Source organism: Mauremys reevesii, linkage group 12, assembly GCF_016161935.1.
Source record: "Mauremys reevesii isolate NIE-2019 linkage group 12, ASM1616193v1, whole genome shotgun sequence".
NCBI lineage: Eukaryota > Metazoa > Chordata > Testudines > Geoemydidae > Mauremys > Mauremys reevesii.
In genome coordinates, this window is record NC_052634.1 from 21,942,022 (window position 1) to 22,062,982 (window position 120,961).

Sequence of the window (120,961 nt, forward strand, 5' to 3'; positions counted from 1 at the left end):
GTGGGCGGGGCTTTGGCAGGAGGAGGCTGAGTGGCAGCAGGCCTTGGGGCAGGGCCACAGTCCGGGCCCGCCCAGCCTCCCCAAGTGGAGGAGTCCCAAGCTGCCCATGGAGCCAGGACTCCTGGGTTCTATTCCTGGCTCTCCCACAGACTCCCAATCTGAGCTGGTGCAGCCCATCTCGCCCTCCCTGGTGCCTCAGTTTCCCCCATGTGAGGCGGGTCCCAGTGTGAACGGCTGCAGCGCCGTGGAGAATCTCGTCCCTTCTCCTGGCGGCTCCTTGGTAGCCCTGGGGAAGCAGCCAACTGCTGCAGCCCCTGGCTCCCGTCTGGGCAGCCCGGGGTGGGGGTGGGATCTGGGCAATGGGAGGAAGGAATCCCCCCTTCCCCCACCCCACCCCGGGGACATGGGGGGAGGCTGGTGCTGCGGGGGCAGGGAGTCCTGCAGCCCTCGCAGGGGAGAAGGGGCAGGTTCCCGGCTTGGCTGCTGATGGGGGCGGGGTGGGGGGCACTGCTGGACTGGGGGCTCCCCCCAGCGGAGTGGAGATGGAGCACGGCCTGCTGGGAGCGGATGTCTCCTCTGGATGGGGGAGGGTGACACTGGCCAAATTGTGGGACCCCCTGTCCCCCCCCCCCGGGACACAGGAGAGGCCTCTCAGCCTTGCACCCTCCTCTCTCTTTCCCCAGCACCTGCCCAGCCCAGCCCGGCCCAGCCCCAGCGTCCTCAGCGCCAGCAGCTGCCCATTGTGGGGAGTGGAGCGGCCGGGGGGTGGGGGCCTCTCAAGCCCCCCGGGGAGCAGGGCCGGGGCACTGGGGGGCAGCGGCTGCGTTGGGGGGTGGGGGGTTGGTTAGATGTCGGGGGGTGAAGCTGGGACTCAGGGGGGGAATGGGGCAGGCTGCAGGGAGGAAGTGGGGGCCACCGGAGGGGAACTGGGGGCTGGGAAGCTGCGGGGACACAGCCGGGGGTAGTGGTGACACCGCAGGGGGCTGCTCAAGAGGCAGTGGGCTGGGGGAGCTCGGACAGGGGTGGGGTCAGGCTATTGCGGGTCTCCCTGTGAATGGCACCAGGCTGCAGGGAACCCCACGGCCGGCAGCCCCCCTGCTGCGGGGTCTGGTCAGTGCAGCCCCCCCCCGATGCACCCTGCTGGGGGCTCTGGTCACTGCAGCCCCCCCCCAGATGCACCCTGCTGGGGGCTCTGGTCACTCAGCCCCGATGCACCCTGCTGGGGCTCTGGTCACTGCAGCCCCGATGCACCCTGCTGGGGCTCTGGTCACTGCAGCCCCCAGATGCACCCTGCTGGGGCTCTGGTCACTCCAGCCCCCGATGCACCCTGCTGGGGCTCTGGTTACTGCAGCCCCCGATGCACCCTGCTGGGGCTCTGGTCACTGCAGCCCCGCTGCACCCTGCTGGGGCTCTGGTCACTGCAGCCCCCGCTGCACCCTGCTGGGGCTCTGGTCACTGCAGCCCCCATGCACACTGCTGGGGCTCTGGTCACTGCACCCCGATGCACCCTGCTGGGGCTCTGGTCACTGCAGCCCCCGATGCACCCTGCTGGGGCTCTGGTCACTGCAGCCCCGATGCAACCTGCTGGGGCTCTGGTCACTGCAGCCCCCGCTGCAGCCTGCTGGGGCTCTGGTCACTGCAGCCCCGCTGCACCCTGCTGGGGCTCTGGTCACTGCAGCCCCCGCTGCACCCTGCTGGGGCTCTGGTCACTGCAGCCCCAACCTCACACTGGAACTGGGCCGGGGGAAGGTTTCTTCTCGCGCTCCCATTGGTCAGGGCTCTGCCTCCTCTTCCTATTGGCTGTCTCGGGAGGCGGAGTTTCCGAGAGGGCGTCACGTGGCCTTGAAGCGTTCGCGAGGCGGCTCCTGAGCAGCCCAACCCCCGAGCTCCCCTCCCCACTGCCGCCCATCCCCTCTCTGCCCCGCCCCCAACCCCTGAGCTCCCCCTCACCCAATGCCGCCCATCCCCTCTCTGCCCTGCCCCCAAACACCCCCAGGCTCCCCCTCCCCAGTGCCGCCCCTCCCCTCTCTGACCCGCCCCCAACGCCCCAGAGCTCCCCCTCCCCAATGCCGCCCATCCCCTCTCTGCCCCCGTCCCCTAACACCCCTGAGCTCCCCTCCCCAGTGCCGCCCATCCCCTCTTCTGCCCCCACCCCCAAACACCCCAGAGCTCTCCCTCCCCAGTGCTGCCCATCCCCTCTCTGCCCCCGCCCCCAACACCCCCTGACCTCCCTTTCCCCTCTCTGCCCCGCCCCAAACACCCCCAGGCTCCCCCTCCCCAGTGCCGCCCATCCCCTCTTCTGCCCCCGCCCCATCATCCCCGAGGACCCCTCCCCAGTGCCGCCCATCCCCTCTCTGCCCCTGCCCCAACACCCCCGAGGCCCCCTCCCCAGTGCCGCCCATCCCCTCTTCTGCCCCACCCCAAACACTCCCCGAGCTCCCGATGCCACCCATCCCCTCTTCTGCCCCTGCCCCTACACCCCCGAGCTCCCCTCTCCCAGTGCCGCCCATCCCCTCTCTACCCCGCCCCAAACACCCCCGAGCTCCCCTCCCCAGTGCCGCCCATCCCCTCTCTACCCCGCCCCCAAACACCCCCAAGCTCCCAATCCCCAGTGCCGCCCATCCCCTCTCTGCCACCGTGCCCAAACCCCCAAGCTCCTCCCCGATGCTGCCCATCCCCTCTTCTGCCCCCGCCCACAACACCCCCAAGCTCCCCTCCCCAGTGCCGCCCATCCCCTCTTCTGCCCCCGCCCCAACACCCCCAAGCTCCCCTCCCCAGTGCCGCCCATCCCCCTCTTCTGCCCCCGCCCCAAACACACCCCTACACTGCTCCTGGTTTTGGGAGGGGAACAGGAGAAAGGACAAAAGAAGCAAGAGACGAAGAGAAAGGAGGGAGGGATGGAGGAAAAGGTGAAACAAAAAGAACAAACCCTAATGTCCCCAGTGATTCTAAGGACAAAATCCCAGGTGCGGAATAAAATTCTGCCTCCTTAAGCTCGTGTTTTCCATGCCTAGAATTCAACTGTCACCAGATGGATCAGACTGAACAGGTTTCAAACCTGGAGGAGGCTCTTACCTTCTAAACAGGGATGGCTGTTTTCTAGTAAAATCAGGAAAACGGAAGGAGAAAACTCGAAAGAGGTTCCTCCTGGTGCTCACGTACGTGAACCCGAATACTCTCTCTGTCCTCAAAGAGAGACCTGGAGAAGGAGACTTGCTGAAGCAAAGCCACAGGGGTCTCTGAGGTTTCCCTGGCCCCTCACCCCGTCCTGCCTGGCTGATGTCAGCATCTCTCTGTGAGGTCACCACCTCCCCACCACCTTTCACCAATAGTCTGAGGTCCTGCAAAAGGCCTTTGTGATGTCACTGCCACACCCCTCCCTTGCTGTGCTAATGTCCTGCCCCTGGCCAGGCACTTTGGAGGTTTGAGCTACTCCCTGTGGATCACCCCACTCAAGGAGCGTTCGTTCTAGGCAGCAAGCCGGCTAGACAGGAAAACATCAGACGCTGCTCCCAATGCTACACTCAGTTTTTCAGAAATTAGTCGACTTTATGACCAGAAGAGACCATTAGAGCATCTAATCTGACCCCCTGCATATCACAGGCCTCCTGTATGACACAAGAGCTACTTTTGGGGCAAACACATTCGAGAAAGGCATCTAGTCTTCATGAAATGACATCAGGAGATGGTGAATCCACCACTTTCCTTGGTAGATTGTTCCTGTGGTGAATCATCCTCGCTGTTGAATATTTGTGCCTTAGTTGTAATATGAATTTGTCTCTTTTCACCTTCCAGCCACTGGGTCTTGTTATGCCTTTCTCTGCTTGATTAAAGAGCCCTTTAATACCCAATCTATTCTCTCCATGAAGGCCCTTCAACACTTCAATGAAGTCACCTTTCAATCTTCTTTTGATAAGCGAAACAGGTTGAGCTCGTTCAATAGCTCACTAGAAGGCATTTTTCTCCATCCCTCAGAACATTTATTGGCCCTTTGGTCATCAGACTCCTGAACTGTAGCTGGATGTGGATCTTGTTCTTCTGCACAACATAGCTCCTGGAGAAGAGGGATCTTCAAATGTACATTCCTATGATACCTTTGTTTAATTGATGAAAACATAAACTAGACAGTTAGAGGATTGGAACTGATTTCAGCTGATGGACAGCTTTGCTAGGTTTTTGTGCATTTGGACAGTGAAATGTTGAGTGTTTACATTCATATCAAGCACCCCTGTATAGTGGAGCTCCTGAACATAATGAAGAATGGAAATGAAAATGTTTTCCTTTTTTTTAAAAAAAGAAAGAAGGTTATAAGAGAACACTGGGGCTTGAATCAAGGATCACTTGATCTACCATCAAGCACTGTACCACTAAGCTATACCCCCATGACCATGGACTCATGATCTCCAAGACTTTGAAGGACAGACCCTCCTTCCTCGAGATCCTTTGCCATTCCCAGACCAGAAGTGGTTTTAAAAATGGGGTTTGATTAAACTTCTTAAATGTGGCAAACACCACAGCTTGCACACCCACCGATATAGCTTCTCCCACTGACATAGCTGCCACCTCTTGGGGAAGTGGATTAACTGCACCCACATGAAAACTCTCTCCCATCAGCTTAGAGCAGGGGTTCTGAAAGTGTGAGTCAGGACCCCAAAGTGGGTCATAACCCTGTTTTAATGGGGTCACCAAGGCTGGCATTAGACTTGTTGGTGCCTGGGGCTGAAGCCAAAAGTCTGAGCCCCACCACCCAGGGCTGAATCCCTCAAGCTCTGGTTTTGCCCTCCCCCAACTGGATAAGAGGGCACAGTGTGAAATGTTTGGGGACCACTGTTTTAGGATGACGTTCTCAATCACTTCTATGAAGTCCAATGAAAGCTATTCCTCACCCACCTACCCCTCCATCAGGACCGACTAGGTATGTTCTGCTGCCCTTCACTCATGCAGGAAGGATAATAACATTTCATTCCACTCAATCCTAAAGTGATTTGTAACCCGCCACCAGCCAAAACTGGTCATTTTGGGAAAGCGGCCCCATCCTGCTGCATACCTAGGCAGAGTAGGTGTGTCTATGCAAACGCGGTCTGTTCCTGAAGTCTTTCCCCCAGCTCCTCACTAGATGTGAGGGGGGAGCTCATTCAGCCCCTGCTTCCGCTTAGTATTTAAAAACTCCTTATTGTCCCTATCTCTGCTGACATTAGATTTCTCCTCCTGTCTTTTCCTTGATAGTTCTGATGAGGTGGCTGAGTGGTTAAGGCGATGGACTGCTAGTCCATTGTACTCTGCATGCATGGGTACAAATCGCATCCTCATCGGATGCATTTAGTCATTACTCCTCCTTTGTAGACAACCATGTCCCCGTTTGGTACAATGTTGCTTCTTGCAAACAAAAACCTTCTCAGAAACTCAGAACTCTCTTGCTTTAAATAAAATGTCTAAATCCCAGATTTCTTAAAAAAAGAAAAATTCTCTAGTCCTGTATTTCTTAATTTATATCTCAAAAGGGAACATCCTCGTCATCTCCTCCAATCACCCTGGGACCTGCCCAAATTATTAAAATACCCTCAACCCGAGCAAGGCCAGAGCAGTGAACCAGAGCTAGTGTCTAGGCCAAGCTGTTCTGAAGGAGGCAACTCCAACATTTTCTCCCTGCTTCCCTTGGCAAGGTCTGACTGGGAAAAAAAAATTCCCCAAACTGAAAAACCAATACTAATCTGTTTGGGGACTTTGGTTTGAAAGTATTATTGTTATTATTCTCTTCTGAATCAGTTCAGTTGAGTCTTTGTCCTCCAGGTGTGTTTCCAGCTAAAACCATATTGAGGGTACTGGACCACTGACCTATCAGCTCTTAACACCCAAACTTTCAGTAACTCTATTATCAGTGCTTGCGAGTGTAATTTAAACCATAGGTTCATCTAGCTCTGAATCTTGTCTTCTGACAGTAGCCAATACCAGGTGCTCCAAAAGCCAGTCTTTAAGGTAGCACCGGGAGTTGAACCCAGGATCTCTTGTTTACAAAACAGGTGCTTTAACCAGCCAAGCCATGGTAACTACTGTTGCTTAAAGCAGCCTGTTTGCTCACACCTGACTCTCTGCCAATCCCCACTGGGCCCTTACAAGTGTTGCTCGTGTTTGGCTTCTGTAAAGCAGAGGAGCAGGTGAAGTTTTGCTCCCAAGGTGTGTGTGCGATTCTTTGGACAGGTCTACACTAGGAAATTAGGTTGGTGTAATTACATTACTTAGGCTGGCAATGCAGTTCTATCAACCTAATCCCGGTGTAGAGAGTGGCTCAGCTGTGAGAACTTTCTGGAGCTATGAAAGGAGAGAGGTCCGGCCTCTGTAGCAGGAATGCAGGGCAGGCGAGTTCATGGCGAGATACTGGTGGAGACCAGTTATGGTGATATAATGACCAGCAGCATTTACACTGACAATTTGGCACAAAGCTCTAGGCCTCTTGTCGAAGTGGTTTTATTTTGTCGCCAGACGTGGCATTGCAGTGTGTGCACCAGCCAAAAGCTGCTGACCGAGGGAGCGTTGTGTGTTTTTCACACAGCTGAGCAATATAATGATGCTGAAATAACTTTGTAGTGCAGACCTGGCCAAAGATTCTCTCTCTCTCTCTCTCTCTCACACACACACACACACACACACACACACACACACACACACCCCTTGCAAGGAAAACCTCACCTGCTCTTCTGCTTTGCAGAATCCAACACAAGCAAAGCTTTTCAGGCCCCAGTGGGGATGGCAGGGAGTCAGGTGTGGGCAGAGAGTGTCCCTGAGCCACAAGCAGGCGCCATGGCTTAGCTGGCTAAAGCACCTGTCTTGTAAACAAGAGATCCTGGGTTCAACTCCAAGTGGTGCCTTGTTGAGTACCTCTTGGAGCACCTGGTATTGGCAGCTGTCAGAGAACTAAATGGGCCTTTGGTCCAGCCCAGTAGGGCTGTTTCAATTACACTCACAGGCACTGATAACGGAATTACTGAGAGTTAAGAGCTGATAGGTCAGTGGTCCAGTCTGTCACAGATGACCCCCCCTCCCTCTGGGACAGGGGCAGGTCTGGGCTCTCACACTAAATGCTCATTGTGGCTGCCAGAACCTGTGGGCAGCTCATTTAGTTTGCACAGAGGGTTGAGTCCTGCTTCATGCACCATGTGTGAGAATGAAAATCCTAAACCGCCCTTTGAAATAACAGATGCAGCAGGACGTGTTATTGTCCCTGCCCCAAAGCAGACAGACCAATGGAGAAATGCTGTCAAGTCCAGGGTAATACTCCACTGCCCGTTTGTCTTTTTTGCTTCCTAAACTCCCTTCCAACCTTGAGGGCTCCCAGAGCCCAATATTGAGCTTGAGCTGAGATGTCTACAGTGCAAATTTACCACCCCAGGGCCCTAGCCTGGGAGCCTGCACTGGCACAGGACAGCCGTGGGTGTTTCATTGCAGTATGGACATAGCCTCAGCCCACTCAGCTTTGGAACCCGTGTCCCCTGCCTAGCAAGTGCTATTGAACTGAGGGTGAGTCCCTCAATCAGGGTCTGCCAAGCACAGTTGTGCTGCCCTTGGTTCACACAACAAGGATAACAACCCTTTATTTCTCCTGCCCCTGTAACATGGAGACTGGGAATCCAACACCAGCCAAAAGTGATCATTTTGGCAAGCAACCCAACCTATTTCCAACATACTGTAAAATCCACATGCAGACTCATACACGAAACCTTGCAAGAAAATCTTCCTGAGGGGGTCTGAAGCACCTGCTGCTGGAGGGAAGGAGGGAGCTGTGGGTTGGGATTGAGGAGCAGCGTGAGGAGGGGGGGGGGCTGTGGATTGGGATTGAGGAGCACCGGGAATAGGAGGGGGCTGTGGGTTGGGACAGAGGAGAAGGGTGAAGAGGAGCAGGCTCTGGTTGGGAGTGAGGAGCAGTGAGCATAGGAGGGACTGAGGGTTGGGACTGAGGGGCACTGGGAAAAGAGGGGACATGAGTTTAGGCTGAAGAGCATCTTCATTTGGGGATCCAGCAGGACAGGGGAAGGCAGCAGGTGATTCTAATTCCTTAGGGATATTCTGTGTGTTTGTCTTTGTGTGTGTGTGTGTGTGTGTGCAGGGAAGGAACATGCTCTATGCCCAGAGGCTTTATTCCTCCAGGCTGCAAGGACAGAGGGGCTGTCAGGAAGTTGCCCCTTCAAACCCACACACAAAAAGGCCCTTCTGAGGAAAGGGAAAATCCTGAAGAGAAAAAGTAACATCAAAGAGGACATGGGAAAGACAGTGTAAGATCTTGGTGAGTAGTTTATCACCTGACCAGGGACTTGAACCCTGGACCTTCAGATTAAAAGGCTGATGCTCTACCAACTGAAAGCAGCAAAGAGTCCTGTGGCACCTTATAAACTAACAGATGTTTTGAAATATGAGCTTTCATGGGTGAATACCCACTTCAGCTAGCCAGGCTCATGAAGAAAAAGAGCAAGTTGGTGCAGAGGAGAAACTAGTAAAGAAAACAAGAGCGGGAAACAATATGGGAAACCTGCTGCTCTCTCTGGCCCGGTCAACACTGTGAGTTTATATTGAATTTAGCAGCGTTAAAGGGCATTAACCCTGCACCCGTCCACACAACGAAGCCCTTTATATCGATATAAAGGGCTCTTAATACCGATATCTGTACTCCTCCCCGACGAGGGGAGTAGCGCTGAAATCGGTATTGCCATGTCGGATTAGGGTTAGTGTGGCCGCAATTCGATGGTATTGGCCTCCAGGCGCCATCCCACAGTGCACCATTGTGACTGCTCTGGACAGCAATCTGAACTCGGATGCACTGTAAAATCGGAATAATCCCGTAGTGTAGACATACCCTGTGATTAACAACATTGGTGGCTAATTGAAAGGCTGATGGTTCAAACCCAAGTGAAGATGGAGGCGGTTTTTTTTAGTCATGAGGGGTTTTTTTAGTGATGAGAATCCAGTACATTTTAACAGGCAGAAAAATCTCTTCAACGCTGGTCTAACCTCATTAGGCAAGCATAAGTGACACTTTTGCCAGATGCATTGGTGGTATAGTGGTGAGCATAGCTACCTTCCAAACTAGTTGACCTGGGTTCAATTCCCAGCTAATGCAATGATGTGATGTTTTCTCTGCTGGGAAGTGATTTAATTTCAGTCACATTGTATCAGTTTATCAATGGAATGAGAGAATCCATGTGCTGCAGGTCATTCAACACACAATGGAGGAAGAAAGGGGCAGGACTATACAATGAGCTGTTGGAGTTATCCTGATATTACAATGTTTGGTTTATTTTTTAAAAAACTTCCTTTACTTCCATCTCCCTTTTAGACTCAGAGGCTTTAAGGTTAGAAGGGACCAGTGTGATCATCTAGTCCGACCTGCTGCACCTTGCAGGCCAAAAGACCCACCCACCCACTCCTGTAATAGACCCGGGAGGGGAGGCAGCTCTGTGCTCTGCCCCTCCCCCAGGCAGCACATGGAGGCCCTCTGCTCCCCTCCCCCCATGGGTGTGCAGAAATGTGCCAGCAGCACTGAGATGGCTCCCTGCCCAGTCTGCCTCCGTCCCTCCGTGCCACTCTCAGAAATGGCCGGCATGTCCCAGCATCCCCTGGGGTGGGCGGAGTGTCTCCATTCACTGCCCCTGCCCTGAGTACCAACTCCACAGCTCCCATTGGCCAGGAACTGCAGCCAATGGGAGCTCTGGGGGCAGCGCCTGCAGGCAGCGGCGCACGGAGACTCCCTGGCCCCGCCCACCTAGGAGCTGCTGACGCAGGGTTGTGTGTACGGGTCAATTTGGGAGCTGCAGTGCCCGGGGTAAGCACCACCCCTCCTGCACCCCAACCCCCTCCCCCAGCGCAGAGCCAGCACCCCGCACCCAAATTTCCTCCCAGAGCTTTGCTTGTCTTCCTTTCACCCAGAACCATCGTCCTTCTCCTGGGCTGCAAGTAGCCATCCCTGGGAAGCCAAGAGGCAGGCACAGGATTCTACCTCCCAGCAGCCAACCGCACCTCCCCAGGCTTTGCAGAACGAATGGTGGTGCTCTACTAACCCCACTTAGCCGCACTGAGGCGCTTAGCTTCTGCCCTGCCTTCCTCAGCTCGACTTTCCTCTTTTGCCCCATTCCTGCCTCACTCCCTCCTTTGGCAAGTCACACAAAGGAAGCCAGCAGGAAGAGCCGGCCACCATAGGCCAACCTCCAAGGGCAGAGGAGACCAAGCCACAAGGCTTCAAAAGGTGACAGGCCAAGATCCTCTAGCTTTCCCCTGCTGATGCTAAGGCTTTTTCTCAGCTCATTTCACCACCCTCTGTCCTGCAGGGGTTGAGTTTATCACAGGTGTTACCCAAAATTGGGCCAACTAGTAAGTGTAAGGAGGACAAATGACCCACCAGAGTTTGGCAGAAAGCAGCACATTTGTTATACTGACAGCTAAGCTCAAAATAAGCGGGGGCAGGGGGTGTCACACTCGCACTCGCATACTCACACTCCCAGGATGGGCACAGCACTGGAGATGTTAGGATTCTGCAAGGTAAGTGTCCCACAGCGCAGCTATGGACGGTGCGATGAAGGTAAGTCTTCCTGAGGCACAGTGAAATGCAACGCTGTGAACCACTGGCCAGGCAGTCCGGGCGAAGGGCATTCACTGGAGGTACAAGCTTGTGAGTGCTCTCCTGAGCACAGGGTCCCTTCCCCTTTTAAGGACCTGCACCTCATGGCCTGCGACCAGAGATGACTTGGTTGCATCTGGTTGGTCACACTCCACCTTGGGCAGTGTCCATGCTCTGGGTGTGTGAGTGCTGCATAATTAGAGTCCCAGACACCTTGTCTACCTGGGAGCTCTTCTGCTCTTCAACCAGCCCATTCATCCCACCAGCATTCCAGGAGGGAGCGGGAGGGAGCAAGCCACTTCACAGGCATTCAGAGAGGGAGAGGAGACAAAAGTGGAAGCAGGGGAAGTATAACAGACCTTTTGAGCATAGAAATCACTGCTACTCCTACAACAGCAGGAACTGGGAAAATTAAGCCAGCATGTTTCTGCCTGGTTTTGAACCAGGGACCTTTTGCGTGTTAAGCAAACGTGATAACCACTACACTACAGAAACTCTGTCACAGGGCTCTGCCCCTCCCTTCATAAGTACATAAGAATGGCCATACTGGGTCAGACCAAAGGTCTATCCAACCCCGCGTCATATCTGCCAACAGTGGCCAAATGCCAGGTGCCCCAGAGGGACTGAACCTAACAGGTAATGAGTAAGTGATCTCTCTCCTGTCATCCATCTCCACTCTCTGACAAACAGAGGCTAGGGACACCATTCCTTACCCATCCTCACTAATAGCCATTCATGGACTTAACCTCCATTAATTTATCAGCAACAAGAACAAGGAGTACTTGTGGCACCTTAGGGTATGGCTACACTGGCGAGTTGCAGCGCTGGTAGTTTGCAGCGCTGGTTGTCCAGCTGTGCAGGGCCAGCACTGCAGTGTGGCCACACTGACAGCTACCAGCGCTGCAGTGTGGCCACATTGGCATCATTTCCAGCGCTGTACTGAGAGGTGCATTGTGGGCAGCTATCCCACAGAGCACCTCATCCCATTTTGGCGCCGTTTTGGCGCTGAGTATTGTGGGAAGGGGAAGGAAGTGTGTGGGTCATTCCGCTTCCTGTTCCAACGCCCCGTGGTGCATCGCTTCACTTCCCAGCAGTCACACTTTCGCCGTCCACGTTTCTTGCCATTGTGAGTGCAGCACGCTGTGAAATGGAGCCTGAGCTGCTGAGGAATTTGCTGCTGACTGTCGCCAGCACATCACGTTTGGCAGTTGAGCTATTCCTCCTTCAGCTCCAAAGTGACAGTGAGGATTCCGATGATGATATGGATTTGCCTAAAGCGGGTGACATGAAATTGCTTGTGGCGGTAACGGAAATGCTCAGCACCGTTGAACGCCGCTTTTGGGCTCGTGAGACAAGCAGTGAGTGGTGGGATCACATTGTCATGGAAGTCTGGGATGACGAGCAGTGGCTGCAGAACTTTCGTATGAGAAAAGCCACTTTCATGGGACTGTGCTGAGCTCGCCCCCACCCTGCGGCGCAAGGACACAAGATTGAGAGCTGCCCTGACGGTGGAAAAGTGGGTGGCTATTGCAATCTGGAAGCTGGCAACTCCAGACAGCTACCGGTCGGTCGGGAACCAGTTTGGAGTGGGAAAGTCGACCGCTGGAATCGTGTTGATGCAAGTTTGCAGGGCCATTAATCGCATCCTGCTAAGGAGAACCGTGACTGTGGGGAACGTGCAGGACATTGTGGATGGCTTTGCAGAAATGGGTTTCCCTAACTGTGGAGGGGCAATAGATGGGACGCATATTCCTATTCTGGCACCACCCCACCTAGCCTACGAGTACATTAATTGCAAGGGGTATTTCTCTATGGTTCTCCAGGTGCTTGTGGATCACCGTGGGCATTTCACTGATATTTACACAGGCTGGCCTGGAAAAGTGCATGATGCACGCATCTTTCGGAACAGTGGCCTGTTCAGGAAGATGCAGGAAGGTACATTTTTCCCAGACCGAAAGATCACAGTAGGGGACGTTGAAATGACCATTGTGATCCTTGGGGACCCCGCTTACCCATTAATGCCTTGGCTCATGAAACCCTATACAGGGAAGCTGGACAGGAGCCAGGACCGTTTCAACTACAGGCTGAGCCGATGCCGAATGACTGTGGAGTGTACTTTTGGCCGTTTAAAGGGGCGCTGGCGGGCGCTTTATGGGAAGCTAGACTTGGGGGAAAGCTTCATCCCTGCAGTTGTATCCGCGTGCTGTACCCTCCATAATATTTGTGAAGGGAAGGGTGAAACATTCAGCCAGGCATGGAACAACGAGGTGCAAGTCCTGGAGGCTGAATTTGCACAGCCAGACAGCAGGGCTACTAGAGACGCCCACCACAGGGCAACAAGGATTAGGGATGCCTTGAGGGAGGAATTTGAGGCAGAAAGCCAACAGTAATGTTTTTTTGCCTTGACCAGGAGTGACGTGCACTGGTTACAGTGCTTTTAAAAGTGCCTGTGTTTTCCTTGATGTTTGTTACCTGTGTTTTCATTGGGGTTTGTTATCTTTCACTTTATGCAGTAATAAAAACTGTTTCATAATCAAAGAAATCATTTATTTAAAAAGAAGGAAGTACACGGGCAGGGGGGTTGGTTGTTGAACTGTACATTCATAGTTTTGAATATGTACTGCCAGGAGTGCTGTGCACCTCAGGATTGTACTGTTGCATGGTGATGGGGGTTGAGTGCAGAGGGTAAGGGTCGTAATTCTCTGGGCTCATAGGTGACCGTACAGGTGTCGGGGGCAGCTGGTGTTGGTGTAGGTAAGAACCTGGATGCTGGGGAATGGGACTTGGAGCTGACATTGGTGCATAGGGGAAAGAGGTTTGGGAGGGTGGGGGTTTTGCACAGTAGTGCTCTGCCTGCATTGCTACCAGTGACTGCATACAGTCTGTTTGGCGCGCAATGAGGTTTATAAGCTGCCTCGTGGTTTTCTTCTGCATCAACACCTTTCTCCTGCTTTCTGTTTCCCTCCAGTGCTGCATCTTTTCTCTCCATTTCTGCGCATTTTTATTCTCTGCTGCACACTGGTTCATAACTGCCTTGACCAAATCTTCTTTGCTTCGGTTAGGTTTCCTTCTCAGGTTCTGAAGCTTTCTTTCAGTCACTGATAAGACCGGCCCAGGACTACTCAAGGTCACTATAAAAATACAGCAAATGATACATTTTAAGAGAGCTTGCATTGTGTATAATCTGAAGTCTCACACAAGCATTCCTCAGACATTTCAGCAACTGCTAGAGAATTCACAGCCTCCCAGAAATGGTAAGGGTTCCTGCCTGTCGCGGTCTGCTCGAGCAGGGTGCTTCTTGCTTCATGGCTAGACTGCCTGTTTCTGGGCTTTCTAAAAGGCAGCACTGCCATGTCCCTCAGGAATTAACCCTGGGGTTCCTGCCTGCCGCGGTCTGCTCGAGCAGGGTGCTTCTTGCTTCATGGCTAGACTGCCTGTTTTTGGGCTTTGTTAAACCCAGCACTGCCATGTCCCTCAGGAATTAACCCTAGGGTTCCTGCCTGCCGTGGTATGCAGTTGGGGAAACCAGCACTGAAACACTCCCTCCATTTCCCACAGGAGTTAATACTTGAAGATATCTCCCTTCTGCGGGTTACCAAAGAAGCAAGGGAGGGTCTCCTACAACAATGCGGATTCCGCCCGGGTCCGTATGCAGCGTGCCTCTGTGCAAGCATGGTTCCCCCACCCCTCCTGGAACAGTGGCGCGGACGCGTTAGCCTGAATGGGACAGGGACCACAATGGCTCTCCCTTTAAACTTGGTCACGCGAATTGCCTATGCTCTTGCAGAAACTTTTGAAGAGATTACAGAGGCAGATTACTGCGATGTGATAGACCACATCAATGGGATATTCCATGTCTAGGCATGCAGGCATGCAGCCATACCATCCCCCTCCTCTCCCAAAACCTTTGCATTGCAATAAAAGCTGCTTACCTGGGACCTGCTCCTGTGATTCTTCTGCAGCAAGTTCCAGGGGCTGCGACTGGCTAGCTTCCTCCTGGCTTGAGAAGAGCTCCTGACTGCATGCCTCCTCCGGGCTGGCTTCCCCCACCACAGTAGCCTCACTGTCTGCCTCCCCCTCCCCCTCCCCCTCCTCCTCCTCCTCTACCGGCTCTGAACTGTCCATTGTGGTCCTTGGATTTACAGAGGGGTCACCCCCATAAATCGCATCCAGCTCCTTGTAAAACCGGCAGGTCGTGGGGGCAGCGCCGGATCTGCGGTTTCCCTCGCGTGCTTTGCAATAGGCACTCCGCAGCTCCTTTACTTTTACCCTGCACTGCAGCGCGTCACGCTCATGGCCCCTTTCCAGCATGGCTCTCGATACCTGGGCAAAGGTATCATAATTCTTACGGCTAGAGCGCAGCTGTGCCTGCACAGATTCCTCCCCCCAAACACTGATGAGGTCCATCAGCTCGCCATTGCTCCATGCTGGGGCTCGTTTGCCACGTGGAGGCATGGTCACCTGTAAAGATTCACTGATTGCACTCCACACCTGGCTGAGCAAACAGGAAGGGGATTTTTAAAATTCCCGGGGCATTTAAAGGGCGGGTCACCTGAGGCCAGGGCAGTAGAGTCTGACCTGATGAGCAGAGTGGCTGAACAGGCATTCTGGGATACACCTTATTCCCTGGAGGCCAATCACAGCGCTGGTGTGTGGCCACACTTGATGACCAGCGCTGCAGCACCAGCGCTGGAATCCTTATTCCCCATGCCGAGAGGGGTGTTCAGCCAGCGCTGCAGCCAGGGAGTTGCAGCGCTGGAAGTGCCTTGCAGGTGTGGCCACTTACTAATTGCAGCGCTGGTGGAGGCTTTCCAGCGCTGCAAATCGCCAGTGTAGCCATACCCTCTGTGTTGGTCAACTTACACTCAAACTCTCTCTCTCTCCTTTCATGGACACCTGTCATGTTCAGTTGCCTTCATCCTCTTCCTCTGCTCCTCCTCCCCCAGTCTCCTATGGGCGGTTGCTCTTTGTCCTCCCCTTATGCAGCCCAGGTGGGGAAGGTGACCTGGAGGCAGGGAGCCCTGATGTCGCTCCTTGCTCCCCCCTCACAGCCCCCTAGGGGGGCACGGAGGAACACTGGGGGGAGCAGTAGCTGCTCATCACCGCTCTCTCCCCCTTCTCTTCCCCTCCCTCCCCCCCATGTTCCTATGCCGGGAGGGAGCAGGGAGAAATCTGGGCACCACCCCAAGCAGCACTCCCCTGCCAGCCGGGAGCAGTTTCTGACTTTACACCAGCAGCACACACCTCTCTGCCACTGTACAGCACCGCCCTTGACCATGGTACCCCTGGGCAATTCCCTGGTGGCACCCACCCCTAAGGCTGGCTCTGGCTATGGGCTTCAGAGGAGTGACTAGACCAGGTGGCCATGGAGAGCTCCAGCCCCTGTTCTCCCCTCCCAGCTTCTAGCAATCAGAGGCCAGGGACATGCTTCCATGCTGATGACAGGTATTGCTCGATAACGATCCAAAGTACATTCATATTCCTCATCTGAGTCAGATGCCACCAACCGAAGATTGATTGTCCTGTCTAGTGGTTCAGGTTCTGTAGTGTCTGCATCAGAGTGTTGCTCTTTAAGGACTTCTGACAACATGTTTCACACCTCGTCCCTCTTGGATTTTGGAAGGCTCTTCAGATTCTTAAACCTTGGCTCGAGCGCTGTAGCTATCTCTAGAAATCTCACATTATACCTTCTTTGTGTTTTGTCAAATTTGCAGTGAAAGTGTTCTTAAAGTGAACATGTGCTGGGTCATCACCCACCACTGCTATAAAACGAAATATATGGCAGAATGCGGATAAAACCATGGAGCAGGAGACATACAGTTCTTCATCAAGGTCTTCAGTCACAAATTAACGCATTATTTTTTTAACGAGCGTTATCAGCATGGAAGCATGTCCTCTGGAATGGTGGTTGAAGTATGAAGGCATATGGATGTTAGCATATCTGACACGTTAATACCTTGCAACGCTGGCTACAAAAGTGCTATGAGAGAGCCTGTTCTCACTTTTAGGTGACGTATATAAGACACAGGCAGCATTATCTCCAGTAAATGTAAACAAACCTGTTTGTCTTAGCGATTGGCTGAACAAGAAGTAGGACTGACTGGACTCTAAAGTTTTACATTGTTTTCTTTTTGAGTGCACTTATGTAACAACAACAAAAAATCTACATATGCAAGTTGCACTTTAATGATAAAGAGATTGCACTACAGCACTTTATATTTTACAGTGTAAATATTTGTAATAAAACTATATATAGTGAGCACTGTACACTTCCTATTCTATGTTGTAATTGAAATCAATATAATTGAAAATGTAGAAAATCAAAAAATATAATAAATTTAAATTGATATTCTATTGTTTAACGGTGTGATTAAAACTGAGATTAATCATGATATTTTTAAAGTTAATTGCGTAAGTTAACTGCAATTAATTGACAGCCCTACATTTGAATGTTTCTGTCCCATGCAGGACAAGCTGGAATATTTGTGTGCAGAGAAAGAGCCTGGGGGGAATTGTGCTGTGAAATTATTTCCTGTTCTGACATGTCCCCAGTTGCCCTTTTTGCCCTAACAGGCTGCAGCGCAACATCCATGTTTTGCTCCAGCTCATTCCGTCCTTCCAGGGGCCGGGGAAGGGAAATGGCTGCAGTGGAGCCAGTTGAGGGAGGGATTAGCAGGGAGTTGCTGGCGGGTTCCCTTGGCGGGGAGAAAGGGCAGTAAATACATAGCGGGTGGGAACTTCCAGGAAGGTTGGTCTGGGTGGGAGAGGGCAGGAAATCCCCAGGGTGGGGGGCAGGGAGTGACAAACCTGCTGGGATTTGTTTACTGTGAGGCTCCAGCATTTCTCAAATGTGGCCACCAGGGGCTTTTATTGTGGCCACAGCCTCCTGGGCTGTAATTGAGGGAGTGCGATGGGGCTCAGGCTTCAGGCTTCTGCTCTGGGATGGTGGGCGGCAGGCTCAGTCAAGATACATGGAACGTAGGCTGGGTGGGGAGAAGTCTGTGTAACTCATCCAGTTATTGACAGACATGTGACCTCAAATATTACCAATCTGTGTGTCCCCCCCACACACAGACACACACAACCCCCCCCCCAACCAACCATCTCCCAAACAGACCCTCAGTCTGGAAAGCATTCGTCCCTCATATTGTTAAAAAGATTCAAAGGAAACAGAAGAATCCCAGCTTTTAAAACAATCCTCTAGGAAGACAAAGAAGATCACATCTGTAGATTCAGAAAACAGTCCCAAGAAATTTTAACAATATGTTGTTATGAAGAACCTAAGTGTTAAAGAGACCTGATTTTTCAACTACTTTAAAAAAATCTTTTCAAATTAGCATCTTTAAAGTAACAGGAGTACTTGTGGCACCTTAAAGACTAACAAATTTATTTAAGCATGAGCTTTCGTGAGCTAAAGCTCACTTCTTCGGATGCATAGAATGGAACATAGAATTGTAGATCTTTGATGCGGTGGAGAGGTACAATTAACTGTGGTTTAAACAAAGACTGGGAATGGTTGGGTCATTACACCAATTGAATCTATTTCCCTATGTTAAGTTCTCCTCACACCTTCTATGGGCCATCTTAATTATCACTTCTAAAAGTTTTTTTCCTCCTGCTAACGATAGCTCATCTCAATTGATTAGACTCTGCCTGTTGGTATGCATACTTCCACCTTTTCATGTTCTCTGTATGTATAAATATCTCCTGTCTGTGTGTTCCATTCTATGCATCCGAAGAAGTGAGCTTTAGCTCACGAAAGCTCATGCTTAAATAAATTTGTTAGTCTTTAAGGTGCCACAAGTACTCCTGTTTTTTTTTTGCGGATACAGACTAACACGGCTGCTACTCTGAAACCCATCTTTAAAGTGAAACTTTTTCTGCTTTTTAACCAGACAATTCTCCCCAGAAGGAGAGGCACTGGTCCTGGAGACACTGCAATACAAGGTCAATGCATGGGGTGGACAGAGAAAGCTCCTATTCCATCCCCTTGTTTCAAAAATCAATTTAATATACAGTTCTCTAATAAAGGACCTATCAGATATTAAACTAATAAGAACAGATACAATTTTAGATAATGCTTCCCCACCCAGAAGGCCAAGAAGTGATGCTGAGAGTTTCAGATGCTAGGCAGCTGCTCTTCCCCCACTGCTTTCTACTTCAGCACGAGGAGCTCCCAGACACGCACCAAACACCATTCACGGGGCTTTAATAACTAGGTAACTCGAAGTGATGATCACTTCCCCGAAATGACTCCACTGGAAGAATTCAAAGCAAGAGCCCTTAACACACAATTCTGTTCAAAGACAGAGAAGTCTTTCAGCCTCCTTCCTCTTGCTGGTTTCCCTATATGCTCCTAATTTGCATAAACCCACCCACTGACCTGTGACTAACAATCTCTCACTGTTTTAACTCTTACAGCAAAACAGGCCAAAGAAAGCCTATGCAAGCACTATACCGCAGCCCCAATGCTCTTTTCTGCTCCTTCTCAAACGCACAGTCATCAGGCACACACAAGTGTTTTGCTCCATACCAGTCCAGTTCCTTGTCTAACCACTGCACACACATGGTATAACCCTACCCTAAGCTGATTCCCGACTTTTGCTCTCAATACAGGAAAACGAGTATTGAGAGAGAAGCTGTGCAGGGAAGTCTTCCTCAACTTGCACTTCACTCCCAAGGGCCTTTCGGGCTCTTCTGTGGACTTCAGGTTCCATTTGATTGCCAAGGTTTATGGTCTTATTAATTAGCCATCTCCTAATGCAAGGATGCTACATGTCAGACTAAAGATCGATTTTGCAAAAGAGCTGAGAAACAGAACTAAAGCTGAGCACGAGGTGTTACATTTCCATGAGCATCCAGAATCTGACTGTGCGCTGGCAAGTTCAATGCTTCCGAAAGAAATCAGAAAATAAGGAGCCCGTCAGGTCCCCCTGCTAGCACCCAAATCTGGTGTCTAGTCAATCTGCTGGGAAATAAGGGGGACCTGACAGCTGCGATCCACAGGGCCCTGGGCTGGAACCCGGGCCTGCCCTCTACTCCGGGTTCCAGCCCAGGGCCCTGTGGATCGCAGCTGTCTATAGTGCCTCCTGTAACAGCTGCATGACAGCTACAACTCCCTGGGCTACTTCCCCATGGCCTCCTCCAAACACCTTCTTTATCCTCACCACAGGACCTTCCTCCTGGTGTCTGATAACGCTTGTACTCCTCAGTCCTCCAGCAGCTACACCCTCACCCTCTCCCTCTCAGCTCCTTGCACCTCTTGCTCCCAGCTCCTCAGACGCACACCACAAATTGAAGTGACTCCTTTTTAAACCCAGGTGCCCTGAGTAGCTCTGCCTTGATTGGCTGCAGATGTCTAATCAGCCTGTCAGGGTGCGGAAAGCCCCAGGGCAGGTGCAAGGAAGTTTTGTGCCCTAGGTGAAACTTCCACCTTGCACCCTCCCACCCAGCTAACCCTGCCCCCCACACGGCAGCTAACTCAGCCCCCCACCCGGGGAGCCCCCCAGCAGCAGCTACTCCCCCCACTGTGACAGCTAACCCCTCTCCCCCCGCCCCCCACGGCAGCTAACCCTGCCTGTGGAGACTTCCTCCCTCTCCCCCTCACCCAGGGCAGCTAACCCTGCCTGGGGAGCCCGCCCCAGCTCACCTCGGCTCCACCTCCTCCACTGAGCATGCTGGAGGTTGCTCTAAATCTCCCCCCCCCCGCCCCGCCTCCAGGCTTGCGGTGCCGACTGGAGGAGAATTAGAGCTGGGCTGTGTGCTCGGTGGAGGAGGCAGAGCGGAGGTGAGCTGGGGTGGGGAGCGGTTCCCCTGTGCGCCCCCTTCCCCCATTACTGCAGGCAGCCCTCCCCGTGCGCCCCCCACCCAGCTCACCTCGGCTCCATCTCCTCGCCTGAGGGGGCTTTTAGGCACCTCCAACCACTAGGCACCCTAGGTGGCTGCCTAGTTTGCCTAAATGGTTGCATGGGCCCTGGTGTTCACAAGCAGTGTGAAAACGTGCAATTCCCGCTCACACTGCACAGGGGCAGCACAGCTCCGGGGTTCTCTGGAATCACACAATAATGCTGGCTTTGTTCCCACAGCACCTGGAGCTTTGCACAGTGAGACATGGGGGTGCTGCAGCCCCCGCCGCAGCCCTCGGTCCCGCACCTCTGCTTCTCTGCAGGGAACTTGTTATGCCACGAGGGGGTGCAGGGAGACTGTGCAGGAGACCCAGGCCCACGCGTTGAGCACTGCAGCTCCAGTGCTGTGTTCGGGATTCATTTCTGCTCTCTGATAAAACTGCTCCAGGCTCCTCTGTCCAACTAATATTCGTCCAGGCTCCCTGGCACTGTTAGTATCTGTCCAGAGCTCTCGCCAGCCCTGCCCCAGGAGAGCTGGGCGCTCGCCCTGCTCTAGGAGAGCCAGGCAGGCCCTGAGCACTAGACAGTGACCCTAGGCCAGTGGTGCCAGAACAGTCTGTATAGTGGGGGGGGGGGCTGAGCCACCCAACCAACTGTAACCCCTGGGTGTGATGGAAACCACGTCAAGCCAGGGGCTGCTGCAGCCCCCCCAGTTCCAGCCCCTCTGCCCAGGCAGCTCCCCCAGCCTGACACACACACCCAGCCCCTGCACCCGCCCCACCCCAGGGCTCCTCAGCCCAGAGGGGAGCCCCCCGGCTGTGTGGGGCATCAGAACCCCCCGAAATTACCCTGGGACCAGCATGATCTGCCTCCGCCCTGCCCCGCTCCGCATGTATTCGGAGTGAGTCAGTTTCCCTGTCCCAACATGTGTCCTGCCCTGTGTCTCTTCTCCTCCCCAGTTCCCTCCAAACCACCCCCTTTCCCTGCACCCCGGGCTGGGTCTCTGCCAACCCCCCTTCTCCCCTCCTGCCCCCAATATCTCCCTGTCCCTGCAGGTCTATAGGGCTTGATCCCTCCCTCCCCCCTTCTCCCCTCATTTCCTGCCTCTGGGGGTCTATGGAGATGGGTCTCTCCTCTTCCATCCCCTCTCCTGCCCCCCCATATCCCTCTGGGGCTCTGTGGGGCTGGGGCTCTCTCCCTGCCCCTGTGCTCCCCCCTGCACAGCATGTCCTGGGAGTGACTCAGTTTCCCTGGAACAACATTTCACACACCCCACCCGACATGTCTCCCTCCACCCCACCCCATTTCCCCTGCTCCCCAGGCTGGGTCTCTGCCAATCCCCCTTCTCCCTTCCTGACCCCAATATCCCCTGCCCCTGCAGGTCTATGGGGGTGAGTCTCGCCCTCCCCCCTTCTCCCCCCATCCCCCCATCCCTTCCCCCAATATCTCCCTGCCCCAGGCTGTCTATGGGGCTGGGTCTCTCCCTGAAGCCCCGCCCCCAGCGCGAGGCTCACAAACAATCCCAGCCCGGCGGGTGTGATGTACACTAGGGCTGTGACGTGCGGTGACGTGTTCACTCCCAGAGGGCAACTCCTTCGCTTGAAACCAGCAGGACAGAAGGTGTCACGTGTCCATGGGCGGGGCTATGCAGATGAGCAGTGTCTGGCGGCAGGACGGGGAGCAGCGAGAGGAACCGAAGGAGCCCGGCGGAGAGAATTCTCTGCGTGTGGACAGAATCCGGTGTGGGGAGTTCGTGCTGTGGGTGCCTGCGCCGGAGTCACTTCGGGGCAGTGATTGCCACTGAGCTACATAGTGACCAAAGGCGTGTGAATGGGGTGTGGTGCCTGGCGGGGAGCAGCTCCTGGTGATAAGGTGCCCCTCACTCCCGATCCGTAGCCCCTGCTATCCCAGTCGTGACCTGCAGACTCACAGCTATATCATTGCTCCTCACTCCCGACCCGCAGCCCCTACTATACCAGTCCACACCTGTAGACTCACAGCTCTTCTGGTGCACCTCACTCCCGACCCGCAGCCCCCTGGTTTCCCCCCAGCTCTACCATTGCTCCTCACTCCCCACCCGCAGCCCCTGCTATCCCAGTCCTGACCTGCAGACCCACAGCTCTGCTGGTGCCCCTCACTCCTGACCCGCAGCCGCTGCTATCCCAGTCCTGACCTCCAGATTCACAGCTCTTCTGGTGCCCCTCACTCCCGACCCACAGCCCCTGCTATCCCAGTCGTGACCTGCAGAATCACAGCTCTGCTGGTGCCATTCGATACTCCCGACCAGCAGCCCCTGTTATCCCTTTCCTGACCTCCAGACCCACAGCTCTGCTAATGCCCCTCACTCCCGAGCCGCAGCCCCTGCTATCCCGGTCCTGACGTGCAGACTCACAGCTCTTCTGGTGCCCCTCACTCCCAACCCGCAGCCCCCTGGTTTCCCCCCAGCTCTACCATTGCTCCTCACTCCCGACCCGCAGCCCCTGCTATCCCAGTCCTGACCTGCAGACTCACAGCTCTGTTGGTGCCCCTCACTCAGGGCTGGCTCCACAACCCAGTGTGCCAAGCGCACGCGTGGGGCATTATTTTTCCGTCAGGGCGGCAGGCGGCTCCGGCGGAACTTCCACAGTCATGCCTGCGGAAGCTCCACGGGACCGTCGGACCCTCCGCAGCACGTCAGCAAGAGGTCCCCCGGAGCCGCGGGACTGGCAACTGGCAGCGCGCCCCTGCGGCATGCAGCCGTGCTTGGGGCAGCCGGATTCCTAGAGCCACCCCTGCCCTCACTCCCGACCCGCAGCCCCTGCTATCCCAGTCCTGACCTCCAGAATCACAGCTCTGCTGGAGCCCATCAATACTCCCGACCAGCAGCCCCTGTTATCCCAGTCCTGACCTCAAGACTCCGCTAATGCCCCTCACTCCCGACCCGCAGCCCCTGCTATCCCAGTACTGACCTGCAGACTCACAGCTCTACCGGTGCCCCTCACTCCCGACCCTCAGCCCCTGCTATCCCAGTCCTGACCTGCAGACTCACCGCTCTACCGGTGCCCCTCACTCCCGACCCGCAGCCCCTGCTATCCCAGTCCTGACCTGCTGTGATGGAGTAGGGGCTGTCTGTGTGGGGGTTGGGAGAGCCAGGGAGGATTTTAGGTGAGGGACAGGTATTCAGCCTGTACCATGAGCTAGGCATGGGGGAGGGGAGGTCAACACCTTTGCCCGGGGAGCTAGACAAAGCCAGGGAGCCGGCTGGAAGGGATTGGGTCAGTTTCGGTTTGGGACTTGGGGGGGAGAGTTCAGGGAATCCTATGCTGGGATCCCTGCACCCTGAACCCCAGAAGGACTCGATTGAGGGGTCCTGGTTGTGCTGTACCTGTGCTCCTGTGTCCAATAAACCTTCTGTTTTACTGGCTGGCTGAGAGTCACTGTGAGTCCCAGGAAGAGGGGTGCAGAGTCGGACTCCCCCACACTCCGTTACAACTGGTGGTAGCGGTGGGACCTACTGCACCCCATGGACGGCGCTTCCTGCAGTAAGTGACTGGGGAGCAGCAAAATGAAGGGGGACTGACGGGGACCAGGTGGGCTGAAGAGACAGACAGTTTCAGGAGGCGATTAACTCCTGGGAGTGTGTGACCAGAGAGAAGGACTCTCCGTGCTCACTTTGGCAGTGGGGCAGGAGATTTTACCCCAAGAGGCTTTTCCCCAGCTGGCGAGAAGCAGAGAAACACCCAGGCTCCCAAGGTGCTATGTAGCAACCCCCCTCCAGCACAGGGACAGGCGCACACTTGGAAGAGGGAAACTGCTCCACACGCTAGCCCGGGCAGCCGCCCATTTTCTTTGGCAAGTCAGAAAGGGCAAAGGCGAGACTGGAAGCACCTGGGGCTCATGCCCCAGCCTTTGTGATGCCCACCCCACAATTCCTTCCCGGGGTTCTAGCTGAAGGCAGAGCATTGGCCTGAGCGGCCAAGAAGAGGTTCCAGCCCTGAAGGGAGCAGGACTTTCAGCTCAAAGGTAAAGCTGCACAAGCACAACCACGAAGGGACTTGAACCCTCAATCACCTGATCCGAAGTCAGACGCCTTATCCATTAGGCCACATGGTCACACAGAAAAAGGCCCTCCAGGCACTTCTTTGGAAAAGGCGACACTGACGCAGCCGACAAAGTGGGGATTCACCCACGAAAGCTCATGCTCCAATATGTCTGTTAGTCTATAAGGTGCCACACGACTCTTTGCTGCTTTTGCAGACACTGTGTTTCTCAGGTCAGCTACTGAGGGGGGCCGAGACTCTCTGGGCACAAGAAGTCGAGTTCCCAGCGACACGTGAGACTTAATTCTCTGGAGCCAGGTGCAGGATTTTGGCAGGGAGGCTCAGGCATGGGGGACTGGGGTGCAGTGGATGGACCGGCTGTCTAGGTGCAGAGATTTAGTCTCACTGAGGAGGAGGAGGAGGAATCCTGCTGACAGGCACTGGCCAGGGCCGGTGCAACCACTAGGCGAACTAGTCGGCCGCCCAGGGTGCCAAGTGGTTGGGGGCACCAAAAAGCACACTCAGGGGAGGTGGGGGAGTGGAGGTGAGCTGGGGCAGGGGGAGGTGCAGGGGGAGCGGCTGCCCGCAGCAAGTAACGGGGGGCGGGGGTGTGTGTGCAGGTGAACCGCTCCCTGTCCCAGCTCACCTCCTGCTCCGTCTTCTCCCCTGAGCACGCCGCCCCTGCTCTGATTCTCCTCCCCTCCCAGGCTTGCCGCACTAAACAGCTGATTGGCACCACAAGCCTGGGAGGCGGGAGAAGTGGAGCGGCGCCGGCGTGCTCAGGGGAGAAGGCGGAGCGGAGGTGAGCTGGGGTGGGGAGCTGCTGCAGGGGGGGCTGCCCGGCTCTTACCCATGGCCCACGCCCCTGCACTCACTGCATGGTAAGTGGAGTGACCCAGTCCCAGCCTGGTCCACTCCCCTGGCTCCCAGCCACGCCGCCGGCGAGTGCTATGGGGCGGTTCCCCCCTCCCCCCAAGCTTGGGAGCCAGGGAGCAGAGCAGGCTGGAACCCCAGGCCTGCGTGGGGAGAAGCAGAAGGGGGCTGGCCCCAGGCCATCATGGGACCAGGGGGGCTGGCTACTTCCTGTGGGAAGGGGAGTGACCCAGCCCCAGCCTGCTCTGCTCCCCTGGCTCCCAGGCTTGTGTTGGTGTTGGCTGGATTTGTGCGGGTGTTTGTGTATATTAGCAATTGTGTGTGTGTGTGGCTGGATTCGTGCATGTGTTCGTGTATGTTTGCAATTGTGTGTGTGTGTGCTCTGCTGCCCTCTGCCGGCGTGACAACCATTTCTCCATATGTCACAGCCCCCATACCGTCGACCCCGATGGTGATTTCCCCATGTTACAAGGTCTGGCTGGCCTGACCCTTCTCCCCTCTGTGGAGTGTTGTGGGGGCTGCAGCTCACCCCCTGTGGGGCAGGAGTGCCAAGGTGCGGGGTGCTGGGCTCCAATGCACCTGGAGAGCAGCTCAGGTGAGGCAGAGCAGGGTGTGTGGTGTCCGTTCTGCATTGCCTGGTGCTGGGACATTGCACAATCCCCAGCCACGCCGCACAGCACACCCCGAGAGGGAGTGGGGGGCCAAGCAGATGATCCAGCACGATGGGATCATTCTCATTGGTAGCTGTCCAGTGGCAGTGAGTTCCACAGGCCTCGGCACATGCTGTGTGGGGCAGGAGGTCCTTGTATTTGGAGCAGTGGGAGTGAACTGTGTGCAGTTGTGTGTCTGCGCACAGTTGTGAATATTATCATGGGTGGGGGGGTGATTGTGAGTGTGGCTGGGGGTGCGATTGTTTCTCTCTTTGGGGGTTGGGCTAGCATGTCCCTCTGGGTGTGTTGTGTGTGAGTGTTCTTGGGATTGTGTGAGTCCCTTTGTGCGTGTGTGTGTGTGTGTCACTTGCTGCAGGATACAAAATCCTGCAAAGCCATTTCCTACTGGTTAGCCCAGCAACACACTGATACAAACAGTGTCACACACACACACACAGAGCGGGGCTCAGCCCCACCAGCAGGGGGCACCAGGGACACACACCTCTCCCCTGGGCCAGCTTGGACAATTTCCCATCACGACCCGGCACAGTGCTGGTGCCCCCACACGGGGGTGGGCAGTGACTGAGCAGGGCGGGCAGATGTGCTGGATCTGTAAAAGCAGCAAAGAGTCCTGTGGCTCCTTATAGACTAACAGACGTATTGGAGCATGAGCTTTCGTGGGTGAATACTTTCCCTGTTTAAGCAATTGGTCCTGATTTGGCACTCTCAGTTGGGTCCCGCCAGAATCGCTCCGTCACAACAGGGCAGTTACAGCCCTAGGCTGGGGTTTTTCCACCTCTAAGGCAAACCAAACCAGCCAGACAAAAAGGACTTTGGTCTCACCCCACTGGCTAACCACAAGTCACACAAGCAATTTCCTTAGACACTCCAGTCTCCCAGTATCACCACCAGTGCACTCGTCCTGGGGATAAATGGTTATGAAAACCAACACCCCAATAAAAGAAAAAGGTTCCCTCGATCCCAAAGGACCAAGCCCCAGACCCAGGCCAATATACACATCAGATCTTACCCACAAATTACGCTGTTGCCAATCCTTTAGAATCTAAAATCTAAAGGTTTATTTACAAAGGGAAAAAGGTAGAGAAGAGAGGTAGAATTGGTTAAATGGAATCAATTACATACAGTAATGGCAAAGTTCTTAGTTCAGGCTTGCAGCAGTGATGGAGTAAACTGCAGGTTCAATTTAAGTCTCTGGAATGCATCCCCCGCTGGGATGGGTCCTCAGTCCTTTGTGCAGAGCTTCAGTTTGTAGCAAAGTCCCTCCAGAGGTCAGAAGCAGGATTGAAGACCAGGTGGAGATGAGGCATTAGGCTTATATAGACTTTTCCAGGTGTAAGAATCCCTTTGTCTTCACTGTGGAATTTTACAGCAAAATGGAGCCTGGAGTCACATGAGCCAGCCCCTGCATACTTTGCTGAGTCACAAGGTGTGTCTGCCTTCTCTCCATGGGTCCATTGTGTAGCCGATGGCCTTTAATGGGCCATCAAACAGGCTAGGCAGAGCTAACACCAGCTTGTCTGGGAGGCTTCCCCCAGAAGCACAGCACCAACTTGAAATACTGACAGCATAGAGCCAACATTCATAACTTCAACTAAAAATGATACAGACATATAGACAGCATAATTATAATCAGCAACCCATAATCTGGTCTTAGACACCTTAGATGACCCCCTTTATCTAAGATTTGGTGCCACTGCAGGACCTTGGTTGCAACCCATGTTCTATATGGTCCCAATTTACATCAATAACGTCACACCCTCCCTGTCGGGGAACCGAACCCCGGTCTCCTGCGTGACAGGAGGGGATACTCACCACTATACTGACGAGGAAAGGGGCACAGTGAATGGCCCCAGCTCCCACAGACCAGCTATGGTCAGTGTACACCTACACCGTCGCATGGGCCCCAGCAGGCAACAACACCCCTGGCCATCTTCTGCTTCCCAAAGGCTTTGGCCGCAGCAACAGCCCTGGCCCTCCTCACCTGCCCTTGCCCAGCAGGACGCCTTTTCGGGCCTACACAGCTCCTCACACAACACCCGCCTGGGACCTTGCCCTCCCCTACCAGCTCAGCAGCACCTTTTTTCCTCTCAAAACCTCCTCTTGCCACCCTCCCCCTTCCACACTTCACACTCACCTCATCACAAACTCACCCACGGCCCCTTTGGCTTCTCAAGCGCCTCTGGAGGGACGCAGCTTCCCTGGCACGCAGATCCTTCCCTTCAACGCGCACTGGATGGACATTCGAAACACAGCCCTTTCCAGGAGGGAATGCGCTGCTTTTGGACCCTGGCGCCCAGCAAGAAGTCCTGGGACTCTTTTTCTGACCGATGGACCCCACTGACTTGCCTTTACCAAGCAGAAACTGAGGACCGGCTGATGGCTCTCTTTGCAAACGGACGCCATCAGACTGAGCCACGAGGCGTGCTGCAGGATAGCCCCTCCCCACCAAAAAGCAATGCCGTGACCCGGATTCGAACCAAGGCTTCTGTGGCCACGGCGCAGAGTACTAACCACTATACGATCACGGCCAGGTGCTGGGGGCGCAGGCCAGCACCCCACGGGAAAATGCTCAGCTCTGTGCTCTCGGGGCGGCCACCTACCTCGCCGGCGGCCACAGGTCTTTCTCAAGTCTCCCCATTACAGTCACAGGTCAAATGCTGAGCAAAGGAAAAAAGAGAAGAAGCAAATCCCATGCCTGTCCCTTTTTCTGTCTTCCTCCACCCCTGGACCAAGTCCCTCCCCGTTTGTCTGGGCCATTGTCCTCATGGCCCTGGCCAGCCTATTTCCCTTTGCCGCTCTGAAACGTGCCCCAACATGCAGGCCCCGGGTGAGGCTTTGGCTAGGGAGAGCGTGTCCTTGCGAGGTAACTGTCTCTCTGGAGGTGAAAGTCATCAGTGCGGGGTGCGAAGGGAAGTGGCCGTCGAAAGAGAATGGAAGGCATGTGGCGGGCAGGCCAGGGATTTCTTTGTCCCCCCTTCAAAAGGGGTCACCCTCCCCGTCGGGGAATCGAACCCCGGTCTCCCGCGTGACAGGCGGGGATACTCACCACTATACTAACGAGGAAAGGGGCATGATGAGTGGCCCCAGCTCCCACAGACCAGCTATTGTCAGCGTACACCTACACCGTCGCATGGGCCCCAGCAGGCAACAACACTCCTGGCCCTCTTCTGCTTCCCAAAGGCTTTGGCCGCAGCAACAGCCCTGGCCCTCCTCACCTGCCCTTGCCCAGCAGGACGCCTTTTCGGGCCTACACAGCTCCTCACACAACACCCGCCTGGGACCTTGCCCTCCCCTACCAGCTCAGCAGCACCTTTTTTCCTCTCAAAACCTCCTCTTGCCACCCTCCCACTTCCACACTTCACACTCACCTCATCACAAACTCACCCACGGCCCCTTTGGCTTCTCAAGCGCCTCTAAAGGGACGCAGCTTCCCAGGCACGCAGATCCTTCCCTTCAACGCGCACTGGATGGACATTCGAAACACAGCCCTTTCCAGGAGGGAATGCGCTGCTTTTGGACCCTGGCGCCCAGCAAGAAGTCCTGGGACTCTTTTTCTGACCGATGGACCCCACTGACTTGCCTTTACCAAGCAGAAACTGAGGATCGGCTGATGGCTCTCTTTGCAAACGGACGCCATCAGACTGAGCCACGAGGCGTGCTGCAGGATAGCCCCTCCCCACCAAAAAGCAATGCAGTGACCCGGATTTGAACCGAGGTTGCTGCGGCCACGGCGCAGAGTACTAACCACTATACGATCACAGCCAGGTGCTGGAGGCACAGGCAGCAGCCCAGTGGAAAATGCTCAGCTCTGCGCTCTCGGGGCGGCCACCTACCTCGCCGGCGGCCACAGGCCTTTCTCAAGTCTCCCCATTACAGTCACAGGTCAAATGCTGAGCAAAGGAAACAAGACAGGAAGCCAATCCCATGCCTTTCCCTTTTTCTGTCTTCCTCCACCCCTGGACCAAGTCCCTCCCCGTTTGTCTGGGCCATTGTCCTCATGGCCCTGGCCAGCCTATTTCCCTTTGCCGCTCTGAAACGTGCCCCCACGTGCAGGCCCCAGGGGAGGCTTTGGCTAGGGCGAGCGTGTCCTTGCGAGGTAACTGTCTCTCTGGAGGTGAAAGTCATCAGTGCGGGGTGCGAAGGGAAGTGGCCGTCGAAAGAGAATGCAAGGCATGTGGCGGGCAGGCCAGGGATTTCTTTGTCCCCCCTTCAAAAGAGGTCACCCTCCCCGTCGGGGAATCGAACCCCGGTCTCCTGCGTGACAGGCGGGGATACTCACCACTATACTAACGAGGAAAGGGGCATGATGAGCAGCCCCAGCTCCCACAGACCAGCTATTGTCAGCGTACACCTACACCGTCGCATGGGCCCCAGCAGGCAACAACACTCCTGGCCCTCTTCTGCTTCCCAAAGCCTTTGGCCGCAGCAACAGCCCTGGCCCTCCTCACCTGCCCTTGCCCAGCAGGACGCCTTTTCGGGCCTACACAGCTCCTCACACAACACCCGCCTGGGACCTTGCCCTCCCCTACCAGCTCAGCAGCACCTTTTTTCCTCTCAAAACCTCCTCTTGCCACCCTCCCCCTTCCACACTTCACACTCACCTCATCACAAACTCACCCACGGCCCCTTTGGCTTCTCAAGAGCCTCTGAAGGGACGCAGCTTCCCAGGCACGCAGATCCTTCCCTTCAATGCGCACTGGACGGACATTCGAAACACAGCCCTTTCCAGGAGGGAATGCGCCGCTTTTGGACCCTGGCGCCCAGCAAGAAGTCCTGGTACTCTTTTTCTGACCGATGGACCCCACTGACTTGCCTTTACCAAGCAGAAACTGAGGATCGGCTGATGGCTCTCTTTGCAAACGGACGCCATCAGACTGAGCCACGAGGCGTGCTGCAGGATAGCCCCTCCCCACCAAAAAGCAATGCCGTGACCCGGATTCGAACCGAGGTTGCTGCGGCCACGGCGCAGAGTACTAACCACTATATGATCACGGCCAGGTGCTGGGGGCGCAGGCAGCAGCCCAGCGGAAAATGCTCAGCTCTGTGCTCTCGGGGCGGCCACCTACCTCGCCGGCGGCCACAGGTCTTTCTCAAGTCTCCCCATTACAGTCACAGGTCAAATGCTGAGCAAAGGAAACAAGACAGGAAGCCACTCCCATGCCTGTCCCTTTTTCTGTCTTCCTCCACCCCTGGACCAAGTCCCTCCCCATTTGTCTGGGCCATTGTCCTCATGGCCCTGGCCAGCCTATTTCCCTTTGCCGCTCTGAAACGTGCCCACACGTGCAGGCCCCGGGGAAGGCTTTGGCTAGGGCGAGCGTGTCCTTGCGAGGTAACTGTCTCTCTGGAGGTGAAAGTCATCAGTGCGGGGTGCGAAGGGAAGTGGCCGTCGAAAGAGAATGCAAGGCATGTGGCGGGCAGGCCAGGGATTTCTTTGTCCCCCCTTCAAAAGGCGTCACCCTCCCCGTCGGGGAATCGAACCCCGGTCTCCCGCGTGACAGGCGGGGATACTCACCACTATACTAACGAGGAAAGGGGCATGATGAGTGGCCCCAGCTCCCACAGACCAGCTATTGTCAGCGTACACCTACACCGTCCATTGGGCCCCAGCAGGCAACAGCACCCCTGGCCCTCTTCTGCTTCCCAAAGGCTTTGGCCGCAGCAACAGCCCTGGCCCTCCTCACCTGCCCTTGCCCAGCAGGACGCCTTTTCGGGCCTACACAGCTCCTCACACAACACCCGCCTGGGACCTTGCCCTCCCCTACCAGCTCAGCAGCACCTTTTTTCCTCTCAAAACCTCCTCTTGCCACACTCCCCCTTCCACACTTCACACTCACCTCATCACAAACTCACCCACGGCCCCTTTGGCTTCTCAAGCGCCTCTGAAGGGACGCAGCTTCCCAGGCACGCAGATCCTTCCCTTCAACGCGCACTGGACGGACATTCGAAACACAGCCCTTTCCAGGAGGGAATGCGCTGCTTTTGGACCCTGGCGCCCAGCAAGAAGTCCTGGGACTCTTTTTCTGACCGATGGACCCCACTGACTTGCCTTTACCAAGCAGAAACTGAGGACCGGCTGATGGCTCTCTTTGCAAACGGACGCCATCAGACTGAGACACGAGGCGTGCTGCAGGATAGCCCCTCCCCACCAAAAAGCAATGCCGTAACCCGGATTCCAACCGAGGTTGCTGCGGTCACGGCACAGAGTACTAACCACTATACGATCACGGCCAGGTGCTGGACGCACAGGCAGCAGCCCAGCGGAAAATGCTCAGCTCTGCGCTCTCGGGGCGGCCACCTACCTCGCCGGTGGCCACAGGTCTTTCTCAAGTCTCCCCATTACAGTCACAGGTCAAATGCTGAGCAAAGGAAACAAGACAGGAAGCCAATCCCATGCCTGTCCCCCTCCACCCCTGGACCAAGTCCCTCCCCGTTTGTCTGGGCCATTGTCCTCATGGCCCTGGCCAGCCTATTTCCCTTTGCCGCTCTGAAACGTGCCCCCACGTGCAGGCCCCGGGGGAGGCTTTGGCTAGGGCGAGCGTGTCCTTGCGAGGTAACTGTCTCTCTGGAGGTGAAAGTCATCAGTGCGGGGTGCGAAGGGAAGTGGCCGTCGAAAGAGAATGGAAGGCATGTGGCGGGCAGGCCAGGGATTTCTTTGTCCCCCCTTCAAAAGGGGTCACCCTCCCCATCGGGGAATCGAACCCCGGTCTCCCGCGTGACAGGCGGGGATACTCACCACTATACTAACGAGGAAAGGGGCATGATGAGCAGCCCCAGCTCCCACAGACCAGCTATGGTCAGCGTACACCTACACCGTCGCATGGGCCCCAGCAGGCAACAACACCCCTGGCCCTCTTCTGCTTCCCAAAGGCTTTGGCCGCAGCAACAGCCCTGGCCCTCCTCACCTGCCCTTGCCCAGCAGGACGCCTTTTCGGGCTTACACAGCTCCTCACACAACACCCACCTGGGACCTTGCCCTCCCCTACCAGCTCAGCAGCACCTTTTTTCCTCTCAAAACCTCCTCTTGCCACACTCCCCCTTCCACACTTCACACTCACCTCATCACAAACTCACCCACGGCCCCTTTGGCTTCTCAAGCGCCTCTGGAGGGACGCAGCTTCCCAGGCACGCAGATCCTTCCCTTCAACGCGCACTGGACGGACATTCGAAACACAGCCCTTTCCAGGAGGGAATGCGCTGCTTTTGGACCCTGGCGCCCAGCAAGAAGTCCTGGGACTCTTTTTCTGACCGATGGACCCCACTGACTTGCCCTTACAAAGCAGAAACTGAGGACCGGCTGATGGCTCTCTTTGCAAACGGACGCCATCAGACTGAGCCACGAGGCATGCTGCAGGATAGCCCCTCCCCACCAAAAAGCAACGCCGTGACCCGGATTCGAGCCAAGGTTGCTGCGACCACGGCGCAGAGTACTAACCACTATACGATCACGGCCAGGCGCTGGGGGCGCAGGCTAGCAGCCCAGCGGAAAATGCTCAGATCTGCATTCTCGGGGCGGCCACCTACCTCACCGGCGGCCACAGGTCTTTCTCAAGTCTCCCCATTACAGTCACAGGTCAAATGCTGAGCAAAGGAAAAAAGAGAGGAAGCCAATCCCATGCCTGTCCCTTTTTCTGTCTTCCTCCACCCCTGGACCAAGTGCCTCCCTGTTTGTCTGGGCCATTGTCCTCATGGCCCTGGCCAGCCTATTTCCCTTTGCCGCTCTGAAACGTGCCCCCACGTGCAGGCCCCGGGGGAGGCTTTGGCTAGGGCGAGCGTGTCCTTGCGAGGTAACTGTCTCTCTGGAGGTGAAAGTCATCCGTGCGGGGTGCGAAGGGAAGTGGCCGTCGAAAGAGAATGGAAGGCATGTGGCGGGCAGGCCAGGGATTTCTTTGTCCCCCTTCAAAGGGGTCACCCTCCCCGTCGGGGAATCGAACCCCGGTCTCCCGCGTGACAGGCGGGGATACTCACCACTATACTAACGAGGAAAGGGGCATGATGAGCGGCCCCAGCTCCCACAGACCAGCTATTGTCAGCGTACACCTACACCGTCGCATGGGCCCCAGCAGGCAACAACACTCCTGGCCCTCTTCTGCTTCCCAAAGGCTTTGGCTGCAGCAACAGCCCTGGCCCTCCTCACCTGCCCTTGCCCAGCAGGACGCCTTTTCGGGCCTACACAGCTCCTCACACAACACCCGCCTGGGACCTTGCCCTCCCCTACCAGCTCAGCAGCACCTTTTTTCCTCTCAAAACCTCCTCTTGCCACACTCCCCCTTCCACACTTCACACTCACCTCATCACAAACTCACCCACGGCCCCTTTGGCTTCTCAAGCGCCTCTGAAGGGACGCAGCTTCCCAGGCACGCAGATCCTTCCCTTCAACGTGCACTGGACGGACATTCGAAACACAGCCCTTTCCAGGAGGGAATGCGCTGCTTTTGGACCCTGGCGCCCAGCAAGAAGTCCTGGTAGTCTTTTTCTGACCGATGAACCCCACTGACTTGCCTTTACCAAGCAGAAACTGAGGATCGGCTGATGGCTCTCTTTGCAAACGGACGCCATCAGACTGAGCCACGAGGCGTGCTGCAGGATAGCCCCTCCCCACCAAAAAGCAATGCCGTGACCCGGATTCGAACCGAGGTTGCTGCGGCCACGGCGCAGAGTACTAACCACTATACGATCACGGCCAGGTGCTGGGGACGCAGGCAGCAACCCAGTGGAAAATGCTCAGCTCTGCGCTCTCGGGGCGGCCACCTACCTCGCCGGCGGCCACAGGTCTTTCTCAAGTCTCCCCATTACAGTCACAGGTCAAATGCTGAGCAAAGGAAACAAGACAGGAAGCCAATCCCATGCCTGTCCCTTTTTCTGTCTTCCTCCACCCCTGGACCAAGTCCCTCCCCGTTTGTCTGGGCCATTGTCCTCATGGCCCTGGCCAGCCTATTTCCCTTTGCCGCTCTGAAACGTGCCCCCACGTGCAGGCCCCGGGGGAGGCTTTGGCTAGGGCGAGCGTGTCCTTGCGAGGTAACTGTCTCTCTGGAGGTGAAAGTCATCAGTGCGGGGTGCGAAGGGAAGTGGCCGTCGAAAGAGAATGGAAGGCATGTGGCGGGCAGGCCAGGGATTTCTTTGTCCCCCCTTCAAAAGGGGTCACCCTCCCCGTCCTGGAATCGAACCCCGGTCTCCCGCGTGACAGGCGGGGATACTCACCACTATACTAAGGATGAAAGGGGCATGATAAGCGGCCCCAGCTCCCACAGACCAGCTATGGTCAGCGTACACCTACACCGTCGCATGGGCCCCAGCAGGCAACAACACTCCTGGCCCTCTTCTGCTTCCCAAAGGCTTTGGCCGCAGCAACAGCCCTGGCCCTCCTCACCTGCCCTTGCCCAGCACGACGCCTTTTCGGGCCTACACAGCTCCTCACACAACACCCGCCTGGGACCTTGCCCTCCCCTACCAGCTCAGCAGCACTGTTTTTCCTCTCAAAACCTCCTCTTGCCACCCTCCCCCTTCCACACTTCACACTCACCTCATCACAAACTCACCCACGGCCCCTCTGGCTTCTCAAGCGCCTCTGGAGGGACGCAGCTTCCCTGGCACGCAGATCCGGCTGATGGCTCCCAAGTGTGCAAGTCCGTCCCCGCAGAGCTGCCCCATATGGTGACATTGAAGAAACTGTGGAAAACGGGACGGGGGTGGGGGGGTAATAGGCTCCTATAGAAGAAAAAGTCCTCCCAAACCGGCCTGTCCCTTTAAACATGGGACATCTGGTCACCCTGGAGCAGCCCCACACTCCTGCTCCCCGGTTGGTGCGTTTGTAACCCGGGGGCTGAAGCCGACACGAGAAAGGGAAGGGAGCGAGCTCGGAGCTCTCCGCCGCCACCTGCTGGGAGCAGAGGGCAATGACTGAGCGACGTCCTGGCTAATTTAAATATCACCTGGTTCTCTCCTGGGTGGCTCCATTGGAGAGCTGGGGCGTGGCCTGAATGTGGCAGCACCTTATTTGCATATTAAAAGCAGCTGTTTGGGGCCATTGGGGTAAAATAGGAGTAAGTTTTGGGGTTGGTCCCCACATGTTTAGTGCAGGCGGTGGGGAGCCGGGCTGAGCAGAGCCTGCCCCGATGGGGAGTGTGGTCACCCTGACCTGGGAGCGTGTGGCCAGACATGGGGAAGGGGCTGCGGGGGGGGGGGGGGGGGGAAGGTGAGGGAGAAGGTTGGCTTTGGAAAGTGCCCCCTGTCGGGGCCCCCCCTGCTTTTGGTGTCTGGGTGGGGGTCTCGTTACCTACTGAAGAGCAGCAGCAGTGGTGGGGGAGGGTAATTGAGACTCTGCTTTGGGGGTTGCTGTGGGGCACGACACGAGCCCTGGCTGCTGCTGTGGGGCATAGGACAGGTGGGGGCGGGGCTGTCTAGGTGCTTGAGATCAGGGGCGGTTCCTGGTTGGCTGGTGCCGGCCTGCCTATTGTTTTTTGACAGCTGATCTCCCATTGGCCCTCACGCGGGGCTGGTATCTGAAAGCTGGTCTCCCATTGGCCCTCCCCAACTGACGTTCCTGACAGGCTCATCTCCCATTGGTGACGTTGTCTGACAGCGATGCGGGGCGGAGCCGCCAGGGCCTTGTGCGCTCAGAGCTCAGCGCCGCCCGCGAGAAGCGGCGCGAGGCCGCGCGGGCGGGTCCCGCTGCCGGGCGGAGGGACCGAGACCGCAGCCGCGCGCCGCCTCCCGCCTGGCGAGCCGCAGCACCGGGGTCACAGGGCGCGGCGCTTCGCGCGGCTGTTTCCTGCCGGTCGCGGGTGACGGGTCCTGCCGGCGGCCGCGGGGTCCCGATGGCAGCGGGGGCTCTGGCGTCCGCCCGCCCGCGCGGCTGGGAGCTGCGGGGCCCCTGCACTGGCCGGGGCTGCGGCTCCTCCTCACCCCGCCCGGTGACTGGGAGCTCGGGCTCTGCCTGCGGTGTCTGAGCGCCGGGGGCTCCTCTCCTGCCCGGGCGGCCGGGAGCTCCGGGCTGCGGCTTCTCCTCACCCCGGTGACTGGGAGCTCCGGGCTCCGCCTGCGGTGTCTGAGCGCCGGGGCTCCTCTCCTGCCTGGGGCGGCCGGGAGCTCCCGGGCTGCGGCTTCTCCTCACGCCCCGGTGACTGGGAGCTCCGGGCTCCGCCTGCGGTGTCTGAGCGCCGGGGCTCCTCTCCTGCCCGGGCGGCCGGGAGCTCCCGGGCTGCGGCTTCTCCTCACCCCGGTGACTGGGAGCTCCGGGCTCCGCCTGCGGTGTCTGAGCGCCGGGGGCTCCTCTCCTGCCCGGGGCGGCCGGGAGCTCCCGGGGCTGCGGCTCCTCCTCACCCCCCCCCCGGTGACTGGGAGCTCCGGGCTCTGCCTGCGGTGTCTGACCGCCGGGGGCTCCTCTCCTGCCCGGGGCGGCCGGGAGCTCCCGGGGCTGCGGCTTCTCCTCACCCCCCCCCCCCCGGTGACTGGGAGCTCCGGGCTCTGCCTGCGGTGTCTGGGCGCCGGGGGCTCCTCTCCTGTCCGGGGCGGCCGGGAGCTCCCGGGGCTGCGGCGCTGCAGGGTCTGTTCGCAACGACGTGGGGCTGCGGGGCCCTCCCGCCATCAAGGCCTGTTGGGAAATCCTGGGTCCATCCGCAGCGGCTGGGAGCTCTGGGGTCCGCTCGTAGGAGCTGCAGGGTCCGTACGCAGTGGGGGGGGGGGGGGGGGGCTCCCCGCCACCCATGGCTGCTGGGAGCCCCAGGGTCTGCCTGTGGGAGCTGTGGGGAGATGAGGGGTTTGGGCTGGAGGAGGGGGCTGCAGGCTGCAGGGTGGGGCCGAGGGATTCAGAGTGCAGGAGGGGGCTGTGGGTTGAGAGGGGGGGTCGGGGTCCAGGACGGGGTGATGGCTCTGGGGTGGGGGCAGGGATGAGGGGTTCCAGGTGTGGGAGGAAGCTCTGGGCTGGGGCAGGAGGTTGAAGTGCAGGGGGTGAGGGCTCTGGGGTGCAAGAGGGGGCTCTGGGTTTGGGGGGGTTCAGGGCTGGGGTAGGGGGTTGGGGTGCAGACTTACCTCGGGCAGCTCCTGGTCAGCGGTGCAGCAGCGGGGACCTACTGGCCACTTCCAGGGCACAGTGCGGTGCCCTAGGACACGTAGGGACCAGCCTGCCTGAGCCCCACAGCAACGCTGACCGGACTTTATAACCCAGTCACCCCACTGGGAGCTCCAGGGTCCCCCTGTCCCATGTGGTGGCTGGGAGCTCTTGGATCCACCCACAGCAGCTGGGAGCTGTGGGGTCCATCCGTGGTGGCATGGGCCTGTGGGAGCCCCTTCCGACACTGGTGGCTGATAGCTGTGAGGCCCCCACTGGCCGACAGCCCCCGTCTTCCTGCCCCAGGGCTGAGGCGGAAAATGTCACTGAGATCTCTGAAAGTCACAGATTCTGTGACCCCCTTTATATAATCTTAGCCTTAATAGTTGTTGACTGTCTCTCTCAATCTAGTGGTCTGTTCTAGGGCAGATGGGACAGGGAAGACAGAAGCTCACCCCCAGCACAGGTTTGGGCAGCAATGGCTCTTGGGCTATTTGCTGTGCATGCAGAGGACTTGTCCAGGCCGGTGGAGCAGCTCAGCCAGATGAGGAGCTGGAAGAAGGAGACCTGAGCAGCCTGGAGATCCCTCTTTTTCTCCACAGCCACTGCCTGTCAGCAGGATTCCTCCTTCTCCTCAGTGAGGAGACCAAATCTAAGCACCTAGATAGCTGGTCTGTCCGCTGCACCCCAGTCCCTCATGCCTGAGCCTCCCTGCCAAAGTTCTGTACCTGGTTCCAGAGAATTGTCTCACATCTCGCTGGGAACTCGACTTCTTGTGCCCAGAGAGTCTCGGCCCCATTCAGTAGAGGACCTGAGAAACACAGTGTCTGCCTTTTCCAAATAAGTGCTTGGAAAGGTTTTGTTCCTGTGACCACGTGGCCTAATGGATAAGGCATCTGACTTCGGATCAGGAGATTGAGGGTTTGAGTCCCTTCGTGGTTGTGCAATTTTACCTTTGTACTGAAAGTCCCGATCCCTTCAGGGCTGGAACCTCTTCTTGGCCGCTCAGGCCAATGCTCTGGCTTCAGCTAGAGCCCCAGGAAGGAGTTGGGGGGTGGGTGTCACAAAGGCTGGGGCATGAGCCCCAGGTGCTTCCAGTCTCTCCTTTGCCCTTCCTGACTTGCCAAAGAAAATGGGCGGCTGCCCGGGCTAGCGTGTGGAGCAGTTTCCCTCTTCCAAGTGTGAGCCTGTCGCTGTGCTGGAGGGTACTTGCTACATAGCACCTTGGGAGCCTGGGTGTTCCTCTGCTTCTCGCCAGCTGGGGAAAAGCCTCTTGGGGTAAAATCTCCTGCCCCACTGCCAAAGTGAGCACCTTGAGTGGGAACGGTAAGAGGCCCCACCAGGGGCGCTGGCCCTGCTTTCCTATCATCTCATGTTGGCCACAAAGCATCAGCAGCTGGCTGCGGGTGGTTTTCAGTGGGGGTTTGACATGCCAGGGAGCAGGGAGCAGCCTGGCTGGGTGTCTCTGTGGCTGTCTGCTGGCCACGCATAGGCATGGTTCTCCCCTCCTCTTGCCCTACCCTTGGTTGCTCTGTGGCTTTTAAGCCTTCCCTTGGAGTTGTCAGCACCAGCCACCTCTGTCCTAGGTGCCCAGAGGAGGAGAGGTGTGTTGGGCTCCAGCCTGGGACTCTGCCTCCCTCCTGCCTTTCCCTGACTATGAAACCTGGCCCTGACACTCCTTTCTTCAAGTGCCATGTGGGCAAGAGGAAAAGTGTGGCAGAAAGCACAAGGGCCAAACTTGTGGGCATCAGAAATCCCAAACAGCCAGTCAAACCATAGCCACTTCTAGACCCCATTCCAACCAAAGACCTGGCTCCAGTGGGTATGAGTCACTCAGCACAAGGTAAACAACTCATTCTTAGACAGCTGGAGACAGGAAAGCACTTGGATCTCCAGGGATTTACCACAAGGTCCCACTGAGATTTGAACTCAGATTTTAGCCTGCCAACCCTTACACCATGGAACCAGCTTGTGCTAGTTTCTCTGAATATTGGTGACCCTATCATAGAATACCAGGGTTGGAAGGGACCTCAGGAGGTATCTAGTCCAACCTCTGCTCAAAGCAGGGCCAATCCACAGACAGATTTTTATCCTAGATCCCTAAATGGCCCTCTTGAGGACTGAGCTCACAAACCTGGGTTTAGCCGTCCAATACTCAAACCACTGAGCTCTCCCTCCCTCACAGGCCCAGCTTGTGTAAGGGACTGTTGGCCCTTTACTAAAACTGAGTGGGGTTTTTTGGTTGGCTAGTTCCCAGTCCCAACAGAAGGGGGAAGGGTCAATGGGAAATCAGGACCCTGAGACTGACAGGCCCCTGGGGCAATGGTCACCAACTGGTAGGGAACAAGTGAGAATTTGTTAATGAGTAAAATTCCTGGTGAAAATTGGCAAAGCTGTGGAGAGTTTGAAAAGTTCCAGTGAATTTACACATGAAGATACAAACAGAGAGACAAATAGAGAGAAAGAGAACATCACAGACTGCACTGGCCCACACAGACATAGACAAAAACCAAACCCACACAGCACACAGAGCCATATACACATAAGGGAAAGCCACACAAAACATAGAACAAATCCACACCAAAAAATACATCAAAAGCCCACAAGAGGAAAGCACAAAAACCACATACCAAAAGAATACTTAGCAAAAAACGATCTGCATGCAAAAGTCATACACACACACACACACAAAACTATATGGCATCCACACAGGACCCACATGCACATCAACACAACAGACAACAAAAAACCCAACATACAGAAAGCCAGGCAGGGTTTGAGTCTCACAGCGAAGAGGGTGAGCACACTGGTGGTTTGGGGAGCAAAGACTGAGGGGGAGTCAGGGGCAGTGCTCTGGGCTCTGCTCGACACCTCCTGACACAGGCGGCTGGCGGAGAGCAGAGCCTGGTAGATCTGTGGAATCTGCCCTGCTCTCTGTAAAGCAAGGGGACCTCGGTGTCTTCTGAGCTGCAATTGTATTTTCTGCAGGGCAAAATGATTGGCAGAAGCCATTTGCTTAAAGGAAACTAGTGCTGTAGATGAGGTTTGAACTCACAACCTGAGCATGACTCCACTCAGCACTGCTCTGTAAGTACTGGACACTAACCCATTGCACCCCTGGATCCTGTTTTCAGGAGCTTCTCTCCATGTTTCATGGGTGGATTAGCAGAGTGGGGGGGTGGGGTTGCATTAGCTAAAACAAATCCATATTAAAGGCTGCAGGATGGCAGCAGCAGAGGTGGGGAGCCTCCTTCCATGTGATAGAGCTGGTTCCCCCTTCTGTTGCTCAGGGGAAGGTTGGTGCTTTGAGCCCACCCGGTGCAGGAATGTCCCATGGGTGAGATTAACGGGACTCTTGAGAAGAGAAGAGAAGGGAGGGGAAGTCTTTTCTATCCCTGCCTAGCTCCATTGGTCTCCTGTGGCCCTTTCGGCTCTCTGCTCCCCTGCTGGGGAGATGCAGAGACAAGCCCCCATCTGGGTGAGTCATCGAGAGGCTGTGTCCCGTGGTGTGTGTGGGGGAGAGGGGTAGGGGTGCGGTGGGGCTCAAGGGGAGAATGTTGTGTGTGACAGTGTGGGGGGGGGAGGGGGAGGGTGTGTTCCTTAGGATAGAAATGATGGAAAACACAGGGGCAGTGACAGTGGAGCCCCGTGTCTGAGTGTTATGACCCTGTGTGGTGCCGCCGTTCACCTTCCCCTCCTATGGGCTCAGCTTTCATTGAATCCAGCATTTTTTCACCTGTCCTCACCACAGAGGTGTCCCACCTGCCTCAGCTACCGAGTGTCCCTCTTAGAGACGCAGAGGACTGGAACTGATTTCAGCTGCTGGACAGCTCTGCTAGGTCTTTATTCATTTGCACAGGAAAATGCTGAGTGTTTAAATTCATTTCAAATCCCCTGCCCCCATTCAGCGAACTCCTGAACATACTGGAGATGGGTCTGGAAATTGATTTTCATTCGAAAAAGTTTTTAAAGGGAATCACTTGAATTGGAACTAGGAACCCATTACCCTGCAGGGAAACATTCACCCACTGACCTACCCTCACAACAGAGAGTGTCCTGTATAGCCCAGAGCAGGACCAGTTTTTAACCTGGGGGTTAGTAAACTTTATCTCTATACAAACACCACAGCTTACAAACTCCCCACCCCCGCTCTGTGTCACCAGAGCACAACAACAACTCTCCTTGGAGCACACACAGCTCCCCAGCTCCCTGCCCGTCAGTCTCTCCAGCATTGCTCCAAACCCTTAAAGCAGGGTCTCAACCTCAAGTTACCTTAGGGCCGGTGCCAATCCTCCAGTCCTCCCAGTGGGCCAATAATGTCACTCATACTGCCCAGAACCCGCCCCCCAAAACTCCACCCTCCACCTGCCTAAGGCTCTGGGAGGGAGTTTGGGTGGGGGGAGGAGGTCTAGGGTGCAGGCCCTGGGCTGGGGACTGGGGTTCAGGAGGGGGTGCAGGCTCTGGGGGGAGTTTGGGTGCAGAAGGGGTGAGAGGCTGGTCTCTGGAAGGGAGTTTGGGTGGGGGAGGGGTTCTGGGGTGCAGGCTCTGGGGGGAGTTTGGGTGCAGAAGGGGTGAGAGGCTGGTCTCTGGGAGGGAGTTTGGGTGGGGGGAGGAGGTCTAGGGTGCAGGCCCTGGGCTGGGGCTGGGGATTGGGGTGCAGGAGGGGTGCAGGCTCTGTGGGGAGTTTGGGTGCAGAAGGGGTGAGAGGCTGGTCTCTGGGAGGGAGTTTGGGTGGGGGAGGGGTTCTGGGGTGCAGGCTCTGGGATGGAGTTTGCAGCGCTGTAACAAGGGTGAGGCGAGTGAGGCACTTGCCTCGGGCGCGCAAAGTGGAGGGGCGCAGCTCTACCACAATCAGCGGCGCTTCGGTGGCAGCTCTACCACTGCTGCTTCTTCAGCAGCAATTCAGCAGTGGGTCCTTCTCTCCGAGAGGGACTCAGGGACCCGCTGCTGAATTGCCGCCGAAGGATGAATGAAGTGGCGGTGGCAATTCAGTGGCAGGTCCTTTCCTCCAACAGGGACTCAGGGACCCCCCGCCAAAGAGCCTGGAGCCGGCCCTTGCCTCGGGCACAAAAATTCCTTGTTATGGCTCTGGGAGTTTGGGTGCTGGGTGCAGGCTCTGGGCTGGGGCAGGGGGTAGGGGGAACAGGAGGAGGGGTGGGGGTGCAGGCTCTGGAAGGGAGACTGGGGCAGGTGGGAGGGGGTGTGTGGAGGGGGGTGCAGGCTCTGGGAGGGAGTCAGGAGTGTGGCGCTTACCTGGGGCTCCAAGGTGGGGCAGGCTGGGGGGCCTCCGTGTGCTGCTGTCCCCAGGCATCACCCCCACAGTGTCTCATTGGCTGCAGGGGCTCGGGACAGGGGCAGCGCATGGAGGCACAGCCCCACCCTGCCCTGCCATGGGGAGGGGCCGGCAGCCACTGGAGCGAGCAGGCAGATGCTGCTCAGCTCCGCTGCACTGACAGGGCCCCTGGCGGGGGGGAGCGCCTGGGGGCAGCAGGTGGGGCCAAGGGAGTGACCTGGTCCAAAACTGCTGGAGCCCCACGGGCGAGACCTGGGAACCAGGACTGCCAGCCAGACAAACACCTTTAAGAGGAGGCGTCCCTCTCCCTGTCAAAAACTGATCTTCCTCCTTCAGTTCAGTGACAGCCTGAATTGTTCCTTATCCCGGCAGAGCCAGAGGACTGAAAGCAGCAACATCAAACCCCTGTGTAGCTCGCAGGAATGGACACAAACACTCCCTGGTAGCTGAGGAGATGTTCAGCTTTGCCCTTGGTCAACTACAAGGCTAAAGGGAAAGGAGGTGGCACCAGATATAAAGAGTGAAACACGACACATCATAGTTATGCCCATGGTGGCTGCAAAATCTTTTGATGTACTTCTTCTTATCAACAGTGTATTGTTTTCTCTGGAGCCTAGGCCTTGACCAAGAAATTTGTACCTTGATAAAATAATCGACTGCCCCTGGTGAAGACAATGGACTTGACACCCACTGGGGTGTCCCTACACAGGTACAAGTACTAACAACAGTGGCTGCCTTTTAGCCATAGATTTTAATCAGGGCAATAAATTGAAACAAACCCCTGTTAAATCATTTCTCAGCCCGAGCCCTTCACCCACATTCCCTAGAACATTGGGCCACCATGTGGACGTTTCATTTCTGACCTCAGTTTCACACAGAGACAAAATTTCCTTTGCACAGATCCATGAAAAGCAAAATCTTCCTGTGTCTCTTGTCTGAGCCAGGGCATTCGATGCCAGTGAACCCTTCTCTCCTGCAATGGCGACGGTCAGACAGAGGGGTCGTGGCACCCGCATCCCTGCCAGGGAGATATTGGCTCGGCTCTTTCTTTCTGCTGCTGTGGTTAGTCCATGAAACATCAGGGATGAAATGTAAGGCTGAATTCACGCACCAGCCCTCTGAAAAATTTCAGTTCCCCAGAGAAATCCTGCCCCCTGCTATTGGAACGATGTGCTGGAGATTTGACTAGGAAAGGGACTGTCTGAATTGTCAGAATGGGGAATGAACAACAATCTACAGCAATGTCGTTCACACAAACACACTCTAATCATGCTCCAACCGGAAGAGAAATGGGCAGGAATTCTCGCTGTTCAGCCCAGAACACATTTACACTGATGCGTAGCCATGAGTGTGCTCGGGAAGCTGGTCTGAGCAAACAATTTGAAGTGACAATTCAGTGAGAACAAAATCATCATGCAGTGAAATCAATGCATGTTAAGTAGTTGTGGCCGAGTGGTTAAGGCGATGGACTAGAAATCCATTGGGGTCTCCCTGCGCAGGTTTGAATCCTGCCAACTACGCAAGCACTGCGCTGCTGTTGTTATTATTGTAGTCTTAGTGCCTTAGCATCCACAGTGCGAACTGGAGATAAATCTAGTTTCACTGTTTACACTTAAAACGCTGCTGTGGCACTGCTATAGCACTTTGGAGTATACAGTGACTGGAGGGATTTTCCCATCCCTGTAATAGCTGCATAGACAGAACAATTCTTCTTTTTCTTTAGCACTATCTAACCCGGGCTTAGGTCACCTTACCTCTATGGGTGTGGGGAGGGTCACACCCTGAGAGACGTCGCTCTGCCAATTCAGTGCTCAGCGTACACCAGCCCTTAGATCCCTCTGGGTATTTCAATGCAGGCACTGACCTGTGAGAGGAAAACATCAGCTCACAAACACAGAGACTGAATTTCCCACATTTAATCTCGCTGCACTTTCCAGAAAGTCACAAAATTCAATTCATTCTTGCTAGGACAGAGAAAAAATAAGTGATACTAAGTTTTTGGCTTGATTAAATACAATTAAGTGTTTAATTAATATAGTAAAAATCTGTCCTGATTCCTCTAACTAACACCACAGCGTGAAATAGGAACAGAGACAAAGCTTGTCAGTGACGACTAATTTCACAAATGATCTTCCCATTATTAATTTCCACTTTGGAGGTCTGGGCATCTCCAGTGTCATTGCTCTGCGTTCACCTTCCCCTAGAATTGTTCTCGGACATTCGACTTCCTCTGCGGCATGGGGCTCGGGTCACTTGCTGGAGGATTCCCTGCACCTTGAGGTCTTTAAGCCACAATTTGAGGACTTCAATAACTCAGACATAGGTTAGGGGTTTGTTACAGGAGTGGGTGAGTGAGATTCTGTGGCCTGCATTGTGCAGGAGGTCAGACTAGATGATCATAATGGTCCCTTCTGACCTTAAGTCTATGAATCTAGTCCCAAATATGGAAAACTGCAGTTCAGCATGAGAATAGTGACCCCGTCTCCTTCCTGCACCTGCTCTACATTGCTCCACAGCAGCTTCTCCACCTGCAGAGTCACCCCAGCACTGCAGTGCAGCTCCAGGGTTCAGCAGGGGCCCCTGGCAAGGACAGTGGGTGCAGCTAATAGCCCAGTGTGCCTGGACGTGAGGCAGCTGTAAAAAAGCAACACCACCCCCCAGAAGTACAGAGACTGAATTCCCCAACTTTAACATCATGACCCCCTGTAGAAAGCCACACGTGTCAGTTGTATTTTCACAGGGAGATGCAAAAATCAAGTGACACCAATTTTTAAGTTGAGTAAATAAAGTTGAGGAGATAGTTATTAACCTCACAAAAATATACTAAAGATCCCTCAACATAACACCTGAAGGTGAAATATGAACAGAGACAAACCTTGTCAGCAAAGGCTCATTTCCCAAATGATCCTCAAAATGTTACTAATTCCCACCCCTCCTCCACAGGAGCTCTGTGCAGTGTCACTGTTCTGCAGGCAGCTTCCCATTCAATGCTGTTGTGGGACATTCCCAGGCCTGGAAATGTACCAAGGATAGAATTTGAAGAGCAAACCTGGCTCCCCGCACCAGGTGGGATTTGAGTGTTTTGTCCCTGTCACTTAGTCTTTGTCAATAGTACAGATGCCATGGGCAGGACTCCAGGCTCTGCTTGAGGGATCCTGGCACAGGGGCTGGTGGGGGAGAAAGGATGGTAGATTCTGACCTGTGCTCTGGAGAGAAGCTAATAAGTGAAGGGGGCATTTCTGACTCCTCCCCTGTCTCAGTGTCCCAGGGCTGGAATTCTACATTCCACAGGGCCAAATGAGGGGGTGATGCCACTTGGTTAATGAAAACCAGTGCTCCAGGTGAGGCTTGAACTCACAACCTCAGCATAGCTCCTCTCAGCACTGCCCTATAAGTACTGTGCGCTAACCAATTGCGCCACTGGAGCACCTGTTAATTTAGATTTTCTGAGACCCCTAGGCTGATAAAGCCAAGGAGTGACCCCCCCAAAACATTCTCAGTGGGGCTGAGAGCAGGTAGCAACAAGTGTTGTACTCAGTGGGGTGGATTCTTCTTAAGGGTGCCAGGCACCATTTGACCCTTTTGTTCTTCCCTGTGTAATAACAGAGCTGGTTAAGACTCAATGGAGAGTCTTGCTGCAGACCAACAGATCTGAAATCACTGATAACCAGCTCTAAGCATTAGTCCTGCTTTGGGACAGTGTCTCTCATGCAACGAACTACCCAATCTGCGCTAGCAGTGAGGCTCCCTCACTAACAGCTGAAATCAGGGAGAGCTGTGTGAAGTGCAGGGCCCCAGGGGTGCCTGAACAGGGGGGGACAACACCCCAGGGCTTTTAAAAATGGGAGGGCTCTGCCTTGCCACTTTGTAATGACCGTAATTGCGAGTGAGGGGGCGGAGAGCAGTGAGCAGGAGGTGGGATCATGGGGGAAGAGGCAGCGTAGGAGCGGGGCCTTGGGGAGAAGGGGTGGTGCAGGGGCGTGGAGTTGAGTAGCAGGGATGGGGCTACTGTTCGGGCTCTGGTGGCCGCTCCTTTTAGGGAGCCTGCCCCGCTCCTGGTGGGACCACAAGACGTCCCAGAGCAGAGAGGGTGGCCAGCAGAGCGGTGACAGGGGGGAACGGCAAGTGGCCGGCAATGTGGCCAGACAGCGGAGGTGGAAAGGGGCTTTCCCCCCAGGAGGTGAGAGGTGAACTCTGGGTTTTCAGTGACCCAGGCCAGCAGCTGTGGGTGAGGTGCAGTGAAGGGAGGGGCACATCCACAGAGCTTCTGGGGTCTGGATTTAGGAACCTGAGGCAAAAGGCCACTGCCCAGCGCAGTGTGGGTGGGTGTTGTGCTCATAGTGTTGTGTTATGATTGTGGTGTTTTCCCAAGTTAATACATGGTGATCTTCCTCCTTTTTCCTTAAAGTTTCTTTTCTACACTCAGTGGTTGAGTGGGGAAAGTATCACCTCTTAGAGGCACCCAGTGGCCAGGGTTAGTTTCCCCAGGTTACTGGGTGGGGGCTTAAGCAGATTGTGTGTTGTATTGTTGAAGAGGAGCCCCAAGCACCCAGACAGGGAACTGTAACTTCAACCTTCAGAGTAAGAGCCAGAGGTGCTGCCAGCTGAGGTAGCCAGGCCGCCTAAATGTAGGCCATTTTCACAGATGCCCCTTCCAGGGTACTGCCCTCGCTCAGCTGCACAGGGAAATTTTCATCCCTTATTCCTGCCTGTCACTGCCCAGCAGTTCCCTGGCGCCATTCCTGAGGGTCACCCTGCCTTGCTCTCTTCCTGCCATATTGGGTCCACCAATAACTCCTGTAGGAGAGACAGCTCCCGTCCTTCATTGTTAAAGGTAAGGCCAGCCAACTAGGAGCAGAAGCCCACAGTATCTTTTCCTACTGCAGAGCTCAAGCTCAGAGACTCACCTTGGGTGCAGGCACTGCTGTGCTTCCAGAAAACAAGCCACCATTGCACAAAGGGGGATGAATAATCCACCAAAACCTGGGATTAAACTAGGGATCTTTGGATCATCACTCTAACGCTTTCCCAACTGAGCTACTTAGGCAGCTGTTGGGGACTATTTGGGCCTGTTACTTCTCTGTCCAGGATGTTTTTGCAGCAGTTGCACACAAAAAGGACGTCATTGTGAGTGGCCCATGAAGACAAGACTCGCTTTTGCCTGCCTTGCTCAGCTTGACTTGCTGCCTCACCCTGTTCCTGCCCTAGTGCCCGGGTTGACCTGGTGGTGGAAGGGGACTGGGGGCCAGTGGCGCGGGGAGGAGGTTGAGCTGGACCCTGAGCTAGACTAGACCCTGGTGGTGAGAGTCTGGCCACCACTTGCCGCCCCACCCTGTTGTCCTGGCTTCCCCCACTGGGCGTCATTTCGGGAGGGAAGTGGGGCTTCTGCCTCCCCTCCCCGATTTTCACACCGCAGAGGAGTGCGAACAGGAAAACGAACGGCTGCTCCACACCCCCACCGGAGGAACCCGACGCCCTTAGCTGTGGGGAGTAAGAAGTGGCTGTTGGCTGACAGGGCCTGTCCCCGAGGAGCTGGAACAGCAGCTGCTGCCTCCCCCTCGGCTCCAGGCTGTGGGAAATGCTCATTGCCTGGCTGCATGGGCGGCTGCTGCTCCGTGCTCTGGGGAGCGTCTGTATTGCTCTGTCAACCCCCCGTCTTCACTGAGCCAGTCTGGTAAGGTCCCAAGTGCCCCCTCCGGCCTGGCAGCTGAGAGTCTGTGCAGACATCAGCCCCCCTGCCAGCCCCACAGGCAGCAGCAGCACCAGCCCCCAGCACCACAGGGACACATTTCCTGTGGGGAAATGGCTCCTTGGCGTCCAGCTGCTAGAGTGAGAGCCAGGAGAGAGCAGTGTCTGGCTCACCGTGGGGGAGAGAAGAGACCTGGTGAGTGCGGATCTCCCTCAGCCTCCCCCGCAATGCTGGTCAGTTGTATTGTCACTGTGATAGTCAGTGCGGCCCTAGAGGGGTCTGTGACAAATCCCCCCTTTCCACCCTAGGCCCTGCCCCCACTCCACCCCTTCCCCCACGCCCCCACCCCTGTCCCATCTCTTCCCGGCCTGCACCTTCCTGCCCCATTCCTCTCCCTCCCCCACCTCTTACTGTCCCTTCTCCTCCCCCTCCCCGCCCAGCCCCTCCTGCACCCCACTGAACAGCTGATCACTGGCAGGTGGGAGGTGCTGAAGGAGAAGAGGAGGAGCTTGTCAGCAAGGCCTGTAGTGGGGTGGGGGGGAGCTGGCTGCCAGTGGGCACTGAGCACCTATTTTTTCTCTGTTGTTTCTGCAGCCCCATAGCGTCACTGACTTGGCTCCTTTCACACTCTACAGAGAGGAGCAGAACCAGGGCTATGGCTGATCTATGGGGCACCAGGTGAGTGGCAGAGGCTTCAGGCGCTGAGAGTTTGCCTGACCCCTCAGGGACACAGTGTGAGGTGGTGTCCCAGGGATCTCGATGAAAGGAGCAGAACAGGATTTACTTGGGTTGGGAGAGAATTGAGAGTGTCTCAGGGGGTTGTACAGAGGAGTTGCCCGGGTGAAGGACTGGCTAAAACACAGGCCTCGCTGTGAGCAGGATTCGAACCTGCGCAGGGGAACCCTATTGGATTTCAACTCCAACACCTTAACCACTCGGCCATCACAGCTGTGAACACAAAATTGCCCCAATGCCAAAGAAACTGGTAAAGAATCACAATGCCCAGGCGTGAAGTCATCTGAACTACAGAATTCACACCGCAAACCTGGCTCCCAAAGCACAGGGGGGATTGGGGGTTTGTTCTCTTTGCTTAGCCATGTGCAGTAGCTCATGCTCCAATACGTCTGCTAGTCTATAAGGTGCCACAGGAGTCTTTGCTGCTTTTACAGATCCAGACTAACACGGCCCCTCTGATACTCCTAGTGACACTCTCCAATGGATCCCCATCCTCCACCCACCGTGAGGTAGGTAGGAGCGGATCATTATTATCCCTACTTGAAAGAGGGAGAAACTAAGTCTGCGAAAGGAGAATTGACTTGTCTTAGGTCACACGGCCAGTCAGTGGCAGAGTTGGGAATAGGACCCAAGAGCCCTGATTTTCAAACTAACCATCAGATCTTGAATTTCAAACATTGAATGACCTGAGTAAAGTGCTCTCAGATGAGCTCCAGACCAACAACAGTGCACAGTAATTATTCAGCAAGTATTTCAGGAGAACTGCAATGTTAGAGAGAATCATGAACTGCTCAGAGACCATTAATGCAGCGAAGCAGCAAAATTTGTCAAACATATCACAGGTTCTGACTTATTTACTTGGGCTTAAAAGAGAACAACAAGGACCTGAGTCTCCTCCCTGTCAATAACCCCCTGCTCAGCCAATCAGGGTAGAGACTGAGGATGGGAGGCTGAGGGTTCTCACCAGAGAGCCCAAAGGATGGCCCAGGTCACCGGTGGGGATCACTGCCCCAGCACTATTTCAGCCCCACATTTTTGGGTGGACCTCCCACAGTGGGAGCTGCAGAGCACTCCCCCGCAACACACACACACACACACACACACCGCTCCTGGTGTTGGGAGGGGAACAGGAGAAAGGGCAAAAGAAGCAAGAGACAAAGAGAAAGGAGGGAGGGATGGATGGAGGAAAAGGTGAAACAAAAAGGACAAACCCTAATGACCCCAGTGGTTCTAAGGGACAAAATCCCAGGTGTGGAATAAAATTTTGCCTCTTAAGCTAGTGGTTTCCATGCCTAAAATTCAACTGTCACCAGATGGATCAGACTGAACAGGTTTCAAACCTCGAGGAGGCTCTTACCTTCTAAACAGGGACAGTTGTTTTCTAGTAAAATCAGGAAAAGAGAAGGAGAAAACTCAAAAGAGGTTCCTCCTGGTGCTCACCTACCTGAACCCGAATACTCTCTCAGTCCTCAAAGAGAGACCTGGAGAAGGAGACTTGCTGAAGCAAAGCCACAGGGGTCTCTGAGGTTTCCCTGGCCCCTCGCCCCTCTCCTGCCTGCCTGATGTCAGCATCTCTCTGTGAGGTCACCACCTCCCCACTACCTTTGACCAATAGTCTGAGGTCCTGCAAAAGGCCTTTGTGATGTCACTGCCACACCCCTCCCTCGCTGTGCTAATGTCCTGCCCCTGCCCAGGCACTTTGGAGGTTTGAGCTACTCCCTGTGGATCACCCCACTCAAGGAGTGTTCGTTCTAGGCAGCGAGCCGGCTAGACAGGAAAACATCAGACGCTGCTCCCAATGCTACACTGTTTTTCAGAAATTAGTCTCCTTTATGCATTTGGACAGCAAAATGTTGAGTGTTTACATCCATATCAAGCACCCCCGTATAGTGGAGCTCCTGAACATAATGGAGAATCAAAATGAAAATGTTTTCCTTTTTTTTAAAAAAAGAAAGAAGGTTATAAGAGGGCACAGGGCTTTGAACTAAGAACCACTTGAATTACAGTTAACTACTCTACCATTGAGCTCTACCCCCATCACAACAGTAGAATAGAAGGGTGATCTCCAGGATTTTGATAGACAGACCCTGCTTCATCGAGCTCCTTTGCCATTCCCAGACCACAGGTGGTTTTAAAAATGGGGTTTGATTAAACTTCATAAATGTGGCAAACACCACAGCTTGAACACCCAGTGCTATAGCTTCTCCCACTGATATAGCTGCCACCTCTTTGGGAAGTGGATTAACTACACCCACAGGAAAACTCTCTCCCTTTAGCACAGAGCAGTGGTTCTCAAACTGTGAGTCAGGACCCCAAAGTGGGTCATAACCCTGTTTTAATGGGATCACCAGGGCTGGCATTAGACTTGTTGGGGCCTGGGGCTGAAGCCAAAATTCTGAGCCCCACCACCCAGGGCTGAATCCCTGAAGCTCTGGTTTTGCCCTCCCTCAACTGGATAAGAGGGCACAGTGTGAAATGTTTGGGGACCACTGTTTTAGGATGACGTTCTTAATCACTTCTATGAAGTCCAATAAAAGCGATTCCTCACCCACCTACCCCTCCATCAGGACTGACTAGGTATGTTCTGCTGCCCTTCACTCATGCAGGAAGGATAATAACATTTCATTCCACTCAATCCTAAAGTGATTTGTAACCCACCACCATTCAAAACTGGTCATTTTGGGAAAGTGGCCCCATCATGCTGCATAGCTAGGCAGAGTAGGTGTGTCTGTGCAAACACGGTCTGTTCCTGAAGTCTTTCCCCAAGCTCCTCACTAGATGTGAGCGGGGAGCTCATTCAGCCTCTGCTTCCGCTTAGTATTTAAAAACTCCTTATTGGCCCTATCTCTGCTGGCCTTAGATTTCTCCTCCTGTCATTTTCATGACACTTCTCATGAGGTGGCCAAGTGGTTAAGGTGATGGACTGCTAATCCATTGTGCTCTGCATGCATGGGTTCAAATCCCATCCTCATTGGGTGCATTTAGTCTTCACCCCTCCTTTATAGACAACCATCTCCCCCTTGGGTACAATGACAGATCAAACAATGTTGCTTCTTGCAAACAAAAAGCTTCTCAGAAACTCAGATTTCCCCCTTGCTTTAAATAAAATGTCTAAATCCCAGATTTCTAAAAAAAAAAAAATTCTCTAGTGCTGTATTTCTTAGTTTTTATCTCAAAAGGTAACATCCTCATCTTCTCCCCCAAACATCCTGGGACCTGCCCAAATTATTAAAATACCCTCAACCCGAGCAAGGCCAGAACAGTGAACCAGAGCTAGTGTCTAGGCCAAGCTGTTCTGAAGGAGGCAACTCCAACATTTTCTCCCTGCTTCCCTTGGCAAGGTCTGACTCAGAAAATAAAATTCCTCAAACTGAAAATTTTCTGCTGAAAAACCAATACTAGTCTGGTTGGGGAGGAACCAGGGATGGCTCCAGGCACCAGCACACCAAGCGCCTGGTTGGGGTGACAAGCTGCAGGGGGCTCTGCTGGTTGCTGCAAGGGCAGCAGGCACCCCAGCCCCTCCCCCACTTTGCCCCCCTCCCTGAGCTGGGGGAGAACCCAGGAGTCCTGGCCCCAGCCCCTGTATTTCCATATGGCTCCATCCAACAGCCCCCCCCCCCGAGTGGGGAGAGACGATACCAAGGGAGAAGCAGGGAGGGGGGCGCGGCGCGGCGCGGCGCTGCGGGGGGGGCGGGGCCGAGACCTCGGGACACGCGAGTTCGCGTCAGGAGCCGGAGGGGGGCGGGGGCGGGGCTCTCTGGGGGCGGGGCGGGGATGAGGAGTTGCGTTGGGGGGGGGTGTCAGGTTGACCCAGGGACCCGCCCTTACCTGGGCTGGAGAGGAGGAGGCGCCCCGGGGCAGGCTGGGAGTTGTAGTTCCTGGCTTGTCTCAGAGCGGAAGTGACGCGCAGGTTGCTCAGGCAACGCGCCCCCTCCCGGTGCACTCTGGGAAGCGTAGTTCTCTCTCTCTCTCTCACACGCGGCCTCTATTGCAGGATGCATGAGGAAATAGATGAGTGTGTGAGGCAGATGGGTGGTGGGGGGGTGGCATACATTGGGGACGGATGGGGGTTGAGAGTTGATGGACAGCGGGACAGATGGAGAGATGCAGGGACGGATGGTGACGTCACAAGCTGGACTTATGATGGGTTCAGCTCATGGCCGCTGGCCCTGTCATCTCCTGCCCCCATCTGTCCATCAGACTCTGCCCCTGTCTCTCGCAGGCAGCACTCAGCAGAGTCTGGCCTTGTCGTTACACTGGTGCCACATCCAGCGCACACCTGTGTGTTATGTGCTCCTGGAGAGCTCAGGCAGGGACAAGCGTGCGGCTCACGGCTGCTGAACCAGCTACTCCAAAACTGCCACAGATCTCCCCCTCCTTGGGCAGCAAGACCCTGGCCGGGGGGTTCCCTGTCCCTCCTCGCTGCCAAAGCAGCCTGCTCAGCACAGAGACCGAGGTCCTCCTCCTCCTCAGTGGGACTAAATTTCCGCACCTAGACAGCCGGTCTGTCCGCTGCACCCCAATCCCCCATGCCTGAGCCTCCCTGCCAAAGCCCTGCACCTGGCTCCAGAGAATTAAGTCTCACGTCTCACTGGGAACTCCACTTCTTGTGCCCAGAGAGTCTCGGCCCCCCTCAGTAGCTGACCCGAGAAACACAGTGTCTGCAAAAGCAGCAAAGAGTCGTGTGGCACCTCACAGACTAACAGACGTATTGGAGCATGAGCTTTCGTGGGTGAATCCCCACTTTGTTGGATGCGTCAGTGTCGGCCTTTTCCAAAGAAGTGCCTGGAGGGCCTTTTCCTATGTGACCATGTGGCCTAACAGATAAGGTGTCTGACTTTGAATCAGGCAATTGAGGGTTCGAGTCCCTTCGTGGTTGTGCTTGTGCAGTTTTACTGTTGTGGTGAACGTCCTGCTCGCTTCAGGGCTGGAACCTCTTCTTGGCCGCTCAGGCCAATGCTCTGGCTTCAGCTAGAGCCCCAGGAAGGAGTTGGGGGTTGGGCGTCACAAAGGCTGGGGCATGAGCCCCAGGTGCTTCCAGTCTCGCCTTTGCCCTTCCTGACTTGCCAGAGAAACTGGGCGGCTGCCCGGGCTAGTGTGTGGAGCAGTTTCCCTCTTCCAAGTGTGCGCCTGTCCCTGTGCTGGAGGGGGTTTGCTACATGGAGCCTGGGTGTTTCTCTGCTTCTCGCCAGCTGGGGAAAAATCTCCTGCCCCACTGCCAAAGTGAGCACAGAGAGTGGGAACAGTAAGAGGCGCCACCAGGGGGGCTGGCCCTGCTTTCCTACCATCTTCTGATGTTGGCCACAAAGCATCAGCAGCCTCCCCACATGCTGGTCTGCGGGTGGCCTTCAGTGGGGTTTGGCATGGCAGGGAGCAGGCTGGCTGGGTGTTTTCGTGCCATCTGAAGGCCACACATAGGCATGGTCCTGCCCTCCTCTTGCCCTGCCCTCGGTTGTTCTGTGGCTTTTAAGCCTTCCCTTGGAGCCGTCAGCACCAGCCGCCTCTGCTCCAGGTGCCCAGAGGAGGAGAGGTGCTGGGCTCTGTGACGAAGTGGGGGATTTTCTTAGGGTTTTCTGTGTTTTCCAGTGGTTCGCATGCACAGGGAGCGGGACTCAGTGTCCCCGGGTGTTACTGGTTTAACGAGGTGAGGGGAGAGGGAGTTTGTTGTTACAGAGGACCGGAGAGGGACTTGAGACCCCGGCTGATGGCCTGGAGGATGGAGACCCCAGCGACTGGTGACCTGGAGACCCAGCTCAGGAGTCACAGGCAGTTCTGGCCAGTGAGAGGACAATGGGCTGCGGGGAGAGGACCCCGTGACCAACCTGTTCCAGCCAGAGGGGGGCAGAGAGGGGAGGAGGCCCAGGCAACCCTGTTTACCTGGAGAAAAGACAATGGACAGAGGCGGGGCCTGGGGCCGGGGATATCGGAGGCCTAGCTGGGGAGCAGGGGGGCTCGGGGCTGGCGAGGGGAAGCAGGCAGAGCCCACCTGGCTGCAGGGGGACTGGGATGTGCTGTGCTGAGGGAGGCCAGGCCTGAGGCCCTGAGAGTTTCTTGTGCTGTGTTCAACTCTCAATAAACCCTCCTGTTTTATGCTGGCTGAGAGTCACTCCGGTCTAGAGAACAGGGGGCATCAACCCCTTCGGGGGTGAGGAGGCCCAGGGGGTCCAGAGCGCGTGGACTCCCTGAGGGGGCCCACGGCGAGAGACAGACGTGCTAAGGCTCAGAGAGGTGCGGCTCCAGGAGGTGGAGGGGCCTGACTCCGAGAGAGAGTGGACCCCTGTGAAGGGCTGTCGCACTGAAAGGGGCACCCCCCACGGACCGCACGGGGCCAAGAGTGGGCACGATCTGTGAGTCCGTGACAGGCAGTGACATCACAAAGGCCTTTTGCAGGACCTCAGACTATTGGTCAAAGGTGGTGGGGAGGTGGTGACCTCACAGAGAGATGCTGACATCAGCCAGGCAGGACAGGGGTGAGGGGCCAGGGAAACCTCAGAGACCCCTGTGGCTTTGCGTCAGCAAGTCTCCTTCTCCAGGTCTCTCTTTGAGGACTGAGCGATTATTCGGGTTCACGGACGTGAGCGCCAGGAGGAACCTCTTTCGAGTTTTCTCCTTCCCTTTTAGTGATTTTACTAGAAAACAGTCGTCCCTGTTTAAACGGTAAGAGCCTCCTCTAGGGAAGGGGTGTCCTGGGGAGTGTCACAGTTCAGATGCCGGTGCCCCCCCATGTAAGGAAGTTCCCGCCACCCTGCTCTGTGTTCGCAGGGTGGGAGAGAGCAGCATCCACGGCAGTGATTTGCTCCTGGCTGCTGGATCAGAGCAGCAGGCTCAGCTGTCAGAACTTCCTGGAGCTACGTAAGGGGAGGGGCCCATCGCTCTGTAGCAGGAATGCAGGGCAAGCAAGTTCACAGAGGGCATTGTGGGATACTGGAGGAGGCCAGTTATGTTGATATAATGAACAGCAGCGTCTACACTGACACTCTCACTTTAAGTTTGCTGCAAAAAGCTCTAGACCGCTCATCAAAGTGGTTTTATTTTGTCAGCAAAACAGGGCAGTTTTGTTGCCAGACGTGGCATTGCAGTGTGTGCACCAGCCACAAGCTGCTAACTGAGGAAGCATAGTGTGTTTTTCACACATCTGAGCAATATAATTCTGCTGAAATAACTTTGTAGTGCAGACCTGGCCAAAGATTCTCTCTCTCTCTCACACACACACACACACTCAGAGCTTGCAAGGAAAATGTCACCTGCTCCTCTGCTTTGCAGAATCCAAACACAAGCAAAGCTTGTCAGGCTCAGGTGGGGATGCAAAGAGGCAGGTGTGAGCAGACACTGTACCTTAATCACAAGCAGGCGCCATGGTTTAGCTGGTTAAAGTACCTGTTTTGTAAACAGGAGATCCTGGGTTCAACTCCCAGTGGTGCCTTGTTGAGATCCTTTTAGAGCACCTGGTATTGGCTACTGCCAGAAGACAAGATTCAGAGCTAGATGGACCTTTGGTCCAGCCCAGTGTGGTTTTTCTTATGATTTAAATTACACTCACAGGCACTGATAATAGAGTTACTGATTGTTTGGGAGTTAAGAGCTGATAGGTCAGTGGTCCAAGCCCCTTGCAGGTGGTCCCCTCCCTGTGGGACAGGGGCAGGTCTGAGCTCTCGCACCAAATGCTCATTGTGGCTGCCAGAATCTGTGGGCAGCTCATTTAGTTTACACCCAGGGTTGAGTCCTTGATTCCCACATCAAGGATAACAACCCTTTGTTTCTCCTGATCCAATAATAAGAAGACTGGGAATCCAACACCAGCCACAAGTGATCATTTCGGCAAGCAACCCAACCTATTTCCAACATACTGTAAAACCCACATGCAGACTCATACACGAAACCTTGCAAGAAAATCTTCCTGAGGGGGTCTGAAGCACCTGCTGCTGGAGGGAAGGAGGGAGCCATCGGTTGGGATTGAGGAGCAGCGTGAGGCGGGGGGGCCTGTGGGTTGGGATTGAGGGGCACTGGGAATAGGAGGGGGCTGTGGGTTGGGACAGAGGAGAAGGGTGAAGAGGAGCAGGCTCTGGTTGGGAGTGAGGAGCAGTGAGCATAGGAGGGACTGAGGGTTGGGATTGAGGGGCACTGGGAATAGGAGGGGACATGGGTTTAGGCTGAAGAGCATCTTCATTTGAGGATCCAGCAGGAAAGGGGAAGGCAACAGGTGATTCTAATTCCTTAGGGATATTCTGTGTGTTTGTGTGTGCAGGGGAGGAAAATGCTCTGTGCCCAGAGGCCTTTATTCCTCCAGCCTGTGAGGACAAAGGGGATGTCAAGAAGTTGCTCCTTCAATCCCCCCCACACAAAGGCCCTTCTTAAGAAAGGCAAAATCCTGAAGAGAAAGAGTAACACCAAAGAAGACTCCCGAAAGTCAGATTTTTACAATTATAGTAAGAAGTTTATCACCTGACCAGGGACTTGAACCCTGGACCCTCAGATTAAAAGTCTGACGTTCTGCCAACTGAGCTAGCCAGGCTCACCCAGGAAAAGTGCAAGTTGATGCAGAGGTGAAGCTAGTCAAGAAAAAGCGAGACGGACACAATAGGGAAACCTGCTGCTCTCTCTTCCCAGCCCTGGCCTGGCCTGGTATTAGTGCTGGTTAAAAAGAGGGGAAAATATCGGCCTCTACCAGCCTTTCATAGCTGTACAAGACTCAGGCACAATACAGAGGTGCCCATCTGCAAGTGCCGAATGGTTGGATTGGCTAACGCAGCCTGTAGATGTCCAGGGCACACTGGGATACAGAGCCAAGTGTCCATCACCATAATCATTTCACAGGGATAATGATAATGATGGGAAGGTTCACAATTGACTCAGTAGTTGCATACAAAGGTGTACGTTTGGCAGATACATTGGGAAATTCTGGCTCCTTCTCAGTCTCAGGTTGGCCACCCTGGTCTAGATGTAGAAGTTATAATATTTAAACTTGAAAGAGGGGCCAATTTCCCCATCATTTCCCACCTTTACATCCAAACACGATGACTTTCTGAATGAACCCTCCTCGTTCAGCCAGAAGATCTTGGGGTGGATGTAGGAGTCACTGGGTAAAATTCTCTGGACTCTGTTATGACTCAGGTCAGAGCAGAAGTACGTAGTGATCTAGTCTGGCTGTAAAATCTATATATCAACACCAAATATGGTGTGAAATTAATCCTCAGAAATGGCTGTTCCCCACCCAGATCCCAGCAAAGGGCTCCCCAAGGAAGGGGGCTGTTGAGGAAGGAAAGAAGAAAGACGTCCTTCTCTCCCTGGAGGAACTGGGCTCTGCGCTTTGGACAGAAAGGAGGGGAAGGAAATGGCCACACGATGACAGCGGAGCCTAAGAAATGAAACACAACAGGCTTCTGGGCACATTGATTCTGCACAGTGAATGAACCTGACTCCTGTATCATGAAAAGCCAAAAAGCCGTTTCTTTCTATGCCCGAGAGAAAAGAGTTCCAATCATTCCTGCCTGTTTACTTTTGAATTATTTTACCTTGTAAAGGAAATTGTAACAAAATTAGTCTGAACTTGAGCTGCCTGTTATTAAAAGCTGGTTCCCAATTCAGTTCCAACTGCCCTGCTAGAAACACCCCCAGGTCCCTGCTCACCCCAGGAAGAGGAAAAAGAGAAACCCCCAGTGGGGACTGCCCTTGGCGCCAGGCTGCTGTTCCGGGGTGCGGGTGGGGACTGATTGTTTGCTGCTGAGGAGGGAGCCAGTAGAGGCCTCTGGTGCTCTGCTCCTAGCACCTGCCCGGCCCAGGCTGTCCTCTGCCTCGGCTGCTGCTCCCGGCCTGCTCTAGAGTCAAACACGCAGGGCCCCCAGGGGAACAGAGGCTGGGACAGGGCAGCAGCCTGGGCTGGGCTGGGAAGATGCTGGGAGTTCTCGTTCCCTGAGAACTGGCCTGGCTCCCTTCTCAACAGCAAACAAATCAATTCCACGTCCCCTCCCCAGAAAAACCAGCCTGGAGCCAAGGGCAGCAGGGGACGATTCCCTGCAGTTCCCACCGAGGCAGGAGAGAATCCAGGATGTTTCTAGCAGAGCTTATGGAACTGACGTGGGGAAACCAGCCTTTAACAACAGGCAGTTCCAGTTTAAGCTAAGTGTTTTTAACAATTTCTACAACATTAAATAACCCTTCAGTCCTAGTGTCACCATCCATAAAATTGCTTCAGCCTTATAGGTTCCCAAGTGCACAACTAAACATCTCTTCAAACACAAGGGAGTGGAGATCAGTCAATGTTCAGAGTCATCCCACATAGAAGAACCATGTTGTGGTACATACTGGCCCCATCATGTGGCCATCGCCTTTCCCTCCTCTCTGTTAAAAGTTTTAGTATTTTGCACAGAAACTTTCTTCCCTCAGGAGAGACCTGGGAACCAGGGCTGCCAGCCACACAAACACCTTTAGGAGGAGTCATAACCTGTCAAAAAATGATCTCCCTTCTTCAGTTCAGTGACAGCCTGAAATGCTACTTATCCTAGCAGAGCTGGAGGATTGAAAGCAGCTATGTCAAACCCCTGTGTAGCTAGCAGGAATGAACACAAACACTCCCTCGTATCTGAAGTGATGTGTAGTTTTACCCTTGGTAAACTACAAGACTAAAGGGAAAGGCAGTGGTGGTGTCAGATGTAAAGAGTGAAACATAAAACAATCATCATAGTTATACCTATAGTGACTGCAAAAATCTTTCTATATTCTTCTTAATAACATCAGTGTATTATTTTCTCTGGTATCTAGACATTGAATAGACCTTGACCAAGAAATTTGGATCTTGATAAAATAATCAACTACCCCTTGTTAAAGTAATGGACATGACACCCACTCGGGTGTCTCCATGCAGGTTCAAGTACTAACAACAGGAATCAGAGGGATAGCCGTGTTAGTCTGGATCTGTAAAAGCAGCAAAGAATCCTGTGGCACCTTATAGACTAACAGACGTTTTGCAGCATGAGCTTTCGTGGGTGAATACCCACTTCTTCAGATGCAAGTGGTGGAAATTTCCAGGGGCAGGTTTATATATGCAAGCAAGAAGCAAGCTAGAGATAACGAGGTTAGTTCAATCAGGGAGGATGAGGCCCTGTTCTAGCAGTTGAGTGAAAACCAAGAGAGGAGAAACTGGTTCTGTAGTTGGTAAGCCATTCACAGTCTTTGTTTAATCCTGAGCTGATGGAGTCAAATTTGCAGATGAACTGGAGCTCAGCAGTTTCTCTTTGAAGTCTGGTCCTGAAGTTTTTTTGCTGCAGGACGGCCACCTTAAGATCTGCTATTGTGTGGCCAGGGAGGTTGAAGTGTTCTCCTACAGGTTTTTGTATATTGCCATTCCTAATATCTGATTTGTGTCCATTTATCCTTTTCCTTAGAGACTGTCCAGTTTGGCCGATGTACATAGCAGAGGGGCATTGCTGGCATATGATGGCATATATTACATTGGTGGACGTGCAGGTGAATGAACCGGTGATGGTGTGGCTGATCTGGTTAGGTCCTGTGATGGTGTCGCTGGTGTAGATATGTGGGCAGAGTTGGCATCGAGGTTTGTTGCATGGATTGGTTCCTGGGCTAGTGTTACTATGGTGCAGGGTGCAGTTACTGGTGAGAATATGCTTCAGGTTGGCAGGTTGTCTGTGGGCGAGGACTGGCCTGCCACCCAAGGCCTGTGAAAGTGTGGGATCATTCTCCAAGATGGGTTGTAGATCCTGATGATGCGCGGGAGGGGTTTTAGCTGGGGACTGTATGTGATGGCCAGTGGAGTCCTGTTGGTTTCTTTCTTGGGTTTGTCTTGCAGTAGGAGGCTTCTGGGTACACGTCTGGCTCTGTTGATCTGTCTCCTTATTTCCTCGTGCGGGTACTGTAGTTTTGAGAATGCTTGATGGAGATTTTGTAGGTGTTGGTCTCTGTCTGTGGGGTTAGAGCAGATGCGGTTGTACCTCAGTGCTTGGCTGTAGACAATGGATCTTGTGGTGTGCCCGGGATGGAAGCTGGAGGCATGAAGGTAGGCATAGCGGTCGGTAGGTTTTCCTATACCCAAATCTGTGCTGGGGGGTGAGCGTCTGTCTTCCCTGTCCCATCTGTGCTAGAGCAGACCACTAGATTGAGAGAGACAGTCAACAACGATTAAGGCTAAGATTATATAAAGGGGGTCACAGAATCACAGAATTCGTGACTGTCAGAGATCCACAGCTATCAGCCACCAGTGGCGGAAGGGGCTCCCACAGGCCCATGCCACCACAGATGGACCCCACAGCTCCCAGCTACTGAGAGCAGCGGGATGCCCCCAGAGCTCCGAGCTGCCATGGGTGGATCCCAGAGCTCCCAGGTACCACATGTGACAGGGGGACCCTGGAGCTCCCAGTGGGGTGACTGGGTTATAAAGTCCGGTCAGCGGTGCTGCGGGGCTCAGGCAGGCTGGTCCCTACGTGTCCTAGGGCACCGCACTGCGCCCTGGAAGTGGCCAGTAGGTCCCCCCTGCTGCACCGCTGACCAGGAGCCGCCCGAGGTAAGTCTGCACCCCAACCCCCTGCCCCAGCCCTGAACCCCCTGAACCCCATAGCCCCCTCTTGCACCCCAGAGCCCTCACCCCTCTGCACTTCAACCTCCTGCCCCAGCCCAGAGCTTCCTCCCACACCTGGAACCCCTCATCCCTGCCCCCACCCCAGAGCCATCACCCCATCCTGGACCCCAACCCCCTGCCTCAACCCACAGCCCCCTCCTGCACTCTGAATCCCTCAGCCCCACCCTGCAGCCTGGAGCCCCCTCCTCCACCCCAAACCCCTCATCTCCCCACAGCTCCCACAGGCAGACCCTGGAGCTCCCAGCAGCCATGGGTGGCCGGGGAGCCCCCACAGCCCCACACCACTGCGTATGGACCCTGCAGCTCCTACGAGTGGACCCCAGAGCTCCCAGCTGCTGCGGATGGACCCAGGATTTCCCAATAGGCATTGATGGCGTGAGGACCCTGCAGCCTCATGTCATTGCTAATAGACCCTGCAGCTCCGAAGACCCTGGAGCTCCCAGCCGCCCCAGGCAGCCCTCAGCCGCCCGAGGCAAGAGAGGGAGCCCCCAGCTCTCAGACACTGCAGGCAGAGCCTGGCGTTCCCAGTCACCAGGGTGGGGGTGAGGAGAAGCCGCAGCCCCCGGCCCTTGCAGATGGCCCCGTAGCTCCCAGCCGCCGCAGGTGGATGCCAGAGCCCCCAGCTGCCATCGGGACCCCGCAGCCCCCGGCCGCCATGGGCAGGAACCGTCACCCCGCGACCGGCAGAAAACAGCCGCGCGCGGAAGCCCCTCGCACCCTGTGACCCCCCCGGTGCTGCGGCTTCTCGCCAGGCAGGAGGCGGTGCCCAGTAGTTTCCCCAGGAATTGAAATTAGAGGGGGTGTTTGAATTCACAGGGGGGCTGTCAGGGCCAATGAGATATATAAAAGAGATGTGAATAAAGTAAATGTTTTGTTAGGATAATGCAAACTTAACATAAGGATAATGCAAGTTACACATAACAGGTCTAGATTTCTAAAAATATATATAATTTAAAAAAAAATGTATTTAATTTAAATTGACTTTTGAAAAGTAAGCCATCATGGGATAAGAGGGAAGTCCTCTCATGGATCAGTAACTGGTTAAAATCTTGGAAACAAAGGGTAGGAATAAATTATCAGTTTTCAGAATGGAGAGAGATGGTATCCCAGAGGGGTCAGTACTGGGACCATTACTGTTCAACATACTCATAAATGATCTGGAAAAATGGGTAAACAGTGAGGTGACAAAATTTGCAGATGATACAAAACTGTTCAAGATAGTTAGTTAAGTCCCAGGCAGACTGCGAAGAGTTACAAAGGGATCTCACAAAACTGGGTGATTGGGCAACAAAATGGCAGATGAAATTCAATGTTGATAAATGGCTTCATCGGATGCACAGAATGGAACATATAGTGAGGATATATGTATATGCACACACACATACACACAGAGAACATGAAAAGGTGGGAGTTGCCCAACCAACTCTAAGAGGCTAATTAATTAAGATGAGCTATTCTCAGCAGGAGAAAAAAAACTTTTGTAGTGATAATCAAGATGACCCATTTAAGATAGTTTGACAAGAAGGTGTGAGGATAGTTAACATGGGGAAATGGATTCAATGTGTGTAATGGCTCAGCCATTTCCAGTCTCTATTTAAGCCTAAATTGATTGTATCTAGTTTGCATATTAATTCAAGTTCAGCAGTTTCTCGTTGGAGTCTGTTTTTGAGGCTTTCTGTTGCAAAATTGCCACCTTTAAATCTGTTACTGAACGGCCAGAGGTTGAAGTGTTCTCCTATTGGTGTTTGAATGTTATAATTCTTGACGTCTGCTTTACATCCCATTTATTTTTTTGCACAGAGACTGTCTGGTTTGGCCAATGTACATGGCAGAGGGGCATTGCTGGCACATAATGGCATATATCACATTGGTAGATGTGGAGGTGAACGAGCCCCTGATGGCATGGCTGATGTGATTAGGTCGTATTATGGTGTCACTTGAATAGATATGTGGACAGAGTTGGCATCGGGCTTTGTTGCAAGGATAGATTCCTGGGTTAGTGTTGTTGTTGTGTGGTTGCTGGTGAGGATTTGCTTCAGGTTTGGGGGTTGTCTGTAAGCAAGGACTGGCATGTCTCCCAAGATCTGGGAGCGTGAGGGATCATCTTTCAGGATAGGTTGTAGATCTTTGATGATTCGCTAGAGAGGTTTTAATTGGGGGATGAACGTAAAGGCCAGTGGTGTTCTGTTATTTTCTATGTTGGGCCTGTCTTGTAGTAGGTGACTTCTGGGTTCTCTTCTGGCTCGGTCAACCTGTTTTTTCACTTCAGCAGGTGGGTAATGTAGTTTTAAGAATGCTTGATAGAGATCTTGTAGGTGTTTATCTCTGTCTGAGGGATTGGAGCAAATACGGTTGTATCTTAGAGCTTGGCTATAGACAATGGATCATGTGGGGTGTCCTGGATGGAAGCTGGAGGCATGTAGGTAAGTATAGCGGTCAGTGGGTTTCCGGTACAGGGTTGTGTTTATGTGACCATCGCTTATCAGCACAGTACTGTCAAGGAACTGAACCACTTGAGTGAATTGATCTAGCCCGAGGTAGATGGAGGGATGGAAATTGTTAAAATTATAGTGGAATTCCTCAAGGGCTTCTTTTTCATGAGTCCTGATGATGAAGATGTCTTCAGTGTAGCGCAAGTACAGTAGGGGCATTAGGAGACGAGAGCTAAGGAAGCGTTATTTTAAGTCAGCCATAAAAATGTTGGCATACTGTGGGGCCATTTGGGTACCCATAGCAGTGCCGCTGACTTGAAGATATATATTGTCCTCAAATGTGAAATGGTTGTGGGTGAGGCCAAAGTCGCGAAGTTCAGCCACAAGGTTTGGCATGTAACTAGTTCACAAAACTGCAGGGGGGTGTTGGGAAATCAGTGCTCATGCCCCTGGCCAGCCTATTTCCCTTTGCTGCTCTGAAACGTACCCACACGTGCAGGCCCCGAAGCTGGGCCCGGGGGCGGAAGGCCAGGGAGAGGATTTGGCTAGGACCAGCGTGTCCTTGTGAGGTAATTGTCTCTCTGGAGGTGAAAGTCATCAGTTCGGGGTGCGAAGGGAAGTGGCCGTAGAAGGAGAATGCAAGGCATGTGGTGGGCAGGCCAGGGATTTCTTTGTTGCCCCCTTGAAAAGGGATCACCCTCCCCGTTGGGAAATTGAACCCCAGTCTCCCGCGTGACAGGCAGGGACACTCACCACTATACTAACGAGGAAAGGGGCACAGGGAAGGGCCCCAGCTCCCACAGACCAGCTATGGTCAGCGTACACCTACACCGTCGCATGGGCCCCAGCAGGCAACAGCACCCCTGGCCCTCTTCTGCTTCCCAAAGGCTTTGGCCGCAGCAACAGCCCTGGGAAAAGCCCTGGCCCTCCTCACCTGCCCTTGCCCAGCACGACGCCTTTCCGGGCCTACACAGCTCCTCACACAACACCCGCCTGGGACCTTGCCCTCACCTACCAGCTCAGCAGCACCTTTTTTCCTCTCAAAACCTCCTCTTGACACCCTCCCCCTTCCACACTTCACACTCACCTCATCACAAACTCACCCACGGCCCCTTTGGCTTCTCAAGCGCCTCTGGAGGGACGCAGCTTCCCAGGCACGCAGATCCTTCCCTTCAACGCGCACTGGACGGACATTCGAAACACAGCCCTTTCCAGGAGGGAATGCGCCGCTTTTGGACCCTGGCGCCCAGCAAGAAGTCCTGGGACTCTTTTTCTGACCGATGGACCCCACTGACTTGCCTTTACCAAGCAGAAACTAAGGACCGGCTGATGGCTCTCTTTGCAAACGGACGTCATCAGACTGAGCCACGAGGCGTGCTGCAGGATAGCCCCTCCCCACCAAAAATTAATGCCGTGACCCAGATTTGAACCGAGGTTGCTGCGGCCACGGCGCAGAGTACTAACCACTATACGATCACGGCCAGGCGCTGGGAGCGCAGGCAGCAACCTACGGGAAAATCCTCAGCTCTGCTCTCTTGGGGCGGCCACCTACCTCGCCGGCGGGCACGGGTATTTCTCAAGTCTCCCCATTACAGTCACAGGTAAAATGCTGAGCAAAGGGAAAAATAGAGGAAGCCAATCCCATGCCTGTCCCTTTTTCTGTCTTCCTCCACCCCTGGACCAAGTCCCTCCCCGTTTGTCTGGGCCATTGTACTATACTATACTCCCCACTATACTCAAGAGGATAGGGGACCTGGCCAACCTCGCGGAGGGGGGGGACAGACCATGGGACGAGGTGGCCGTAAAAGGTTACTGTGGGAGAAGGGGTTCCTGTACCGAGAATGGGCTCCCCCAGGGAAAATGGAGTCGGGGGGATCAGGAGGCAGCTGGTGGTTCCCCAGAAGTATCGCCACCAGCTGCTGTGCCAGGCCCATGACATTCCCCCCTCAGGGCACCAGGGAGCCTGGCGTACCCAGCAGAAGCTGCTACGGAGCTTTTACTGGCCTGGGGTCTTTACCCATGTCCGGCAGCACTGCCGCTCCTGTGACTTCTGCCAGAGGGGGAGGAAGGATTTGGACTGCACCCTTAGCAAGTTTGCAGATGACACTAAAGTGGGAGGAGTGGTTGATACGCTGGAGGGTAGGGCTAGGATACAGAGGGACCTAGACAAATTAGAGGATTGGGCCAAAAGAAATATGATGACGTTCAACAAGGACAAGTGCAGAGTTCTGCACTTAGGACGGAAGAATCCCATGCACTGCTACAGACTAGGGACCGAATGGCTGGGCAGCAGTTCCGCAGAAAAGGACCTAGGGGTTACGGTGGACGAAAAGCTGAATATGAGTCAACAGTGTGCCCTTGTTGCCAAGAAGGCTAATGGCATTTTGGGTTGTATAAGTAGGGGCATTTCCAGCAGATCGAGGGAAGTGATCATTCCCCTCTATTCAGCACTGGTGAGGCCTCATCTGGAGTACTGTGTCCAGTTTTGGGCCCCACACTACAAGAAGGATGTGGAGAAATTGGAGAGAGTCCAGCGGAGGGCAACAAAAATGATTAGGGGGCTGGAACACATGACTTATGAGGAGAGTCTGAGGGAACTGGGATTGTTTAGCCTGCAGTAGAGAAGAATGAGCGGGGATTTGATAGCTGCTTTCGACTACCTGAAAGGGGGTTCCAAACAGGATGGATCTAGACTGTCCTCAGTGGTAGAAGATGACAGAACAAGGAGTAACGGTCTCAAGTTGCAGAGGGGGAGGTTTAGGCTGGATATTAGGAAAAACTTTTTCACTAGTAGGGTAGTGAAGAACTGGAATGGGTTACCTAGGGAGGTGGTGGAATCTCCTTCCTTAGAGGTTTTTAAGGTCAGGCTTGACAAAGCCCTGGCTGGGATGATTTAGTTGGGTTTGGTCCTGCTTTGAGCAGGGGGTTGGACTACATGACCTCCTGAGGTCCCTTCCAACCCTGAGATTCTATGATTCTATGAAGTCCCGGGACAGGGGGAAGATGGCTGTAAGACCCTTGCCCCGCCCCGAGGAGCCTGTCCAGAGGGGGGCCAGGGTCAAAAGGGGGGCTCTGAACCGAGAGAGCCCGAATCACAGCCCCCCAGACTGGAACATGGGGAGAAGGCCCCAGCCCAGCGGGCACCCCAGGAGTACTGGGGTGGGGAAAGGGCACAGGCGGCATAAGGCTTCCCCCCTGCAACCTGCAAGTGCCCTCGAGTCCCCCCGACCTACAGGGGGGCAGGAAACTGGAATGACCTGGGGTAACTCTTCCCCCAGAACGGGGGGGACCCTGGGGCAGCCATGGGAATGTAGGTGGGTTCGAACTTCCCCAGGTCACTGGCTGGAGTGACCCCGCTCAGTTCGGTCTCGAAGGGGGGAGAGGTGTTACGAAGTGGGACTGTTCGTACTGGGGGCTGGGAATGCTGGGTGCAGGCCTCTAAGTATCTAGCAAAGCAGAAGGCCTGCGCAACGGAATGCCTGACACTCTGTCTCCTAGCAACTGATGGCCAGAGCACCTCCCCTGCAAAGGTGCATCTAAAGGTGTTGGAGACAAAGGGGTCAGGTGACCTCCTGGCCCGGGAAAGAAGCTGGGCAGAGAGGAAGGGCCGGAGGGGGTTGGGCAGACTGGAGCTGGCTAGGGAAAAGAGGGGAGGCAGAGAGAGAGGGCTCTGATCCCCAAGGGGGGCTGTGGGGCTCCGGGGCCCCAAGATGGACCTAACAGGGGGGATCCGGTTATCTGTGCCTGCAAGACCTGTGTTGGACTGTGTTCCTGTCGTCTAAATAAACCTTCTGCTTTACTGGCTGGCTGAGAGTCCTTGTGAATCGGCAGGGAGCCCGGGGGTGCAGGGCCTGACTCCCCTACACTCCGTGACAGACACCCTCCCCCTTCCACACTTCAGACTCACCTCATCACAAACTCACCCACGGCCCCTTTGGCTTCTCAAGCGCCTCTGGAGGGACGCAGCTTCCCAGGCACGTAGATCCTTCCCTTCAACGCGCACTGGACGGACATTCGAAACACAGCCCTTTCCAGGAGGGAATGCGCCGCTTTTGGACCCTGGCGCCCAGCAGGAAGTCCTGGGACTCTTTTTCTGACGGATGGACCCCCCGGACTTTCCTTTCCCAAGCAGAAACTAAGGACCGGCTGATGGCTCTCTTTGCAAACGGACGCCATCAGGCTGAGCCACGAGGCGTGCTGCAGGATAGCCCCTCCCCACCAAAAATTAATGCTGTGACCCGGATTCGAACCGAGGTTGCTGCGGCCACGGCGCAGAGTACTAACCACTATACGATCACGGCCAGGCGCTGCAGGCGCAGGCAGCAGCCCAGCAAAAATTGCTCAGCTCTGCGCTCTCGGGGCGGCCACCTACCTTGCCAGCGGCCACAGGTATTTCTCAAGTCTCCCCATTACAGTCACAGGTAAAATGCTGAGCAAAGGAAAAAATAGAGGAAGCCAATCCCATGCCTGTCCCTTTTTCTGTCTTCCTCCACCCCTGGACCAAGTCCCTCCCCGTTTGTCTGGGCCATTGTCCTCATGCCCCTGGCCAGCCTATTTCCCTTTGCCGCTCTGAAACGTGCCCCCACGTTCAGGCTCCGAAGCTGGGCCGGGGGACGGAAGGCCAGGGAGAGGCTTTGGCTAGGGCCAGCGTGTCCTTGCGAGGTAATTGTCTCTCTGGAGGTGAAAGTCATCAGTTCGGGGTGCGAAGGGAAGTGGCCGTAGAAGGAGAATGCCGGATGCCTTTTTGGGCCTACACAGCTCCTCACACAACACCCGCCTGGGACCTTGCCCTCACCTACCAGCTCAGCAGCACCTTTTTTCTCTCAAAACCTCCTCTTGCCACCCTCCCCCTTCCACACTTCAGACTCACCTCATCACAAACTCACCCACGGCCCCTTTGGCTTCTCAAGTGCCTCTGGAGGGACGCAGCTTCCCAGGCACGCAGATCCTTCCCTTCAATGCGCACTGGACGGACATTTGAAACACAGCCCTTTCCAGGAGGGAATGTGCTGCTTTTGGACCCTGGCGCCCAGCAAGAAGTCCTGGGACTCTTTTTCCGACGGATGGACCCCACTGACTTGCCTTTACCAAGCAGAAACTAAGGACCGACTGACATAGGCGGCAGGTTTGTATAATTTTTTTGTGGGGCCCAAAATGGTGGTGCCCCCCCCGATCCCACCCTGTAAGCCGATATAAAATGAAGCTACAATGCGTCAGCGCCACAAGATTACAAGGGTCAATTAAAAGTGGAAAGTCAGAAGCAGCACTTGCCTACTTCAATATACGGTATTATATTTTGTTGCACCTGTTGTGATGAAGTGGGAATATTCTTAATATTTTCTCTGAATACTGTGTGGGTGCCTCAGTTTCCCCTGTAAGATGCTACTTGAAGGTGTTGGGGACAAAGAGATCAGGTGGCCTCCTTGTCTGGAAGAGACACAGAGGCCGGAGTGTCAGTTTGGAGCTGGCTGTGGAAATGGGGAGAGACCCAGAACTTGGTTCTGGGCTGCCCGCCCCGCAAGATGGACCTGACAGAGGGGTTGTGTTTTCTGTACCAACAAGCTCTGTTTAAACTGTGTTCCCGTCATCTAATAAACCTTCTGTTTTACAGTCTGGCTGAGAGTCACATCTGACCAGGGGCGGCTCTAGACCCCAGCGCGCCAAGCAGGCGCGTGGGGCGGCCCTTTCCCGGGGGGGCGGCATTTGGCTCCGGTGGACCTGCCGCAGCCATGACTGCGGCGGGTCCCCTCTTCCCGCAGCTCCGGTTGAGCTCCCGCTGCGGGACCGGGGAAGGGCGGCGCTGCTTGGGGCAGCCTGATTTCTAGAGCCGCCCCTGCATCTGACTGCGGAGTTGGGGTGCAGGGACCTCTGGCTACCCCAGGACCCCGCCTGGGCCGACTCACTGTGGAAAGTGCATGGTGTGGAAGGGCATGCTGAATGCTCTGAGGTCAGACCCAGGGAGGTGTAAGCTTCTTGCCCTGGAGATAGTCTGCTCAGAGAGGAGGCTCCCCCAGAGTCCTGACTGGCTTTGAAGGAGTGGTTCCAGAGCATCCCAGCATCCCCTTCCACCCCATGCACTTCCCAGAAGTCCGCACAGGCACTAATAGTCCCTCCTCTGGCCTTTGTCAAGAAGGCTAACAGCATTTTGGGCTGTATAAGTAGGGGCATTGCCAGCAGATCGAGGGACATGATCATTCTCCTCTATTCAACATTGGTGAGGCCTCATCTAGAGAACTACGTGCAGTTTTGGGCCCCACATTGCAAGAAGGATGTGGAAAAATTGGAAAATCCAGTGGAGGGCAACAAAAATGATTAGGGGGCTGGAGCACATGACTTCTGAGGAAAGGCTGAGGGAACTGGGATGGTTTAGTCTGCAGAAGAGAAGAATGAGGGAGGATTTAATAGCTGCTTTCAACTACCTGATAGGGGGTTACAAAGAGGATGGATCTAGACTGTTCTCAGTGGTAGCAGAGGACAGAAGAAGGAGTAATGATCTCAAGTTGCAGTGGGGGAGGTTTAGGTTGGATATTAAGAAAAACTTTTTCACTAGGAGAGTGGTGAAAAACTGGAATGGGTTACCTAGGGAGGTGGTGGAATCTCCTTCCTTAGAGGTTTTTAAGGCCCGGCTTGACAAAGCCCTGGCTGGGATGATTTAGTTGGGAATTGGTCCTGCTTTGAGCATGAGGTTGGACTAGATGACCTCCTGAGGCCCCTTCCAACCCTGATATTCTATGAGACTCTAAACTGACCACCAAATTTAAGTTGTGTGTTTTTCCTGTCAGGTGAGGACTCTGGGGCAGGGCTGGGGATAAGGAACTTGGGGTGCAGAAAGGCTGCCCCAGGGCTAGGGTCAAAGAGGACTCCCCTCCACCCTCCCTGGCAGCAGCAAGCTCCAGGGGAGGGACCCCTCCTCTCCCCCGCAGTTCACTGCACATGCTCCTAGGGTCCCTCTCAGGTCCAGAAAGCCCACTCGCCTCCCCTATGGTGGGTACCGAGGGGGGAGGTTGCCATCACGTGTGGCCTCCCCTGCTGCCACCCCTCACCATAGCCTCACTGGGGATGGGGCTGCCCCTTGCCCAGCATGGTGCAGGAGTGGGGACTGCAGGGTGGTAGCTGGGGAGGGGCAGACTATCACAAAATTCACCCAAGCCCCAGCTGCACAGGTCTAGGAAGCTCCCCTCCCCAGTGGTGTAGCCAGGTTCTAACATGAGGGGGAGCGAACACGTAAAAAAAGATGCCAGCCAACATATCCAATTACTAATCAGGTAGTTCTATAACAGGCTATAACAGGCTGCCCTGGACCCCATCACCCCCTGAAGCACAAGGTAGGGGTAGGCACCACCATGTTGTGCAACAAACACTTGACAAAATTACTGGACTTAGTGATGGACAATGCGGGCAGGTGGGTATTATGTCATTCAATCATTCAACCCATAAAATTGCACACATTTTGCCTCAGTGAAATTAAATATCCAGAGAATTACTGGGCCTGTGATGATGATGATGACCAGGGCTTGCTCACCTGTGGCTCCCCCTCCCTGTGCTGTGGAGGCACAGCCAGGCAGGTCTGCAACTGCAAGCAGTCACCCTGCCTCAGGTGCAGCTCCCATGGGCCCTGATAGCCACTAGACTGGGAGCCTCCCGGCCAATGGAATGGGCTGGGCTGGGGGGCGGAAGGCAAAGGGGGAGATTGTAGGGAGCTTTGGAGGAGGGGAGGCAGTGGGGGAGGGGAGTGGGCTGGCACAAAGGGGAGGGCTCTCTGGAGAGGAGTGACAGGGTCACAGGGGTCATTGGGAGTCTCTCGAGGGGGCAGAGGGTTGTGTGGGTCTGTGTGGGGTGGGGGCAGTGATGGGCAGAGCCAGCTGCAACCTGGGTCTGCTTTGCGGGGGGTGTTGCTATAGTCCCCTCAGGAAGCTCCCCCCATCCTGTGTATTTTATACCAGCCCCGGGGTGCCCATTGCTGCTCCTTTCCCCGCCCACAGCTCCATCTGTCTGTCCCCACAACCCCCCAGCTGTGTCCTGGTGTGTGTCTGTCCCACAACCCCCTGGCTGTGTCCTTGTGTCTGTCTGTCCCACAACCCCCGGCTGTGTCTGTCTGTCTGCCCCCACCACCCCCGGCTGTGTCTGTCTGTCCCACAACCCCCCGCCTGTGTCCGTGTGTCTGGCTGCCCACCCCCAGCTGTGTGTGTCTGTCCCACAACCCCCAGCTGTGTCTGTTTGTCCCCACCAACCCCCCAACCCGGCTGTGTCCTTGTGTCTGTCTGTCCCCACCACCCCCAGCTGTGTCTGTCTGTCTGTCCCCACCACTCCCCTGGCTGTGTCCTTGTGTCTATCTGTCCCACAACCCCCTGGCTGTGTCCGTGTGTCTGGTTGCCCCCACCACCCCCGGCTGTGTCTGTCTGTCCCCACCACCCCCTGGCTGTGTCCTTGTGTCTGTCTGTCCCACAACTCCTGGCTGTGTCTCTGTGTCTGGCTGCCCCCACAGCTCACCGGCTGTGTCTGTCTGACAGGGACAGACCCTGCTGCTGCTCTGCCCAGGGCTCAGACGCTGCCGGTGGCTCGCTCCCCCTCCCTGCTGTGGAGGCGCGGCCAGGCAGCTCTGGCACCGCCCCCGGCAGCTCCCATTGGCTGGGGTTCCCGGCCAATGGGCTGTGAGCCCAGTCGCTGCTGGGGCCTCTCCCGGGAGCTGCCGCTGCGGTGAGAGTGCCCGGCAGTGCGACGTGGGGACCCCCAAAGCACAGGGCCTGGGGCCCAAACATTGGTGGAGCTGGGCCCAGCTTCAGGATTATTGGTGGAGCCTGGGCCCCACGGGCCCATAGAACTCACCGCCTATGTGCCAGGGCCCTGTCGAAACTGTTCGAATTGGGCCCCGCACTTCCTAAAGCCGGCCCTGAGCACAGGCAAAGCAGAGGATGGTTTTGATCTATCAAGCTCTGGGTTACAGGCCTAGCACACTTCTGCTGCACCACTCTGCTGGCTTCTCACTCACAGTCCCCAGCACCCAGTCTCCAGCATCCACACTAGCACCTTGCAAGCTCTAGTGCTGGCAGGCAGATGCACTGGCTTTTGCTGGTGTTACCAGCAGGGGATCGGCGTCATGTACCACCCAGCCTGCCGGGGGCTCCAGGAAACACATCTGCAGGCATGGCCACACTCTGAGGCCACCAAAAATATTGTGATGAGACCCCCTGCTCCAGAGCATGGAGGGGGAAGCACCTAAGGCCAGCGGACAGCCTGGGCTAGGCAGATGCTCGGAGCAGAGCACCAGAGGGCTGCACCGGCTCCCTTCTTAGCAGCAAACTATCAATTCCCCTGACCCCTGAGACCGCAGCCTGCAGCTAAGGGTAGCGCCCACTGGGGGTTAACAGACAAACACACTCACCCATTGCACCACAGAGACACATGAATACAAATCTTCTGTTACCAAGGCTGCTGCCTAGCAGACTGCGCACCTGCCTGCCAGTACTAGTGCTCACCAGGTGTAGTGTGGAGGCTAGAGGCTGGGTGCTGGCTGTTACTTGCAAAAATCCAGCAGAGTGGTGCAGCAGAAGCGTGCTGGGCCCATAACCCAGCAATTGATGGATCAAAACCATCCTCTGCTAAAGATGTGCTTGTTTCCTTTCCCTCTGGGCCTTCAAGCAAGGCGGTGACCAGGAGCCTAGGCCATGAGGCAAGAGGTGGCTGAGGCGAAGCGGCGGCCTGCCAGGGAGCTCCCCGGCACCTCTGACTACCTGGGCTGAAGGCAAGAGGCAGGCCTGGGCGTGGCGAGGGCCTCCTGTCCTGACCTGAGGCTGCAGTGCTTCCTGGTCCCCTTTTCCCACCCACACCGGCAGGCGGCTTCTGCAGGAGAACACGAGGGAGGCTCCCGGGATGCTAGGCAGCTCTGTGTGGCTGTCAGGGGAAAGAGCATTTTTCTCTAAAGATGGCTGGCAGAAAGGTGGGGCTCAGCTCTGTAAGCGACCTGCCCAGTAGCCTCGCTGCCAGGGGATGCAGACATTTCTGTAAGGTGCAGAAAGAGGGTATTTAGCTTCCAAGTTAATATGAGAAATATGCATTTAGGAGATAGAATTTCTGTTCTTTTGTCAGGGCCCCAGTGGCCTAATGGACAAGGCAATGGCTTTCTAAATCAGAGATTGTGGGTTTGAGTCCCATCTGGGGTGAAAAACTGTCCTTTTCCTGTATATTGCAAGAAAACCTTGGCCTTATTTTCACCAAGGAAGCTGGGAGATGTTTGAACACAAAATACTGGATCTTGGGAAAAATCCCCCAGAAATGGCATCTTGACAAATGCTTTCTAAACCCATCAGTAGCAAACAGTTAATACTAGAGATTGTCTGAGACTAGAGGGAAGGGGAGTGTTCACTCTGACACCTCAGTGAGTGAAACAGACGGAAAGTGCAAGGCTGTTCTGAAAGAGAATGGATCTGTCTGGAGACAAAGCAGAACCTGAGATGAGCAACAGTGTGAAAAGAAGAGGTTCAAATGGGTGTTAGATGTTAGTTAGTGTTAGAGGGTTTATCCACTCACCCTCCCATTACCGGGTCCTTCTTGCATACACACAGAGCAGCAATACCCAAAGTCCCAAGGTGCAAACAATTAGATGTTTATTGGATTAAACTTGTAGCAAGCAACGATTCCAGTTTCCTTCCTCAGTGTCCCCATCCCAGCCCTGACGCCACAGAGCCTTGCCTGTGTCCCTGTTCCCATTCTCCCCCTTAGCAAAGCATAGGACATATGGTGACACATTTCCTGATAGGGCCAGGCATCCAGGTGGAAGGTGCTGATATTCCATTTGTCCCACTGCCCCGTGCGTAGTGCAGTGCCCTGCACCTTCTCTTGTAGGGGCTGCCACACCTTTTCCAATTAGCGTTCCAGACTTCCCACTATAGTGGGCCCGGGAAGGTTGGGTCCAGGTTGTCTAGTACAGGGGGGAGGGGCTTACTCCATTACTTCTAGGTTATTTCCATAGGCAACGTAACACAAGTATACTTAGCAATACACCAGCCGCTGTAACAATCCACAGCTACACCGAGAGACCTGAGCACTGCCGCATGGTCCAACATCCCGGCCACCACCGAAACACCTCCTCTCCTGCTTTGACGGGGTCAAGCTCTTAACGTGTCCAGTTGCTGGCAGTTGCAATACGCTGCCGCTGCAGGTTTTCATGCTTTTGTCCATATCATAAGTCCATTGAATGTCCACAGAGAAATGGGTTATTGTCCAAACCAATTTAACCACATGGTGTGGAATCAGGCTGTATGCGCTGGTTCGATTATTCACAGCAGTAAGATTCACAGATCTATCTGTGCGCCAGAGAGCAGCGTGTAGTGTGGAATTTGGTTAGGGGCTGGTGTAATTGTGCCCCCAGTAATATGTACATTTCCAGCAAAACACCTCATACACAGTACACCCAATTGTCCACCCCTTGCCACGGGCCATTGGGTGTGCTTCTCCATGGCCATCAGGGAGGGGCACATTCAAACATCTTCTCTGGATTTACACCATTTTACACACCCCTCCATTGATTCCCAGTGAGCAAATCCCCTTCTCATTATTCCCATACGGCTTGTGGGGCCCACCTTAGCTGCTGATTCACTTCTAGATACCACGGTAGCTATTACACAGGTGCTGGCCTCCTAGTCGAGCATTTTGAATTTCCATACTCATCTTCCCCCAGGTCAGCCCTTTGAAGCCATCCCCACCCATGTCATGAGGTTTTCTGTTCATTGAAACACAACAATGCTAACAACAAGACAAACACCACAGACAAACAACACAAAACATAGATCCATGGTATTATGGGTTAGTCTTTTGCTGGCACCAGCTTGCTTGTAGAGTGTCTGAAAAACAAAAGAAACAATTTCTACACACGCCCCTGGTGGGGACAGATTAGTGCTTAATAATAATAATACCACTTCCTTTTACAAATTTCCTTGCTAATTGCAGGAAAAACAGAATAATTACCTCCAGGCTGTCCTTATTTTGTTCTATAGTCAGATAGTGAATTACCCCACTCGCTGGTCATTTATGAAATTCATGAGGTGGTGTGCCTCAGTTTCCCCTCTTGTACAACAGACCCAGTTTGCAATAGTTTCTCTGCTGTACTAAGCTTTAAGTTTATCCTTAGGTAATAGCTGAGAGACAGCTTTAGATTTAGCTTTAGCACTGTACACACACACACACACACACTCCTTAGGGTTAACCTGTCCCCCTTATTTTCAGACTTGACTTGTTTTTTCACCTCCCTTTCCTGGAGGGCCACAATCTGAGTCTTCCAGTAGCTTGTTTGCTGACCAGATGTATTTATTATTTGCAGCTCCTTTGTGCTGCCACTGATGGGCAGTTCTCTCCTTCCCCCATCAGCTAGGTCATTTGCATTCATACAGGCTTTCGGGATTGCTTTTGGATCCAAAGCCATCAGCAGCTCAGAGACTGTCTTAAAAGGGACATAATCAACTTCCACCTGAGTTCTGATTACTTTCCACTTTCATCTTCTGCTTCAAAACACACAGACCTGAAAAAGAAACCACAGCCTATTGTGGCTTCCTTTGGAGCCCTAATAGGGTTTGAATTAAGTACCATGTTTTGTTTGCATTTCTTTTACCCCTTCTCCAATATACACTGCACACGTCCTGGGAAAACGCACATTCCTTCCATAGTTTAACCTTCATAACATTATATTACCCACCATCAGTCTCAGTTTAGGTTTTTAAATCCTTACCCAATTACACACAACAGTTTGTTTTGTCTAACAGCCCTTGCACTGCAATAATTTTTTTTTACACAACTGTACCCCGATTACACATCCATCTTGTACAACCAGAGACAGCCGGGGGCAGGCAAGTTAAGTGCCAGTAGAAACCCCGGACATTCCTTTAGTGATATTGCTTACATTACCCAGGAGTCAAATTATTTTGATGAGATTATCTCTCCGCCTGCTGCCTGCAGCCGTCCCCTATGGACCATCTCTGTGGGCAAAGGGCCCATTTCCCCTCAGAATGGCTGTAAAGGCTTCTCGGGACAAAACACAGTGGTGGTAGCAGCCACTTTACCTGACCCTCTTGTATAATTTAATTACTAAGCTTCCATCCAACGTGAGTGCACAGAGCTGCACATACAGTTACATTTATATAACTGGGTTTTATTATTAAACCAAAAACTGCCTTCTTGTAACACCACAACTGTTGCCTTTTGCTATTTCCACAACTCACAAATGTTTACTTTCCTCCTAACTCTGTATTATTATTTTTTGCAAAACCCTGGGCGGCTGCACTACAGTGCTGGGGTGACTCTGCAGGGGGAGAAGCTGCTGTGGAGCAATGTAGAGCAGGTGCAGGAAGGAGCCGGGGGTCACTGTTCACATTGTGAACTGCACAATTTTCCATATTTTGGAATGTCCGAGAACAATTCTAGGGTAAGGTGAATGCAGAGCAGTGACACTGGAGGTGCCCAGACCTCCAATGGGGGCGGTGTGGAAATTAATAATGGGAAGGTCATTTGCGAAATTAGTCGTCACTGACAAGATTTGTCTCTTCTTATTTCATGTTATGGTGTTATTTAGCGGAATCAGGACATATTTTTACTATGTTAATTAAATACTTAATTTTATTTAAGTGAGCCAAAAACTTAGTGTCACTTATTTTTTTCTCTGTCCTAGCAAGAACTAAATGAATGTTGTGACTTTCTGGAAAGTGCAGCGAGATTAAATGTGGGGAATTCAGTCTCTGTGTTTGTGAGCTGATGTTTTCCTCTCACAGGTCAGTGCCTGCATTGAAATACCAAGAGGGATCTAAGGGCTGGTGTACGCCGGGCACAGGGGTGTTTGCAGAAGGGGCGGGGCCTCAGGTGGAAGGGGCGGGGCAGGGCGTTAGTCTCCCCCAGCTGGTGGTTCACGCCCTGCCCATGGTGTTGCAATGACAGAGGCTGCCCAGGCTGCACTTGTAGCGAGGTTCCCCCACTACGTGGCCGCGCGGAGGCTGCAGGAGACAGGCAGGTGGCAGCAGGGGAAGTGGCGACACAGGAGCTCTCAGCAGCAGGGTGAAGGACAATGCCGTGGAGCGGCAGCGACGCAGAGTGAACAGGGCAAACCGAGAGCCAGTTGAAGGAGTGTCGGCAGCAGAAGCTGAGAGTTTGCTTGATGCCTTCGCGCGCTGCTGTTTTCTGCCGGTCACTGGGTGACGGTTCCTGCCTGTGGCAGCCGGGGGCTGTGGGGTCCCCTCGCTGCCCATGGCACCCGGGGTCCATGGGGTCCCCTCGCTGCCCGTGGCAGCCGTGGGCCATGGGGTCCCCTCGCTGCCCATGGCGGCCAGGGGCCGTGGGGTCCCGATGGCAGCTGGGGGCTCTGGCATCCACCTGCGGTGGCTGGGAGCTACCAGGCCATCTGCAATGGCCGGGGGCTGCGGCTTCTCCTCACCACCCCCTGGTGACTGGGAGCTCCCGGCTCTGCCTGCAGTGTCTGAGAGCTGGGGGCTCCCTCTCTTGCCTGTGGCGGCTGAGGGCTGCCTGTGGCTCCAGGGTCTTTGGCGCTGCAGGATCTATTAGCAATGACATGGGGCTGCAGTGTCCTCACGCCATCAATGCCTGTTGGGAAATCCTGGGTCCATCCACAGCGGCTGGGATCTCTGGGGTCCACTCGTAGGAGCTGGGAGCTGCAGGGTCCATACGCAGTGGGGTGGGGCTGTGGGGGCTCCCCGCCACCCATGGCTGCTGGCAGGGCCAGCTTTAGGAAGTGCGGGGCCCAATTCAAACATTTTTGGTGGGGTCCCGGCAGGGATGACTAAAAAAAAAAAAAGTAAAAAAAAGTCTTTCATTTCTTAGCAACCGGTTCCCTATAAAAAGTTCTGATTTAAGGGATGTGCCACAGTATGTATTTTTTGTACCAATAGGGTTACCGTACATCCAGATGGCGATTTAAGAACCAAAAAGCCTGACATGTCTGCAAAAATATGGACGTATGTTAACCCTACCTAAAGTTCTTTTTTAAAAAGATGGACCTGAACTAGAAACGAGCTCCATTTCACATTTGTGGGTCCCCGCCACTCCTGGGGGTGTACTAGGGTGACCAGATGTCCTGATTTTATAGGGACAGTCCCAATTTTTGGGTCCTTTTCTTATATAGGATCCTAATAACCCCCACCCCCGTCCCGATTTTTCACACTTGCTGTCTGGTCACCCTAGGGTGTGCACATGTGTGGGTCCCAGCTGCTCCCTGCCCCCCTCATTGAAGCAGGTGTGCAGGGTTACTGCCCCGAGAACTGCAGGGCACCAGGGGACATGGGGCTGGCTGGAGGCAGGGCAGGGGCTGAATGGAGGTAGAGTCTGGCTCCAGGCAGGGCAATGGGTGTGGGGCTAGCTGGAGACAGGGGTGTGTGGGGCTGGCTGGCTTCAGGCAGTGGGGTGCGACAGGGGTTGGCTGGAGACAGGGCAGGGGTGCGGGGCTGGCTGGAGATGGGCTGGCTGTGGGCAGGGGGGTGTGGGGCTGGCTGGAGGCAGGGGCTGGTGCAGGCAGGGCAGGGGGTGCAGGGCTGGAGACAGGGCAGGGGGTGCAGGGCTGGCTGGAGATGGGCTGGCTGGAGACAGGGCAGGGGTGTGGGGCTGGCTGGAGGCAGGGGCTGGTGCGGGCAGGGTAGGGAGTGCAGGGCTGGAGGCAGGGCAGGGGGTGCAGGGTTGGCTGGAGACGGGCTGGCTGGAGATGGGCTGGCTGTGGGCAGGGGGTGTGGGGCTGGCTGGAGGCAGGGGCTGGCAATAGCAATACCGAAATAGCAATACCGATTTCAGCGCTACTCCCCTCGTCGGGGAGGAGTACAGATACCGGTATTAAGAGCCCTTTATATTGATCTAAAGGGCTTCATTGTGTGGATGGGTGCAGGGTTAATGCGATTTAACGCTGCTAAATTTGATATAAACTCGTAGTATTGACCGGGCCAGAGAGAGCAGCAGGTTTCCCCTATTGTTTCCCACTCTTGTTTTCTTGAATAGTTTCTCCTCTACACCAACTTGTTTTGTTGCTTTCTCAGCCTGGCTAGCTCAGTTGGTAGCACATCAGACTTTTAATCTGAGAGTCCAGAGTTCAAGTCTCTGGTCAGGTGAAAAACTACTTACAAAGATCTTAAACTGTCTTTCTTATGTTCTCTTTGTTACTTTTTCTCTTCAGGATTTTCCCTTTCCTCAGAAGGGCCTTTTTGTGTGTGGGTTTGAAGGGGCAACTTCCTGACAGCCCCTCTGTCCTTGCAGCCTGGAGGAACAAAGGTCTCTGGGCATATAACATGTTCCTCTCCTGCACACACACACACATAAACACAACTGAAAATCCCTAAGGAATTAGAATCACCTGCTGCCTTCCCCTGTCCTGCTGGATCCCCAAATGAGGATGCTCTTCAGCCTAAACCCATGTCCCCTCTTTTCCCAGTGCCCCTCAGTCCCAACCCTCAGTCCCTCCTATGCTCACTGCTCCTCACTCCCAACCAGAGCCTGCTCCTCTTCACCCTTCTCCTCTGTCCCAGCCCACAGCCAACTCCTATTCCCAGTGCCCCTCAATCCCAACCCACAGGCCCCTTCTCCTCACGCTGCTCCTCAATCCCAACCCACAGCTCCCTCCTTCCCTCCAGCAGCAGGTGCTTCAGACCCCCTCAGGAAGATTTTCTTGCAAGGTTTCGTGTATGAGTCTGCATGTGGATTTTACAGTATGTTGGAAATAGGTTGGGTTACTTGCCGAAATGATCACTTGTGGCTGGTGTTGGATTCCCAGTCTCCATGTTATAGGGGCAGGAGAAATCAAGGGTTGTTATCCTTGTTGTGTGAATCGAGGGCAGCACAACTGTGCTTGGCAGACCCCAATTGAGGGACTCACCCTCAGTTCAATAGCACTTGCTAGGCAGGGGACAGGGGTTCTAAAGCCAAGTGGGCCAGGCTCTGGGTCTCAATACTAAAATTTAGGTGTTAGACCAACGTTAGGACAGGGTGGTTGTGGAGAGATGAGTGAGTCCCTAGACAACATAGTGAGTACGGTGCCTTCTTATTTCCCCCTTTTCCACCCAGGATGGCAGGTGAACTCTACAGAGGCATCTCTGGGCTTGCACTGACTAAGGACAACAGCTGTGAGTGGGGTGCAGGGTAGGGGATGGCTCATGTTAAAGGACTTTTGTTTGCTGGACTTATGAACCATAGGGAGAAGGACACTGCCCAGCTTATCTGGGGGTGGGACTTTCCCTCGTGGTTTATGTTTATGTGTTGGGGCTGCTGACATGACTTCTGCTAACCCTGGGCTTACATTGCAGTATAGACATACCCTGAGAGGGCATCTATACTGTGATAAAATCCTGCTGGCCCGGCTGGCCTGGATGATCTGATTTGGGCTCCTGGGGCTCAAACTGGAGCCCAGGCTCAGAGACCCTCACCCCTCGTGGGGTCTCGGAGGCTGGGCTGAAGCCCAAGTGTCTACACTGTAATTTTATAACCCTGCAGCACAAGCCCCACAAGCCTGAATCAACTGACCCAGGGTTTGAGAATAGTGACTTGGGTGTGTTAATGGCAGTGTAGACATAATGCTAGGCTATGTCCACACTGCAATGAAACACCCACGGCTGCCCTGTGCCAGTGCAGGCTCCCAGGCTAGGGCCGTGGGGTGGTAAATTTGCAGTGTAGACATCTCGGCTCAAGCTCAATATCGGGCTCTGGGAGCCCTCAAGGTTGGGAGGGAGTTTAGCAAGCAAACAAGGTAGAACGGCAGTGGAGTATTACCCTGGACTCAATGGCATTTCTCCATTGGTCTGTCTGCTTTGGGGCAGGGACAATAATGCATCCTGCTGTTTTTGTTATTTCAAAGGGCAGTCTAGGATTTTCATTCACGCACACAGTGCACAAAGCAGAACTCAACCCCCAGTGCAAACTAGATGAGCTGCCCACAGGTTCTGGCAGCCACAATGAGCCATTTGGTGTGAGAGCTCAGACTTGCCCCTGTCCCAGAGGGAGGGGGGGTCATCTGTGACAGGCTGGGCCACTGACCTATCAGCTCTTAACTCTCAAAGTTTCAGTAATTCTGTTAACAGTGCCTTGTGAGTATAATTTAAACAGCCACACTGGGCTGAACCAAAGGCCCATCTAGCTCTGTGTTTTGTCCCCCCACAGTAGCCAATACCAGGTGCCCCAACAGTTACTCAACAAGGCACCACGAGGCGTTGAACCCAGGATCTCCTGTTTACAAAGCAGGTGCTTTAGACAGCTAAGCCCTGGTGCCTGTGGGTGGCTAAAATACAGTGTCTGCCCACACCTGACTCCCTGCCATCCCCACTGGGGCCTGAAAAGCTTTGCTTGTGTTTGGATTCTGCAAAGCAGAGGAGCAGGTGACGTTTTCCTTGCAAGCTGTGTGTGTGTGAGTGAATCTTTGGCCAGGTCTGCACTACAAAGTTATTTCAGCATCATTATATTGCTCAGGTATGTGAAAAACACACAACGCTCCCTCGGTCAGCAGCTTGTGGCTGGCGCACACACTGCAATACCATGTCTGGCGACAAAACTGCCCTGTTTTGGTGACAAAAAAAACCCACCTTGACAAGAGGCCTAGAGCTTTTTGCAGCAAACTTAAAGCGACAAATTGTCATTGTAAATGCTGCTGGTCATTATATCACCATAACTGGCCTCCACCAGTATCCCACAATGCCTGCCATGAACTGGCCTGACCTGCATTCCTGCTACAGAGGCTGGGCCCCTCCCCTTTCATAGCTCCAGAAAGTTCTGACAGCTGAGCCGCTGTCTGCACTGGGGCTGGGTTGATATAACTGCATTGCTTGAGGGGGATGTAAATTTTTTAAACCCCTAAGTAATGTTATTACACCGACCTCATTTTGTAGCGTAGACCTGGGCAAAGAATCACTCACGCACTGCGGGAGTAAACCTTCCCCTGCTCCTCTGCTTTACAGAATCCAAACACGAGCAAAGCTTGTCAGGGCCCAGTGGGGATTGGCAGAGAGTCAGGTGTGGGCAGACATGAGGCTTTAAATCACAGCAGGTGCCATGGCTTAGCTGGTTAAAACCTCAGTTTTGTAAACAGGAGATCCTGGGTTCAACTCCCAGTGCTGCTTTTGGGGCACCTGGCATTGGCTACTGTCAGAAGACAAAATTCAGAGCTAGATGGGCTATTGGTCTGGCCCAGTGTGGCTGTTCTTATGGTTTAAATTACACTCACAGGCACTGACAATAGAGTTACTGAAAGTTTGGGTGTTAAGAGCTGATAGGTCAGTGGTCCAGTTCCCTCAATGTGGTTTCACCATTTCCACTCGCTAAACTCCCTCCCACCCCCTTCTGGGCTCCTGGAGCAGGGGACTGAGCCTGAGCCCAGACACGGACACTGCAACTTTACAGCTGAAGCCACATGACCTTGGTTAATATGACATGGGCCAGCCGTGGGTGTTTCATTCCACTGAAGTCATATCCTAACATTATGTCTACACTGTGATTAACAGGCCCAGGGCACCTGTCCCAAAGCCCAGTTCAGCTGACTCAGGGTAATGGGGCTTGGGCTGCAAGACTATAAAATTACAGTGCAGACATATGGGCTTGAGCCCAACCTCTGAGGCCCCATGAGGGGTGAGGGTTTCTGAACCCAGGCTTCAGTGTGAACACAAATATCTGCACCACAGTTTTTAGCCCCTCAGCTTTAGCTCCATGAGCCCAAGTCAGATGACCCAGGCCAGCCCTGCTGCCATCTTTTTCCCAGGAGAGATGGACTCTAAGGGTACGTCTCCATTGCAGTGTAAGCCCAGGTGTGGCACGCTGTGCTCAAAGCAGCACCTGCAAGCCCCATATTCACCATTCTCATATAATGATGAGATGGTTTGTACAAAGTCTGCCTGGTGAGGTGTCATTTCAAAAGTCTTGATCTGTTGAACATTAATATCATGTTGGATTGTGTGTGCTCGTATTGGTTGGGAAGTTATGAAGTTTTACTCTGTGTGTTACTGAGATATGTTATGAGGTTGGGAAATGCCCCCCACCAGCCTTTCAGGTGTGACAAGGGAGGCACCAGACTCGCTGCTGGCCCATTGAAGGGATCCACACTCCCGAGGACTATCCTAGGAACGGTGTACAATGCAGGCTTCTCCGAGATAGCACAGAGACAATGGACACTGCTTGAGTCACATCGTAGCAAAGGAGCTTCCTAGCAAGTTGGAAGAAACTATGAAAGGGGGGTAGAGACATTATGAATTAGCCTCTCTCCCCCACAACTCAATACCTGTAAACACATCTGGAGGACAAACACTGAACTGAGATAAATGAGAAGAGAATAATAATAATACATTCAAATCAAAGTCCCCAAACAGACTAGTATGGGTGTTTCAGCAGAAAATTTTCAGTTTGGGGAATTTTGTTTTCTCAGTCAGACCTTGCCAAGGGAAGCAGGGAGAAAATGTTTGAGTTGCCTCCTTCAGAACACCTTGGCCTAGACACTAGCTCTGATTCACGGTTGTGGCCTTGCTCAGGATGGGGGTATTTTAATAATTTGGGCAGGTCCCAGGGTGTCTGGGGGAGAGGATGAGGATGTTACCTTTTGAGATAAAAACTAAGAAATACAGCACTAGAGAAATTTTTTTTTAGAAATCTGAGATTTAGACATTTAATTTAAAGCAAGGGGGGTCTGAGTTTCTGAGAAGGTTTTTGTTTGCAAGAAGCAACATTGGTTGATCTGTCATTGTACCAAAGGGGGAGATGGTTGTCTATAAAGGAGAGGTGAAAACTAAACATAGCCAATGAGGATGCAATTTGAACCCATGCATGCAGAGCACAATGGATTAGCAGCCCATCTTCTTAACCACTCAGCTACCTCACGTGAGTTGCTAGAAAAGGGACAGGAGGAGAAATCTAAGGCCAGCAGAGATAGGGACAACATGGAGTTTTTACATACTAAGCGGAGGCAGGGGCTGAATGAGCTCCCCCCTCACATCTAGTGAGGAGCTGGAGAAAGACTTCAGGAACAGACGGTGTTTGCATAGACACATCTAGTCTGCCTAGATATGCAGCCAAGTGGGCCTAGATGGGGCCACTTTCCCAAAATGACCAGTTTTGGCTGGTGGTGGGTTACAAATCACTTTAGGATTGAGTGGAATGAAATGTTATTATCCTTCCTGCAAGAGTGAAGGGCAGCAGAACATACCTAGTCGGTCCTGATAGGGGGTAGGTGGGTGAGGAATAGCTTTTATTGGACTGCATAGAAGCAATTGAGGACCGACTTTTCACAAACTTTTCACACTGTGCCCTCTTATCCATGGCTGTGGCCCCCTGGAAGCTGCGGTCGAGAACCAGGGCTGGGAGTGGGGCTGTGGCTTGCTGGGGAGAGGGGTGCAGACACAGGGAAGGGGGTCACAGCTGGGCCAGGGGCTCAGGATCAGGCTGAGGGTAGGCTGAGTGAAGACCTGGGACAGAGTGGGGCTGAGTGGTGCTCCCTCCTTGCCCTCCATGGGGGCTGGCTCAACCCTGAGGTGCCCCCATGAACATTCCTCTGTGCCCCCCTAGGAGGCATGCCCCACATTTTGGGAATCACTCCCCTAAACTGACCCCTAGTCACTAAGCAGGGGCTGGTGATGCCAAAGCCCAGGGACAGGGAGCTTTGCCAGAGTGGAGCCTGCAGGTCACATGCTGGGGGCTGACCCAGGCTCCGTGCTCTGGAACAGCTCTGAACCAAACCCAGGCAGAGCCCTCATCAGTGTGACACCACCCAGGGGACGCTGTCACTGGGGGAAACCTCCTTGCCTGCAGCACGTCCTGGGACTGACCTTGGACCTTTCAGCCCCCCTGTTCCATGCCAGGAGCTTCCTGTAGTGAGTCACCTTAGCAGGACACCGGGGAAAGCCCTACACCCCCCCCCCCGCCCGCAAAGGAGTCCTGCACCCCCAACTTCCACAATCACCAGTGACTCTCAGCCAGCGCTGTACAACAGAAGGTTTATTAGTGGTCTGGAATCCAGCCTGGGAAAGTTCTGTGTTAGCACAGGAAGCAGGAAGATTCAGCAACGTCCATCTTCATGAGACCCAGAACTCTGAGCCTGGGCTCTCCCCTCGAGTCCCCAAACCAGCAGACTCCTGGCTTCCAACAGCCCAACTCAGCCAGGCCCTTTTGTTCGTCTTCTGTCCTTTGTTCTGTTTCCCTGGCAACCTGCTCACCTGGCCTCCAGCTCTTTCTTTGTTCTCTGAAGGACGTAAATCACACCATATAGAGGTCAAGCAAAGGAGTTTATGACAGCGCTGGCGGAGTGTCACCTGGCTTATTAGGCTCAGAGGCACTGTCAGTCAATTGATTACAATAAAATATATAGGTTTTCCATGGGCGGGGGAAAGTGATGGGGTAGGAAGTGCCACACCCCAGCTTAGGTTTTGCAGCAAGACAAGATAGCACAGCAGCCAATGGTTAACAGGTTACATAATGTCTCCACCCATGGTCTCAAGTTAGCAAGTTAACATTTAATGAATACTTTGATAAAATGTTAGTAGTATAAAATATCTATGTTGAATTCTGATTTGGGGTCCAAAGGAATGGAGCAACTCCTTTGATTGTCCAACAGGTACATTCCTAGGGGTTAAAGCAAAGAAACAGTGAAAGTATATGGCAATAAAGATTGTTTTTGTGTGTCTTAAGGCAGGCATTGGTTCCTGGGAAGGGAGGTGGAAGGATGCCATATCTTATACTGACATGTGCCAACTTCTCATAAACTCAAGGTTGGATCTGTGGGAAGAATGTCTCCCTACAGAAGAGACTAACACAATAGGAAAAGGGATTCTTTGCTCAATCTGCAACTCTGAATAAGACCCAATTCTTTAGTTCTTAGCTCCAACACCTGGCAATTTGCTGACCAGGCCTATCTTAGCAAGCAAGGCTTTCTGTTTACCCAGCTTTCTCTTAGCTGATCACGATTTGCTAGGCCTCTGGTCCCTTGACCATACTCTGGACTTTGGGTCTGGAAAAGAGCTGGCACAATCCATAGACCAGGTTGTTATATAAACTGCACAAGGATTTGAACCCTTCACATATAGTAATGGCAAAGTTCTTGGTTCAGGCTTATAGCAGTGATGGAACAAACTGCAGGTGTAAATCAAGTCCCTGGAGTCCACCCACAGCTGGGATGGGTCATCAGTCCTTTTTAGAGAGCTTCAGTATGTAGCAAAGTCCCTGCAGAGGTATGAAGCAGGATTGAAGACAAGATGGAGACGAGGCATGAGCATTTTATAGTCTCTTGTCATGTGGTCTTTGCTTTCTTTGTCCCAAGGACACTTTATCCAGCATGTGACATAGAAAAACCTTAGAGTTCTGTCCATAGGCAGGTCCCTGCATACCTTGCTGAGGCACAAGGCGTATCTGCCATCTCCCAATGGGTCGATTGTATAGCTGATGGTCCTTAATGGGCCATCAAGCAGGCTAGGCAGAACTGACACCAACTTGTCTGGGGTGTTCCCCGGAAGCATAGCACAAGTTTGAAATATGGGCAGCATCGAGCCAATATTTATAACATCAACTACAAAAAATGATACACATCTAGAGATAGCATAATTCTAATCAGCCAGTCATAACCTCTCCATAGACCCATTTCAGGACAGCTCTTGTGTCATACAGGAGGCCTGTGATATGCAGGGGGTCAGATTAGATGCTCTAATGGTCTCTTCTGGCCATAAGGTCAACTAATTTCTGAAAAACTGAGTGTAGCATTGGGAGCAGCGTCTGATGTTTTACTGTCTAGCCGACTTGCTGCCTAGAACGAACGCTCCTTCAGTGGGGTGATCCACAGGGAGTAGCTCAAACCCCCAAAGTGCCTGGGCAGGGGCAGGACATTAGCACAGCAAGGGAGGGGTGTGGCAGTGACATCACAAAGGCCTTTTGCAGGACCTCAGACTATTGGTCAAAGGTGGTGGGGAGGTGGTGACCTCACAGAGAGATGCTGACATCAGCCAGGCAGGACAGGGGCGAGGGGCCAGGGAAACCTCAGAGACCCCTGTGGCTTTGCTTCAGCAAGTCTCCTTCTCCAGGTCTCTCTTTGAGGACTGAGAGAGTATTCGGGTTCACGTACGTGAGTGCCAGGAGGAACCTCTTTCGAGTTTTCTCCTTCCCTTTTCCTGATTTTACTAGAAAACAGCCGTCCCTGTTTAGAAGGTAAGAGCCTCCTCGAGGGAAGGGGTGTCATGGGGGTGTCATAGTTTGGATGCCAGTGCCTCCCCAATGTAAGGAAGTTCCGGCCACCCTGCTCTGTGTTTGCAGGGTGGGAGAGAACAGCATCCACGGCAGTGATTTGCTCCTGGCTGCCAGAGCAGAGCAGCAGGCTCAGCTGTCAGAACTTCCCAGAGCGATGAAAGGGGAGGGGCCCATGGCTCTGTAGCAGGAATGCAGGGCAAGCGAGTTCACAGCGGGCATTGTGGGATACTGGGGGAGGCCAGTTATGGTGATATAATGAACAGCAGTGTCTACACTGACACTTTAAGTTTGCTGCAAAAAGCTCTAGACCTCTCATCGAAGTCATTTTATTTTGTCACCAAAACAGGGTAATTTTGTCGCCAGACATGGCATTGCCGTGTGTACACCAGCCACAAGCTGCCGACCGAAGGAGCAGTGTGTTTTTCACACACCTGAGCAATATAATTCTGCTGAAACAGCTTTGTAGTGCAGACCTGGCCAAAGATTCACTCACACACAACTTGCAAGGAAAACGTCACCTGCTCCTCTGCTTTGCAGAATCCAAACACAAGCAAAGCTTGTCATGCCCTGATAGCACGGAGTCATGTGTGAGATGACCCTATATTTTAGCTAGCCATAGGCACCATGGCTTAGCTGGCTAAAGCGTTTGTTTTGTAAACAGGTGATCCTGGGTTCAACTCCCAGTGGTGCCTGGTTGTTGGGGCACCTGCCATTGGCTACTGTCAGAAGACAAGGTTCAGAGCTAGATGGGCCTTTGGTCTAGCCCAGTGAGGTTTTTCTTATGGTTTAAATTACACTCACAGGCACTGATAACAGAGTTACTGAACGTTTGGGAGTTAGGAGCGGGTAGGTCAGTGCTCCAGTCCCCACACAGATGACCCCTGTCTCCCTCTGGGACAGGGGCAGGTCTGAGCTCTCACCCAAATGCTCATTGTGGCTGCCAGAATCTGTGAGCAGCTTGTTTAGTTTACGCCAAAGGTTGAGTCCTGCTTTGTGCACCGTGTGTGAGACTGAAAATCCTAAACCGCCCTTTGAAATCACGAATGCAGCAGGACGTGTTATTGTCCCTGCCCCAAAGCAGACAGACCAATGGGGAAATGCTGTCGAGTCCAGGGTAATACTCCCCTGCCATTTTACCTTTTTTGCTTGCTAAACTCCTTCTTATCTGCCCGGCCCAGGCTGTCCTCTGCCTCAGCTGCTGCTCCCGGCCTGCTCTAGAGTCAAACACGCAGGGCCCCCAGGGGAACAGAGGCTGGGACAGGGCAGCAGCCTGGGCTGGGCTGGGAAGATGCTGGGAGTTCTCGTTCCCTGAGAACTGGCCTGGCTCCCTTCTCAACAGCGAACAAATCAATTCCACGTCCCCTCCCCAGAAAAACCAGCCTGGAGCCAAGGGCAGCAGGGGACGATTCCCTCCAGTTTCCACCGAGGCAGGAGAGAAGCCAGGGTGTTTCTAGCAGAGCTTATGGAACTGACGTGGGGAAACCAGCCTTTAACAAAAGGCAGTTCCAGTTTAAGCTCAGTGTTTTTAACAATTTCGAGAACATTAAATAACCCTTTAATCGTAGTGTCACCATCCATAAAATTGCTTCAGCCTTACAGGTTCCCAAGTGCAAAACTAAACATCTCTTCAAACACAAGGGAGTGGAGATCAGTCAGTGTTCAGAGTCATCCCACAGAAAAGAACCATGTTGTGGTACATACTGGCCCCATCATGTGGCCATGGCCTTTCCCTCCTCCTCCAGAGTCAGAATGTGATCAGCTCCCACTGAGGGGCTGCAACGCCCCTGCCTTGGTGTCTATGCCAGAGCTCCTATCAGCTCAGTGTCCTTCCCACAAGAGTGGGCTGCTGAGAGGGTTGCGATGGGGTAAATGAAGGCAGAGGAGGATTGTTCCTGATGGGTTTTCTTTGTGTTGCTCTGTGATCCTGCTGGAGGAAGCATCATTTGAGTTTGTTTCAGTGGCTTGGGTTGGGCTGAGGTTGTGACCCTGAGTACAGGGATTCCTGCGCTTTCTGCTCTTAGCCCCTCAGGGAATGGACAATGGAACAACTTCAGAAATTGGCTAGAAAGTAGCCTAAGAAAGTGTAACATAAATGAGAAGAAAAACAACACTCTCACCTCCCTGGTGGTCTAGTGGTTAGGATTTGGCATTTTCACTGCCATGGCCTGGGTTCAATTCCCAGTCAGGGGAAAGTGACTTTAAACCAAAACTGCTTCAGTTTTTCACTTACAACATAAACAAATCCCTGGTATTTTCCTGATTCCCCCCATCTTCCCAGTGTCTCCATGGCAGGGCCGGCTCCAGGCACCAGCACAGCAAGCAGGTCCCTGGGGCGGTCAATGTAAAGGGGAGGCTGCAGCAGCAATTCGTCCCTCTCAGAGGGAAGGACTTGAGGCCAAAAGCGGCAGAGGTAGAGCTGCAGCTTTTTTATTTTTTTTTCCACTTGGGGTGCCAAAAACGCTGGATCTGGCCCTGCTCCATGGAAGAGAATTTGTTAAATCCCAGATGAGTGCAGTTACATCAGTTCTCAGCCTGAGTCCTTAGGTCTTAATCCTGAGGATATTGTCCCATCATGGGGCCATTTCCTGCCTCTCTTTCCTAGGGAAGCACAATTTTCCTTGCACAGACACAGGAACAGCAAGATCTTTCTCTGTCCCTTGTGCAAAGCAGGGGGCCAAATTCCATGGAAACAATGGACAAGCAGGGGGCCCTGGGCACATCCAGCCCTGGCCGTGAGATGTTCCCTCCCCTCTTTCTTTATGCCCCTGTTGTTATTTCATGGATTGTCTGGGATGGGGGAAAAGCTGAGTTCACTCCAGGTGGAGGGGAAAAAGGACCCTGAAAATCTCAGGCCCCAACCCCTGCTACCAGGATCACCGAGGTGCTTGGGATTTGAGTAGGAAAGGGACTGTGTGAATTGTCAAGGTGGGGAATAAATAACAATCTACAACTAGATCCACCTCATTAACCACTGACACAAGCTAATCCTGCTGCAGATAGAAGGGAAACTGGGAGTGATTCTTTGCTGCTCAGCCATGGAAACAGTGACCCAATTGCACTGCAGTGAATGTGCTGGGGAAAGTTGGACTTCACAGGCAGGTGGCAATAGCAGATCCTAGAAACACCTGGAGCTCCCCACAGCACTTCTGCCACCAGGGTCAGGTGTTGAGCGACTCACAGTGCCCCTCCCCTCCCATTACCTTCCAGCAGGGGGTGGCAGCACCCCCCACCCAATGCAGGGGAGAGGGCTGAGTGTATCTCTGCACCCTGAGTCCAGGGCACCCACTCTCTGCCCCACACATCGAATGTGGCCCTGCTGCAAAGTGACCCTAAGAACCAGCAATCTCCAGGACAGCAGGTTTGCCCCTCAGAGCAGGGAATGTGTCCCCCAGGCTGCTCTTAGGCCACTGGGTGCTCTGGAAACAAGAGGGCTCTGAGTGTAACCCAGGGGTCAGCAACCTTTCAGAAGTGCTGTGCCGAGTCTTCGTTTATTCACTCTAATTCAAGGTTCCGCATGCCAGTGATACATTTTAATGTTTTTAGAAGGTCTCTTTCTATAAGTCTCTAATATATAACCAACTATTGTTGTATGTAAAGTAAACAAGGTTTTTTAAAATGTTTAAGAAGCTTCATTTAAAATTAAATTAAAATGCAGAGCCCCCAGGACTGGTGCCCAGGACCTGGGCAGTGTGAGTGCCACTGAAAATCAGCTCGTGTGCCACCTTTGGCACGCGTGCCATAGGTTGCCTACCCCTGGTGTAACCCATAGCAAATAAAGGCTATCTGGGGATGTAGCTCAGTGGTAAAGCACATGCTTTGCATGTATGAAGTCCTGGGTTCAATCTCCAGGTTCATTTTTCACCCTGCTGCTTTGCTCATGCCCAGAGGAGATGTGGCCCAGCAGTCTCCCTGCAGGAGCTTCAATCCTGCGGAGTGAGGGGCAAGTGCCAATTGCATGGAAGGTCTGGGGGGGTTTCTGCTCGTAAGTCACCTCAGTACATGTAAGATTCCCACCTGCTGTGCTGCTTGGGACAAGGGTAGATGAGAAGGGAGAATCCTCCAGCACTGGAGGGAAAGGTCCCATCTGCACAGACTGAGAGGCCAGGAAACAGAGGGGCAGTCAGTGCTCAGAGAGGAGGGAGGTCAGTGATTTACACCCACCAGGGGACACTGTCTTTTTGAGGTGAGTGCAGCTTGCTTGGGATGGTGCTGACAATGGACAGAAAAAAGGCTGGAGTAAATGACAGACGAGACCACAGAAGGGGAAGGGGAATGGCAGCCCCACAGAAGGTCCTGGGTGCTCCGATGCCCCAGTTATTGCACCCTGGCCTGTCACAGAGAGAGAAAAGACCCAGCGGGACCCAGCCCCCTACAGTGATCCCATGGACAAGAACCTGGCTGGGAGTGGGGTGAAGGTTCCCTCTGGGCAAAGGGGAGCTGAAATCCCTCAGTGTCCTGGAGTTTAAGCAATGGAAGCTTCAAACCCTGCAGGGGTGGGGGCTGAGGTGCATCAGCAGAAGGTTGGGCTGGACAGGGGCGGCAGGTTTGGATAATTTTTGGTGGTGCCCAGAATGGGACCAAGTCCTGCCCCACCCCACCCCACCCCACCCCACCCCACCCTCACACAGGGCCAGCTTTAGGCCGATTCTCCCAATTCCCCTGAATTGGGCCCCACCCCTAAGAGGGCCCTGTGCCCAAGCCCCGGTACCGTGTACCAGCAAGAGCCGGTTCGCCGCACTGGGGTGGCCCGGCTTCCCCAGGGGGCAATTTAAAGGGCCTGGGGCTCCCAGCAGGGGCTGGGATAGGGCTGGGGTAGGGCTGCGGGGCGCTGGGGGCTATTTAAAAAGTCCAGGGTTCCCATTGCTTCTACCGCCCCGGCCCTTTAAATAGCCCCCAGAGCCCCGCCGCTTCCCCAGGGCTCCCACAGCTATTTACAGGGCCAGGGCGGTAGAAGCAGGGGAGCCCTGGGCCATTTAAATAGCCCCCAAGCCCCAGGCTGCTGCTGCTACCCCGGTGCTGACAGAGGGAGGAGGGGGCACTTACCGTACAGGGTGGGCTGTACCCTCTGTACCTGCACCCCCTGCCCTGCCTCCAGCCCCTCACCCCCTGCCCTGCCTGCACCTGCCCCTGCCTCCAGCCAGCCCCACACCCCCTGCCTGCAGCCAGCCCATCTCCAGCCAGCCCTGCACCCCCTGCCCTGCCTGCACCAGCCCCTGCCTCCAGCCAGCCCCACGCCCCCTGCGCTGCCTGCACCAGCCCCTGCCTGCACCAGCCCGTCTCCAGCCAGCCCTGCACCCCCTGCCTGCACCAGCCCCGCACCCCGTGCCCTGTCTCCAGCCAACCCCTGTCATACCCCCTGCGGCCCTGCCTGAAGCCAGCCAGCTCCCCACACCCCCCTGCCCGCACCAGCCCTACACCACCGGCCCCGCACCTCCTGCCCTGTCTCCAGCCAACCCCTGCTGCACCCCCCTGCCTGAAGCCAGCCAGCCCCACACACCCTGTCTCCAGCCAGCCCCGCACCCCTTGCCCTGCCTGCAGCCAGACCCTACTTCCAGTCAGCCCCTGCCCTGCCTCCAGCCAGCCCCATGTCCACTGGTGCCCTGCAGTTCCCAGGGCAGTAACCCTGCACACCTGCTTCAATGAGGGGGGCAGGGAGCAGTTGGGACCCCACATGTGCACACCGTATAGTGACCAGACAGCAAGTGTGAAAAATCGGGACGGGGGTGGGGGTTATTAGGATCCTATATAAGAAAAAGTCCCAAAAATTGGGACTGTCCCTATAAAATCAGGACATCTGGTCACCCTAGCACACCCCCGGGGAGTGGCAGGGACCCACACATGTAAAACGGAGCTCGTTTCTAGTTCAGGCCCATCTTTTTAAAAAAGAACTTTAGGTCGGGTTAACATACACACGTATTTTCCTGGACATGTCAGGTTTTTTGGTTCTTAAATCGCTGTCTGGGAGGAATTTTTAAAATTTAAAAATTTAAAAATTCCTCCTGGGAAAATACGGACGCATGGTAACACTATTGGTACAAAAAATACATACTGTGACACATCCCTTAAATCAGAACTTTTTATAGGGAACCGGTTCCTAAGGAATGAACGTCTTTTTTATATATACATATATATATATATATATAAATTTTTAGTTATCCCTGCCGGGGCCCGGCTGAAAATGACTGCCCAGAGTTCGAGAACTGTCCCTGTTCTCATTGGACAGATGGGGAGAAGCCTGAAGTACAAAGAAGGGAAGTGACCTTCCCAAGGGCCTACACAGTAAGGTGGTGGCAGAGCCAGAAAGAGAAGCCAACAGTCCTGACTCCTGTTCTAATGGACAAAAAAAAAAAAAAAAAAACAGAGAAAGGGATAGAGCCCAGGAATCGAGATGGTGGGGAAATTTCATTGAAACCATTTCTGTCAGAAAATCCCCTTCAGACTAAACCAGTTTGTTTCTCGAAATCAAAACAAGTGAGATGAAAGTTCTTTGCAAAAATATTTTGTTGCAAAACAAAAGCATCTCCTGTTTGTCACAGTGTGTTAAATTGTCTCGTCGCACACAAAGAGGAGACACTTAGATCTCAAACATTAGATAAGATGCTTCAGTCTGAGCTAAGTAACTGCTGCTCTTAACAATTTCAAAATAAAAAAATACAAATCAAATAGACTATTTCAGCTATTCTATTATGTCATAATCTGCTCAGAGTAAATGTGATAGGACACCGCATATTATGCACTACTCCTAGTGACACTCTCCAATGGATCCCCACCCACCGAGAGGTAGGTAGGAGCGGATCATTATTATCCCTACTTGAAAGAGGAAGAAGCTAAGGCTGAGACAGGAGAATTGACTTGTCTTAGGTCACACAGCCAGCCAGTGACAGAGTTGGGAATAGGACCCAAGAGCCCTGATTTTCAAACTAACCATCGGATCTTGAATTTCAGACACTGAATGACCTGAATAAAGTGCTCTCAGATGAGCTCCAGACCAACAACAGTGCACAATAAATATTCAGCAAGTATTTGAGGAGAACTGCAATGTTAGAGAGAATCATGAACTGCTCAGAGACAATTAATGCAGAGGAGCAGCAAAATTCATCAAACATATGACTGGTTATGACTTATTTCCTTGGGCTTAAAAGAGAACAACAAGGACCTGAGTCTCCTCCCTGTCAATAACCCCCTGCTCAGCCAATCAGGGTAGAGACTGAGGACGGGCCGCTGAGGGTTCTCGCCCAAAGGATGGCCCAGGTCACCGGTGGGGATCACTGCCCGAGCACTATTTCAGCCCCACATTTTCAGGTGGACCTCCCACAGTGGGAGCTGCAGAGCATTCCCCTGAGACACATACACACACACACACACACACACACACACACACACCCCTCCTGGTGTTGGGAGGGGAACAGGTGAAAGGACAAAAGAAGCAAGAGACAAAGAGAAAGGAGGGAGGGTTGGATGGAGGAAAAGGTGAAACCAAAAGGACAAACCCTAATGACTCCTGCAAAAGGCCTTTGTGATGTCACTGCCACACCCCTCCCTTGCTGTGCTAATGTCCTGCCCCTCGCCAGGCACTGTGGAGGTTTGAGCTACTCCCTGTGGTCACCCCACTCAAGGAGCGTTCGTTCTAGGAAGCAAGCCGGCTAGACAGGAAAACATCAGACGCTGCTCCCAATGCTACACTCAGTTTTTCAGAAATTAGTCGACTTTATGGCCAGAAGAGACCATTAGAGCATCTAATCTGACCCCCTGCATATCACAGGCCTCCTGTATGACACCAGAGCTACTATTGGGGCAAACACATTCCAGAAAGGCATCTAGTCTCCATTAGATGACATCAGGAGATGGCAAATCCAACACTTTCCTTGGTAGCTTGTTCCTGTGGTGAATCATCCTCGCTGTTGAATATTTGTGTCTTATTTCTAATATGAATTTGTCTCTTTTCACCTTCCAGCCATTGGGTCTTGTTATGCCTTTCTCTCCTCGATTAAAAAGCCCTTTAATACCAAATCTTTTGTCTCCATTAAGGCCCTTCAACACTTCAATGAAGTCACCTTTCAATCTTCTTTTGATAAGCTAAACAGGTTGAGCTCGTTCAATAGCTCACTAAAAAGCATTTTTCTCCAGCCCTCAGAACACTTCGTGGCTCTTTGGTCATCAGACTCCTGAACTGCAGCTGGATGTGGTTCTTGTTCTTCTGCACAACATAGCTCCTGGAGAAGAGGGATCTGCAAATGTACATTCGTATGATACCTTTGTTTAACTGATGAAAACATAAATTGACACTTAGAGGATTGGAACTGATTTCAGCTGATGGACAGCTTTGCTAGGTTTTTGTGCATTTGGACAGCGAAATGTTGAGTGTTTACATTGATATCAAGCACTCCTGTATAGAGGAGCCCCTGAACATAATGGAGAATGGAAATGAAAATGTTTTCCTTTTTTTTAAAAAAAGAAAGAGGGTTATAAGAGAACACGCGGGTTTGAACTGAGGACTACTTAAACTGCAATCAAGCACTCTAACACTGAGCAATATCCCCATGACAACAGGAGTATGGAATCGTGATGCCCAGCACTTTGAAGGACAAACCCTGCTTCATCGAGGTCCTTTGCCATTCCCAGACCACAGGTGGTTTTCAAAATGGGGTTTGATTAAACTTCTTAAATGTGGCAAACACCACAGCTTGCACACCCACCGATATAGCTTCTCCCACTGACATAGCTGCCACCTCTTGGGAAGTGGATTAACTGCACCCACAGGAAAACTCTCTCCCCTCAGCATAGAGCAGTGGTTCTCAAACTGTGGGTCAGGACCCCAAAGTGGGTCATAACCCTGTTTTAATGGGGTCGCCAGGGCTGGCAGTAGACTTGTTGGGGCCTGGGGCTGAAACCAAAAGTCTGAGCCCGACCACCCAGGGCTGAATCTCTCAAGCTCTGGTTTTGCACTTCCCCAACTGGGGCAGGGCTCAGGCTTTGTCTCCTCTGCCTGTGCTCTGTGTAGAGGGGCTTGGTGCGTCTTTCTAGGGTCATGTAGTAAGCTTTTTGGCAAAAAGGGGTTATAGTGAAAGGAAGTTTGAGAAACCCTGGCATAGAGCCTCTGAGTATGTCTAGACTTGGCTCCCTGTGGCAGATCAGACACTGGAAGTACAGCCATGGAGACACCACACCCCAGCCTGGCCTAGCAGGCAAGAATCAAACCTCCACAGACAAGTGGCTGTTGTTTTCTAACCCATCTCCCTAAGCCCTCAGCCACCACCACTTGACAAAGGGGCTTTTCTACACTATGGTTCTGGTCTCACTGAAGGGTCATTTCCAATTGTTTGCTCAGACCAGCATTAGGGGAAATGGTGCCCTGGGCAAAGCTTGTACTTTGGCACTTCCCCATTGGCTCTGGACGATCCCCACTCCCCCTTTACCGCTAGCTCCTGCACTCCCAACCCTTGCACCTCCTTCACCCCTAACTCCTGCCCCCTCCTGTGCCCCCTTTGCCCTTAACTCCCTGGGCCACCAGCCATTGCCCCTCTCCTGCAGCCCCTTCACATGGCTCCAGTGCTGGGGGCCCCGCACTTGTTCTCCCTTTCCCTCGGCTTTGGTATCACTAGCCCCTGCTTAGCGAGTAGGGTTCAGTGGTTCCCAAAATGTGGGGCATGACTCTCAGGGGGACACAGAGGAACATTCATGGAGTCAATGAAATAAATTGAGCTTCTTCAGTCTCTCGCTGCAGATATTTCCCTTGTTTTTAAAGGCAAAAATCCTGATCTTTCCAATGGCAGCTGCTGCTTCAATGTTCAGTTTGGGGAGGGATTTGGCTGCACTCAGAGATCTGCCCGCGGGTTACAATCCGCGATCCGAAGGGCCGAACGCAAACAGCGTTTAGATGGGACCGTTAGTGCCGCCCCCGTGTGGCCAAAGATCAGAACTGACCAGCAGAGTTTACAGCTGGAGCCTGGGACGCTCCTGAACAAACTGGGCACGAAGCCTCTCGCGTGGGATCCTCACTGTGCAGCAGGAGGCGGAGGGAAGCTCATTGTCAGGGCTCAGGGCTGCACCCTGCCGGGCTGAGCCGGTGTCTGTGCTAAGCTCGGCATCAATCAGGTGATTCTGGGAAGTTCGGGGTCCACGGGCTCCCACAGGAGGGTGAAGCAGGTCACCCCTGGAGCAGGTTAAAGCTGCAGGGTGACAGTGGGGTTGCTGCCCCTGTGAACAGCTGCTGTAGCACCGCCTGGGCAGGACAGGGAGAGCCGGTTATACCCCCCCCCCCCGTCAGCCTGTATCGGGGGATGGGAGCACTCACACGCTGGGGACCCACCCACCAGAGATCTACGGGGGGGAGAGTGGCACCCACACACCCAGGATCGTGTAGGGGGGGACAAGGGCATCCACACTCCAGGATCCTCTGCAGAGGGACAGACACCCACACATCCAGGATTCTGTATGGGGGGCAGAGGTACCCGGACAGCTGGGCGGGGGAAGGGGGCACCGAAACATCCGGGATCTTACCTGGGAGGACAGCGGCGCCTGCAGCTCGACATGAGACGGGGGCGGGGGAAGCAGGAGCATTTCCCAGTTCCAGGCTGTCCCCGTCTGGCCAAGGCACAGAGCTCACAAGCAGAGTTTAAAGCTCCAGCTGCCAGACCGCAAAGCAAGCCGGGCTCTGTGGCTGGTGCCTGTGATCCCAGCTCCTGGGGAGGCTGAGGCTGGTGGATCGCTTGAGCTCAGGAGTTCTAGGCTGCAGAGGGCTGTGCCCATCAGGTGTCCACACTAAATTCAGCATCAATATGGTGATCCCAGGGAAGCTTGGGGTCTCCAGGTTGCCTAAGGAGGGGTGAACCGGCCCAGGTCGGAAACAGAGCAGGTCAAAACTCCTGTGCTGATCGGTAGTGGGATTGCACCTGTGAATAGCTCCTGCAGTGTAGCCTGGGCAAGACAGTGAGACACAGTCTCTTTTTAGACACCCCCCTCCCCCGCAGAGCCTGGCTGGGGGGATGGGAGCACCCACACGCTGGGGAATCTGACTTGCGGGGAGGGACGCCCCCCTGCAACACGGGTCTTGAAAAGAGGAACAGCGACACCCGCACACCACAGAGCCTGGACGGGGGCAGGGGAACCACACACGGGAGCTAGTTCATGGGGTGGGGGACACACCCATATGCTCCGTTGCACCATTCTTAATGAGAAGAACGGGGGCATCCGCACAACACGGATCCTTAACGGGCGGGGGGACACCCACACACTCCACTGTTAACCAGCAGGGACAGGGGCACCAGACAACCCCAGCAGCGTGGAGAACCCCCACATCCACCGGATACCTCATGGGGGGTAAGACAGAGGGGATTGTAATGGGGCCCAGCGCACCCACGCACCAGGGATTGTTAAGGGTTGAAGGGACAGGGACACCCACACACACTGAGATCACGTCCTTGGGGGAACGCAAAACCTCCACAGAAGGACCTGGCCTGTTCCATGATGGCAGCCCAGCCTGGGTGAGTCAAAGTCTCTTTTTATACAGCCAAGCCTCAGAGATCCTGACTAGGGGGAGAGAGACACCCACCCACCAGAGATCCTTAATGGTCTAGGGTGCACCCCCACACCAGGGATTCTTATGGGTGGGAGGAATGGAGACAGCCAGACACACTGAGATCACTTCCTCCAAGGAGCCTGGGCCAGACAGGGAGACACAGTCCCCCTTTACAGATCTGCCAGACAACCTTCCTCCCACTCCCTCCACAGAATGTTCTTATCTGGAGGTGAAGCCAGGGAAATCCCATGGAGGATTCCTATCTGGGGAACTGGGGGGACCCACTTACCACCAGAGATTCTTAAGGGCTGGAGGAACAGGAACTCCCACCTCTGCAGCATGGGGGTGGGTCGCCTGCTGGGATCATCTGGGCATATTTCACCTCGTCAGCTCCCTGCCATTGCCTTGGGGGCCCCTTGTTCGCTGCCTCTGGCACCCAGTTTAGCCTCCTTCCTGAGAGCTGAAACGCTTTGATCTATCTAAGCTCTGTGGGATCAATATGTGTCATGGTGTAATTCTGTGTTATTCAGGGGTCAGACTAGCTGAGCTAATGGCCCCTTCTGCCCTTAAATGCCATGAAAACATTTCCCTGGTTTCTCCTTGCGCCTGACAGACACCACGGTGAGGGGCCCAATAGAAGATCCTGGACACAGCGCTCTGGCTCTTACTTTACTTGGGGACGTCAGCGCTTTCCTAGCAAAGCTGCTGCTAAAGCGCTGGATTTGGGGAACGGTTCGGCTCCGATTCAGAGATCTGCCTGCGGGGTGTGAACCTGCCACGAGGAGCGGGAAACGCAACCAGCAACGGGAGGCGTTGGCTGAGCTCCGGGCTGCCCCCATGTGGCCAAAGCTTAGAACTGAGCAGCAGAGTTTAAAGCTGGCGCTGGGAGGGACCTGAACACGCGGGGCACGAAGGCTCCTGCGTGTAACGCTTGTTGGGTCGGCAGCTGAGCGTAGCTGATTGCCGGAGTTCAGCGCTGCACCCCGGGGTGCTGAGCAGGTGTCTGTGCTCAGGTTGGCCTCGCTATGATGGTTTCTGGGAAGTTTGGGGTCGCCAGTCTCCCTAAAGAGAGGGGAGCCAGGCCAGGAAAGGAGGCTTTCAAAACTCTGGTACAAATTGCCAGTGGGACTACCCCTGTGAAGAGCTGCTTCAGCCCCGCCAGGGAGAGCCGGTCTCTCTTTATGCAGCCCCCCCCCCCATTCCTCAGGACAAGGGTTGTGCTCAAAGATCTGTGCCCCGTGTTTTCACCACTATGTGAAAAGCACAGTGCAAATAACCCTCAGCGCATCAGCTCAGTTCCAGGCTCCACTTCCACCGGCTCAGGCAAGATGGTGCAGAGGAGCCCCTGGGTGGTTGTGGGCCTGGGGAGGATGGCTTTTGATTTTTCGGCCTGACCGCTACGGGCAGCAAGGCCAAAAGTCAGATGGCCGGCTCTCCCGTCCACCACGCTCATCAGGAGCCCTTAGTCGACAGGCTCGGAGAATGCGGGCATCGCCCCCCACTACCTCTCGCATGCAAAGCGAGCGCTCTGCCGCTTGAGCTAATTCCCCACAGCTGGCCTGACTCTCAGGCACCGGGCAAAAAAAGGCAAGGGCTCTGTGGCCTTAAGCAGAACACAGCCTGAAATGGGGAGGGGGGGCGCTACCCAGAGCTGGGGAAGGGGGTCCGAGTCCCAACCACGCTCCTCGGCACAAACACCAACGCTCCCTCCCTGGAGTGTGTCTGGGCTGAGAGTTATCCCCTGAAACAAGCACCAAACTTCAGAAGACAACGCAGGGATAGATCACTTGACGATTGCCTGCTCTGGCCATTGCCTCTGAAGCGCCTGGCATCGGTTACTGTCAGAAGACGTGATAGTGGCCTAGATGGACCATCGGTCTCACCCAAGAGGGCCATTCTTATCTTCACCACTTTCCTCTAACCCAAGCAAAGCCAGGAGCAGGCCCAGCTCAGCAACTCTAGCAGACTCCCTGGCCCCTGGCCCAGCATACAGCAAAACGACCCTGCCTCCGCCAGGATAGACAGCCACCGACTCCCTCTTCCAGACCAACACAGCCCTTCCCAGCTTTGGCTGCCTCCAAGCTGTCTGCGTGCTCTGCTCTGCTCCACGGCTGCCATGCTGCCTGAGATCAGGAGGCTGCGAGGTCTCACGGTCTCAGCTGAGCTGGTATCGTGTGCCACCCCGCCCATCTCCTCATTCCCTTCATGGACCCCTGGGATGTGAGTAATTCTGTATTTGAGTGGCCAATGAGCTTGGCGTAGACTAGCAGGGAGGGAGGAGGAAAGGGATTGTGCTCCAGTGAGAGCTCAGAAAGAAAGGTGCAGGTCCCCCACTAGAGCCCAGCCCAGCAGAGCAGAGCAGGCTGGAGAATGTGTGTATGGGGCTGACTACTTCTCCCATGCTCTTCCATTTGAGCTAACTTCCCCCAGCTGTCTCCAGCCTCCCAGTCAGCGCAAGGGGGAGAAGGGCCGGGGAGGAAAAGCTTTGTGCTCCGCAAGGGCTGGCCTTTTGGGAGGCCAAGCGGGGAGAGGGATGGAGGCCACTGGAGGAGCTGAGCTGGCTGACTGTCCATGGCTTCTAAAAGAAGGGCAAAAGAAGGTCCCGTGGCTGCCTTGCCACTGGAGGAGGCGGGCATTGATCCCCGCTGCCTCTTGGAGTGCTGGGGAGTCCAACTCTGCACCCCTCTTCCTGGGACTCGCAGTGATTTTCAGCCAGCCAGTAAAACAGAAGGTTTATTGGACACAGGAACACAGGCTACAGCAGAGCTTGTGGGCAGAGCCAGGACCTCTCAATCTGGCCTTTCTGGGGGGTTCAGGGTGCTTGGATCCCAGCCTAGGATTCTCTGAACTCCCCTCCCCCAGCCCCAAATCGAAACTGACTCTCCCTCTCCAGTCGGCTCTCTGCTTTGTCTAGCTCCCCTGGCAGAGATGTTGACCTCCCCTCCCCCCTGCCTAGCTCAGGTTAGAGGCTGAATACCTGTCCCTCACCTAATGTCCTCCCCGGCTCCCCCAACCCCCACAGACAGCCCCTACTCCAGCACATCTCTCCCCTTTCGAGACTGAACTGAGCAGGGTCACTCTGCCCAGTGACCCGGGGAAGTTCAGGGCCCCCTCTCCGGGACAGCGCGTCTGCTATCAGGTTGGCACTTCCCTTCACGTGGACCACGTCCATGTCATAGTCCTGCAGGATCAGGCTCCACCTCAGGAGCTTGGCGTTGGCTCCTTTCAGCTGGTGCAGCCAGGTCAGGGGAGAGTGGTCGGTGTACACGGTGAAGTGGTGCCCAAAGAGATATGGCTCCAGTTTCTTAAGGGCCCACACCATGGCCAGGCATTCCTTCTCGATGGCCGCGTAGTTCTGCTCCCGGGGTAGCAACTTCTTGCTCAGGTACACGATGGGGTGTCTCTCCCCTTTTTCATCCTCCTACATCAACACCACCCCCAGCCCCGTGTCTGAGGCGTCAGTGAACACCATAAAGGGCTTGTCAAAGTCTGAATTTGCCAGAACTGGGCCACTGAGCAGAGCCTCCTTCAGCACCTGGAGAGCCTGCTGGCACTCCTCGGTCCAGACCACCTTGTCTGGCTTCCCCTTCTTGCACAGCTCAGTGATGGGGGCGGCTATGGCGCTAAAGTGGGGCACGAACCTTCGATAGTACCCCGCCATCCCAATAAAGGCCTGGACCTGCTTCTTGGTTTGGGGAGCGGGCCAGTCTCTGATCACCTCCACCTTGGCTGGTTCCGGCTTTAGGCAGCCGCTCCCCACACGATGGCCCAGGTAAGATACTTCAGCCATCCCCACCTTGTACTTCTCAGCCTTTACGGTTAGCCCAGCCTCTCGGAGTTGGTCCAGCACTTGTTTAACCTGGGACACGTGGTCCTCCCAGGTCTGGCTGAAGACGCAGATGTCGTCAATATACGCCACGGCAAAACTCTCCATCCCCCTCAGTTGCTGATCCACCAGACGCTGGAAGGTGGCCGGCGCTCCCTTGAGGCCGAAGGGCAGGGTCAGAAACTCATAGAGCCCCAGAGCGGTGATAAAGGCCAATTTCAGCCTGACATCTGTGTCCAGCGGCACTTGCCAGTAGCCCTTTGTAAGATCCATGGTGGTGAGGTACCGAGCGCCTCCCAGCTTGTCTAGGAGCTCGTCAGGCCTGGGCATGGGGTTGGCATCAGATACAGTGATGGCATTGAGCTTTCGATAGTCCACACAGAACCGGATCGACCTATCCCTTTTGGGGACCAGGACCAGCGGCGAGGCCCAAGGGCTGGAAGATGGCTGGATCACCCCCAAAGCCAGCATGTCCCTGACCTCTCTTTCTAGGTCCTGGGCAGTTTTTCCTGTGACCCGAAAAGGGGAGCATCGTATGGGGGGGGGGGTGACCCGGTCTCCACCTGGTGGACAGTCAAATTAGTGCGCCCGGGCTGGTTGGAAAACAGCTGTCGGTACAGATGCAGCACCCCTCTGATCTCAGCCTGCTGGGCCAGGGTCAGCTGATCAGAGAGGGGAATCGCCTCCAGGGGGGAACCAGCCTTTGTCCCCGGGAATAGATCCACTAAAGGGTCATCTCCCGGCTCCTCCCAATGTCCACACACAGCCAACACCACATTCCCCCTGTCATAGTATGGCTTCATCATATTCACATGGTACACCCGGCGGTGATGAGCCCAGTTAGACAGCTCCACCACATAGTTTACCTCATTTAGTTGCTTGATAACCTTGAAGGGCCCTTCCCAGGCAGCCTGGAGTTTGTTTTTCCTCACGGGGATGAGAACCATCACTTGACCCCCGGTGGCGAAGGCGCGGGCCTGCGCCGTGCGGTCGTACCAGACCTTCTGCTTCCTCTGGGCTCGGGCCAGATTCTCCCTGGCCAGGCCCATGAGCTTGGCAAGTCTTTCACGGAAGGTCAGGACATACTCCACCACTGACTCGCCATCGGGCAGCCTTCCCCTCCCATTCGTCTCTCATCAGGTCCAGGGGCCCCCTTACCCGCCTCCCATATAACAGTTCAAAAGGCGAGAACCCGGTAGATTCCTGGGGTACCTCCCTGTACGCGAACAGCAGGTGAGGTAAGTACTTGTCCCAGTCCTGTGGGTGCTGGTTCCTAAATGTTTTTAGCATCATCTTTAGCGTCCCGTTTAACCTCTCCACCAGCCCGTTGCAACGTCTCCTTGCAACGCTGAGGCCCAGTTGTGCCGGACCCCACATTTCTCCCACAGGGACTGGAGCAGGCTCGACATGAAGTTGGACCCCTGGTCCGTTAAGACTTCCTTGGGGAACCCCACCCGGCTGAAAATGGTCAGCAGTGCATCTGCCACGGTGTCTGCTTCGATAGAGGACAAGGCCACCGCCTCAGGGTAGCGAGTGGCGAAATCTACCACCACCAGGATGTATTTCTTCCCCGACCGGGTCGCCTTGCTGAGAGGTCCCACTATGTCCATGGCCACCTTCTGGAAAGGTTCTTCTATGATGGGCAAAGGCCTCAATGCTGCTTTCCCCTTGTCCTGGGCCTTCCCCACCCGCTGGCAGGGGTCACAGGATTGGCAGTACTGTCGGACGTGGGTAAAGACCCCAGGCCAGTAAACGTTCTGTAGCAGCCTCTGCCTGGTGCGCCGGATTCCCTGGTGCCCTGCGAGGGGGATGTCATGGGCCAGGTACAGGAGCTTGTGGCAAAACTTCTGGGGAACCACCAGCTGCCTCCTGTTCCCCCATGACTCTACTTCCCTGGGGGGAGCCCATTCTCGGTACAGGAACCCCTTCTCCCACAGGAACGTCTCCTTGCAACCTCTCCTCATGGTCTGTACCGCACTGAGGTTAGCCCGGTCCCTGAGCTTCTGCAAGGAGGGGTCTTTCTGCAACTCAGCCTGGAACTCGGCAGCTGGGACAGGGATGGGGACCTGCTCTCTCTCACCAGCTGGGACTGAGGTAGCAGCCTCTCTGGGTCGTGTCCCTGAGTGTTCCCTCCCCACCAGGTTAGGGTCCGGCACCTCGGGCAGAGTACCTTCCCCGTTGTCAGGGCGCAGTGCCCTACACCGACTCTGACTACGGGTCACGACCAGGGCACCCCGGGCGTTGCTTGGCCAGTCCTCGAGGTCCCCCCCATTAACACCTCCGTGGGCAAATGTGGGTGTACCCTCACGTCCTTGGGGCCCTCCTTGGCCCCCCACTTCAGGTGCACCCTCACCACGGGCACCTTGAATGGGGTCCCACTCACACCCCTCACGGTCAGGTAGGTGTCGGGCACCATCCGATCTGGGGCCACCACCTCGGGCCGGGCCAGCGTCACCTCTGCGCCCGTGTCCCAGTACCCATCCTCCCATCCACCTCCAGGGGAACAAGGCACTCTTTCCGGAGGGGCAGCCCCGTGCCCACCCTGTAAACCAAAAACCCGGAGTCTGGAGCATCCAGCCCCCCAGAGGAGCAGACCTGGGGCCCTCCTCCCTCCTTCGCAGGTGGTACGCGGCCAGCCCCCCTTTCCTGGAAATGTTGCCCCTCATCTGATTGGGTCTTTACCCAGTCAACCCTCTGTGGGTTGGGTCTGCTCGGTCTGTCCCTGAGCTTGGGGCACTGGGCCCGTATGTGGCCTCATTGGCCACAGTGATAGCAGCCCATGTCTCGTGAGTCCCCTCGAGTGGGTCGGATGGACCTGACGCTGGATGTTCCCCTTTGGTGGGGGTTCTCCATAGGGCCCCGCTGGGAGGTCCCATGGTGACTGTCTCTGCGTTGAGGCAGGCCTGCTCCTTCGAGACTCCTCCCTGTTATCCCCTGCCCGACTGTCCACAAATTGGTCGGCCAGCTGGCCTGCGTGCTGCGGGTTCTCCGGCTTCTGGTCCATCAACCACAGCCTCAGGTCGGATGGGCACTGCTCATACAGGTGCTCCAGTATGAATAGGTCAAGCAGGTCCTCTTTAGTTTGGGCCCCGGCTGTCCACTTGCGGGCATACCCCTGCGCCCGGTTGACCAGTTGTAGGTATGTGACCTCACGGGTTTTATGTTGACTCCGGAACCTCTTCCGGTACATCTCAGGAGTCAGCCCAAACTCACGGAGCAGGGCCTGTTTGAACAGTTCGTAGTCCCCTGCCTCCACCCCTTTCATTCGGCTGTACACCTCCACGGCGGTGGAGTCCAGTAAGGGGTGAGAAACGGGATCCTGTCTGCAGGGTCAACCCGGTGCAGCTCGCAGGCATTCTCAAAGGCCGTCAGGAAGGTATCTAACTCCTCCCCCTCCTTACGCCGGGCCAGGAAGCTCTTATCAAAGCTCTTTGTAGGCTTGGGTCCCCCCTCACTCACCGCAGCCGGGGCCCCGCTGCTTCTCAGCTGGGCCAGTGCCAGCTCACGCTGGCGCTGGTTCTCCTCGTGTTTACGCTGGTTCTCCCGCTCCTTCAGTTCTTGCCTCCTTAACTCGGGCGCCTCCCTGTCATATTCCAGCCACATCTGTTCGAGGGACGGGGAGCTCCGCTGGGACGATCCCCTGCTGGCCGCTGAGCCCTCGGTATTCACTGGGCTTCTCCCAACCCCTCCCCTAGGTATAGGTGGGCAGGGTCTCGGGGTGTCCTCAGCAGCAGTCTGGCCCCTCCCAGCCATGTCAGGCCCCGGGGCCCATAATGTGTCCGCTGGGTGGCTTCCCTCTGGGACAGGGCTCGGTTCACCCAAGCGATCCGTCTCCTCCAGCTGGGCAATTAGCTGGTCTTTGGTGGACCTCCCAATGCACAGCCCCCTCTGCCTGCACAGCTCCACCAGGTCGCTCTTAAGGTGCTTAGCATACATCTTCCTGCTGGCCACTCGCCGGCCTGTGCTCTCAGCTTCCCACCGGTTCCAGGGAGACCCCTCGTGCACCAGCCCTTCTTCAGGTCACCACCTCTCTGCCAGGATCGAGCTGCAGACTCCTCCGCCCCTGGGACTGCTCCTGCAATCCCCCGGGGGACCCTGTTACTGCAAAGTCCTTCTCTCTGGTCACACACTCCCAGGGGTTAATCGCCTCCTGAAACTGTCTCTTTCTGTCTCTTCAGCCCACCTGGTCCCCGTCAGTTCCCCCTTCGTTTTGCTGCTCCCCAGTCACTAACTGCAGGAAGCGCCGTCCACGGGGTGCAGTAGGTCCCGCCGCTGCCACCAGTTGTCACGGAGTGTGGGGGAGACCGGCCCTGCACCCCTCTTCCTGGGACTCACAGTGACTGTCAGCCAGCCAGTAAAACAGAAGGTTTATTGGACAACAGGAATACAGGCTACAGCACAACCAGGACCACTCAATCGATTCCTTCTGGGGTTCAGGGTGCAGGGATCCCAGCACAGGATTCCCTGAACTCTCCCCCCCCAAGCCCCAAACCGATACTGACCCAACCCCCTTCAGCCGGCTCCCTGGCTTTGTCTAGCTCCCCGGGCAAAGGTGCTGACCTCCCCTCCCCCCGCCTAGCTCATGGTACAGGCTGAATACCTGTCCCTCACCTAAAATCCTCCCTGGCTCTCCCAACCCCCACACAGACAGCCCCTACTCCATCACAGCAGGTCAGGACTGGGAGAGCAGGGGCTGCGGGTCGGGAGTGAGGGGCATTAGCAGAGTCTTGAGGTCAGGACTGGGATAACAGGGGCTGCTGGTCGGGAGTATTGATGGGCACCAGCAGGGCTGTGATTCTGCAGGTCAGGACTGGGATATCAGGGGCTGCGGGTCGGGAGTGAGGGGCACCAGCAGAGCTCTGGGTCTGGAGGTCAGGACTGGGATAGCAGGGGCTGCGGGTCGGGAGTGAGGGGCACCGGCAGAGCTGGAGGGAGCCCAGGGGGCTGCGGGTCAGGAGTGAGGGGCACCAGCAGAGCTGTGGGTCTGGAGGTCAGGACTGGGATAGCAGGGGCTGCGGGTCGGGAGTGAGGGGCACCGGCAGAGCTGTGAGTCTGCAGGTCAGGACTGGATAGCAGGGGCTGCGGGTCGGGAGTGAGGGGCACCCGCAGAGCTGTGGGTCTGGAGATCAGGACTGGGATAGCAGGGGCTGCGGGTCGGGAGTGAGGGGCACCCGCAGAGCTGTGGGTGTGGAGGTCAGGACTGGATAGCAGGGCCTGCGGGTCGGGAGTGAGGGGCACCAGGAGAGCTGTGAGTCTGGAGGTCTGGACTGGTATAGTAGGGGCTGTGGGTCGGGAGTGAGGGGCACCAGCAGAGCTGTGAATCTGCAGGTCAGGACTGGGATAGCGGGGGCTGCGGGTCGGGAGTGAGGGGCACCGGTAGAGCTCTGAGTCTGCAGGTCAGGACTGGGATGGCAGGGGCTGCGGGTCAGGAGTGAGGGGCACCAGCAGAGCTGGAGGGAGCGCAGGGGGCTGCAGGTCAGGAGTGAGGGGTACCGGCAGAGCTGTGGTTCTGCAGGTCAGGACTGGGATAGCAGGGGCTGCGGGTCGGGAGTGAGGAGCAATGGTAGAGCTGGAGGGAAACCAGGGGGCTGCGGGTCGGGACTGAGGTGCACCAGAAGAGCTGTGAATCTGCAGGTCAGGACTGGAATAGCAGGGGCTGCGGGTCGGGAGTGAGGGGCACCGGCAGAGCTGTGAGTCTGCAGATCAGGACTGGATAGCAAGGGCTGCGGGTCGGGAGTGAGGAGCAATGGTAGAGCTGGAGGGAAACCAGGGGGCTGCAGGTCGGGACTGAGGTGCGCCAGAAGAGCTGTGAATCTGCAGGTCAGGACTGGGATAGCAGGGGCTGCGGATCGGGAGTGAGGGGCACCGGCAGAGCTGTGAGACTGCAGGTCAGGACTGGATAGCAGGGGCTGCGGGTCGGGAGTGAGGGGCACCAGAAGAGCTGTGAGTCTGCAGGTCAGGACTGGGATAGCAGGGGCTGTGGGTCAGGAGTGATGGGCACCGGCAGAGCTGGAGTCTGCAGGTCAGGACTGGGATAGCAGGGGCTGTGGGTCGGGAGTTAGGGGCACCGGTAGAGCTCTGAGTCTGCAGGTCAGGACTGGGATAGCAGGGGCTGCAGGTCGGGAGTGAGGGGCACCGGCAGAGCTGGAGGGAGCCGAGGGGGCTGCGGGTCAGGAGTGAGGGGCACCAGCAGAGCTGTGGGTCTGGAGGTCAGGACTGGATAGCAGGAGCTGTGGGTCGGGAGTGAGGGGCACCGGCAGAGCTGTGAGTCTGCAGGTCAGGACTGGGATAGCAGGGGCTGCGGGTCAGGAGTGAGGAGCAATGGTAGAGCTGGAGTTAAACCAGGGGGCTGCGGGTCGGGAGTGAGGGGCACCAGCAGAGCTGTGAATCTGCAGGTCAGGACTGGGATAGCGGGGGCTGCGGGTCGGGAGTGAGGGGCACCCGCAGAGCTGTGGGTGTGGAGGTCAGGACTGGATAGCAGGGCCTGCGGCTCGGGAGTGAGGGGCACCAGGAGAGCTGTGAATCTGGAGGTCTGGACTGGTATAGTAGGGGCTGTGGGTCGGGAGTGAGGGGCACCAGCAGAGCTGTGAATCTGCAGGTCAGGACTGGGATAGCGGGGGCTGCGGGTCGGGAGTGAGGGGCACCGGTAGAGCTCTGAGTCTGCAGGTCAGGACTGGGATGGCAGGGGCTGCGGGTCGGGAGTGAGGGGCACCAGCAGAGCTGTGAATCTGCAGGTCAGGACTGGGATAGCAGGGGCTGCGGGTCAGGAGTGAGGAGCAATGGTAGAGCTGGAGTTAAACCAGGGGGCTGCGGGTCGGGAGTGAGGGGCACCAGCAGAGCTCTGAGTCTGCAGGTCAGGACTGGGATAGCAGGGGCTGCGGGTCGGGAGTGAGGAGCAATGGTAGAGCTGGAGGGAAACCAGGGGGCTGCGGGTCGGGACTGAGGTGCACCAGAAGAGCTGTGAATCTGCAGGTCAGGACTGGGATAGCAGGGGCTGCGGGTCGGGAGTGAGGGGCACCGGCAGAGCTGTGAGTCTGCAGGTCAGGACTGGATAGCAGGGGCTGCGGGTCGGGAGTGAGGGGCACCGGCAGAGCTGTGAGTCTGCAGGTCAGGACTGGATAGCAGGGGCTGCGGGTCGGGAGTGAGGGGCACCAGAAGAGCTGTGAGTCTGCAGGTCAGGACTGGGATAGCAGGGGCTGTGGGTCGGGAGTTAGGGGCACCGGTAGAGCTCTGAGTCTGCAGGTCAGGACTGGGATAGCAGGGGCTGCGGGTCGGGAGTGAGGGGCACCGGCAGAGCTGGAGGGAGCCCAGGGGGCTGCGGGTCAGGAGTGAGGGGCACCAGCAGAGCTGTGGGTCTGGAGGTCAGGACTGGGATAGCAGGGGCTGCGGGTCGGGAGTGAGGGGCACCGGCAGAGCTGTGAGTCTGCAGGTCAGGACTGGGATAGCAGGGGCTGCGGGTCGGGAGTGAGGGGCACCAGGAGAGCTGTGAGTCTGGAGGTCAGGACTGGATAGCAGGGGCTGCGGGTCGGGAGTGAGGGGCACCGGCAGAGCTGTGGGTCTGCAGGTCAGGACTGGGATAGCAGGGGCTGCGGGTCGGGAGTGAGGAGCAATGGTAGAGCTGGAGGGAAACCAGGGGGCTGCGGGTCGGGACTGAGGTGCACCAGAAGAGCTGTGAATCTGCAGGTCAGGACTGGGATAGCAGGGGCTGCGGGTCGGGAGTGAGGGGCACCGGCAGAGCTGTGAGTCTGCAGGTCAGGACTGGATAGCAGGGGCTGCGGGTCGGGAGTGAGGGGCACCGGCAGAGCTGTGAGTCTGCAGGTCAGGACTGGATAGCAGGGGCTGCGGGTCGGGAGTGAGGGGCACCAGAAGAGCTGTGAGTCTGCAGGTCAGGACTGGGATAGCAGGGGCTGTGGGTCGGGAGTGAGGGGCACCGGCAGAGCTGTGAGTCTGCAGGTCAGGACTGGATAGCAGGGGCTGCGGGTCGGGAGTGAGGGGCACCGGCAGAGCTGTGAGTCTGCAGGTCAGGACTGGGATAGCAGGGGCTGTGGGTCGGGAGTTAAAGGCACCAGAAGAGCTGTGGGTCTGCAAGTGTGGACTGGTATAGTAGGGGCTGCAGGTCGGGAGTGAGGGGCACCAGGAGAGCTGTGAGTCTGGAGGTCAGGACTGGATAGCAGGGGCTGTGGGTCGGGAGTGAGGGGCACCGGCAGAGCTGTGAGTCTGCAGGTCAGGACTGGGATAGCAGGGGCTGCGGTTCGGGCGTGAGGAGCAATGGTAGAGCTGGAGTTAAACCAGGGGGCTGCGGGTCGGGAGTGAGGGGCACCAGCAGAGCTGTGAATCTGCAGGTCAGGACTGGGATAGCGGGGGCTGCGGGTCGGGAGTGAGGGGCACCGGTAGAGCTCTGAGTCTGCAGGTCAGGACTGGGATAGCAGGGGCTGCGGGTCAGGAGTGAGGGGTACCAGCAGAGCTGTGGGTCTGGAGGTCAGGACTGGATAGCAGGGGCTGCGGGTTGGGAGTGAGGGGCACCAGCAGAGCTGTGAATCTGCAGGTCAGGACTGGGATAGCAGGGGATGCGGGTCGGGAGTGAGGGGCACCGGCAGAGCTGTGAGTCTGCAGGTCAGTACTGGGATAGCAGGGGCTGCGGGTCGGGAATGAGGGGCACCGGCAGAGGTGAGGGTCTGGAGGTCAGGACTGGGATAGCAGGGGCTGATGGTCGGGAGTGAGGGGCACCGGCAGAGCTGTGAGTCTGCAGGTCAGGACTGGATAGCAGGGGCTGCGGGTCGGGAGTGAGGGGCACCGGCAGAGCTGTGAGTCTGCAGGTCAGGACTGGATAGCAGGGGCTGCGGGTCGGGAGTGAGGGGCACCAGAAGAGCTGTGAGTCTGCAGGTCAGGACTGGGATAGCAGGGGCTGCGGGTCAGGAGTGATGGGCACCGGCAGAGCTGGAGTCTGCAGGTCAGGACTGGGATAGCAGGGGCTGTGGGTCGGGAGTTAGGGGCACCAGAGGAGCTGTGGGTCTGCAAGTGTGGACTGGTATAGTAGGGGCTGCAGGTCGGGAGTGAGGGGCACCAGGAGAGCTGTGGGTGTGGAGGTCAGGACTGGATACCAGGGCCAGCCGGTGCGGACTGGAGCGCACCAGCAGAGCTGTGAGTCTGGAGGTCAGGACTGGATAGCAGGGGCTGCGGGTCGGGAGTGAGGGGCACCGGCAGAGCTGTGGGTCTGGAGGTCAGGACTGGGATAGCAGGGGCTGTGGGTCGGGAGTGAGGGGCACCGGCAGAGCTGTGAGTCTGCAGGTCAGGACTGGGATAGCAGGGGCTGCGGGTCGGGAGTGAGGAGCAATGGTAGAGCTGGAGGAAACCAGGGGGCTGCGGGTCGGGAGTGAGGTGCACCAGAAGAGCTGTGAGTCTGCAGGTCTGGACTGGTATAGTAGGGGCTGTGGGTCGGGAGTGAGGGGCACCAGCAGAGCTGTGAATCTGCAGGTCAGGACTGGGATAGCGGGGGCTGCGGGTCGGGAGTGAGGGGCACCGGTAGAGCTCTGAGTCTGCAGGTCAGGACTGGGATAGCAGGGGCTGCGGGTCGGGAGTGAGGGGCACCGGCAGAGCTGTGAGTCTGCAGGTCAGGACTGGGATAGCAGGGGGTGTGGGTTGGGAGTTAGGGGCACCGGTAGAGCTGGAGTCTGCAGGTCAGGACTGGGATAGCAGGGGCTGTGGGTCGGGAGTTAGGGGCACCGGTAGAGCTGTGGGTCTGCAAGTGTGGACTGGTATAGTAGGGGCTGCAGGTCGGGAGTGAGGGGCACCAGGAGAGCTGTGGGTGTGGAGGTCAGGACTGGATAGCAGGGCCTGCGGGTCGGGAGTGAGGGGCACCAGGAGAGCTGTGAGTCTGGAGGTCAGGACTGGATAGCAGGGGCTGCGGGTCGGGAGTGAGGGGCACCGGCAGAGCTGTGGGTCTGGAGGTCAGGACTGGGATAGCAGGGGCTGTGGGTCGGGAGTGAGGGGCACCGGCAGAGCTGTGAGTCTGCAGGTCAGGACTGGGATAGCAGGGGCTGCGGGTCGGGAGTGAGGAGCAATGGTAGAGCTGGAGGGAAACCAGGGGGCTGCGGGTCGGGAGTGAGGTGCACCAGAAGAGCTGTGAGTCTGCAGGTCTGGACTGGTATAGTAGGGGCTGTGGGTCGGGAGTGAGGGGCACCAGCAGAGCTGTGAATCTGCAGGTCAGGACTGGGATAGCGGGGGCTGCGGGTCGGGAGTGAGGGGCACCGGTAGAGCTCTGAGTCTGCAGGTCAGGACTGGGATAGCAGGGGCTGCGGGTCGGGAGTGAGGGGCACCGGCAGAGCTGTGAGTCTGCAGGTCAGGACTGGGATAGCAGGGGGTGTGGGTTGGGAGTTAGGGGCACCGGTAGAGCTGGAGTCTGCAGGTCAGGACTGGGATAGCAGGGGCTGTGGGTCGGGAGTTAGGGGCACCGGTAGAGCTCTGAGTCTGCAGGTCAGGACTGGGATAGCAGGGGCTGCAGGTCGGGAGTGAGGGGCACCGGCAGAGCTGGAGGGAGCCCAGGGGGCTGCGGGTCAGGAGTGAGGGGCACCAGCAGAGCTGTGGGTCTGGAGGTCAGGACTGGATAGCAGGAGCTGTGGGTCGGGAGTGAGGGGCACCGGCAGAGCTGTGAGTCTGCAGGTCAGGACTGGGATAGCAGGGGCTGCGGGTCGGGAGTGAGGGGCACCCGCAGAGCTGTGAATCTGCAGGTCAGGACTGGGATAGCAGGGGCTGCGGGTCGGGAGTGAGGAGCAATGGTAGAGCTGGAGTTAAACCAGGGGGCTGCGGGTCGGGAGTGAGGGGCACCAGCAGAGCTGTGAATCTGCAGGTCAGGACTGGGATAGCAGGGGCTGCGGGTCGGGAGTGAGGGGCACCCGCAGAGCTGTGGGTGTGGAGGTCAGGACTGGATAGCAGGGCCTGCGGGTCGGGAGTGAGGGGCACCAGGAGAGCTGTGAGTCTGGAGGTCTGGACTGGTATAGTAGGGGCTGTGGGTTGGGAGTGAGGGGCACCGGTAGAGCTCTGAGTCTGCAGGTCAGGACTGGGTTGGCAGGGGCTGCGGGTCGGGAGTGAGGGGCACCAGCAGAGCTGTGAATCTGCAGGTCAGGACTGGGATAGCAGGGGCTGCGGGTCAGGAGTGAGGAGCAATGGTAGAGCTGGAGTTAAACCAGGGGGCTGCGGGTCGGGAGTGAGGGGCACCCGCAGAGCTGTGGGTGTGGAGGTCAGGACTGGATAGCAGGGCCTGCGGGTCGGGAGTGAGGGGCACCAGGAGAGCTGTGAGTCTGGAGGTCTGGACTGGTATAGTAGGGGCTGTGGGTCGGGAGTGAGGGGCACCAGCAGAGCTGTGAATCTGCAGGTCAGGACTGGGATAGCGGGGGCTGCGGGTCGGGAGTGAGGGGCACCGGTAGAGCTCTGAGTCTGCAGGTCAGGACTGGGATGGCAGGGGCTGCGGGTCGGGAGTGAGGGGCACCAGCAGAGCTCTGAGTCTGCAGGTCAGGACTGGGATAGCAGGGGCTGCGGGTCGGGAGTGAGGAGCAATGGTAGAGCTGGAGGGAACCAGGGGCTGCGGGTCGGGACTGAGGTGCACCAGCAGAGCTGTGACTCTGCAGGTCAGGACTGGGATAGCAGGGGCTGCGGGTCGGGAGTGAGGGGCACCGGCAGAGCTGTGAGTCTGCAGGTCAGGACTGGATAGCAGGGGCTGCGGGTCGGGAGTGAGGGGCACCGGCAGAGCTGTGAGTCTGCAGGTCAGGACTGGATAGCAGGGGCTGCGGGTCGGGAGTGAGGGGCACCAGAAGAGCTGTGAGTCTGCAGGTCAGGACTGGGATAACAGGGGCTGTGGGCCGGGAGTTAGGGGCACCGGTAGAGCTCTGAGTCTGCAGGTCAGGACTGGGATAGCAGGGGCTGCGGGTCGGGAGTGAGGGGCACCGGCAGAGCTGGAGGGAGCCCAGGGGGCTGCGGGTCAGGAGTGAGGGGCACCAGCAGAGCTGTGGGTCTGGAGGTCAGGACTGGGATAGCAGGGGCTGCGGGTCGGGAGTGAGGGGCACCGGCAGAGCTGTGAGTCTGCAGGTCAGGACTGGGATAGCAGGGGCTGTGGGTCGGGAGTGTGGGGCACCGGTAGAGCTCTGAGTCTGCAGGTCAGGACTGGGATGGCAGGGGCTGCGGGTCGGGAGTGAGGGGCACCAGCAGAGCTGTGAATCTGCAGGTCAGAACTGGGATAGCAGGGGCTGCGGGTCAGGAGTGAGGAGGAATGGTAGAGCTGGAGTTAAACCAGGGGGCTGCGTGTCGGGAGTGAGGGGCACCCGCAGAGCTGTGGGTGTGGAGATCAGGACTGGATAGCAGGGCCTGCGGGTCGGGAGTGAGGGGCACCAGGAGAGCTGTGAGTCTGGAGGTCTGGACTGGTATAGTAGGGGCTGTGGGTCGGGAGTGAGGGGCACCGGTAGAGCTCTGAGTCTGCAGGTCAGGACTGGGATGGCAGGGGCTGCGGGTCGGGAGTGAGGGGCACCAGCAGAGCTGTGAATCTGCAGGTCAGGACTGGGATAGCAGGGGCTGCGGGTCAGGAGTGAGGAGCAATGGTAGAGCTGGAGTTAAACCAGGGGGCTGCGGGTCGGGAGTGAGGGGCACCCGCAGAGCTGTGGGTGTGGAGGTCAGGACTGGATAGCAGGGCCTGCGGGTCGGGAGTGAGGGGCACCAGGAGAGCTGTGAGTCTGGAGGTCTGGACTGGTATAGTAGGGGCTGTGGGTCGGGAGTGAGGGGCACCAGCAGAGCTGTGAATCTGCAGGTCAGGACTGGGATAGCGGGGGCTGCGGGTCGGGAGTGAGGGGCACCGGTAGAGCTCTGAGTCTGCAGGTCAGGACTGGGATGGCAGGGGCTGCGGGTCGGGAGTGAGGGGCACCAGCAGAGCTGTGAATCTGCAGGTCAGGACTGGGATAGCAGGGGCTGCGGGTCAGGAGTGAGGAGCAATGGTAGAGCTGGAGTTAAACCAGGGGGCTGCGGGTCGGGAGTGAGGGGCACCAGCAGAGCTCTGAGTCTGCAGGTCAGGACTGGGATAGCAGGGGCTGCGGGTCGGGAGTGAGGAGCAATGGTAGAGCTGGAGGGAAACCAGGGGGCTGCGGGTCGGGACTGAGGTGCACCAGAAGAGCTGTGAATCTGCAGGTCAGGACTGGGATAGCAGGGGCTGCGGGTCGGGAGTGAGGGGCACCGGCAGAGCTGTGAGTCTGCAGGTCAGGACTGGATAGCAGGGGCTGCGGGTCGGGAGTGAGGGGCACCGGCAGAGCTGTGAGTCTGCAGGTCAGGACTGGATAGCAGGGGCTGCGGGTCGGGAGTGAGGGGCACCAGAAGAGCTGTGAGTCTGCAGGTCAGGACTGGGATAGCAGGGGCTGTGGGTCGGGAGTTAGGGGCACCGGTAGAGCTCTGAGTCTGCAGGTCAGGACTGGGATAGCAGGGGCTGCGGGTCGGGAGTGAGGGGCACCGGCAGAGCTGTGGGTCTGGAGGTGAGGACTGGGATAGCAGGGGCTGCGGGTCGGGAGTGAGGGGCACCGGCAGAGCTGTGAGTCTGCAGGTCAGGACTGGGATAGCAGGGGCTGCGGGTCGGGAGTGAGGGGCACCCGCAGAGCTGTGGGTGTGGAGGTCAGGACTGGATAGCCGGGCCTGCGGGTCGGGAGTGAGGGGCACCAGGAGAGCTGTGAGTCTGGAGGTCAGGACTGGATAGCAGGGGCTGTGGGTCGGGAGTGAGGGTCACCGGCAGAGCTGTGAGTCTGCAGGTCAGGACTGGGATAGCAGGGGCTGCGGGTCGGGAGTGAGGAGCAATGGTAGAGCTGGAGTTAAACCAGGGGGCTGCGGGTCGGGAGTGAGGGGCACCAGCAGAGCTGTGAATCTGCAGGTCAGGACTGGGATAGCGGGGGCTGCGGGTCGGGAGTGAGGGGCACCGGTAGAGCTCTGAGTCTGCAGGTCAGGACTGGGATAGCAGGGGCTGCGGGTCAGGAGTGAGGGGTACCAGCAGAGCTGTGGGTCTGGAGGTCAGGACTGGATAGCAGGGGCTGCGGGTTGGGAGTGAGGGGCACCAGCAGAGCTGTGAATCTGCAGGTTAGGACTGGGATAGCAGGGGCTGCGGGTCGGGAGTGAGGGGCACCAGCAGAGCTGTGAGTCTGCAGGTCAGTACTGGGATAGCAGGGGCTGCGGGTCGGGAATGAGGGGCACCGGCAGAGGTGAGGGTCTGGAGGTCAGGACTGGGATAGCAGGGGCTGCGGGTCGGAAGTGAGGGGCACCGGCAGAGCTGTGAGTCTGCAGGTCAGGACTGGATAGCAGGGGCTGCGGGTCGGGAGTGAGGGGCACCGGCAGAGCTGTGAGTCTGCAGGTCAGGACTGGATAGCAGGGGCTGCGGGTCGGGAGTGAGGGGCACCAGAAGAGCTGTGAGTCTGCAGGTCAGGACTGGGATAGCAGGGGCTGCGGGTCAGGAGTGATGGGCACCGGCAGAGCTGGAGTCTGCAGGTCAGGACTGGGATAGCAGGGGCTGTGGGTCGGGAGTTAGGGGCACCAGAGGAGCTGTGGGTCTGCAAGTGTGGACTGGTATAGTAGGGGCTGCAGGTCGGGAGTGAGGGGCACCAGCAGAGCTGTGGGTCTGGAGGTCAGGAATGGGGTAGCGGGGGCTGCGGGTCAGGAGTGAGGCACACCAGCAGAGCTGTGGGTGTGGAGGTCAGGACTGGATAGCAGGGCCTGCGGGTCGGGAGTGAGGGGCACCAGCAGAGCTGTGAGTCTGGAGGTCAGGACTGGATAGCAGGGGCTGCGGGTCGGGAGTGAGGGGCACCGGCAGAGCTGTGGGTCTGGAGGTCAGGACTGGGATAGCAGGGGCTGCGGGTCGGGAGTGAGGGGCACCGGCAGAGCTGTGAGTCTGCAGGTCAGGACTGGGATAGCAGGGGATTCGGGTCGGGAGTGAGGAGCAATGGTAGAGCTGGAGGGAAACCAGGGGGCTGCGGGTCGGGAGTGAGGTGCACCAGAAGAGCTGTGAGTCTGCAGGTCTGGACTGGTATAGTAGGGGCTGTGGGTCGGGAGTGAGGGGCACCAGCAGAGCTGTGAATCTGCAGGTCAGGACTGGGATAGCGGGGGCTGCGGGTCGGGAGTGAGGGGCACCGGTAGAGCTCTGAGTCTGCAGGTCAGGACTGGGATAGCAGGGGCTGCGGGTCGGGAGTGAGGGGCACCGGCAGAGGTGAGGGTCTGGAGGTCAGAATTGGGATAGCAGGGGCTGCGGGTCGGGAGTGAGGGGCACCGGCAGAGCTGTGAGTCTGCAGGTCAGGACTGGATAGCAGGGGCTGCGGGTCGGGAGTGAGGGGCACCGGCAGAGCTGTGAGTCTGCAGGTCAGGACTGGGATAGCAGGGGCTGTGGGTCGGGAGTTAGGGGCACCAGAAGAGCTGTGGGTCTGCAAGTGTGGACTGGTATAGTAGGGGCTGCAGGTCGGGAGTGAGGGGCACCAGGAGAGCTGTGAGTCTGGAGGTCAGGACTGGATAGCAGGGGCTGTGGGTCGGGAGTGAGGGGCACCGGCAGAGCTGTGAGTCTGCAGGTCAGGACTGGGATAGCAGGGGCTGCGGGTCGGGAGTGAGGAGCAATGGTAGAGCTGGAGTTAAACCAGGGGGCTGCGGGTCGGGAGTGAGGGGCACCAGCAGAGCTGTGAATCTGCAGGTCAGGACTGGGATAGCGGGGGCTGCGGGTCGGGAGTGAGGGGCACCGGTAGAGCTCTGAGTCTGCAGGTCAGGACTGGGATAGCAGGGCCTGCGGGTCAGGAGTGAGGGGTACCAGCAGAGCTGTGGGTCTGGAGGTCAGGACTGGATAGCAGGGGCTGCGGGTCGGGAGTGAGGGGCACCAGCAGAGCTGTGAATCTGCAGGTCAGGACTGGGATAGCAGGGGCTGCGGGTCGGGAGTGAGGGGCACCGGCAGAGCTGTGAGTCTGCAGGTCAGTACTGGGATAGCAGGGGCTGCGGGTCGGGAATGAGGGGCACCGGCAGAGGTGAGGGTCTGGAGGTCAGGACTGGGATAGCAGGGGCTGCGGGTCGGGAGTGAGGGGCACCAGAAGAGCTGTGAGTCTGCAGGTCAGGACTGGGATAGCAGGGGCTGCGGGTCAGGAGTGATGGGCACCGGCAGAGCTGGAGTCTGCAGGTCAGGACTGGGATAGCAGGGGCTGTGGGTCGGGAGTTAGGGGCACCAGAGGAGCTGTGGGTCTGCAAGTGTGGACTGGTATAGTAGGGGCTGCAGGTCGGGAGTGAGGGGCACCAGCAGAGCTGTGGGTCTGGAGGTCAGGACTGGGGTAGCGGGGGCTGCGGGTCAGGAGTGAGGCACACCAGCAGAGCTGTGGGTGTGGAGGTCAGGACTGGATAGCAGGGCCTGCGGGTCGGGAGTGAGGGGCACCAGGAGAGCTGTGAGTCTGGAGGTCAGGACTGGATAGCAGGGGCTGCGGGTCGGGAGTGAGGGGCACCGGCAGAGCTGTGGGTCTGGAGGTCAGGACTGGGATAGCAGGGGCTGCGGGTCGGGAGTGAGGGGCACCGGCAGAGCTGTGAGTCTGCAGGTCAGGACTGGGATAGCAGGGGCTGCGGGTCGGGAGTGAGGAGCAATGGTAGAGCTGGAGGGAAACCAGGGGGCTGCGGGTCG

The 120,961-nt window shown here is 55.6% G+C and overlaps 17 non-coding genes across 17 annotated transcripts; 6 read left to right on the forward strand and 11 right to left on the reverse strand.

Moving 5' to 3' along the window:
• Positions 1-11,025: 11,025 nt before the first annotated feature.
• Positions 11,026-11,098, reverse strand: TRNAV-AAC. Its single transcript has one exon. It is a non-coding gene; the product is annotated as a tRNA-Val (tRNA).
• A 7,415-nt stretch (positions 11,099-18,513) lies between these two features.
• Positions 18,514-18,712, reverse strand: LOC120376466. The gene has a single exon (XR_005587344.1). It is a non-coding gene; the product is annotated as a U2 spliceosomal RNA (small nuclear RNA).
• Positions 18,713-24,467: 5,755 nt separating this feature from the next.
• On the reverse strand, positions 24,468-24,540 carry TRNAR-UCG. Its single transcript has one exon. It is a non-coding gene; the product is annotated as a tRNA-Arg (tRNA).
• Positions 24,541-29,002: 4,462 nt separating this feature from the next.
• TRNAD-GUC lies at positions 29,003-29,074 on the reverse strand. Its single transcript has one exon. It is a non-coding gene; the product is annotated as a tRNA-Asp (tRNA).
• A 1,161-nt stretch (positions 29,075-30,235) lies between these two features.
• TRNAD-GUC lies at positions 30,236-30,307 on the reverse strand. The gene has a single exon. It is a non-coding gene; the product is annotated as a tRNA-Asp (tRNA).
• Positions 30,308-31,468: 1,161 nt separating this feature from the next.
• On the reverse strand, positions 31,469-31,540 carry TRNAD-GUC. The gene has a single exon. It is a non-coding gene; the product is annotated as a tRNA-Asp (tRNA).
• Positions 31,541-32,689: 1,149 nt separating this feature from the next.
• On the reverse strand, positions 32,690-32,761 carry TRNAD-GUC. Its single transcript has one exon. It is a non-coding gene; the product is annotated as a tRNA-Asp (tRNA).
• A 1,160-nt stretch (positions 32,762-33,921) lies between these two features.
• TRNAD-GUC lies at positions 33,922-33,993 on the reverse strand. The gene has a single exon. It is a non-coding gene; the product is annotated as a tRNA-Asp (tRNA).
• A 4,933-nt stretch (positions 33,994-38,926) lies between these two features.
• Positions 38,927-38,999, forward strand: TRNAR-UCG. Its single transcript has one exon. It is a non-coding gene; the product is annotated as a tRNA-Arg (tRNA).
• Positions 39,000-44,788: 5,789 nt separating this feature from the next.
• Positions 44,789-44,870, forward strand: TRNAS-AGA. Its single transcript has one exon. It is a non-coding gene; the product is annotated as a tRNA-Ser (tRNA).
• Positions 44,871-46,683: 1,813 nt separating this feature from the next.
• Positions 46,684-46,777, reverse strand: TRNAI-UAU. Its single transcript has 2 exons — positions 46,740-46,777; positions 46,684-46,719 (listed from the first exon to the last, which is right to left on the reverse strand). It is a non-coding gene; the product is annotated as a tRNA-Ile (tRNA).
• Positions 46,778-49,906: 3,129 nt separating this feature from the next.
• Positions 49,907-49,988, reverse strand: TRNAS-UGA. Its single transcript has one exon. It is a non-coding gene; the product is annotated as a tRNA-Ser (tRNA).
• Positions 49,989-52,666: 2,678 nt separating this feature from the next.
• On the forward strand, positions 52,667-52,749 carry TRNAS-GCU. The gene has a single exon. It is a non-coding gene; the product is annotated as a tRNA-Ser (tRNA).
• A 4,374-nt stretch (positions 52,750-57,123) lies between these two features.
• TRNAT-UGU lies at positions 57,124-57,197 on the forward strand. The gene has a single exon. It is a non-coding gene; the product is annotated as a tRNA-Thr (tRNA).
• Positions 57,198-58,213: 1,016 nt separating this feature from the next.
• TRNAK-UUU lies at positions 58,214-58,286 on the reverse strand. The gene has a single exon. It is a non-coding gene; the product is annotated as a tRNA-Lys (tRNA).
• Positions 58,287-89,584: 31,298 nt separating this feature from the next.
• Positions 89,585-89,658, forward strand: TRNAT-UGU. The gene has a single exon. It is a non-coding gene; the product is annotated as a tRNA-Thr (tRNA).
• A 1,426-nt stretch (positions 89,659-91,084) lies between these two features.
• Positions 91,085-91,157, forward strand: TRNAE-UUC. Its single transcript has one exon. It is a non-coding gene; the product is annotated as a tRNA-Glu (tRNA).
• Positions 91,158-120,961: the final 29,804 nt, after the last annotated feature.